The sequence below is a fragment of the Peromyscus californicus genome, unplaced genomic scaffold (assembly GCF_007827085.1).
Source record: "Peromyscus californicus insignis strain IS unplaced genomic scaffold, ASM782708v3 Scaffold_13__1_contigs__length_99412109, whole genome shotgun sequence".
NCBI lineage: Eukaryota > Metazoa > Chordata > Mammalia > Rodentia > Cricetidae > Peromyscus > Peromyscus californicus.
In genome coordinates this window covers 96,967,631-97,111,809 of record NW_026294424.1, presented here as the reverse complement: position 1 = coordinate 97,111,809, position 144,179 = coordinate 96,967,631, and the positions used below count along the sequence as shown (strand labels likewise).

The following is a 144,179-nucleotide window of genomic DNA, read 5'->3' as shown; positions in this document are numbered from 1 at the left end:
AACCAAAATAAATATTTTCTCCTTCAAGTTGGCTTTCTTATGTGTTTTTGTTGCAGAGACAAAAAGCTAAGGCAAGGAACATTTCATATAGTAAGTGATCAGCATACATTTAAAGCCAATCTGTGTATTTCAGCAGAAAGGCCTGTCAAATCCACCCAAATGCCCAGGACACAGGGTTACACCAGATGGTGGTGGCGCACACCTTTAATCCCAGCACTCAGGAGGCAGAGGCAGGTGGATCTCTGTGAGTTCAAGCCCAGCCTGGTCTACAGAGTGAGTTCCAGGATGGCTAAAGGTACACAGAGAAACCCTGTCTTGAAAAACTAACAAAAGACGCATTTACAGCAGACTGCTTTGTTGGTTTAAGGACAGTGGTCCTGGCTGAGCATCTTGTTTTGTCTTTTAACTTTGTCCTGACAATAAACCAGAGAAGAGGGGTTCACTACCCCTGTAATCCAGAAAAGGAAGCTCTGTCTAAGCAAGGTTACACAGCATGTCTAAATTCCACAATTAGTAAGAAGTAGAGACAGAATTGAAAGCCAGGACTGGTCCCAAACCCCATGCTCTTTACCATGAGGCTCCAAGGCCAGAATGAGAGCTGGGGCCTTCTCCTTAGGTGACTCTACCTTAAGGACTCATCCTTGACCCACTTGAGTACATCATTTTGTTTGACCTATGGAGCTCATTTGGGGACTTCCCCACATAGTGATGTTATAATTGTGCAAGTCACATCTATCCCCTTACCAGGCTAAAATTCCACACCCTGAAGTTCCCAGTTCTCACAGGGCTTCCATATAGCAAGTGCTCAGAATTATTTGTCCAGAAGTGTGAGCGCACACATGAATGAGTATCATTTAACCTCCAGTCTGCTATCAGCAAAGGGAAGAAAGGAAGACAGATTATGCAGTCCTGATGGTGGACTTAGTGTCCCTCCCTGTAGTTTCTATTGCCCAGGGTGGACCACAGGGTGACAATATCACAAAGAACTAAAAAGTGTGAGGTTGCGTGCTGTTGTGGGCAGCATGACAGAATCTCATGGTGCTCCGCTTCCCCTCTTCACCTCCTGTGTTGTGTGCATCACGGCCTGCTAGTGACTTGATGATTTTCTTGGTTATTCGGTTCACCAATCTGGTGTTACAAATCACCCTTACTTTACTTAATAATGACCCCAAAGCAGAAGGGTAATGACGCTTGCAATTGGATGTAAGGAAGCAGTGCTGTAAAATGCTTCCTTCAAGTGCAAAGGGAAAGTTCATCATGGCTGTGTATTCATAGGAAAAAAACATAGAGTATATGTGTTATTTTCGCATTGCTATGACAAAATACCCAACAAATGCAACAAGATAGGAAAGATGCATTGGCTCACAGTTTCAGAGGGTGCTGATGTCATGCTTAGGAAGACAGGACAGAAGAACCCCTCACACTGTGGCAGGCCAGAAGCAGAGAAAGGGGAGTGTTGGCATGCCTCTGGTTTTGTCATTTTCCTCCTTTATTCTCTCTTGGCCCCCAGGCCATGGGATAGTGTCACCAAATCCAGGATAGACATCTTGGTTAAGGTTTTATTGCTGTGATGAGACACCATAACCACAACAACTCTTATAAAGGAAAACATTTAATTGGCTGTGGATTACATTCAGAGGTTTAGTCCATTATTGCCATGGCGTGAAGCATGGTGGCATGCAAGCAGACGTGGAGCTGGAGAGGTAGCTGAGAGTTCTACATCCAGATTGCCAGGCAGCAGGAAGAGGAAGAGCCACTGGGTCTGGCTTGAGCATTTGAAGCCTCAAAGCCTACCCTTAGTGACACACTTCTTTCTTTTTCTTTTTCTTTTTTTTCTTTCATTTTTCTTTATTAAGAAATTTTCTACTCACTCCACATACTATCCACAGATCCCCCCTCCTCCCTCTTCCCACCCCCCAGGCCTCTTTCCCAAGCCACCCTGCATCCCCACATTCCCCAAATCGAGGTCTCCCATGGGGAGTCAGCAGAGCCCAGCACACTGAGCCTAGGCAGGTCCAAACCCCTTCCCACTGCACCAAGGCTATGCAAGGCCTCACACCAGAGGCACTGGGCTCCAGGAGCCTGCCCATAGACCAGGGACAGATCCCAATACCCCTGCCTGGGTGCCCCCCGAATAGTTCAAGCCAAACAACCATCTTCCGTGTCCAGAGGGCCTAGTCCAGTCCCATGGGGGCTCCACAGCCACCAGTCCACAGTTCATGGGCTTCCACTAGTGTGGCCGGTCATCTCTGCACTTCCTCCCATCATGATCTTGATGTCCCTCGCCTGCAGTATCCCTCCTCTCTCTCATCATTTGGATTCCCGGAGCTCAGCCTGGTACCTGGCCGTGGATCTCTGTATCTGCCTCCATCAGTCACTGGACAAAGGCTCTGTGATGACAGCTAGGTTATTTGCTAGGCTGGTCACCAGACCCTAGGAGGGACACATGGATGACCCTGTGAAAGAGAAGTGGATGAGATCTACATGAGTGGACTGGGTGTGTGTGTGGGGGGGCAGAGGGCAAGGAGTGGGGGATGAGAACATAGGGAAATGGGAGGGTCAAACTGAAACAGGGACAGAGTGGGAGGGCAGGGAGGAAGATACCATGATAGATGAGGACATCATGGGAATAGGAAGAGGCAGGGTGCTGGGGAGGCTCTCAGGAATCCACAAGGTTGACCCCACCTTGGTCTGCTGGCAGTGGTCCAGAGGGTGCCTGGACTGGTCTAATGACCAGCCTAGCACACTTCTTTCAATGAGGCCAGGCCTACTCCAACATGACCATACCTCCTAATATTGCCACTCCGTAGGAGTCTGTGGGGGCCATTTTCATTCAAAGCACTATAGTACGTCTACCCCCCTTCAGACAATCCACCCTCCTTCACACACACATCCAGTCAAGTTGGCCATGAAGATGAACTATCACAAAGGTTTCCAGGCATTTCCCAGGGGTTTTGGACCATACAAAACACAGTTAAGTAGGGCACTGCGACTGATTGATACATTGTGTCCCCTGTCACTTCTGGCCTCTCTTTCTTCCTCTGTGCTTCCCACTATAATTCATTGATGAATTCAGAGACATCTTTATGTTACTATTGTATGATCTACAGTTAGTTCCCTTTAGACAACAATATGTAGCTGATCACAGAATAAGGTGTGGAGCTGTTGGACCTTGTGCCGTATTTACGCTCAACTGTTTCCAACCACCTAGTTATCTAACCATCTATCTCTTTTCTTCTTATAAAATTTCCGTTTCAGATACAATTATTAATAACCACTTGGTTATTAATAAAGCCTTTTCATGAAAATTATTAAATATATGGAATATTTTTCCTTGTTTTTTTTCTGTTTATGTGGAAATATTTCAATCCTAATATGGCTCATTAGTAATGCTGCAGATGTACTGCCAGTAACGTTATCATAGCTTTTAAAAATGTGAGGAAATGTTTATACTATACAATCAACAAAAGATTAATATCCCTCAAATATATAAACCCCTTAAAAACAAATAGAATAACTGAAATATTTAAAAATTAGGTAAAAGGGGAACCTTCCTCCATGCCACTACAGCATGCCCTTCCATTCCCTCACAGACTTGCTTTAATGAATATTTCAACAGAGTTGAAATGATTTTTTTAAAGCCAGATATGTTCTAGGGAGCTGGAGAATGTTTTGAATCATTTGATGAAGAGGTTCGTGAAATCAGATTTTTTAACTGCAACACCAAACAAAAACTCTAGCTTGAAGAATGGCTGAGGCTACTTCTTCGATAAACAACATGCTTCGTCTCACCCCCACTCGCTTCTCTTTGAGTCTATAATTAGTACTAACCTAAAAAACGCTGCCGGGCTTCTTTTTCTCAGGTCTCTTTGCAGTTCAGTTAGAGATGGAATCTCAAAAGAGGAGTCTCGGCTGAGATGCAGGTCAGTAGCATGCTCAAGGCTTGGCTGCAAGGCACGGTGTGAAGCAGTCATAGCCGCATGTGCCTGTAACCCCAGCACGCAGGAGCTTGAGGCAAGAGGATCAGGAGCTCAGGACTATCCTCAGCTGCTGAATGAATTGGAAGCCAGCCTGAGATAGAGACCCTGTCCAAACAAACAAAGCTGAGTCTTTACTTTGTTTAAGAAATTGTGCTGCCAGGCAGTGGTGGAGCACGCCTTTCATCCCAGCACATGGGAGGCAGAGCCAGGCGGATCTCTGAGTTCGAGGCCAGTCTGGTCTACAGAGCGAGTTCCAGGATAGGCTCCAAAAGCTAAACAGAGAAATCCTGTCTCAAAACACACACACATACACATACTACACATACACACACACACACACACACACACACACACACACACACACACACCAACAAAAACAACAACAAAAAAAGAATTTCTCTAGTCATGGTGTCTCTTCACAGCAATAGAAACTGTTGTGTGATATTTTGTTTATATTCTGACAAATAAAGCTTACCTGGAGAGCAGAGGGCAGAGCTAACCACTAGTTAACCATAGAGGCCAGCAGTGGTGACACACACCTTTAATCCCAACACTTGGGAGGAGGAAAGCAGAAAGATCAGGAGTTCAAGGCCACCCTGAGCTACACGAGATTGAACCAGTCTAAAAGAGAAACAGAGTCAGGCGGTGGTGGTATACAGCCTTTAATCCCAGCACTAACTAGGGAAGTGGAGACAGGAATATAAGGTGGGTGGAAACAGAATCTCACCCTTATTCAGTCCGAGGATTCATAGAGACAGGCTGCCCCACTTAGTCATAGGATCCAGAGAGGTAAGAAGTCACTGGGTACTCTTTTGCTTCTCTGGTCTTTCAAATTATTACCCCAATATTTGACTCATGGTTTTTATTGTTAAGACTAATTAGGATCACACTTTAAGAAACCCTAACTATGGCAATTGAGATCAATATGCCAGATTTGCTATTGATGAAATCCAGGTCAAAGAATGTGAATGAGATGTGTAGGGAATATGAGTGTCTAAACGTTGAACCTCAGCGCTTTGAAGGTTTGCCTATCCAGGGTGGGGATGCAGCTCAGTTGGTAGAGTGTTTGCTTAGCAGGCACAAAGCCCCCAAAGCTCAACCTTTCTAAGCACAGGCTATTCATTAAGAACTTGGCTCTTCAACAACAGGATATCCAAGAAGAGTCCTAGTGAGGGCTCAGCCCTCCCCGGTGTAGTGGAAACCAGAGGCCTCCAACCAGACCACTGGCTCTTTGCAAGGAGCACTTGCAAGTAAAGGTGTGCAGACAAAGGGACACTGTGTGACTCACTGTGTCACACTGCAGCTTCCACGACAAGATTCTTTATTTTTCCCTTTTTTTTCTCTTAAATTTTGTTTTATTTGGGGGTGCAGTTGCAGAGGCAGAGGGCAAATGTGAAAGGACAGAGAAATGAATGGGGTCAAGATGCACGATGGGAAAGATGTGTTGAATAAATAAAAAAGTTAAAAAAAAAAGAACTTGGCCGTTTGTAGCCCAAGAATATGCCCTCCTTGCAGACAGGCCATTCTGAAGAGAAGGCAGGAAGGGTAAGCTTTCCAACTCCAGATCTCTCTCAAACTTATCCGTCACATGGGAAGAAGAGGAGATGAACAATGAAGCTAGGAACACTGGTTTGTTTTTTGTAACTCAGGCTCGCCTCCAGCTCATAGTAATCATTCTGCCTCTGCCTCAAGTGCAAGGATTTCAGGCATGTGGTACCACATCTGGCAAAGCTAGGGAAGTGTAAAGGAAAGTCCCTTCTAGGGAAAAAAGAGAAGAGAATTTCTCACCTCTAAATACAGTGCCTTATCAAAGACTGTTGATACTATGTCCAAAGTCTCTTGGACAACATTGCCTGTGCCTCATTTGTGTACTACCTCCCTGGTACATGCTAACATCATCTCCCACTCACCTTCTCACTATTTCAGCTACTGGAAACACCAATTCTCAACTCCTTTAAGTCACCTGCCCACATCCATCCACAGGGGCGTTTTCACATGCAAAGCTGATGGCATATTTTCTTCTACCTTTCTCTTTCCTGGCCAGCCATGGCTTCTATACCTTTCTCTTTTCTGGCTAGCCATGGCTTCTATACCTTTCTCTTTCCTGGCTAGCCATGGCTTTTGGGCCAGCAGCCCAGATTCCTTGTAAAGTTTAGTCATATCTGCTTCTTGAGTTCCAGCTACACTGGGTCTTTCAGTTCTTGACCACATTGAAATCTTTTCTGTCAAAGGACCTATGACATGTGTCTTGACAGAAACTCATTTCCTACTTCCAACTCTTGAGACAGGGTCTCATGTAGCCCAGGCTGGCCTTAAACTCATTACATAACTGAAGATGACCTTAGATTCCTGTTCCTCTTCCTGCTTCCTCCTCCTAAGTGCAAGGCTTACAGGTATACACCAACACACTCAGTTTATATGTGTTGGGGATCAAACCAGGGTCAAGGCAAGCTTTGGGTCACATTCCCCAACCTTTACAACTCTTGTTATTGTTGTTATTTTAATTTTTCTAGACAAGGTCTCACTATGTAGCTCTAGCTGCCCTGAAACTCAGTATAAAGACCAGGCTGGCCCCCAAATCACAGACATCTGCCTGCCTCTGCTTCCGAAGGGTGGGGATTAAAGATGTGCACCACCCAGCTTACAATTCTTAATGTTAATTCCTGCTCAATCTCCAGGCCTAGGTTAATGGTCATTCCCCTTGGGGATGGCTTTCCTGTGCCACTTAAGCTCTTTGAAGCATCACGTGCCTCCATTTCATGGTAGTTTTCATAAGTAAAGTTCACATTTTAAAATCAGAAAACATACTTAATTATGTGTGTGTGCACATGTCAGAGGACAACTTGTAAGAGTCTGCTTTCTCCTTCCACTGAATCCCAGGACTGGGTCTTGGGCTGTCACATCTGGCAGCTGATACCTTTATCTACCATCTTATCAACACTAAAGTTCATCTTTGTGTATGATCATTTGACAACTTCTGTCTCTCTCTTAGGCTCTGAGCTGTGTGAGTGGAAGCATTTGTCCTTTGCCCCTAAGGAAGGCAGATGTTTCCAGATATCACACCTGGCTGCAGGTTCCTGGTCTGTAACACGGAAATGCCAGGGACAGGTCGAGGAGTGTTACTAGGCTGAGGAGAGTCTAGATAGAGGTAGTTAGGTTAAGATGTGAGGAAAGCATTCACACAAGGAACAACAGACATAAGGGAGACTTAAAAGACGAGCACCTAGTCATACGCTGTGCCTCAGGGAGCAGAGCGTCAGAAGGGCCGGAGCCGGGGGAGTGATGGACTCAGTTCCTAGAGAGTTCAGAATTTATCTTAAGGGCAATGATGGAAAAGCCTTTCAGGTTTTTGCTTGTCTTCTTTGTTTTTAATGTGGTATTAGAAATCACTCAGAGAGCTTCACTCATGTTAGACAAACCCTCTATCGTTAATATACTCCCAGCACTCTTTGAAGGGTTTTTAAAAAGGCATCAACTGGTTAGACTGACATTTCCTGGCTGCTGGGAGAGAAGGTTCAAATGTAGGAAGGCACCACAGTGGTCTAGGTAGAGCCTGGTGTTGGTAGCAAGGATAGAGAAAGGAACGGACTTTGGTTATCCGTAACTGGAGAGGTACAAGGGATGGTCTCAATGATTGGTTAAATGAGAACATTGAAGGAGGGGATGGAGTCAGGACATATCAGCACTTGGGTGGATGGGGGTGACTTTACTGAGACTGTGGGCACCAGAAGGGGTTTGTCAAGGGGAAATGTAGGATTTAAACATCCTAATTTTGAGATATTCATTAAGACAATCAGAGAGAAGTCTGCCCTCTAAACAACCAGAAATGTGAATCAACTGAGAATAGAGATAATTCATACAGGAGATCTGACAAGTTGATCAAAATTTTGGAATTATGTAAATGGCCCTTGTGGACCCCAGGAAACTACAGGCATTGGATGACAGCCTAAAGGAGATCAGTGGGGTAAGGAAAGCCCTTTGGGTGGTCCTGAGAAATCCCGCATATACTGACAGATAAGGACTCACTGCCGAGTCCAGAAAAAACAGGACAGTATGGTGCCATACAAGAGTTCAGGAGGCATGCCATGCATTCAGGAGGCTGCATCTTCATATGGTGGGCATCAGGTCCCCTAGAACGGGAGTTATAGATGGTTGTGAGCTGCCATGTGGGTGCTGGGAACTGAACCAGGTCCTCTGGATGAGCAGGCAGTGGTACAGACATTCCACTGTATCTCAAACATACGTGTATACACACACCATACATGTGGAGGCCCAGGACAACTGTCAGGTGTTCCCTCCTACCGTGTAGCTACTGGGCTTGAACTGCAGCATCAGGCTTGGCAGCAAGTGCTCTTACCTGCTGAGCCATTTCACTGGTCTGGTCACTTCATTTTTTGAGGCAAAATCTCCTCACTGGCCCTAGAGCTGATGGTTTTGGCTAGACTGGCCAAGGAGCCCCGGAGACTGCCTGTCTCTGCTTCGCAGCCTTGGAGTCACTGACGTGTGCTGTTACCACCACAGGCTTTCCCGTGAGAGCTGAGGACCAAACTTGGGTCCTCGTGCTCAAGCCGCAGACACTTTATCCACTGAGCCTTCTCCCTAGTCCCTGAGAGAGGTAGTCCTCCTCCTCCTCCTCCTCCTCTCCCCTCCCCTTCCCTCCCCCTTCCCCTCCGCCTCCCCTCCCCCTCCTCCTCCTCCCCTTCCTCATTTTTACTTTATGTGTAAATGCTCTGCCCACGTGTATATCCATACACCATGTGTGTACACTTCCTGAGGAGGCCTGAAGAGGGCGCCACCATATGGGGGCAGGGAATTGAACCCTTGCCCTGTGTAAGGAACTGCTGAGCCATCTCTCCGGCCTCTGATATAAATCTTTAAAACCAAAACCAAAACCAAGGGGCGTAATTACTCCCATGGACGATGAAACTGAAGCTAATAGAGCGAAGTCACTCTTCCAAAGAAAGATGCACAGTAAACTGCAGGGAAGTGATTGGCAGACAGGCCTGCCTGACCCCGGAGCCCAGGCCTTCAACCGCCACCACTTTCTCCCCAAAGAAGTAAATGCTCACACTTTTCCAGACATCTGTGCAGACTTTTTTTTTTTTTGAACTGGCAGCTTTCCCAACTTATCTCAAATTATAGCACTCAGAGTTGCAGCCTGCTCTCATTCCAAGAATGCTTTGTTCTGAGCCCTGGCGGGGGCCCCTCCTGAGCTGCCGGCCCACCTTCCTCTTCATCTCCACACCTCATCCTGCCTGCCCCAGCAGAGTCTGCCTCCTTCATTGAAGTCCCCACAGTGGCTTGTCCACACCTGGTGTGGTGTACACCGTCAGCATCTGGACTGCAGGTTCCATCAGGAATAGTGTGGATCTACTTTAGAACTCTGCTCAGCGTGCTGGACGGCACAGCTCCCCGGAGGCTGAGTAAGTAACCAGATCCATACCAAAAGCTTGGAGCAGAGAAACTCGGTTTCCACGAAGGTGAGCCTGAAATACCTGGTAGGCCAGTTCTTGAAGACATCAGTCCATCCTCCAGGGAAGAGAGGGAGCCAGGTACTCCAGGGGGCAGGGAGAGGAGGCGGCACTCTTCACAGGTCACCACAGATAAACCACAAAACAAACGTCTTGAGGAATTTAGTCGTTTCTGTAAGTATGTATTCTACTATCTAAACAGAAAACCGCTGAGAGCGCTTTGGATATGGCAACTATTTCCTATCTCAGTGGTTGCAGTCCCAGCTGGGTGGAGCGTAAGCCTGTAGTCCTAGCTACTCAGGAGGCAAAGGGCCTGGTCTACAAGGTGGGGCTCTCCCCTCCCCCTCCCTCTCTCCCTTCCCCCCACTTCTCTCCCTTCCTTCTGTGCTAGGGATGAACCCAGGCCCTCAAGGACGCTAGTGCAAGCTCTCTGACACTGAGCTACGGCCCCAGTCCTAGATCTCATCTCTAAGAAAAATAAGTTAACCTTCCAAATAGCTGAAGGAAAGCATAAATCCCAGCAGGCCTTGCTTCTCTTTCAAAGGGCCAATTCATACGCAGGTCCTTACTTATTTTCTGTCACCATTTCAGCTATTTCTCCTGGCACACTTACCTGCCAGCTAGGCAGTGCTGTCTGGGTTAGATTTCACACTTACACTTAGTTCTGGATGGGGAGCAGCCTGGAAGTTCTGCCCAGATGACTCTTCATGACAAAATGGAGAATCTGTGCACTGGCCTGCCTCGGGCAGCTATCCGATCCATGGTTACTTTCACTATTAAACAATAATCAGTATTACCCCCAAGAGAGTTTGATACTCGTTCTCAGCCCCTTTGGGGAGGTTGAAATACCCTTCCTCAGGGGGTCGCCTAAGACCATCGGGAAACACAGATATTTACATTACGATTCATAACAGTAGCAACATTACAGTTATGAAGTAGCAACGGAAACAGTTTTATGGTTGGGGGTCAGCACAACATGAGGAACCGTATTAAAGGATCGCCGCGTTAGGAAGGCCGAGAACCACTGCTTTATCTCCTCTTAGACTTGTAGTGAGTGCTGTACTGCTCTACTCCTTCCTGGTAAAATCTGTCCCACAAGAGACTGCTTCACTGTCAAGCAGTTCAAAAGCTGAGTTGCTTTTCTCAGTCCCTTGCAGCATTTTTCTCCTATTAGTCAGATTGGCCATTGCTGCTCGTTTCCAAAGCCTACTGCCAAACTCATCAATTTCTGTTCCCAACCCTCAGGGATCTGCTTTATTTTCCTCCTTACGAAAAGAATTATCACTTCGGCGTTTGTGCGTATTTTTAATATTTTTGGCTAACAACTGAAGAGGAAAGAATATTGTTTCTAGAATTTTTCTCTCAGAATGGGGTGGGGTAGGAAGAGAGACTATCTTTCTTCTGTAAGAGCCTAACAACAAATCAATGTTTGATTCCACCCAAGTTCCCTGTTAGGGAACCAGGGAGCTGTTGGGCTGACTGGCAGAGTGTGGGTGAGGGCTCAGGACAGGAGGGCAGGCGATACCCAAGCCGCTGCCAAGTCCTCACCCAGCATGGACGATGGCTTTCCCACAGGGCAGAGCTAGGGCTCCCTTCAGCTGCTCCTCCCTACCCTGTTCACTCTAGCCCTGCCCTCAGATCCCTGCCACCCCGAAACTAGGGCAGAATTACTTACAAGTGGCTAGACACTCAGGTGAGGGTCCATGACCCTCCCTGGCCTGCTTCTGTGAGTGCACAGTCAACACGCCCAGCTGTGGTGACCGCTTGCTGCAGATGAACTCAGATAGATGCGGGCTGCCCTGCTGGAGGACAAAGCCTGTCTAACAGACATGACCATACATCTCTGCTTTTTGATGATTGCTTCTAATTCACTTCTGGTGTACCTTGGTAGGCAGTAAAGTGACAGCCAGCTAGATGACCACAGATACCAGATCCCACCCAGAATCACCATGCCCCGTGGGATTTCCTACTGTGTTCCAAACCCACTTGTATTTGTTCTCTGTCCTTGCCTCTATCACCGGGCTTGAACCCAGAAGCTTTAGTAGGCTGAATCCATAAAGCAACTCTTTCAGCCCCTGACATCCCTCTTTTGAGAGGATAAAGGGATAATTTAACCTGCCACTTCCATTTGATGCATAATTACGAATTATGTAATATGAAAGGACTTTCTAACAATCTGTTACCCAAACTGTGGCTGAGATAAAGATTTAGCACTTAAAAAATCATTTGCATATGTGTTTGTCTGAGTGTGTGTTTGTACGTGTGAGTGAGTGTAGTGTCCACAGAAGCCAGAAGAGGGGTTTGGACCCCTGGTACTGGAGTTACAAGTAGTTGTGAGTCACCTAACAAGGGTTCTGGAAACTGAACTCTGGTCCTTCACAAGAGCAGTGTGAGCTCCTAACCACTGAGCTGTCTGTCCAGCCCTAACATCCATTGTTAACCAAGGGTTAGGAACGTAGCTCGGTTGATAGAATGCTTGTCCAGCATGCACAGAGCCCTGGATTCCACCCTCGGTACACCCAAACCAGGCATGCTGGCTTGGGAGTTCAAGGCCAGCCTGAGCAACATGAAAGTCTGTCTTAAAACAAACTTTTTTTCCCTAAACAAAACAAAACAAAACAAAAACCCTTAAGCTTCACTTTAATTTGTGAAACCCACTTTTAAGATTTCACAATTTCACATTTGTACACCTTACATATTGACCGTTCTCATTCCCACCTCCCTACCAACCATGTCAACCCTCTCCCTCCCCAAACTCTCCAGCACACTCACTTCTGTTTGTTTCATTCTGTGACTACCCCTCCCTGCCTCAAGACTAACCTGGCCCATTTGTGTAACTGTGGGTTTTGGAGCTACCTGTTAGAGCCTGGTGGGCTCATCGTGGGCACACAGCAAAGATATTGATTCTCCCTCTCCTAGAATCTATTGATTGCTAATAGTTCAGCTGTAAACGGGAGGGCTCTGTGGACCCCTCCTTGACTGTCTTGTGAGTGGGTGCAGGACAGATAACCGCAGCTGATGTGAATTAATGATTCCAGTGCTTGTTTGGAATTCAGATAACAGGATTCCAAACACTTCGGCCTGTCTTCTGGCCCTTACATACTTCCTACCCTCTCTTCTACCATGTTCCCTGAGCGTTAGACAAGCTGGAGTGAGTGACTTTTGGGGGGCCTACATCGGTCACTTTCTGCGTCTTAGGAAACCTCGAGTCTCAGCATTCACCGCCGTTTGAAGGGGCTTCTCTGACTGAGTTGGGAGCTGCTTTGGTCTGTGGGTATAAGTAGTATTAGAAGACAGTTTGTTGCTATGCAGACTTAATCCAACCACTCCCTTAATCTCACAATAGAATGACTTTCTACTTTCTGAAATTGAATTCCCGGAGCCCATTTTTTAAAAACTGTCTTTTTATTTATTCTTTGTGTCTTTCACATCATCCATCTGGATCCCATTCATTTCCCAACCCTGCATATCTGCCCTCTGCCCTTGCAGTGCCCCCCATTCCCCAGATAAAATTTAAGAGAAGAAAGAAAGAAGAAAAGAAAAATGAGGAGGGTGTGGATCTTGTTATGGAAGCTGCAGTGAGACACAGTGAGTCACGCAGTAAACCCTTTTGTCCATATATCTTTACTTGCAAGTGTTTATTGCAAAGAATCATTGGTTGGTTTGAGTGAGGCCTCTGGTTTCTGCTACACTATTGATGCTGGGCCCTCACTGGAACGCCTTGGTTATCCTGCTGTTGCCCTGTGTTGTGGAAATCCTGCAGCTTTAGGTCTGCAAGACCAACCCCTTCACGTGCTCCAGCAGATCACAGATGGAGTGGATATTGGGTGGACCAACCCACAACCCTGGTTCTGGGCCTGAGTAGTTGCAGGGTTGGTCAGCCCACCAGCTATCCTTTGTCCTCACCACCAAGGTGAGCTCTCCTGGATGGCCTTGGTGAGTTCACCCCTTGCAGTGATGAGCGGGGGGCGGGGCCCGTTCGCCTGCTCTCATGTCCCCGGGTCAGATCCCCCACACCTACACCTTCAGGGCCAGCTCTACTGTGTTGCCCAGGCATGGGGTAGGGGCCACTCTCCCAGTGCTGCAGCAGATGAGGGGTGGGGCTAGCTCTCCCGATCTTACGATGCCAGGGTCAGCTCTCTCATCTGCCTCAGGTGTTGAGGGGCAGTGGGGGGACATCTCTCTCCTACCATGCCACCATGTGACAGGTGAGTAGTGGGGACAGCTATTCCATGCTCACAATATTGGGGCTGGCTCGCTCACACCTCCGCCAACAGCATTGCCTCTACTGTGCTCCCAGGAGAGGTGCAGGGCCTGCTCTCCTGAGTGTTGCCGCTGGTGGAGGGCAGGGGCAGCTCTCCTGTCCTTCTGACCTCAGGGCCAGCTCTCCCACTTGCCTCAGGTGTTGATGGGGCATCTCTCCTCCACCCATGCCACATGACAGATGAGTAATGGGGACAGCTCTCCCATGCTCACAACTTTGGGGCTGGCTCACCCACAGCTTTGTTAACAGGATTGGTTGGCTCTATTGTACTACCCTGTGGAGCCCATTTTTTATGGTGGGATTTAATGTCACACAACGTAAGTAAATGTAACAGAAGCATAGGATGTATGTGTGTGTATGAGGCAGAGGGACAGCCTCTCGGGGGGAGGGATATTTAGTTGAAATGGTGGGCCCTAATACCTCATAGGGAAGTATTTATAGAATAGTGTATGAGAAGAAATACTCAGACCAGGGGTCTCAGCACTGCTTGTGAACATGTGTACTTCAGGTCATTTCTGGGGCTGTGCAGGTTCCTGGCGTATGAAGGTATGTGTAGGAGAGAAGGAGAGCCAGCAGAAGGCTCACTGAGGCTACTGCATAGAGCCTGCCAAACTGGGGGTGGGGATGAGGAAACTAACAGGACCTGTTTCTGTTGTGACTCAAGAGACTCAAAGGGGTTTTGAGGGCCTGAAGGTAAAAAAAATGTAGACTGAGGAGGCCAGGCATGGCAGTGCACGCTTTAACCCCAGCACTTGGAGGGGGAGACAGAGGCAAAACAAAACAAAACAAACAACAACAACAAAACCAGGCGTGGCCGACCATGCTTTTGGGAGAAGAAGGTGAGTTGACCCAGCAATTCCAACACTAACTATGCAGTTCCCCTACTAAAACACCAATCCCTCACAAGAACTAGAAAAAGGTCTAACATGTATGTGGAAACACAGAAACTTTCCAGTATATATTGCTTATATAGCCAAAGGAAATTGTTAGGTTCCTATTGTTGTGACAATACCTAAGGAAATCATCTCTAAAAGAGTAAGGACTGGCTGCTGGTGGTGTCCTAGTTACTGCCTAACCCACTGCCCTTTTACAGTGTATTCAATAAACTGTTTGTCAACAAACCAACAACAAAGATTTGCGAAGAGGAGAACGGAAGACATTTATTTTGGTTGGTGGCTTCCAAGTTTTCCATCATGGCTTGGCTCAGCTGCTGACTAAAGGTCACGATGGAGAGCAAAGGTACAGCCTGGGACCCCAAGATAGCCCTTATGTGTGTACCCCAATAACCTGTTTCTTCTATAAAAGCCCCATCTCCTGAAGTCTCCATGATCCCTAGTAACATGAATTGCTAAACTGTCTTATTAATAAGAGCCAGATATTGGGGTGAAAGCTGAAAGATCAGAGAAACAGAACAAGACAGCCATGTTCTTACCTCTATGAAATCCTCAGCCTCAAGAGAGAGACTTCCTAATTACTCATGCCTTATATACCTTTCTGTGCCCTGCCATCTTCCTTCCTTCCTTCCTAGTGCTGGGATTAAAGTCACGTGCCACCACACCTGGCTCTGTTCCCAGTGTGGCCTTGAACTCACAGAGATCCAGATGGATCTCTACCTCCCGAATGCTAGGATTAAAGGCATGTGCTACCATTGCCTGACCTCTATGTTTAATATAGTGGCTGGTTTTGTCCTCTGATTCCCAGACCAGCTTTATTGGGGTACACAATATATGACCACAACCTCTCAAATCTGAACTATGACAAAAAAGAATTCAGAATGTTGAAGAGACATCTGCACTCCCATTTTTCAGCCAGGCTCAGAAAGACAAATATTGTACATTCTTACTGATATGGTGAATGTAAATGAGTTGGTGCCACAGAATGGTGGTCAAGGTGGTTTTCTGAAATGATGAAGTGAAATAGGAAGCCCTGGGGGAAGGCTGGTGAATAGACACTGACTTAGGAGTAAGAAGTTCTGATGAGTTGGACGGCAAGATGGCTACATACGGCAATGTGCAACGCGTCTCAAAAAGCTGTAAGAAAGAATGTTGTTTTCACTGTAACAAAATGATAGATGTTTAAGGAGATAGATATGGAATTTGCTGTGGGATGTTCTCTATGCTGTGAATGTGTTGCTCTGATTGATTGATAAATAAAATGCTGATTGGCCAGTAGCCAGGCAGGAAGTATAGGATAGGCGGGACAAAGAGAGAGGAGAGTGCTGGGGAGTGGAAGGCCGAGGCAGGGAGATGCTGAGAGAAGCAACATGTTAAGATACCGGTAAGCCATGAGCCACGTGGCAACTTATAGATTAATAGAAATGGGTTAATTTAAGATACAAGAACAGCTAGCAAGAAGCCTGAGCCATTAGGCCATACGGTTTGTAAATAATACAAGCGTCTGTGTGTTTGCTAGGGTCTGAGGGCCGCGGGAGCCGGGCAGGAACAGGATAACTTCGGCTACAGGAATTTACCTATTAATGAACATGTCTGTATATGTCTCTGTGTGACAATATGTACACATATGTGTGCCTATGCCCACATAGAAGCCTGAAGTAGATGTTAGGTATCCCCCTTGATCACACCCCACTTAGTCCTTTGAGTCAGGGTATCTTCCTAAACCTAGGGTTTACATTTTTCTCAGCTAGACTAGCAAGTCCCAGCAATTCTTCTGGAGTCACAGGAGCTGGGATTAAAGGCATGTGTTAGATGCCCAGCTTGTTACAAGGGTGCTGGTATCTCACTCTGGTCCTCATGATTGAGCAGCAAGTGTTCTTAGCTGCTGAGCCATCTCACCAGCCCTGAGATGATTCCTTTGATTTAAGCATTACATGATGCATTCGTATATCAAAACACCACATGACACTCTAATCATATGTATAGTTTCTAAGTTTTTCACATGTCCTTCAAAAATAAAGTTACAGGGTGGGATGATGTAACTTGGTGATGAAACACTTGCCTAGTATGCATGAAGTCCTGAGCAGAGAAAGAAAAAGGAGAGAAGAAAAGAGAGAAGAGAGATGATAGATAGATAGATAGATAGATAGATAGATAGATAGATAGACAGATAGATGTGTGTGTGTGTGTGTGTGTGTGTGTGTGAGAGAGAGAGAGAGAGAGAGAGAGAGAGAGAGAGAGAGAGAGAGAGAGAGAGAGAGAGAGAGGTAGAGAGAGCAGCGAGCACACCAATAACACAGAGTGCTCCCAGCACCCACCCCATGTGGGTGCTTACATCAGTTGGTAATCAGGCTGCTTTCTCTAGCAATCCAGATGAGTCAAAGCCCGTGATTTGAGAAGCAGACAGGCTGCCCTCAGCACATTTCACCAATCATACCTGAGATGGAGGAGTTGGGTGGTATAATCATTCAGTCTGGTTATGTTACTAGCAGACAGCAGCAGAAAGGTACATGAGAGAGGTGAGGAATGTCTTGAGAATGGACAAGGCAGGAGTTTGGACCCGTTAGCCTCTTCTTCCCTGGAGACAGTGTTGTCTACATCACCTTGGTGTGTTGTTGGGATATTGGTTTGTGATTGGATCTCCTCCTGGGCAGCTCATAAAGGACAGGGATTTACCTCTTTCTCTCACCACCCCTTTGGGGAGCATCTCCTTTCTCCCTTCTCTGAGGTCATGCTCAGACACACTGTTTCTGGTCCTCTGAAGCCTCAAGAGTCCCCAGATGAGGTCACCTGACCTACCTTCCTGGACTTCCTAGTCTGCTCATCCTTGGCCCCCATCATACCTCATTCCTCTAGTCTTGCCTTCAGGTTGATATAGGAAAGGAGTGATTTTACCTCACACTGTCTGCATCTCACCACTTAAAGTTGTCTTTATGGATATTTATAAGTAGTCTTGAAGATAAAAAGCCTTAAGAGAAATGGCCTGTTCTGTCAGAATCCCCCAGCTTGAACCTACATCGTGAAATTCTAGGAAAGGTTCTTAACTAATGAGTCTTGGTTTATTAATTTGTCAGATGGAAGACTTATTTCTTAGGGCAAAGAACAAAATGTCCTGGGACTGAGGGTATTGCTCAGTTAGTACAATGCTGTCCTGGCATGCATGGAATCCTAGACGGGATCTTCAGCACTGTATAGGTGTGGTGATTCCTGCCTGTCATCTCAGAATGACAGAGTTGGAAGCAGGAGGATAAGTTCAAGGTCACCCTCTGCTACACAGTGAGGAATTCATGAGATCCTATATCAAAAATGGGGGAGTGTAGATGTAACCAACCTTCTTATTAAATAAGAAACACAGAACCAATGCAAAGAAGAAAGCCAACAGGTCAGAGCTAAGAGCTAAAACCTTACCCTTCCTCCTGCAGTGGTCCTACCTCTCCAAACCAGAGCTACCCTTGTGTTAAAGTCTTTATATAGAGTTCCTGTTCTGCCTTCTCATTGGTTGTAAACCCAACCACATGACCGCCTCCTCACGGCCTGTCTGTATAGGCCTCCAGGTTTTCCATGATTGGTATTGAGATTAAAGGCATGTGTATCCAATAATGGCTGTATCCCTGAACACACAGAGACTTACCAAGCTCTGCCTACCAAGTGCTGGGATTACAAGCGTACGCCACCACTGTCCTGCTTTCCTATGGCTTGCTAATAGCTCTGACCCCCGGGCAACTTTATTTATTAACATACAAATAACATTTTAATACAAATAAAATATCACCAGGGGAGGGGCTGGAAAGATGACCTACAGGCTAAGAGCACTGGCTGCTCTTTCAGAGGACCTGGGTGTGGTTCCCAGCACCCATACTGTGGCTCGAAAAAATCTCTAATTCCAGTTTCAGGGGATTCAGCACCCTCTTCTGACCTCCAAAGGTACCAGGCATGTGTGTGGTATACAGACATATATGCAGACAAACATTTATACAAAAAAGATAAATCTGAGAGAAAGAATCGAGTGTCCTTATGGCTACATAAGAACCTCTAATAAACTATTTAGCATTGAAAAGAAAGCCCCACTTCAGCGGAGTCTGGGTTACTGTAAAGGCCAACACCCTGTGGTTGAAGTATCCTTGGTGTCCTGCATCCCTTTGGGACTTACTTCAGTTATGAATGCCTGATGAATTGAGCTTGACATAATCTTTGAACTGTGATGGTCTAAGTAATGATGTAGTCATACCAAGGCAAAGTTCACAGAATTCAATTTACCAGAACACAGGGATCTCCTGTGAATACCAAGCAGTTACCCTATTTGATTGATTCTAAGATATTGATGGTTGAAAGATGTGCCATTTTTTTCTGAACTCTTTGGAAAGAGAAAAAAAAAATGCCAGTTACAAACTGTTTTTAAGGTAAATTGTAAAGATGTCACAATAGTGAACAAGTATTATAAAAATGATAACATATAGATTTAAACATCCATGGATCATGTTTCATTCCTTTTTACTTTATGATACATTGTTTATATATTATTACAAATCTTTAAGGGAAATAAAAGTCCTTTTCCTTGTGAGAGTGTATTAGTCGATCAAGCTCATCAGAGCACAATTTGCAGTCAAAGTTTCAGAAACCACGAAGCTTCTAGGAGGGCTCAGCAGTTAAGAACACTTGTTCTTGCAGAGGAACCTGGTTTGGTTCCCCATACCCACATGACCACTCACAATCATCCACAACTCCAGTTCCAGGACATCAGACACCCTCTTCCAGCTTCACTCTTCTGTCTTCCACAGGCACCAGGCACACATGTGGTGTACATACACACAGGCAGGCAAAACATTCACACACATTAAATAAAAACATTTTAAAAATTCTTTTAAATTTGTTGAACCATCTGCTAAAATCATATCCATCTAGTTCCATGTGTATGAAGCAAGTTTCTGGGTGTACAGATTCATCTTGGATCTGGGATCAACTAGACAGGCTGCTGGGCACCCCTGTGAGGGATTTTCTCCATCAGGTTATTTGAAGTGAGAAGACCTACCTTAAACGGTACAGCCCAGATGAAGGAGGCAGACGGAGAAAGCTTTTTGCCTTTGCCTGCTTGTGTCGCTCTCCATGGCAAAGCTGTATTCCTCTGCTGGCTTCAGGTTTCCAGTGGGACTGAAGACCAGCGGCTGCAGGATTCCTCCCAGCCTGCAGCACCAGACCAGCCAGCCTTGTGGAGATGGCCTCCTGGAATCCCCAGACTGTATCACGTCAGCGTGTTACTTCTCTGGTCTGTCCCTCTAGAGAACCCTGAGTAGTACCCCAGGTGTTCCTGGTATAATACCCTTCTCTACAGGCAGGAAATATTTTGATCAGTTTGGCTGAGTATTTCATTGAGCTTGGCAGCAAAAAAATTTCCATAAATTCATATTATTTAGTATGTGATTTATGCATTTCTCTCTTATGAATCTATCTACGCAAACTTGGTAAATTCTGACTGTGAACTGATTCTCAGCTGCAGAGTCAGGTCCTGGAGGCAACTGGTTCTAGATGTCCTCACTAGATGTCAGCCGCTGACGCTGCGATGTGACACATGATTCAGTCAGCTCAAAAGAGGGAGAATTATTTATTTAATTTTTTCCCTTTCTGCTCATAGTTTCATGGGTTGGTTCTGTTGCTGTGGGGCCTGTGGGAGCATGTCACGAGACAAAGAACTCACTCTATTGTAGACGGAAGTTTACAAATCTCTCCCACCTGAGGTCCTGCAGCCACTTATAAAATAATTGCACAGAGGCTTGTATTAATTACAAACTGTATGGTCTATGGCTCAGGCTTCTTGCTAGCTAGCTCTTTCATCTTAAATTAACCCATTCCTATTAATCTGTATGTTGCCACGTGGCCATGGCGTTGCCAGTCTGCCGGCATCTTGTTGTTCCTTAGGCGGCAGCCTGGTATCTCTTCCGACTCCGCTTTTCTTCACTCTCTGTCTCTGCTTGGATTTCCTGCCTGGCTGTCAGCTTTCTTGTCATGGGCCAAAACAGCTTTATTTATTATCCAATAGGAGCCACACATATTCACAGTGTAGAGAAAGACATCCCACAGCACTTCCCCTTTTCTGTCTAATCAAAAAGGAAGGTTTTAACATAGTAAAATTATATATAACAAAACAGATATCAGATAAGAATTACAGTTACAATATCTAGTCTAATTTGGCAAAATTAAAGAAAATACTCTATCATTCATCTTATTTTTCTGAGTCTAAAGTTTTATATCTAATTTATCTTTTATTATGACTAAGGAAAAGTATAATTATAACTATCTAGTCTTCAACTCCATCAAAGACCCCAGAAGGATATAATATTACCTAAGTAAACAGGAAGTTCATTGTAAGCAACTTCCAAAAATTTAGAAATGACAGAGATAGCTAGCTGCCTGGACAGTCACCCAAAGTTCCTCTGCAATGTCGGGACACCCATCTTCAGTCTACATGCCTAGAGTCTCTGGCAGACTTTTTAGTGAAGCAGGAAATTTGAAGAATTGTCTCACCCATTGGCAAAGTTCATCAGTCACTTTCCTCTGGTCCTGAAGAATGTCTGGCAGTTTCTTCTGTGAAAGAGGAACCTGAAGGACCATCTCACCTTGTTTTGACAAAGTTCAGTGGTCACCTTCCTATGGGTCCTGCATGTCCAGTTTATACAGCATACTGTCAAGAAGTCCAAGCAAGATCAATTTCTTGCCCAAATGGTTAGCTTGTACCACAAAGAAAGCAAACTCCATATGGAGCTTCTTTGATGCCCATCATCTCCTCTGAAGTAGACTGGTGCTTCCAGGAGCAGACATGTCTCACTGTCCAGAAAAGTCTAAGTTCTTAAAACATTTTAAACACCATATTCTGTAGGTCTTTGAAGTGTTTGAAGATTACCTACCTAATTGAAATATTCCTTTGTGCACATAAAAAAAAACTTAACTAAATTTGTATCAATAAACTGAAATCCATAGCAGTATAAAACATTTCAAACAAGTTGTTGCTCTTTAAAAGTAGATTCAATAATCTACCCGTTCATCCTATCTATATCCACTTTTCTTCTTTAGAAAGAAATTGCGTTCATAATCAACCCCCATTAAATAAAAATAAACACTTATAAACAATATTTTGTGAATTTGGGCATAGCTTTTCCTACTACTGCCTGCTAATTGGGGGTGCTGGCAATCTTATGGGGGTCCTGAGAAAATTTGGGATAATGGTCAAGTCCTGGGAAGACCAGCTATAACCTTTGTTGAGAGATACCATCTGTCAAGTTTTGGGAGGTCTAGCTTGATCAAACCTGATTCTTCGTAACCTGGAACAAACCCACAACCTCTGGCTTCCTGTGGAAACAAAAGCAGAGCCTCCTTTCCAAAGCAACATATCCTTAGATCCAAATATTGAAGTCAAGATACCTTTTTTTTTTTGGTTTTTCGAGACAGGGTTTCTCTGTGTAGCTTTGCGCCTTTCCTGGAACTCGCTTTGGAGACCAGGCTGGCCTTGAACTCACAGAGATCCGCCTGGCTCTGCCTCCCGAGTGCTGGGATTAAAGGCGTGCGCCACCACCGCCCGGCAAGATACCTTTAAAATATATGTATTGGTTTAACTTAGCTGCCTTTACAATCAAATACATTTCTGTAGTTAGCTCATTAACAGACAAAAAAATTAAAGAAAACACAATATACATAATCCAAACTCTCTGTGTAATTTCCATCTTTATGTGGCTATTTCTTTTATATTACTTTCATTGTCTCTTTAAAGGCTTTATTTTTTAAAACTATTTATTTCTTTATATAACTGCCTATACTCATTTTCCTCTCTCTTTCAAGCCTATGTACATTTTTACACACACTGTAAACCGTTTAGAATTTTATTCCATCTGAATCTGTCTTATTGTGAATCTATAATCCTTCTCTGACCAGGAGAGATTTTAAACTGTTCAGCTGCACGGTGACTTTGGCTGTTGACTCTGCCCCCTCAGCTTCCCAACATGGCTGAGGTACATTTACCGCCAGCTCTGGGAGCCATGCTCACCACTGACTCTGGGAAACTGTAGGTCTCTCCCTTCGTCCAACAGCGTGTAGCCCAGAAACCTTCTTTTTTTTTTTTGGTCTGTACTAGCAGAAGTTAAATCCACCATGCAGTGTGCTGCACAGCTTGGAGATGCCTGTGTACCAAGGTGGGAATCCGCCATGCTGTGCTCAAGCTTGAATGCTGCAGCATCTCTGTACTGTGGTCCCCATGAGACATACGAACTAGGAAGCTGCTCTTAGCCCGGTTTTAGTCAGTTCTCTCAGGTTTTAGGTAGAAACTCTTGCCCCATGTTGGAATACCAGATGTAGATGTAGGTTTCTCTGTGTCCCACTCGGCCCCGCCATCAGGACGAATCTCTCCCACCTGCTGTCCCGCAGCCCCTTATAAAATAATTACACAGAGGCTTATATTAATTACAAACTGTATGGCCAATGGCTTCAGCTTCTTGCTAGCTAGCTCTTTCATCTTAAATTAACCCATTCCTATAAATCCATACGTTGCCACGTGGCTGTGGCGTTATCCATCTGCTGGCACTTTATGATCCCACTGTGACTTTTAAGGGCACAACCCTGATGATTGGGAAGAGTTCTCACTAAGTGTCATTGTTGCCATTTGGACCAGCTCTCAACAAACACATGAGACTTTGGAAAACATTCCAGATCCAAACTGCTGTGTCAGGTGAGACACTAATTATATACAGCAAGCTGACCCATTACTGTTAAGATGCAGGTGGTGTTTTAAGCATGTGGCTTTTGATCTATTCTTCCTTATAGTGTTGGGGTGCAGAGATGCATGCATCTTCATAGGCACCGAATATTAGAAGAAAGAATAGGGTGAAATAGAACCCATTCACCAGCTGCATGGAGACCATGCCATCAACAATATTCATGAAAGATGAATTAGGCACAGAAAGATATCTGATAGTTTGTAAGATAAATTTTAATATTCTGAAATAAAAAGAGACATGACTGTAAAAATTAATATCACAATAGCATGTTAGACCTATTTTTCTATTTCTGACTACATTTCCTAAAGCTACGTTTCACTAAAGTAAAACCTTTGAATTACTGTGACGATAGATGCTCAGCTGGAGCTGAGACATGGATGGTGATTAAGAAGAGACCAGCATCACTGAGGTGAAATCTCCTGGGAAGTGTTTCTTTTGAGTCCACATACAGAAGCTGTGTTCTGGAGGTGGCAAGTGGCACCTGAACTTGGTAGTGTACAAGCCACCCAGGTGGTATCAGTTTTGAAGGCATGAAGGGGCCATGGAGAATAGCTGAAGCCTGGAGCTGTGTAGCAGGGCTGGAGTCCCTGAAGAAATCCCAGGAGATACGTTTGGTGAAAATGCAGCCCAGTTGCAGCAAGGGACCCCAGCATTTTGGAGATACCACTAAGACAGCAGCAGCTGTGGAGTGAAGCCCACCCGAGATGAGAAGATAAGCTGTGTGTACTGCAGAGTGCAGAACCAGAGATGTGACCCAAGCCCTTTGGGGGAGCCCCCCAAAATCATGAGTGGGTCCCAGACACTGGCCATTGTGTTATTTACACACTTGAGTTTGGGTTTGCTTTGGTTTGATTGTGACTGTGCCGTGGTTCTTCCATCTTGAAGTAAGAAAATATTTAACTTATTTTTTATTTTGTAGGAACCCACAGTTGAGAGACATTATGTTTTAAAAGAGACTGAACTTTTAAGTGTTTGAATTTTTAAAGGCTATGGGGCTTTTTAAGTTTCTAAAATGTTTTATACTGTAATGTCTTTATTAATGTGTGACTATTGGGCATGAACAAGAAAGGAAAGGTTGTGGCTTAACAGTGATGTGTTTGTGTGTCAAGTTGATAAGGGGTCAGTTGTGCTAGCTAGTTTCATGATAACTTGACACAAACTAAAGTCATCTAAGAGGAGGGAACCTCAATTAAGCAAATACCTTTGTAAGATTGAGTTGCGGGCAAGCCTGTAGGGCATTTTCTTAATTGGTGATTGATTGGGGAGGGCCTAGCCCATTGTGGGTGGTGCCATGCCAGGGCTGGTGGGTTTTGGTTCTATAGAAAGCAGGCTGAGCAAGCCTGGGGGAGTAAGCCCATAAGCAGCACCCCTCTGCATCAGCTCCTGCCTCTAGGTTCCTGCCCAGTTTGTGTTCCTGTCCTGATTCCCTTCAGTGTTGGACTGAGATGTGGAAGTGCAAGCCAAGTAAAGCCTTCCCTTCCCAAGTAGCTTTTGGTCATGGTGTTTTATTATAGCAGTAGTAACCCTAACTAGGACAAAAGGTCACAAATGTCACTCTCTCCTTTCTTTCAGCATGGTTATAGAATTTTAAGTAAATAGTATTTGGTAGAGGGCTGGAAATGTAGCTCAGCTGTTTGAGTGCTGCTAGCCTAGCATGCACAGAGCCTGGGTTCAATTCCCAGCACTGTATAAACAGAATATGGTGGTAAATGACATAATCCCAGCCCTTAGGAGGTTGAGGCAGGAGGGTCTGAAGTTAGAGGCCATCCTTGACTACAAAGGGATTTTGAGGCCAGTCTGAACTTATAAAGACCCTGTGTCTAAAAATAAACAAATAAATATAAAAATCGTTGTTAGAGAGTCCATGTCCTTTGGAAGTGATTTAATTTCATCTATATTTAAACCACCACATCTCAGGTTATTGTTGTGTAGCTAAAGGAATGCATCTGCTCAACAGTATCTCCCCATTTTTGACTGCAGGAACAATTGTACATATGACCTATTCACTGGCTTACTGTTTTACACTCTTTCTTTAATAAAGCAGATGGAGTAGCTGAAATTACAGATGCCTTCTTTCTCTCGATGGATGTCAAGAAAATATTATAGAACATTTGGCATCTTTGACTGGAAAAAATGAACAACAAAGGTGTATGCCAAGTTTTATGTGTGCAGAAATTTGACGAAAGTGTAGTGGGTGTGGCTCTTTACCAGGAGAAGGCTGGCTGGTTAGCTCTACTAGAGGGATTTACCTCTGAGTTTGTATTTGTCTCTCAGTTGTGTGAGTCAATTGCTTCATCTTATCAACTGTTTTAGTCAGGTTTCTATTGCTGTGAAGGGACACCATGATCATGGCAACTCTTATAAAGTAAGACATTTATTTGAGGCTGGCTTACAGTTTCAGAAGTTTAGTCCATTTTCATCATGGTGGGAAGCAAGGCAGCATGCAGGCAGATGTGGTGCTGGAGAAGGAGCTGAGAGTTCTACATCCAGATTCACAGGCAGCAAGGAGAAAGAGACACTGGGACTGGCTTTGGCTCTTGAAACCCCAAAGCTCATACCCAGTGAGACACTTCCTCCAACAAGGCCACACCTACTTCAACGAGGCCACACCCCCTAATCCTTCTCAAGTACTACCACTTCCTGATGACCAACAATTTAAATGCATGAGCTTATAGGTGCCGTTTTTCAAACCACCGCATCAACCTCCTATAATTGACAGTCCCAGTTTCTCTCTCTTCCCCCCTTTTATCTCCTTATTACCAAAACTGCTGCACTGGAAGGAGTCATTCAAATAGCACTTACTAGAGTCGCCAATGGTCTTACACACACACACACACACACACACACACACACACACACACACACACACACAACAGATTTTCCCCAGAAGTCTCATTTACCTCCATGGAATATAATAAACTACATTCTATAGTCTGTCTTTGCAGTAAGTGGGGCCCCTGCCTGGAGTGTTGGCTACTGGAAACTGAGAAGTGTTTTCTGCCAGTGTGTGATGGAGAAACGTCAGTTCCCCAGATAATGACCCCAAGACCTCCCCTCCCCTTCCAACTGACGACAGTGGAGTATGACATGAATAAAAAGGGAGGCCTGCTGTTGTTCATGGATACTTGGGGCTATTGGTCACAACAATGCTGTTACCCATATGCCATTGCTCCTTTGGTGCTGCTCTCTTGCCCGAGCTCTGTCTCATTTCTATGTCCTTTTGTTTATTTTCTTGTACCTTGTTATTCTTTGAAACTGAACTGTCCCCTGACTGCTTCGTATTAGAGGCTTGCTCGACAGCTTACAGGCCTTTGGACATGAAGAATTAACTTCACCAGTGGATCAACCCACCGATGGATTCACAATTTGAAGATGTTATTGATAGTGATGGGGTCTATTAGGAGGAAGCGGGTCGCTGAAGTGTGCCTTGGAAGAGTGTATTTTGTCCCCTGACTCTGTTTTCTCATTCTGTCTGCTTTCTGGTTGGGATGAGGTAGGGTAGTTTTCCCTTGCAGTGACATTCCACCAGGCTTCTTTCTCTGATCCAGCAGGGAGCCAGATAACCATGGACCAAAATTGTGACTTTGATTTGTTTCTCTAGGGTATTTTGAGTGATGCAAAACTAACATGCACTTCTCTACTCATTCCTTAAATATTTTACAGTAAGTTTCCATGACCCACTGTTTTCTTTCTCAGCAGGCTCCTACAATCTCATCTGGTTTTGATATGATAGAGTAGAACAGTAGATATATTTCTTTTTTCTGTGGTGTTTGAGTGAATGATTACATGTATGTGAGGGGTGCATCTGCACACATGCATGCCTGTGGAGTCCTGACATTGATGCTGCTGTAACCTCCATTGCTTTCTACCCCATAGGTCCAGCAGTACCTCATGCTGAGCCTGGAGCCTGAAGATTTGGCTGGTTTGGGTAGCCAGCTTCCTCTAGGGAGCCCCTGCCTCTGCCTCTCGTGGGCTGGGGTTATGGACCTGGTGCCATATCCATTCAGCTTTTACACATGTTCTGGGATCTAAACTCCATCCAGTCTTCATATTGCAGTGTGTACTTTGCCACCTGGGTCATCTCCCTGACTCAAGTTAAATTTTAGATAGAGTTTTTAGTAAGTATCTGTATACTGAATCTATTTTCTACTGTGTTTCATGAGGTTATTCATTCATTCATTCACTTTTTCTTGACAGGGCTTCTTTGTGTAGTCCTGGCTGTCCTGTGTAGATGTATCCAACCTTCTTATTAAATAATAAACACAGAACCAATGCAAAGAAGAAAGCCAAGAGGTCAGAGCTAAGAGCTAAAACCTTACCCTTCCTCCTGCGGTGGTCCTACCTCTCCGAACCAGAGCTACCCCTGTGTTAAAGTCTTTTATATAGAGTTCCTGTCCTGCCTTCTCATTGGTTGTAAACCCAACCACATGACCGCCTCCTCACGGCCTGTCTGTATAGGCCTCCAGGTTTTCCATGATTGGTATTGAGATTAAAAGCATGTGTATCCAATAATGGCTGTATCCCTGAACACACAGAGACTTACCCAGCTCTGCCTACCAAGTGCTGGAATTACAAGCGTATGCTACCACTGCCCTGGTTTCCTATGGCTTGCTAATAGCTCTGACCCCCGGGCAACTTTATTTATTAACATACAAATAACATTTTAATACAAATAAAATATCACCATAGTCCTGGAACTTTCTTTATAGACCAGGCTGGCCTTGAATTAAAGATCCGCCTGCCTCTGCCTCCTGGATGCTGGGATTAAAGGTATTCACCATCATTCCTGACTCTCATGAGGTTTTGTTTATAATTTTAAAATCTTTATCTTTTCATGTCCCACTCCCTACTAAACTGAGAGTTGATCTTTTAATAATCAACTTCTGTTGAACTATAGCAATTCATTTGTTCAACACCATTTATAGAATGTGAATGTTTATATAGGATTTTAAGATATACAGAATATATTCATAGCTCTCCCTATATATGTTTACATATCTATATCTATATATTTATGTACATATCTATATCTGAAATGTGCCCCAAAGACTCAAGTGTAAAAGGCTTAGTTCCAGTTGATGAGCCTTTGAATTCTGCAGGTTAATGGATCTAATCTAAAGTGCATCCTTTGGGGCCAGGGACATGGTTCTTGGTGAAAAGCATTTGATGGTTATGTGGAGGACCCAGGTTCAGGTCCCACCTTTCACATGGCCACTTATACCCATCTGTAACTCCAGTGCTAGTAGCTTCCCTATGCCCTCATCAGGCCTCCTAGGCACCAGACAGGAAGCAAGGGTGCGCGGCCAGAGATTCAGATGAAACCATCATCCAAATTCGTGAGGTTAAAAAATAAGTAGATCTTTAAAGCGCTTCTCTCCCACCCAGTTGGCTGAAAATATATACACATCTTTTTTTTTTTTTTTTTTTTTTTTTTTTGGTTTTTGGAGACAGGGTTTCTCTGTGTAGCTTTGCGCCTCTCCTGGATCTCGCTCTGTAGACCAGGCTGGCCTCAAACTCACAAAGATCCGCCTGGCTCTGCCTCCAGAGTGCTGGGATTAAAGGCGTGCGCCACCATGTATTTTGTTTCTCCATTCATGTGTATGAAGGCAAGCTTACGTTCTGAAACAGGCCAAAGCGTCCTGTGACTTTGAGAAACCAGTCTGATCTCTCTTTGCCACTTCAGGTTGCAGTTTGCTGGAACAGGTTAGGATAATGCCCGATGCACACCCGGCAAGCCCCCCAAGTGTCAGCAGTTGTTAGCTAGTGAACTAATTAGTGTGGATCGTAAAATATCTGTTATTTGAATACGTTTGCTGCTGCTGAAGGCATCATTTTTGGGAAAGACTCTCATTCTTGCCAAATAAATGCAATTACAGCACATTCCTCTGAATGCCAGTGACATCTTGAAGGTGCACAGTTCATGACTATGGCTTAACTAACGAAAACTTTGAAAGTTTTTCATGAGAAAAAAGTTCAGGGAAACCAAAGAATTGAATAAGGCAGGCCTAATTGTTCCAGAACGTTTAGTTCGCCTTCAACAGGTTAGGAACTTGTTGGCTCAGTCCAAAAGCAAAGGGAATACCTCTAATTAGTGTTCTCCTCCCCTCAGTAGCCCATGACTGAATGCTTGTTAAAAGGGAGATTTAGAAGACCCTCAGGGGAATCTATTGATTATCTGAAGAGTTAACCAGCTTATCAAGTGTTTCTTTGTGTGACTTCAACTGGGACAATCCAGGCACGTTCCACAAGGCAGAAAATAACTCCGCAGAGTCCTCATAGCCCAAATCCTGGGTTTCTTTTAGGTTGTTTTGACTGGGCAAAATTGAGTCGCGACCCCTGACGCTTTGGCCACCAGGCATCTTCTAACTGGCACGTTTAACATCATAAAACCTCTCTTTGCCGGTACTCCACGGTCAGGACTGGCACGTGTTGCGTTCTTTAGCTGGTTCCTTCAACAGTTAGGAGAAGAATCGGAATTTTTGGCCAACTGGTGATTGTAGACACCCGAAGAAGGGGCCTGTTCCACCTTAAAGGGCCTAGGCATGCCTAGTCCTTGGGTCTTGCAGAGTTTGGTCGCCACCATATTTGGAGCGTGCCTACTTTGGGGCGGGAACCTCCTTGGGAGTGCTTAGGTCACCGCTGGGGGGAGGTGACCTTGTTCGGGTTTTTGGCACCCGAGAACAGTGGGGGCACTGTTCTGCCGTCCCCCCCGGAGGTCTCACTGGCCCGGGCGCTCCCGCACGCACGCAGCTCCACGGGCCCCGGCGCTGCGCTGCGCTCCGCTCGGCGCCGGCCTCCCCCGGCGGCCCGCCGCCAGGCAGAGGCGGGAAAGCCGCGCGCCTGCGCCGTGGGAACCGAGGCCGCCGGCGAAAAGCGGGGAGCGGAGGGGGCCGTTGGAGCCGAGGAGCGTACAGAGCGGCGTGTGACGCGGGGACGCCGCGCGCTCCCAACGTCGCCCCGGTTTGACGCACACGGCACCAAACTGTGAGTTTCGGGGGTCTTCTTTGGTCGGGTTGGCGGCGGCCCCGGCTGGGTTCCGGGCGTCCGGGCTCGGGCGGTGGCGGGACCGAGGGTGGCGGAAGAAGTTGTGGGGGGACCCGGCCCGCGGCGCCCGGGCCCGGGGAGCTACGCCCTAGGCTGGCTCCCAACCATCCAGAGGGACGCGTTTTGCCGCACAGGCTAAGATGGCGGCGGCGGCCGAGGAGGCGGAGTTGCGGCTGCACAAGGAGCCCGGGCCGCGGGGTCCGGGAGGCGGCGGCCGCGGGGGGCCGCGGAACCTTAGGTGAGCGGCGGCGGCCGCCGCGGGGCGGGACTCGGCGGCGGGCGGGGGGCCTTTCCGCTCGGGCGGCGGAGGATCCGGTGGCGGACACAAAGGGGCCGAGCCGGGCGGGCGCTTAGACTTGGGGGTGGTGGTGGGGGTTTGTGTAGTAGTCACTTGCAGCGGAGCAGCCAGTGAGCGGCAGCGGGAAGGGGGCCGAGATGGGGAGGCCGGGGGAGCCTGGCGGTCGCCATTGTAAATGCCCCGAGTAACGGGGCGGTCCGAGAGCAGTCCGCGGGCGCCCGGTGCGGGGCCGCTCCGTCCGGGCCTGGAGCTCCGGCTCTGGCGTTAACTGTCCACACACCCCTCCCCTGACTTTGGGACAAGACCTCATAGCCCTCCCCTTCTTCCCACTGGTCTGCAACATCTTGTGCCGCTAAGTGCCTGGGAAGTAACTCCACGAGGTAAAAAAAAAAAAAAAAAAAAAAAAAAATCACTCGAAGTGTTTGGGTTGCCAGGAGATTGGTGGGTATCCAGCTAAAGCTTTTTGCCTCTCCAGGTCTGATTCCCTGGCCTTTGTGTCCCTGGGAGCTTAATCTCTGCCAGAGGAAAGCAGGTGTGCTCCATCCACCTCTCCCGAGAACATGAAGATGAGTTGTCCCAGACCCTTCCCCGTGATTGGAAACTTAGGTGGTTTCTTGTCTCGAGACTTCCACAGACGACTCTCGTGTTGGGATCCATCCATGGTTTAGCGACATTAGTGGAAAAGTTTTCTTCAACTGTTTAAGTAATATTGACCTAAGTATTAGTTGTTATAAAACTTTTGATACTAGATTTCAAATTTTATGTGATAAACTCAACGAGGGGATACTTAGAGAGCTCGGGTCCCTGAAATGATGGTCTTGTTCTGTGTACAAGTTAACTTCCACAGAAATAACCAAACACAGTCATCTGTTCTGGACAGTCCTGATGGATGATGCCAAGCTTACTGCTTCTGGGGGGGGCTGTATTAGGTTTGCTTTAATTGTGTCGTAGTTTAGTTAGTGTTTGGTCCCACAAAGCAAAGCATTTCGGAACCTAAACAACTACAGTTCCCCAAAGCAAGGAAACCTGCTTCAGGGCCATGTGTTGTCAGCTCTACTGTATTTTGGGTAGGTTTGTTAAGAGAGAAACTGAGATTCTGTAGTGAAGTTATAACTCAGCATAGACACTCAGATTGGTGAAACGTGGGTGCCTGACTGGTTCTAATGCAGTGGTTTGTATATTGCTGTTAGAAAATATGGCTGTAAGTTTTACATCATGCATTGTATTGGAACTAATGAATATTGAAGTGTGAATTTCAAAAGAGTTGGTGCCTTGTATATGCCATTAATGTAATTACTTGAAGGAATATTTAAACACATTTAGACCATTAACTTAAATTTGAACTTTCCAACATTACTTAAAACTTTAGTTTTCCGTGTTTCTCTCCAGCTATGTGTTTTTGGGTTTTTGAGACAGGGTTTCCCTGTGTAGCTCTGGCTGTCCTGGGACACTCTCTGTAGGCCAGGCTGGCCTGGACTCACAGAGGTCCACCTGGCTCTGCCTCTCGAGTGCTGGGATTAAAGGCGTGTTTTCCCTTTCTTAGCTTTCTTTCTCATACAGAACGGTTAACAGTCAGGTGTATTCCTGGATCACACAGTTTTACCAAAGGGAGAACTCTAAAAGAGCTGCTGTTCTTGCCACTCTCTGAGCAGTGTGCTGAGTGGGGTAAGTGGTGTAACGGGGCTGGGCTTTCAACTCCTATCTTGCCCTAGTTTTGTTAGCATCTGGTAACAAAGGTTTTAAAATCAAAGGGTATTACTGAGGATGCCCGTTAATTAAGTAGTGTCCTTAGTGAGACCACCTGTGACAGTCAATTTAATGTTACATGATTTTGGATCAGTGTTGCTTAAACATGATTTTTGAGATTTTCCAAAGCAAACGTGACCCAGAAATGTGAAAATTAAAAACAAAACCCCAAAAACATGTGCTTGATAAATCTTGGAAAGTTCAGGATAACTGCCATTATTGCTGGAAATTGCTAAGAAATGAAATAGGTGCTGAAAACCATGCCAGTACCTTTCATTTTGTAATGTTTGGTTAGATAAATAAACATGCCTCTTAGACTGCTATTCAGAATGACCTTTGAAGACCAGCTACTACTAGTGTAGGTCTTAGGACATGCAGCAAGTGTTAAGTCGTCTGTGGTGGAGCTCTCACTCTACAAAAGCAGTTGAAATTGTAGGGCTTGTGTGGGTCATTTCAAGTGCTTTTTAAGTGACTGGTTTTGTTTGTTGTTTTTGTTTTTCCTAAGAGTTTAAAGGCTGGTTGATAATTTTCAACACTGAGTAGATTTAATTACACTTAGTCTTGTGGTAATTAGGGTTCCTTGGTGGTTATTTGTAATTATAAAGTGAGTGTCATTTGCACGCCTTCAATGCTTTCCAGGTTTCTTAGTTTGTTCAAGTTCTAGGAGAGAGCTCGAGTTTAAGTGAGACTAATGGGTAGCCGAAGGACTGAAAACTCAAGAGACGACAAATGGTGGAGTGTCTGTCACGCCAGAGACACCCTTAGTTGTGTAGGATTAGTCACTTGGACTCCTCTTACAGTGTGGCTTGTCTTAGAGTACCATCTTAGGACTGCTTTTTCGTCACACAGGGCAAGAATTGGCGTGCAGTAAATGTAGAAGTTGGCTTGTTGAATTGTCAGTTCGAATCTGTAGAAAACAGAGTTTTTAGAAGACCTTATAGAAAAATTAAAAAGAAAAATTTAAAATTGGTGGCTTTGTAAAATCAAACGTTGGAATGAATGGTGGATGTTGTAATTTGGATATTCATAGGTCTTCATGTTTTTCTGCATTTATCTGGTGTGGAGATGTGTTTTGTACATGGTAAATCTGTAAACATTGAACAGTGTCTGAGGTGTAGTCCTAAAAGTGCTGTTTGTGACTAGGGCTAAGTAAAAGGAGATAGCTCCTTATAATAGTGCCACTTAGGCCTTTAGGTTTTGGGGGTTTTAAAATGACTTCTTCTAGCACTAGCTCACCCTGCTGGTTGGCTAAAGTATCTCTCCTCCTCTCTCAAAAACAAATGCCTCATGAGACCCGAGGGTGGAACACTACTGCATTCAGTTGAATCTTCCATGAGGGCATGGAGTCCACCTGAAAGGGTGTTTGTTCTCTTGGTTTTTTTTTTAAAGGCCTTGGTTTCTTTGCTCCTTAGTTTCTTCTCAGCTCTCCAAAGTTGACCTGTGAGGTTCCTTCTTGTTTGAACTCACCCTGATCTTGGGTGATTATGGGGTCATATGCTCTCGTGTTCTCCAAGGTTAGAGACTGGCTAGGCGTGGACGACACTTGTCATCCTCTCACTACTGTAGCTAAGGAAGGATTGTGAACTTGAGGTCTGCGTGGGTTATAGATACAGCAAGACCCTCGGCCTCTCCACCTTCCAAAAGCCTCCTTTTCCAGTTGAGCAATATTAACAAGAAAAACAAAGAAGTCCTGTGAGGTAGCTGTGGCTCTCCAGGAGAAGAAATGCTGAGATTTCAAGAGGAAAAAGAAGGACTTATTGAGGTTGGGGGAGGGAGGCTGGATTAAGTCTACTTTGTGTTAAGAAATTGCCTCTGTGCTAATCTTTGACCTCGTTATCTGTAGTGGGGGATCATTTAGGGTTCTTGGGCCTGTGGTTTTGTGAGTAAAAGTGCAGATAAGTGATTTATTCCCCTTAACTCAATTCTCTTGGTTTAGATTGTGGTAGAAGTGAAGTTGTTAGAGTGGTCCATACAGATTTCATGTGTTACACTGTTCTCAGCATACACGTCATTCATTTAATGTACAGTGTCAGAAAGACCAAGTTGAGTGAGTCTGGGGATTAAAGTACTCTTTACTAAACATGCTTACCTATATTCTGTCAGTTACTGAATTTTTAAGTTTTTGTGGGTTTTTTGTTTTTCTTGTCTCTCTACATAGCATCGGCTGTCCTGGAACTCACTATGTGGACCAGGCTAGCCTAGAACTCACAGAGATCCATCTGCCTCCCAAGTGCTGGGATTAAAGGTGTACAATACCACTGGCTCAGTTACTTCATTTTTTTTAAAGGTTACTTTTTTAATCTTCTTCCAAAGTGTTTATCTGCAAATGCATATGCACATGCATTTTAATCAATTTCCTTACAGTGTTAGATATAATTGGTACTTTCAGACCACCATTAATTGGAGAGGGAGGGTGATTCTCAATTTGCTTGCAAATGGGTTTATGAAGGTAGAGGAAAGCCTTGCTGGAGTTGGATCTGATTTCGTTTGTTAATACTGACAGATAGAAAGTGTGTATGCATACAGAGTTACAGTTGAAGCAGGGAGGGATAAAGGTTAGAAATGTGAGCCTTCAGGCGAAACTGGCAATGTTCAGGTTTAGCAGTGTGAGCGCTAAGTAAGTAATGTAACAGCAGTACCATCTTAGGAGTCTAGAATTCATATAAAGTTAGCTTTCTGGCCCATAATTCTGAGTAAATGTTGCCTAATAAATAGTAGTTACTGTCATTGTTTAGTCTTCCTACAATAATTCAAACTTTTCACCTGTGTGGTCTTAGAATTGTTTGCTTCTGTAAATGTCCCATTTTTAGGCTATATCTACAAAAATGAGAATGTTAACATGAATGTTAGAGCAGGCATAAAAATGTACTTTCTCTGGTTTAGAATCAAACCTATGACCGGGTTACAATTCAGTGTGCTCCACTTGATGGATGAGCAGATGAACTTGGGAGTGAGTGGTTTAGTGTTGACAGTCCTTATTTACAGCAGTCTGAAGTTCATGACTGCCCTTTACATTTTTGACCATGTGGCAGTGACAGTTAGAGGAGAAAAGAAGGTGAGTTGGTTATATGAAAGTTTTGTATCTATACATACACATATATGTATATATATGTCCTAGGTAGTAGTGAGGGGGAGCTCGAGAGATGGCTCAGTTGGTGTCTGCTGTGCAAGCATGGGGACCCCAAGTTAGACTCTCAGGATACATGCCAAAGCCAGCGAGGCATGTGCCTGTGAGTCAACCCCAGTGCTAGGCTGGAAAAGTTAGAATCCCTGAAGCTTATGCATCTAGAGTTCCAGGTTCAGTGAGAGATACTGACCTCTGGCTCCGTACACATGTGCATGTGCACCCGGTCTAATACCATCACCCCTAAACAAAACAAAACAAGAGGCTAGGAAATGTGATCTTTTCATTGGGATTTTTTTTTTTTTTGGTTTTTCGAGACAGGGTTTCTCTGTGTAGCTTTGCGCCTTTCCTGGAACTCACTTGGTAGCCCAGGCTGGCCTCGAATTCACAGAGATCCGCCTGGCTCTGCCTCCCGAGTGCTGGGATTAAAGGCGTTTTTTAATTTCTCCTAATAGAGCATTTCCTTTGCCCATTTTCCTTTTCTCCTGTGTGCCCACACGCATGTGTTGATAAAGTGTTATCTTCCCCTCGTTAATGTTCGGTTCTTTCCCCATTACAAATTCTTAAGCTAAACAAAATTGTACAATCTAGTAAAATTTTTATTTCACACAAGGAGGTATGTAAACATGAAGTACTGTTTCGTTTATGTTTAAAAGTTGTTTTCAGCAATGTAAAAATTAAGGGAAAAATCCCCCATCTCTTTTTTGAGAAGGGGTCTTGTGTAGTCTATGCTGGCCCCCAGTTCATTGTATAGCTGGGATGATCTTGATTTTCCTGCCGCCTCCCAAGTGCTGGGGGTACGGGCTGCATCATCATTCCTGGCTTGAAAGCTACTCCTGATCCTAGCACTATAATATAGTGATGGCATTAATATAAAGTTACATTGTCTATTATGTGTTTTTATAATGCTAAAGAGGCATTTGTTCCCATTTTACATGTAAGGAAGTACCTCAGACTTAGAGCATTATAGTTAACAGATGACCAGGTTTTAGCTCAGATGTATCTTGATCCAAGCTAGAGATGAGTAACACAGAAAAGTTAGTTTGTAAGTAATTTATAGTAGATTGTGGAGGTCAGCACTGCACAATAGAAGTTTGAGTTGAGCTACAAGACTCGATTTAAAATTATAGCCACACGAAGAAATAGGTCAAAAATCAAAATATAGTTCGACCCAATATGTCCAAAATGCTATTTTAATATTTGGATATAACTGAAAAATATTTACATCAATTGTCCATAATGAATCTTTAAAGTCCTGTGCTACTGTAGACATAAAGCACATTTCACTTCAGACTAGACATATAGTTGCTGTATGGGACAGTGCAAGTATAGAAAGTCCTTATTTTTGTTTGTTTTTGAGACAGGGTTTCTCTGTGTAGCCCAGGCTGCCCTGGAACTCGCTCTGTAGACCAGGCTAGCCTCTAACTCACAGAGATCCACCTGGCTCTGCCCCGAGTGCTAGGATTAAAGGCGTGTGCTACCACTGTCCGGTTTAGAAAGTCCTTTTTAGGGTTCTGGATAAAGTATAAAGTTGAAATTTAATTAAAGGAGGATTGAGAAAAAGGAATGCCTGAGAAAAATATTCCTTTAAACAATTGATGGAAATAAAAGCAACTATACATTGAACCCAACTGATAGATTAGAATTCTGGGTTGGGATGTGAGAGGTATAGAAACACAGACTAATAATTATATAGTGGAGTGTGTGTGTGTGCATAATCTATTAGTACTTTATGAATATTGAACTGATAATTTGGAAAAAGTAATACCATACAGAGTTAAGAAAAAGGCTGGGAAAATACCAAAGACTTATGGCTCTTCTGAGATTTCCCATATGGGGATATTGTTTGATTTGCTGTATGATGGTGATTGATCAAGAAGACTGAAAACTGAGGAGTGGATTTTAGATGTAGTTAATAGTGACCTGTTTTTAAATGCTTTATTTAGGCAAAGCTTAAACACAATGGAAATAACACTATTGAGTACCAAAGAATGTACACAGGTACTTTTTCCCAGAATCTAGATCATGATAACATTTTTTGGGGCTGGGGAGATGGCTTCATGGTTAAGAGCACTTGTTGCTCTTCCAGAAGACCGGGGTTCAGTTCCCAGCACCCACATCAGGACATTCACAACTCAGGTGCCAGGGGATCCTATGCTCTCCTCTGGACTCTGTGGATACTGCACTCACATGGTGCTTGTACATACACTGAGGTATACATACACACATAAATATAATCTTTAAGTTCCTCCACCCCAATTTCAGCACTCTCTATAGGTGGGCAGATCTCTGTGGGTTCAAGGCCAGCCTAGGCTACACAATGAAACCCTGTATTTCAAAAAATAATAAAGAACATTTTCTGTACTGAAAAAGGTGTTTTGTAGTACATCCCTGTCAGATATATCACACTAGATTAGTTTTGTGTTTGAACTTGGTGCTGGCATACATGTTCTCCTTTCCAGGGGTGGGAAAAGTGAAGTCTTCTGTCCTTGTCTGCCCTTGCATGAGTTTGGAGGAGTCAGATGGTAGTTGGTATCATACCTTTCATTTTCCCCCTAGTGTGATTTATGCCGAGACTGGAGAGCAGCTCCTCAGTTTTTACTGACAGGAACCCAGTAGTGGTTAGAGCTAGGACCTGGAAGTCTGTTTAGAATGTAGAGATTGAGTTGCCTCCACAGATAACAGCTGTCTGCTTGCTTTCCAGTGTAGTATTCTTTATGCATATAGCCAAGAAGTGTGTGGATTGCCTCCTTACATAGATGCCTTTGGGAGACTTTTTAATAACAGCTTCTGGATTAACATACATGGTTTTCAGGCTGCTTAATAAGGTATTTGAGGATTTCTTACTTTAATTGTGGAGGTAATAATAAATTGTACTTGTTTTTACAGTTAGGTATCTACCTCTTAAGTAAAAGGATTCTGGTATTTGTTAACCTATGAATAACTAGAGTGTTACCTTATAGGCTGTTGCACATGAGTCTGAATGGTTAAATAGAGGAGGCTTTACCAACTGAAAATTGAGATGGGAATGCTGGCCAGCAGTGATACCAGCCTGTGATCCTAGCACTTGGGAGTTGAAGGTCATTTCTGGCTACAAGGTTAATGAGGCCAGCCTGGGCTATGTGAGAGCGTGCCTTAACCCTCCTCCCCACCCCTCAACTCCACAGAAAGAACAAACGGAGAAATATAATTGTTGATCATGATTTTTACTTACAGTGTTTGAATTTTACCCCTTCTGTTGGAACCAGTAATTACATCATTGTTACTCATTAATGCTAAGCAGTGGAAGTCTCATTGTATAATATTAAATTGGTGGTTTGGAGAGAAAGAATTTCTTTTCCCCTGAAATCTGAAGGACTTAGAGTTGTAAAGGAATATAGTAAAGAAAATATGTAGCTTACATTTTATTATACCTAGTCTTGAAGAATGGATATGTTTTGTATATTCTGTAGAAATTGCCATGAAAAGATTTTATTAACATTTAATTATGAATGTGTTTAAGCTAATGAATAAAAATTTGTATTCCATGTGAAGAATTTTTGTTTTTTGTTTGTTTGGTTTTTTTGTTTGTTTGTTTGGTTTTTTTTGAATAAGTGTGTTTACTACGAGAATTTGCATAGTTTCCTTGAAGATGTGACAACTGTATCTTCAGGATTTTCTTAGGTTAGGACAAATGTACAATTGGGTGGATTAGACATTGAAAAAAGTACATGTTTAGACTTGAAAATGTTAAGATTTTATTAAAAAAAACCTGGATTTAGGAATTCACAAAACAATAGGATGTTATTGAAGATTTTGGAACTGACTTCTGATTGTGTTTCATGGTGCTGTGTTTGATAATCATTTGTGAGTTTGCTTTTGTTTTCAGAAACATTTTGTTTGATTGCATGCCCCACTTTTCACGTCTTCTTATTTATTTTTTTAACCTTTTGAAACTTTTTACTGAAATCACAAACATACATTTTCCCTGCGTATGTGACATGTTCCATCTTCCAGTTTGGTCACTCCTTTAAAGCTGGAGTACATCACACTCTGAACTGTCCATGAGCCTGAGCAGCCTGCCTTGACAAGCAGGCAGGAGACCCCACCAAAGATCAAATATTCAGGCAGACTAAATGCAGAGCATGTGTCTCTAAACATGGTAGAGTTGAAAATGACAGTATCACTAAAAGTGCTACAGTTCACAGGTGAAATCTGCCTACCACATGTTTTTGAACCTGGAGTGATACAATAAGTTATTTCTCTCTCTCTCTCTCTCTCTCTCTCTCTCTCTCTCTCGCTCTCTCTCGCTCTCTCTCTCTCTCTCTCTCTCTCGTGTGTGTGTGTGTGTGTGTGTGTTTACATCAAGTGGAATTTGCAGTCTATGCCTGTACTTTTAAAAAATTTAAACAGGGTGGAAATTCAGACTAAAAGTAATTTTCTTAGGGTAAATCCAACAACTTCTTTCATGAGCTAATTGTTAAAAACCTGAAGTAACTAACAAAACCAGAAAACACATCCATATCACAGTTGCTCTGCTTTATTTGGGTTGGTTATACAATTGGCTTAGTGTCTCCGTATTAGTAGGAATGCTCCAAAGAGCTGATGACTTGGAGGCCACTTACATATATACTGGGCTGGCATAAAATAAAATGAATGATGTGAGTGGATTATTCAGGAAAGCTGCTTTGTAAAAATAATGTTTTACCTAAATTTTGAAGAAGTGCTATGGATAAATAGATTTATCAGAGAGAAATGGATGTTAAAAGAAAATCACAGTGGTGGGAATTATTGGATGCAAACATTTTCCTTGATTAGTCAATTTTAAAATAAAGGTAACACAAACAAACTTGGTAAGATTATAACATGAGCTGGAGGGATCTGAAGTTTGCGTTGGAGATTTGAAGTAAAAGTTTGATCATTGACTGACCAGAATTCCATGAAAAAGGTAGGAAAAAATGTAGCTAGAACATGCTTGGGGAAGTGACAGGAGTGGAGGGCCAGGCAGAGCTGATCTGCGTGGTAGGGACATTAAGAGGAAGGTGGGTCATGGCTTTTGTTTTTGAGACAGGTTTTCAAGTGTTGTCCTCATACTCACTCTGTAGACCAGGCTGACCTCACACTCACAGAGATCTGCCTGCCTCTGCTTCCTAAGGGCTGGGATTAAAGGCGTGCTTTGCCACATCCAGCAGAAGATGGATTTTTTAAAATGATGACATGAAATATTGTGGCTCTTAATTGTGTTGTACAGAGCTAAATAAAAATGAAACCACTTGGTGCTGGAGAAATGGCTTAGTGGGTGTACAAGTGTGGGTACTTGAATTTGATAAAAGCGGAGTACAGATCTGTGCATTTATAACCTCAGTTCTTCCTTTTATGGGGGTCGGGGTGGCGTGGGGAGCTTGAGGGGACAGGTTGATGTATAGCTGAATTGGCCAGCTCCAGGACCTCCAGCATCCACAGGCAGGCACACCTATGAATAAACACACAGGAACACATGCACTCACATATACCACATATCAAGTGGAACAATTTACTATTTTCTGCTATTCAACAGTTTAGTTGATGATAAAGTTTATATATGAGTTACAGATCTTATGATACATATGTCTTTTTCCGTAAGAGACTCAGTGATTTGAGTTTTTGTTAAGTTTGACGTAAGAACACTAGAATCCAGCCTGGCCTACATAGTAAGTTCTGGGACAGTCAGAGCCACAGAGGGACCTTTCCAAAAATCCAAAACAAAAAAACCCCACTAAAATCCAAGGAAGCTAATAGAAATGGATGGATTTTGAATGAAATATTTGAGTTCAATGGAATATGGTGCTGAATTTTAATTAAAATAGTACATATTAGCCATAGTGTAAGAGATAATTGATAAAAGAGCTGATAGAAAAACAGGCAGTAATTAAAGTTAATTATCTCAACCATCAGTTTCTGTTATTAAGTAGGTACTTGTTTTAAAAACTTGGAAACTTTGGAGACACTCCCCTGTATTAAAGGCAGAAAGCAAGCAAGTCCTCACGCTTGGCGGGCAAGTGCTCTCTGCCCTTGAGGTGTAACTTGTGCTCAGCATCAGGCTGAAGTGCTTCAAGATTTAATTCCCTGCCTGGTATATGTTCTTATAGTTTATATGATTTATCTCTACTGGAATTTCTACGGGCTCCTTAATTGAATGTATATTATATTTTATAACCTCTAGAAGTATGTAATGTGTAGAAGATCATTCTTGAAATGGAATTAGGAAAAACATGAAAATTACAGCAATAATAAAATTTAAATATTTTTTTCTGCTTTTTAAAGAATTAAACAGTTTCGAAATTTGGAGTAAATGGAGTTTTACAGTTTTAAGGTAGTAATGTGTCAGTTTTGAAATACATTTACATATTAGCCATTCTAACTTATAGTTAATAATTTTTGGAAACTAGGGATGATAGTTACATTTGACTTTGTCCTGGGTACCTATCGTCCCCCAAATCAGCTAAAGCAAAAGGTGTTTCCCTTGCTGTCAAATGGGATTTGGAAGTTTCATCTGTATTTCTCAGATTGGGAGTTGGTATAGATAGGATGGTGAGAAGAGGGGGCAGAGAAAAGGGCTCTGTGAGTGCAGGACGTGACACTTCCCTGAAGCCCCGCTCTTCTTGCTTAGTCCAAAGTTTATGCCTCTGTGGCTCCTGAGCTGCGGGGTAGGGCCACTGTGGTGTGCTTCCTCTGGCCGTGGGTTCCTGTAAGCTGAGTAGTAATGAAAAATGGCTACATGCGGGAACAGAGCTAGCAGTGTGCAAGGACACCAGGACACTACCCTGATTGTTCTACAGAAGTACTTACGTAGGAGAGGTGGGAGATGGAGAAGCAATTTTCACAAGTTGCGTGTGATGCAGTGACTGTTAGATTACAGACACTCCGGATAGACACCCTGGTGGGGAATTGTCTGTCTAACTGCCTTCTGGTTGCCTTGCTTTCCAAGCTGGACTCTCCAGTTTTCCTTTCAGATGTTACCTAAGACTTAACCGGTATTGATTTCTGCTCCTCTGCATTAAAAGTTTGCTGTGTTTTGTTTTGTTCTTTCAATTTGTTTTAAGACAAGATCTTACTCTGTAAACTAAGGTGGCCTGGCTGCAAGCTCACAGAGATACACCTGCCTCCTAAGCTGGAATTAAAGGCTTGTGCCATTCTGCCTGGCCTTGCCGTGTTTTAAAAAATGATAACAAATGATGAAAACAAAAAATGGTAATATATATATATATATATGTATATATATATATATATACACACATACATATATTAAAACAAATGATACTTCTATGCCAAACAGTTGAATGAAGAAAGAATTGTTTCCTTAAAAAACTCGGTGTAGTAAATACAATATTAGGCTTAAGTTCGTGTGATTAACAAATAACTTTGAGACATAAACAAGAAACTTCCTCAAAAAAATTGGTAACACTAGCCTTGAATCTTAGTTCACCTTTTAGAATTCTGTAAATCAAGTAAACAATAACTAAAGACTGGTCAGATTTGAATAGCGATATTTTATTTAATAAGCAATCCCTAACATTCCTAATAGAGTACATATTTTCTCAAATTCCTATGATTCTTTTTTATTAAAAAATGTTTTTTATAAATTGTATATTGGTGGCCAGAGAGTTGACTCATAGGTTAAGAGCACTTATTGCTCTTCCATATAAATCTTTTTAAGAAGGTTGTATATTGGCCTCAAAGAGTTTTAATTTTATACGAGAGAAATTCTATAGGTGATGTTGTTTCACTGTGGTGTGCAGTAAAACTTGATGTTAAGTGATAGTAGCCAGAATAGCTACTGAGACTGTGCTGCTGTGCTTTGCTTGAACTTGAAAAAAAAAAAAAAAATGATGCCTAACCTTTATTTGAGCATGGTAGATTAGATAGCCATGTGTCATCAGCATCCCACTAGAATTGTAATAGAAGGTTAAGAGAGTGATCCCCAAAGTAAAACCTGGCAACTAGTAGTGACTAACTGTAGAAAAACCCAACTAATACTCAGGGAAAGGGGCCTACGCCTGGTCATGAGTTGGTGGCTGCAGGGGCCTGTAACGCAAGCAGCACTTGTGGGATCTTTTACCTCCAATTTTCTTTCCTTACACTGAACTGGAAGATCTGTGTAGATGAGAATAACTAGGCAGAGCTCAGGTTAAGGGTATGTACCTAAACTCAAGGAGGATAACTACATGTTGAACTAGAAGTCAACACCAGCCTGTTTTCTCCTCTCAGTTCTGTCTGTCAGGATCCTGTCCCCAGATGCCGGATTGGTTAATTCAATCTTTTACAGCAAACTGGTGTGAGAAAGGAAAAACAAAAACTCAGATGATAATAGAGGACGATCCAGGTAAACGACTCAGATTGATGGTATTGTAGTGACACCTGCCCACAGACAGTTCCTAAGCGACTTTTAAGTACTTAATCCTAGGACTGAGGATCGCCAAGCACTTGAGAATAAGCCGAAGATGATAGCGGAAGAAGTAGAAGTACTGCACGAGAACCGTAAATGTTAACGGTGTCTTTGGAAAGCTATAAAAAGACAGGTGTTTGGAAAATAAGGAAGAGCTCTTAGAAGTTTAGACTGGGAAATAGGGTGGGAAGTTCAGAGCTGTAAACATTTAATAGAAGAGTTAGGAGTTCAGAATCCTAATAGAAGGTTGGACGACAAAGTTGAATCTTCCACAAAGGATAAAAAGGGATGTAAAGTGGAGAAAATAAAATCAGAACACACTTGGAGGTTCAGCATGGGAAAAACAATTACAGACTAGAAAATGAATGAAAGAAGTTAGTGGTTGAGCAAGAATTGAGTTTTATATAACAAGGGAAGCCTGGTGGGGGTGCACACCTGTGGCTTAGGGTTGACTGAAGCAGGATTGCGAGTTTGAAGCTTGCGTGGGTTGTGGAAGTAGCTCAAGTTCAACCTGGATGGTGTAGCAAGACAATGTCTCAAAAATTGAAAAAGAAGGGGCGATGGGGGGTCAGGGGCTCGGCTGTAGCTTGATGATAGCAGACTTGCCTAGCATGCCCAAGGCTCTGGGTTCAGTCCCCAGGAAAACACACAGAATGTTCAGCGTAGTGTTTGAAAACATGTCCACGTTGAAGTTTAGATACCAGAAATAAAGGGAAGGTCATAAATGAGGATTATGAATCGGCATTGGAAAATAATAATGCTTTCCAAATTCTGAAGGAAAGCTATTCTTGTATGTTACTCATTTGCACTCTACTACCTTGTCACGTGTGGGAGCAGCTATAAAATCCCAAAACTGGGGCTGGAGAGGTGGCTCAGCGGTTAAGAGCACTGGTTGTTCTTCCAGAGGTCCTGAGTTCAATTCCCAGCAACCACATGGTGGCTCACAACCATCTGTAATGAGATCTTGCGCCCTCTTCTGGCCTGCAGGCATACATGTAGGCAGAACACTGTATGCATAATAAGTAAATAAATCTTAAAAAAAAAAAAAAAAAATCCCAAAACTGTTTAGAACCTTCACTTCAGATGCAGTGTGTTTTAGGAAGTTACTGAAAGGTACTTGCTAAATTAAGAATTGTGGGGTAAACTACAAAGAGGAATGATCCCATACTAGACACAGGTGACTAGAATTCCTGGAATGGTGGTAGAGGGGAATCAAGGATGCAGGGTTTAAAGAGTGACTGGTTTAAATTGGGACAGGACAGTGAACAGCTGTGTGTGTGTGTGTGTGTGCGCGCGCGCGCGCACCTTCGAGTTCAGAGCCTAGAGCTGAAATTAGAGATGTTTGTGAGTCACACATTGTAGATATTGGGAATTGAACTTGGATTTTCTGGAAGAGCAGCAAGTGTTCTCGGCTGCTGAGCCCTCCGTCCAGCTCCTGGACCTGGAACTTTTGCAGATTTCAGAGGTTTTTTTATTTTGAATATTTAAGTGGAGTTTACCAACAGAGCACCAGAAGCCCCAAAGTTTGGGATTTAGGAGCTCTAGATTGCAGACTTTTGGATTAGGGGTGTTTGTAGAGCTTTTGTGACTTAGATTTGTAAGAGGTATTTGAATTTCTTTTAATGGCAGTCTGCTCTTGGTATGTGACTAATAATTGTCCTGACAGAGTTAAGTGCTCTGGGCTTTGGAAGTTTGAGGAGTGATGCTAACTCTTCAGACATTTGGAATAGATGTAGACTTCACCAGAGAAGGCAGCTGAACCTCTCTGGAAAATCTGTTCAGATTTCTTATATCTTGAGTCATTTTTGGCAGTTTTTTTATTTTTAACAGGAAAGTTTCACAAATTTGCGTGCCATTCTTATACAGAAGTCGTGTTAATGTGAAGAGGCTTAGATAAGTATTACTGTAAAGTAGCTTGGTGGCTAAGAAAATGGAATTAGGTGCTGTTAGGATGAGTGTACGACTCAGCCAGGCAGTGTTTGTGGCTTTGGCCGAGGTTTGTTCATGAGTTCATTTAGCAGCAGGTCAGGTCAGGAAGGTGACTGGCTCTCTAGCGCCTGACTCTCCTGTTATTCAGGGAGGTCCTCAGCTACAGCTGTTCTAGGATTGGGTGAGACAGCTGAGAGACAGCTGAGATAGCCTATCAGACTTCCAGTCGGAGTGTTTCAGTGGTAGCAGCAGGATTCTGAGAAAGAGTAGAGGTCTATGCATCCTGTGACACTCTGCTGCCATTCCTTACAAGGTCAGTTGAAGAACTATTGGGGTTGGAGAGAAGACCATCTCTTGGTAGGTTTCACTGGCAGTGTTTTGATGGGTGCTTATGTGATACAGAATACAGGCTGTTTATTTGCAGTTGTGTTTTTTATTTTATTTGTATTTGTGTATGGGTATGTATGTCTGTATACCATGTCCATACATTGGATCCCCTGGACTGGATTAGAGGTGGGTGTGAGTTACCATGTAGGTGGGTAATGGGAATAGAACCCAGGTCCTCCTGAAGAACATCCAGCACTCTTTTTTTTTTTAATCATATTTTTGAGATTATAATTTAATTATATTTCTCCTTTTCCTTTCTTCCCATCAAGTCCTCTAGTATACCCCTCCCCACTCTTCTAATTCATGACTTCTTTTTTTCACTGTTATTATATATACATATATATTCCTAAATATAATTTGCTCAGTCTGTATAATGCTCTTTGTATGTCTTCAGGGTTGACCATGTGGCATTGGACAACCAATTGGTGTGTGTTTTCTTGGGGAAGGCCACCTCTCCTATTCCCAGCTTTTCTCATTTGCCTGTAGTTTTTTTTTTTTTTTTTTTTGTATTTTGTAGGGTTAAGGCTTTGTGGGTTTTTCTCTGTCTACTTTGTCATGTCCATTGATGTCATCCTGGCTCAGGTCATGTTTGGGCAGTCGTGTTGGTGAGACGTTATGATATTACTAGGAGGCGCATCTCCCAGTAAACTCCCTGATCCTCTGGCCCTTACAAATCTCTCCACCCCTGAGCCTTAGGTGTGGGATGTTTTGTAGATGTGTCCATTGGGACTCCACAACTCTGCATTTTGATTGGTTGTGGTTTTCTGTAGTCGTCTCTATCTGTTACAAAAGAGACGTTTCCTTGACAGGGGGTGAGGATTACACTTAGCTGTGAGTGTGAGGACAAACGTTTAGAAAGTAGTTAGTGATTATGCTGCCTTAGGAAATTGGTGGTTGTAGACTCTCCTCCATAACTGAGTTCACTAGAGCTGAGTGGTTGGCTAGGTTTCTGGTGCTGCCAGGCATGATGTCCCTCTTGTTGAATGGGTCTTCAATCCTGTTAGAGTTGTTGGGTACCACCAAAGATGTGTGCCTCTACTGCTCCCTTAGGGTGTGGTACCCTGTTGGTGGTTGATACAGTTTGTAGGCATCATAGCTGTGTATGACTGTTGGTTATCTTCCCTCCTTTGGAAGCTTGCATGGTACCTTCTAGCATCCTGAAAGCTAGTCCTCAACGAGGGGATGTTCAAGTCATTTCCCAGAGTCTTTGGGGTAGGCAGTCTAGTCTTAATTGATGAGCTGTTTCTCCAGCTCCTGAATTGTGATTTGATTCAGCCTGTAAAAGAAGGTTAATTTTTTTTTTTTGTACTTTAACAAATTGTGTTGTCCATTTAATAGTACAGGTGATTCTACTATGTTTGTTTCATAAAATATGTTACAGTATTTAGAAGCATTGTTTATGTATTGAATTACCAGTTGTAGAGATGTTGGTAACTCATTTGTACTTCGCTCTTTTGATTGTCAATTACATTATTTTTGAGATTTTTTTTTTTTTTTTTTTTTTTTTTTTTGGTTTTTCGAGACAGGGTTTCTCTGTGTAGCTTTGCGCCTTTCCTTGAACTCACTTGGTAGCCCAGGCTGGCCTCGAACTCACAGAGATCCGCCGGCCTCTGCCTCCCGAGTGCTGGGATTAAAGGCGTGTGCCACCACCGCCCGGCTATTTTTGAGAATTTATTACCATTCTAACTTTTGTAATTTGAAATTGGGATTTTTCCTAATTTCAGACCTGGCATGTTGTGAATGTTTTAAGTTATGGACAATTAGCTGTCAAGTCACATGTTTAAACTTATCATTTGGACAGACTTGGTAGCTATAGACACCCATGAAATTATCACTGTGTCATGCTGGTGAACATGCTCATTACTTTCAGAATCCTTTTTACATCCTGTGGTAGTGATCCTTTCCTATTGTACTTCCCTTGTGTCCAGGAAGTGACTGACTGCATTATCATTATGGGATAGTTTGCGTATCCTACAATTTTATGAAATGAAATCAGAATTTTTTTTTTCATGGAGTTTTCCACACAGCCTTGTGAGATACATACAGCACTTCACCAACACTCAGTGTGAGTGTTGTACAGTGGTATAGTGTATCTTCTTCTAGCTAGTGACAGGATACCGTGTATCTTTTCATGTGCTTCATCATCCAGGAATGAGGTCAAAGTCCGTTTCGTTTGCAGTGCACTAACAGTTGATGAAGGACACCCTTATCTGTGGTCTGTTTTATGTCCATGGAGGGTTGGTTACAAGACCTTGCAAGCCTCCGGAATATATGATGTTCAAGTGTCTGACATGAAATGGCAGTGTTAGCATTTAACTTGTGCACGTCCTCCTCTAAAGTTCAGTCTCTTGATGACTTAGTCCCCAGTGCCAGCTGAGTGCTGAGTGCTGAGTGCTGAGTGCCCTCCAACAAGTCTGTGCCCTGAAATCCTCTGAAATTCTTCCCTTTCTCTCACACCCCCCTTTACTGTTTTGTAGACAGCCTGTCATTCACTGTGACTTTCTTTTTCTACTGAGTCAAGATCCCCTTTTGTACTGATGGTTGACTAATCGGTGATATTGTCTATTCTGTCTGAAAGGCATAGGCATGGTTTCTGGTTCTTTTTGAGTCGGGTAATCTTTATTTTGGGGGATGACTTTTAGTTTTGACTGGTTTCTGTGTAGGGTTGCATAACTATATCATGGCCAGACACTTACAGGCATTCTGTCTCTATTCAGTTCTTCCATACTTTGTCCTGATGTTGCTGCTTGTATGTTTTTGGACTTGCAGCTCAGTCTTTTGCCAGAGAACACTATATTCTCCCTGGGTATGTGTTCCGTGAATGAGGGTATGTACTTTCTTCAGGCATCAGTTTGCTGCTTCATTTATTGACCTTTTAGGTTCAACCTGAAGACTGTTAATACATTTATATATATTTGGTTTCTTAGGCTATTCTAGCAAAAGGGTAAATCTAATTTCTGTTACTCCATCTAGGCCATTATATGTGTTCTTTCCCCTCTATGTTTTTATTGTATTAAGGAACATGTACCATTTAAAATGGATTTTTTAAAAAAGACTTACTTATTCTGTGTGTATGAGTGTTTTACCTGCGTGTCTGTAAGTTTTCAAAGGCCCACCCACTTCATGTGACCTCCTCCTTTCAGCTAGGCTCCACATAATCAAAGTAGTACCACTAGCTGGGGACCAAGTCTTCAAACATTGGAAGACATTTCAGATTCAAACCATTTTAGTACCTAATCTCCTTTATTAGTTAGGGATTATTCTGACATTTTGCTTGTCAAGTTTTGGTACACACACACACACACACACACACACACACACACACACACACACTCTCACACACAAAGATTTACTTTTTTTTTTTTTTTGGTTTTTCGAGACAGGGTTTCCCTGTGTAGTTTTGGTGCCTGTCCTGGATCTCACTCTGTAGCCCAGGCTGGCCTCGAACTCAAGTGCTGGGATTAAAGGCGTGCGCCACCACCGCCCAGGCTTTGCTTTTTTTTTTTTTTTTTTAAAGATTTATTTATTTATTATGTATACAGTGTTCTGCCTGAATGTATGTCTGCAGGCCAGAAGGGGGCACCAGAGCTCATTACAGATGGTTGTGAGCCACCATGTGGCTGCTAGGAATTGAACTCAGAACCTCTGGAAGAGCAGCCAATGCTCTTAACCTCTGAGCCATCTCTCCAGCCCAAGATTTACTTTTAATTAGGCATATATATTGTGTGTGGAAGGGGGTGGATGTGCATTTGTGAGTATAGGTGTAGCCAGAAGTTTCCTCTGGTCCTGCCTGGCCCTGCGGTCCCACAGCCACTTATACGATAATCAGTCAGAAGCTTATATTAATTATAACTGCTTGGCCATTAGCTCAGGCTTATTACTTACTGACTAGATCTTACACCTAAATTAACCCATAATTCTTATCTATATTTAGCCACATGGCTTGGTACCTTTTCTCAGTTCTGCCTTATCATCTTGCTTCCTCTGTGTCTGGCTGGTGACTCCTCACTCTGCCCTTCCTCTTCCCAGAATTCTCCTCATCTGCTTGTCCCACCTATACTTCCTGCCTGGCTACTGGCCAGTCAGCGTTTTATTAAACCAGTGTACGAGAGCACTATCCCACAGCATGTAGGTGCCTGCAGAGTCCAGAAGAGGCCGTTGTTTCTCTGGAGCTGGGGTTACAGGTGGTTGTGTCACCCATACTGGGTGCCAGGAACTGAACTCTAGTTCTCTGGAAAAGCAGCAAGTTTTGTTAACTGCTGTCTTTCATCCAAAGTAATTATGTTTTTAAGTATATATTCACTTGCAGGTTTTCTAATTTCTTGGCCACTGTGGTTCCCAGTGTTCCCTTCAGATTCTCTGACATCACTTCCTTTGCAATATCCTCTTTATTTCTGTTTCTAGGGGTCTTCTTTTGGGCCTGTGTCTTAATATTTATCATGCCCTTCTGTCTGACTTGCTTTAGCTTAGTTCTTTTTCTAGTTCATTTAGGCATAGTTTCTAAATTCCCTGGTGACATCTATTTTGATGCATTGATTGATTAAGACTGAGCTTTTGGTTCCATGTACAACAGATGCCTGTAATTCTAGGACTTGAGATAGCCTGAACTACATATCAAGGTCTTGTCCCAAAAGTACCCTTCAGAGAACTTCCTAAGAGAAAAAGGCACCTACTTCCCACTGGTGTGTGAATTCACTGCTTCCCTTCTGCTGTTAGACAGATGGGTTTATGCTCTGAAATTCTTGACACTGTAACTATGTGTATCTGAATGTCTGATTACTTTTCTGAAATATGTCATTTTCCAAAATACATTTGTCTCTTCAGCATATTTTCCCTTTTAATACCAGATGTTATTGTGGTACTTTTATAATTACTAAGACAATAATGTCACATGGTCTTAATAAAGATACCCCCTCTGTAGCTGGAGTTTTCCTGTGTCCACCCAGCTTCTGCAGCTGCTCAGACCCAAGTAAACACACAGAGACTTATATTACTTATAAACTGTATGGCCATGGCAGGCTTCTTGCTAGCTAGACCTTACATCTTAAATTAACCCATTTTTATAAATCTATACCTTGCCACGTGGCTCATGGCTTACAGGTCTCTGTACATCTTGCTTCTTATGGCGGTGACTGGCAGCATCTCCTGACTCAGCCTTCCTGTTCCCAGAATTTTCTACTTGGGTCTGAATGGCTGTGAGCCCCAGCAGGACTGGAAAAATCTCCAGCTACACCCCCTCCCCTCATTTCTTCAGTTTTTTTTTTCCTAATAATCCTTTGACAGGAATGCATTTGACAGGTTCCATGCAGCACCTAACATTTGGTTGCCATTTTCTGTAGATGCCTCATGACATATTTTTAATGACTTTAACATTTTTGAGGAGTATTATTCGGCTTCATTAGAAGATCTTTGTTGGAATGTGTTTTCTCAGGGTTAGGATGTAGTGGGCATCAGGATGTAGAGATTAGGATGCAGTAGGGCATCAGGGTATAGTGGGCATCAGGATATAGCGGGGCATAAGGATGTAGAGCGGCGACAGGATGTAGCGTGGCATCAGGATGTAGAGCGGCGACAGGATGTAGAGGGGCATCAGGATGTAGTGGGGCATCAGGATGTAGTGGGGCATCAGGATGTAGTGGGGCGTCAGGATGTAGTGGGGCGTCAGGATGTAGTGGGGCGTCAGGATGTAGAGGGGCGTCAGGATGTAGAGGGGCGTCAGGATGTAGAGGGGCATCAGGATGTAGAGGGGCGTCAGGATGTAGAGGGCATTGGGGAGATGCATTTGACAGTGTAGTCTCCTCCCAGACCTGCTGAGGAACGGAGTTGTGCTGCCTGCTCTCGCTTTCCTCCTTTCTTGTCTCTCCTTCCCTAGTGCTTGTCTAGAATTCTTTTATTCCAGTTAGGTGTGACCTTTTAAGTACTGTCTGTCAAACTTCCTTACATGATCCTTCAAAACAGGAAAAGTGGAAGGTAGCTGCTGTTGGTTTTGGAGAGGGTGCAGAGAAAAGTGGACACTTGTAGACTGTGGTGGGATTGTAATTTAGTAGAGCCTTTGTGGAGAAGAGTACAGAGTAGAGGAACAAGAAGAGAATTATCAGTGCAGTCCAGTGGCCCCACCTCTGGGTGTATGTCCGCAGGAACGAAAGCAGTGTGCAGAGAGCTGTCTGTGCTCCTAAGCTTCCTGTAGTACTGATCACCGAAGTTAAGATGTATGGATGAAGCTAGTTGTCTACCATCAGATAGGTGAATTAGTAAGGAAATATGTACATACAGAGTGAGCTGCTATTCAGCATTGAGCTAGAAAAAGTTATGTCACCTGGGACAGTGCAGATGAATGTGGAGGGCTTTATGCTAAGTGAAATGAGCCAATGAGAAGATGGCATCATGTGACCTCACAGAATGAGGAATCTTGGGAAGTTGAACCACAGAACAGGGGTTACCTTGGGCTAGATATGGGTGAGGTGGCGAAAGCATTGAATATTGATCATTTTATTAGAATAAAAATTATAATGTATTACACAGAATGGTGAATAATAGCAATGCTTTGTGTATTTCAAAAGTTCTAAGAGTAGATTGAATGTTTCATCACTAAAACCTGAGTTTGTGCTGATTTATTAATATAGCTTAATCATCTGACAGTGTAAACCCTGATTAAAACGTGACATTTACCCTGTCAATAACGTGTACGGGCCATTTCCAAGCGCCCTCTTTCAAAATGGCAGCTAGAAGGAAGTTTTCAGTGAGGACGAACGCGAAGTTATAACTTTGAGGATGTCAGCGCAACTTCCGGTCTGCTGACAGGATGGCTGCGCCCGGGGGTTGCCACCTGGTGAACGGCATTTTGCATCGCAGGAACAGGACTGGATAACGCCGCCTAAGAGGCCCCGGCTTGGGGCGGGAAGCAAGAGTGGAGGCCGTAGGCTCCTTGTGGTGCTGGAAGGGGCCAGTGTGGAGACAGTCAAGGTCGGGAAAACTTACGGGCTACTCAGCAGTGACAGCCATGAGTCCATGTTGAAGAGTGGACGGGACCGGGGCAAGTCAGACCAGACATCGCCCACCAGAGCTTACTGATGCAGATGGACAGCCGCCTGAACCGGTACACACAGAGAAAGAATGTACTGATCGAGGTAAACCCCCAGACTCGGATTCCTAGCACCTTTGGCCGCTTTTGTGGCCTCATGGTTCAGCTTTTACATAAACTGTCCGAGCAGCTGATGGCCCTCGGAAGCTTTTGAAGGTAATTAGGAATCCAGTGTGTGACCACTTCCCAGTCGGCTGTATGAAAATTGGCTTTTCCATCGCAGACGTCAGTGATGTGCGAGAGCTGGTGCCCAGGAGTGACCCAGTTGCTTTCGTGGTGGGGGCCTTTGCAGCAGCTCTCCACGTTCTGCTGCCCTTACCTGTGCCAAACTTAACACAGCCTTTGAAGAAGTATGGGGCATCATTTGAGAGCAGCGGAGCCTAGTTCTCAGACAGGACTCTTGGCATTGTGTCTGTTGACTCCTAAGGTGTCTGTTGGAAGATTATCTTCTGTACCAAGACGGCAGAGTGGGGAGCCAAGACTGTATGTTTTTTGTTTTTCCTGTAAAGACTGTGCTTTTTTCTTTTTTGCAAAAAACAAAACCAAAACCAAACAAAAACATGTAGGATTTTTTTGTTTGTTTGGTTTTTGGTTTTTTTGAGACAGGGTTTCTCTGTGTAGCCCTGGCTGTCTTAGAACTCAACTCTGTAGACCAGGCTGGCCTTAAACTCAGATCCACAGGCCTCTGCCAGGGAATAAAGGCATGAGCCACCACTGCCTGGCAGTAATATGCACAATTATTATTTGTTAATTAAAAGAATTAAAACAATTTATTTCTAAGATACACTGGTGTGATTTTGGGTGAATAGATAACATTTGAAAAGTTGTTTGTTTTTTTTTTTGAACAGAACAAGATTTTTAAAAATACAAGGAGTTATTTCATTTGTATTGTGGTATTTGAATCCTGGAGCCTGGAAGTTCATGATGAGTGTGCAGGTTTTTTTTTTTTTTTCCTACTGAGGCTTTTCTTGCAGGTAGCCTTTCCTGCTCGTATGCACAACCAGCCTCTCTTATTGTGAAGAAACTCATAAGACTAGATTATGGGTTCATCCTCAGCACTCCATATCATTTATTTACCTCCCCAAATGCTCTTCTTTCACATATAGTCACATTTGGGGTCAAGGCTTCCACATAGGAAATTTGGGGAGAAGAATAGATGGCCAGCTCTGAAGGCTGGGAGTCTGAATGTCAGCTTTTCAGGAGGCTGGGGGCAAGTTAAGGCCTGGCTGAGCCACAGAGTGAGTCTAACACCAGCTGGAGGAACTTAGTGAGGTTCTTGTTTGAAAAGCTGGAGTTAAAAAAACAAAAACTCAAATCAGCTAGGGATATAGCTCAGAACACTTGCTATATGTGTGAGGTTGTGGGTTCAGCGCCTAGTGTGTGTGTGTGTGTATGTTGAGGGTTGCTCACTGCCGAGTGATTTGGAGAAAGAAGAGGTCTGCAGTCATTGTTACAGGTCCAGTGATGGTGATTGACAGCTCTTGCCTTTGTAGAGGTTCCCAGTGAGTATCCATTCTTCTTTATGAGGCTGCTGGTGATGTCCCTGCCTGTGGCTGTGCTTCTTCCCCAGTTGTCAAGGCCAGCATTTTCAAATTTCTATGCTGTATATTCTCATTGTCTTCTGTGTGTTTTCTTTTCTGATTTTTCTCCTGCCTTCTAAACAGTTACATGTACTTTCACTTAGGACCTACTCAGATGATCCAGGATAATCTATCTACCTCCCCCCCCCCCCCAACACACACACAAAGTTGAATGGCTATAAAATTGCACCACATTGTATAGAAATCATTCCCATAATTTTGTGTGTCTGGAACTATAGAAGTGTCAGTATTTCTGCCCCACTTCTTCAAATCAGCATTCTCAGGTCACAACAGTTGGTCTCCAGTCTTTCCTGCTTAATACTAATATTAGTTTAGGATTTCTGGTCACAGAAGTTCCATAGGGATACAACCCCTTAACACCCAAAGCCTGGTCCTGATAATGAACTCACTCAGTGAAGACAGCCCTGGGGTGATGCTGTCGGCTGTCATTTTGAGTAGTTTGGGTTATTTCTTAGTGTTAATGTGTCTAGAAATGCAAGTCATTTTTTCTTTAGTTCTTAAAATTATGAACTAAATTCTGAGTTTTACTTGGTTATTTTATTTCAAATACATGTTGGGTGTGGTCAGGCTTTTCTTTGGGCCGCCAGTTCACAAAAAAACAACAACAGAGACTTATTATTAATTATGGAAGCTCAGCCTATAGCTTAGGCTTGTCCCACTAGCTCTTACAACTTAATTAACCCATTTCTATTCATCTACATGTTGCCATGTGACTTCATGGCTCTTACCTCTCCTGCATGTCTCTTCCTGCTGTGTTGGGCTGGAAACTCCACCTTCTTCCTCCCAGCATCCTCTCTCTATCCTCAAGTCCCACCTGTCTCTCCTGCTGTTGGTCGCTCAGCCTTGTTTCACTCCAGTCACAGCAACACGTCCTCACAGTGTGCAAGTACCCCACGACAGCTGGGATTCCAAAATTTTAATCTCAATCAGTCTGCATTGCTCTGGTTTTAAAAACTGCCAGTTGGGCGGTGGTGCCCCAGCACTCGGGAGGCAGAGGCAGGCATATCTCTGTGAGTTCCAGGCCAACCTAGTCTACAGAGTGAGTTCCAGGATAGCCAGGGCTACACAGAGAAACCCTGTCTCCAAAAATGAAACCAAACAAAAACCAAAAACCAAAAACTTCCAGCCAGCTGAAGTACTAAACTGAAGTAAGTGAGTTTATGTCCCTAATTTGTACATACTGTAGGTCAGAAAATATACAAGCAAACAGAAAGCATTCACTGTTTTAGAATTATATACAATTCAATGGAATAATTGATACAACCCTATTTAGCACAGCTGATTGGATTAAAAACCAGTCTGCCAACATATGACTGCCATGTAAGAAGGCATTTCCTAAGTTAATTGTGGTAGAAGGTTGGTGAAGGGGATCACTTAGATCAACATGTGGAAAAGCTTGTAAGCTGAGAGCTTGGGTGCTCTCCTGGGAACTGGAAAGGTTTAACTTGGTCTATATGTGGAACAGTTGAGAAAGTGATGTATGTGTTTAGGATAACCATTATAAAGTGATTACTCAGTTCTGGGAAGGGCAGAATTAGAAACTAGTAAGTCTGAAAATGGAACAGTTGGAGTAGTCTAGGTTGAGAATTGGAGTAAGTATGGCGCCTCCACCTTGAGAATATTAAAAGTAATAGATCACCTTTGGTAGGGGATGATATTATTGATTTTGGGTAAGGTAATACTGAGTTTCAGAATTGGTAGAAACGGATTTTTGGTGAGTCAGTCCATTTTTAGTGGTTAATTAGTAATGAAAAAGGTTATATATTAAATTGAGGCAGAGTATTGATTCTTAAGAGTCTCTAATGGTGCTTAACATACTCTTTATACTTAGTTTCTGTTAACATTTATCATTGATATATTCTATGTCATTTTATTACCATATTCTTTATTTTGGTTTGGACACAATGTTAGATATAACACTGACCTGACCTAGAAGTATGTTGTATTAATAAATATTCGACCTTCCTTATACCTGGGTTAAACCTTGTATTAAAAATATTTGGGGGAAATTGTATTTGTACAAGCTTGTGCAGATTTGTCTTTGTCTTCCTGTCAATTTCTCAATAATGTAACACTTATGTCCATAGCATTTACATTGTAATCATTTTTAGAAGTACTGTAATAGTGATTTAGAGTACATGAAAGAATGTACATAGGTTCCACACAAAGATTATGCTATTTTATATAAGGGATCTGACCAGCTGCAGATTTTAATATCTTGAAGGGTTTCAGAACTAATTGCCCATAGTCTGAATTACCATTGCTCTGTTATTAAAATTAACGAAAGTAAGTTACATAAAAAATTTCTACAAATTATGTTTCTTTAAAAAAATTTCTTTTAGATGTATCAGTGTTTTTCCTGAATGTATGTATGTGTACCATGTGGGCAGTGCCCACAGATGGCAGGTGAGGGCAGAGACAGTTGTTGCTGCCCTGTGGGTGCTGGAAACCAAACCTTGGTCCTCCCTCTGAAAGAGCAGCCAGTGCCTAGAAGCACCAAGCATTTCTCTAGCCACCACAGTGTTAAGTTCTTGCTGGGATAGATTATTGTTCCCCTTGAAAAGGCACTTAATAGTTTATTGACCATTAAAGTAGTTTAATTGTTGAATACTTTGAGATGTTTTATGAAGAAAATAAATTTAAGTTTCTAATTTAAAATAGTGTATTGTGGATAGTTTTTCCTGTCTGAAAATGAAACAAAAAACTAAGTGATGGTTTTTCCATGTATTCTTTTAGGCTTGATTTAATTTTGGATGAAATTATTCTTGCATCGAGATGTTAATAAGCCAAAATTTAGGTAAGTAGACTACTTTATTAAATGTCACATCATTAGAAATAATAAAAAATAGTTTATATTTTGAAAGCATGCTGACGGAGTCTAGAATTAAGAAGTTTTGATAACATTTTGCAATATGCTGTATTAACTTTTTTGAACAACTTGTTTCAGTTGATATAATAGGAGTAAAAAGCAGCCATAAAGTGGTGAAGCTGTAGCTGTGTGTCTTATTTTTTATTTTTTGGGGGCCCATCACCCAGCTCCCAAATAAATACATGGAGACTTATTCTAGTGAATGCCTGGCCTTAGCTTAGCTTGTTTCTAGCCAGCTTTTCTAACTTAAATTATCCTGTTTCTCTTTAACTACATTTTGTCTCTGGCTTTTTACCTTTATTTATTCTACATATCTTTGTTTTCTTCTTACTCTGTAGCTGGCTGGGTGGCTGGGTGGCTGGGTGGCTGGGTGGCTGGGTGGCTGGGTGGCTGACCCTTGGTGTCCTCCTCTCCTTTTCTCTCACTCCTTGCTTTCTTTCTAGATTTCTCCTTCTATTTATTCTCTCTCCTTTCTCCTGCCTTGCTATTGGCCATTGAGCTCTTTATTAGACCATCAGATGTTTTAGGCAGACAAAGTAACACAGTTTCACAGATCAAACAAATGCAATATAGAAGAATGCGACATGTCCTTGCATCATTAAACAAATGTTCCACAGCATAAACAAATGTAACACATCTTCAACTCATATTCCACAACATGGAGCAGTCTTAAGTTTTCTCTCTTTAGTACTGAGGCTAAAGCTTTCAGGGTCTTCGTACTGTTGTAACATGTTAGGAAGCCTGTCTCACTACTAACTAGTGCAAATGTGTTGGCTGATTTATTTTCTCTGTAGTGGAATAAAGTTTGTGATTTTACTTAATTTCCTTTAACAAAATTTGTAAGCCATGACTTCTCTGTTACTGTGATGTTTAGAGCCTGTATGGCTAGTCACACATGTGCATGTGTGCTGAGGCCAGAGGCTGACATCAGGTCTCCTATCCTTTATTTCCCGAGGAAAAGCTCTCCCTGAGCTTTGTCTAGCTAGCCAGCTTGCCTTCCGAGCACTGGAGTTAGAGCTTTCACATGGGTGCTGGAGTTCTGACCCCAGTCTTCATACGTGCACAGCAAGGACTTTGTCTACTGAGCCGTCTCCCCAGTCCATGAACGACTTTTCTGATTCTAAAGATGTTGACTTTTAAAAAACTTGATTTTGATGTTATTTTGTGTCTGATATCTGAAAGAATGCTTTTCAAATTGTAAGCTTTAGAAATGATAAAAACACATTGGAGCAAGTAAACATGGCCTTAAAATACAGAGTAAAAGAGAACAACACATTGGTCAAGTTGCGGAGTGTCTTGAAGTAGAGAAGAAGCTTACACTGTGCTTTAAGGTCCTGTCAGTATTTCAGTTGCTAGTTAAATATGCCAGGCCAGTTAGAACCCTCTTTTCTTTATTTTGGTTACGTGTGTGGAATGACACAGGTCTGGTCTATTTGAAATCTGCAGGACTTGGAGAGGTACTTTTCTTTTGTTATAATTAACTTTAGTGATATGTGAACTTTAAAGTACAGAATTGAATAACTATATTGTAATTTACATTTTTTACACAAAATTTACATAATTTACACAATCCACTCATCTAGAAAAAGACATAGAACATTTCATTATCTCGAAAAGTTCCTTAACTCTTTTCAATCTACTAGCCTTCCGCTCCGGTAAGCCTTGTTAAATTTCATTAGCCTGGGTTAGTTTTAATTTTTGAACTTCATGTACATAGGATTATATAGTTTGTATCTTTTAACAAAAGTCTTATTTTGGTGTTTTTGTTTCATTTGTATTGTGAGAATATCATTATTATTTTCATTATTGAGTAATATTCTCTTGTGTGAATATAATACGTTGTGTGTTCTGTTTGTAAGCTTTTTTTCTCAGTTGCCAATTCTTACCCCTCTACTTATGTTCCTTTTACCACTAGCAGAAGAAAATGTAAGCTCTTTGTATCATGGTATATAATTACTTAACTGTGCCCACATCCCACAGTTAAGAGGCATTGCCAGTATTCTTTCCACTAGTTACAGCCTTTCTTCTGAAATAGTCATTATTTCTTGGGTTGTCTAAACTTGGAGCCAGGCCTGGCCTTATGTAGTAGGTTGTCTGAGTTATTGTCTATTGCTGTGAAGTGACACCTTGATTAAGGCAACTTATAAAAGAAAGCATTTAATTTGGGTCCCACAGTTCCAGAGGGTTAGTCCATGACCATCATGGTGGGGAGCATGGCAGGAGGCAGGCAGGCATGGTGCCGGAGCAGTGACTGAGAGCGCACATGTTGAGATAGTGAGGCAGAGAAAGAGCTAATAGGGAATGGTGTGGGCTTTTAAAACCTCAAAGCCTGACCTCACAGTGACTCAGCTCCTCCTACAAGGCCACAGCCTGCCTATTCCTTATGGTAGGACTGCATTCAAATAGATGAGCCTGTGGGGGCCCTTCTCATTCAGACCCCACGGTTGTCCTCTTACCTAACTGTGACCCTGTAGAAGGTAGATTCCATCCATGTCTCATTTATCTTACATGACCTTGGGATACTGCGTGTACTCAGTGAATGTTTGTTCACCATAGGTCAGTAACAGTTTTTTCTCAAATAGGATCTCCGAGTTGTCTAGAATAGGGTGGGCCTTGGCCTTCCAGCTGTTGTCTGGCTGTAACAGCCAGTGGGCACAGATGCAGTGTTATAGGCAGTTCGGAATGAGAATATATCTTCACTCTTTTGATCCATTTAAAATAAAGTAGCTAATAATCTTACTTTTGGACTTTAAACTTGAGTATCATTGAGTTGATTACTTTTTCCATGCAAAGGTATTAAATCTGTTTTGTAGGAATTGAAGTATTTTCTAGCAGAGTATTCTCTTTGGTTTTATTATTAGTTATTTCTTTAATCTGAAGATTTAAAAAGATGTGTTGCTAATGTAAGTTTTAAAAAAGTGTGAAGATTGGTAACATCTGTAAGAGGTGAAGAGAGCGCCCACATTTCCCTGAGGGTGAAAATGGAAAAGAGACTGAAGCACTATAATCTAGAACTGTAGATGTTTTTGATTACTGTAGCTTATGCAGCTTGCCATCAACATTTTTGTTTATTTTTATAAATGTGTATATATACACACACACAATGCACGTGCAATATATATATATATATATATATATATGCACATGATTTATTTAAAAAATATAAAGCATTTTGACAGGTTTTTTTCTCCTTAATATCTGAAATTTGGCTACTTGAAACTAGATTGCCTTCTAGCAAGTCCAAAGCAAGAAGAGGTTCTTCCCCACTGGGATCAATTTGTTTCTTTTCTCATTGCAGCTTCTGCAATAAAGGCTGAATGCAGAGTAGGGTACCGACCCCCTTTCTCGCTGCTCTTTCTTCTAGGAAGATTTTTGTTGTAACTGTTGAACATATAACCGCGATTAACTTGTGTTTCCTTCTGGATGCAAAATGTGTGGTCTTTGTTGACCCTGTTGATTTGCCTGTCTACAGAATTTAGACTAGATTTTCTCTTCAGCAGTCCCTAGATGTCCCTCACTTTCAGATTCTTCCTCTCTGAGTGCAGCCCTGGGGAAAAGAACTGCTTTGGTTGGTTGGAGATGTAAAATTATGGGTGAGGGGGGCTTTCAAATTTCAGAAGTTATTTTGTAAAGATTTCATTTAACTGGATGTTCATGTTGCCAAATTTATTGGCATCTTATTTCTTTGTGGTTTTAAGACAAGGTCTTACTGTAGCCTAGGATGGCCTCAGACTTGATGCAGTCTTCCTGTCTCAGCTGCCTGAGTGCTAGAATTACAGGCATGTACTACCATACCTAGCTTAATAAACATTCTTAGGTATGTTTATATTGTACTGAAGCATAGGAATTCATTATTTGAATTGTTAACTGTTTTTTTTTTTTTCAAATTGTTTAAACAAGTCTGATTTTGAACTCATTAAAAATAATGTGGTAAAAGTCTTCATTCTAAATGTAATTATTTCAGTTTTATAGATAATGTCATGAGGTTCAGAAATAGTAAACGACTAGTTTAAGGCCAGGTGAATAATTGTAAAGCTAGACCCTGGGTCTTCTGACCTCTTCATAGTATTCTTTTGAGAAGACTAGTAAGCCAGTATTTGACATCTAGTAGGGCTTCTAGTTAGTTTTGAGGATTGTGGGCCTCCCTTCCAATTGACTTGATCTGTAAAATGTTTTTAAATGTCAATTGATTAATTTAATGTTACCTGAATTTTTTATTATAGTTAAATATCCTTGGTAATAGATATTAGACTTAGGGAGAAAGATGACAAGGTATGTAATTATCATGTGTTGTGATACAGTCTTGAGTTCCTGAAAGGCAGAGGCAGTGTGCTTTATGCACTTTAATCTATATTCAAGCATCTAATATAACACTGTACTCATAGTAGACATTTGTTTATGTTTTTGAGATGGTCTTGCCCCATAATCTAGACAGGCCTAGAACTCAAGATTTTCCTGTCTCAACCTTGTAAGTGCTGGAATTAGTGTGAATTCCACTCACACTAAGTAGAAATACTGCAGGGCCTCCTGCTGAAGTGACAGTTGATGTGTGGAGAAGCTGTTGTGTTTATCTGAATCAGCGCTGGAGGACCTGTGGCAGAAGACAGGGCATCAGGAGTGAGGGCAGAAAAGATCGGTGGAGCCAAGCACGTCGCTGCAGGTGGACACAGCACTTACCACGAATTGTGAGAGCTTGGCCTTAGCTTAGGCTTGTTCCCAACCAGCTCTTAGAACGTAAATTAACCTGTTTCTGTTAATCTATCTTCTGCCACGTGGCCTTTTACCTCTTTTCCATTTTGTATGTCCAACTCCCTCCGTGTCTCACTAGCATCTCTCATATGCCTGGATTTATCCCGAGTTCCTCTCTTTTCCCAGAAGTCCCGCCTATTCTCTCTTGCCTAGCTATTGGCCATTCAGCTTTTTATTAAACTAATCACAGTGACACATCCTCACACAGTGTGAACAAATATCCTGCAGCATCTATCTCTTTCAGTGTGGAGCTCATTGTGAGATATGAATGGGGTAGTGCTTGGTGCCACGGAATAGAGGATGGCTGAGGGCCATTGATGGTCACACAAACCACTTAAAGAGTTTAGATCAACAGAATCATAAGAAGTAGTTGAAGGAGCCTAAGTGTGAAAAGTGATATGATTATATCTGAAGTGGTTGTTTTTTGTTTTTTTGCTTCTGGTTTTGATCCCAAGGCCTTAGGCTATATATAGTCTACCCTAAACATCTCTGGCAAAAGAACCTAGTGAAAAAGCATAGAAGAGATCACAGGGTTGTTAGATTGTATTCAGGATGAGCTGTTATAAGAGGGTACCTAGACTGAATTTACAGTGCTAATATTGGGGTTACAAAGATGTGGTTGGATTTGGGAGAGATTTTGACAGCAAAATAGATCAGCTTTGGTATTTACTTATAATAGAGTTGGAGCTAGTAAAGATAAGGAATTAAGAATATTTATGTTTCTAGTTTAGGCAGTGGTACTGCTTTCACAGATTGAAACTGTGGATAAGATGAGTATTTGGAACAAATAAGAACTAAGTTTTAGTTCTATTGAGCTGAAATGCTAGGTGTCATTGAGCTATAAAGGAGCTGTTGTAATTCTGAATGGTCTTGTTAAATAAGAAACACAGAGCCAAATGCAGAGTTAAAAGCCCAAGAGGTCAGAGAACTAGCAAATAGCCTCTAGTTTACCAGCCGCTGCCATCCTACTTCCTGTGTGTCTGTGTTTTTATTGACTTCCTGTTCTGCCTTCTCATTGGCTGTAAACCCAACCACATGAACTCCTCGTCACTGCCTGTCTGTACAGACCTCCAGTCTATGGTTGGTATTGAGATTAAAGGCGTGTGTCTCCAAGCTGGCTATGTCCTTGAACACACAGACTCTGCCTGCCATGTGATCGGATTAAGGGTGTGTGCTACCACTGCCAGACTTCTGCTAAATGGCTTGCTATTAGCTCTGACCCCCCAGGCAACTTTATCTTCCTGCTGCCTGCTGATCCGGGTGCAGAACTCTCAGCTCCTTCTCCAGCACCATGTCTGCCTGTGTGCTGCCATAATGATAATGGACTAAACTTCTGATACTGTAAGTAAGCCCCAATTCAATGCTTCCTTTTATAAGAGTTGCTGTGGTTGTGGTGTCTCTTCACAGCAATAACACTGATCAAGACACGTGGCAAGAAAAAATATACAAAATATTGACACCTCATATAACACCCTCTGCAGCTTCACAAGTTTTTATAGTTTGGATGCTCTGATTAAAAAGTAAGACTATGGTAAGCTTAGATTTACTAATTTATAAAAGATTTTATTTTATGTATATGAGTATTTTGCCTGTGTGTGTGTGTGTGTGTATATATACGTGTATATATACGTGTATATATATGTCTGCACACCACGTGTATGCCTGGTACCCACAAAAGAGGGCATGGGGTCCCCTGGAGCAAGAGTTCTGGATGGTTGTGAGCTACTATGTGGGTACTAAGAAATAAACCTTTGTCCTCTGCAAGAGCAGCCAGGGCTCTTAACTGCTTAGATAGATTTTTATTTTTTATTTTATATTTTTGAGGCAGCATCTCACTAAATAACCCTGGATGGTCTGAAACTTGGTACATAGACCAGATAGGCTATTAACTTACAAATCTACCTGTCTCTGACTCCCAAATAAAGGGTGTGTACCACTGTGCTCCCAGACTGACTTCTTTACCAGAAGTTATGTAGTATTAGTTCTTTTTATACTTTATAAGCTTTTAGATATTTTTTGCCTGGTTTTATCAAAACCATGATACCCAGGCTTACGTTATTTAACATTTATTCAGTTCTAGGCATTGTTACTAATATTTTATAAATACTAATCCAATCTTTGTTTTGTAGCTAATGAGATGGAAATTGTTATACCACTCTTATAGCAGTAAAATAGATGTGAAATAAAATTTTTAAAATGGGGTGGGTGTGGTGGTGCACACCTTTAATACCAGCACTGGAGAGGCAGAGGTAGATGGATCTCTGTGAGTTCAAGGAAAGCCAGGGCTACATAATGAGACCTTGTCTCAACACAAAAAACTTACACAAATAAAATCTTCTGTTAATCCCATTTAAATACTTATGCACCTCCCCCAGGTTATTTTGGAAAACACAGATATGTTATTGGTTTCCATACACATAAACTGGTGATTTTTTTTAATGATTTTAATTATTTAAATAGAATCATTGAATATTTGCCTATGTATAACTGATTTATTTCCCTTTGTACTTAAGGTTTATCCATATTGTGGTGTTTTACCAAACTTCTTTTTAAGGGTGTTGTATATATGTGCGACATTTTATTAGCCTATGCATCGATTGACATATGGATTTCTAACTCAGTCTGTAGCTTGTGAATAATGTTCCAGTGAACATGTTATAATTTCATTTGAGACCCTGCTTTGTGTTCTTTGGGAATATCCCTAGATACTTTTGGATTACATGGCAAATGTAGTTTCAGTGTTCTGAAGACCCACCATGTTGTTTTCTGTAGTGGCTGCACCGTGTGACATTGCCTCTAGCTCATTCTTTCTGTTGTCCGACGTGCGTCCGTGTGTGGTAGTGTGCGTTGTTAGGTTTTGACAGTGGTTATCCTGATGGTGGTGAGGTGATGTCTCATTGCAGTTGTGTTTGTCTAGGATGCAGTCTTGCTGTAATTTCAGGTGACTCTTCTGTTGTGGCCTCTGTAGTGTTGGGCGGCCATGCCTGGACCTTGTTGCCGGTTTCATTGATGATCATGATGTTAAGCATCCTTCCATGTACTTGTTGGCATTTATAGATACGTGTTGGAGAAATGTCCCTTGTTCATTAAAAAAAACAGATTATTGGGGTGAATGTTGTTTCTGGATTGTGAAAGTTCTTTATATATTCTGGATATGAACCTCTTGTCACATAAATGATTTGAAAATGTTTTCTTTTCATTGCAAAGGTTACTTCATTGTTGACCATTCCTGTTGCTGAAGAAAAGTTCAACAGTTTGATGTAATGTAATCTCTCCATTTTTACATGTTTCTGCTTTTGGAGTCATAGTTTTCACTTAGGCCAGCCTTGAACTTGCTGCATAGCTGAAGTTCACCTTGACTTGTGATCAATCCTCCTGCCTCTCACCTGGTATTCCATGCTTGGTTTATGTAATATTTGGAATTGAATCAGGGCTTTGATCCTGCTAGGTAGGCATTCCCACCTGATCTGTGTCCTCATCTCCATTTTTAGTTTTGTATGCTTGACTTTTAAGGTTGTTTCAGTTGTTTGGTGCCCATTGAGATTTTTATATGTATTTTAGGATGAGTTTTTCTATTCTGACAAAATGCCATTGCGATTCTGATGGGGGAATTGCATTGAATCTGTAGATTTCTTTGTATAATGTTGACTTCTGTGATGATTATTCTTGGCTGTCAACTTGACTACATCTGGAATTAACTAAACCCCAAGTAGCTAGGTAAACCTGTGAGGGAATTTTCTTAATCAAATTATTTGAAGTGGGAAGACTCACCTTTAATCAGGGCCACACCTCCTCCTGGTGGGTTATATAAGGACATGGAAGGCAGAAGCGCTTGCCCTTTGCCGCTTGTCCTGCTCACGGGCATTGGAGCCTCCTTCTGTGGGATCCCAGGACGTGCTGGAGACCAGCTTAGACGTCCAGCCTCATGGACTGAACAACTACTGCGTTCTTGGACTTCAGGTTGGTAGACAGCCATTGTTAGGTTAGTTGGACCACAGCCTGTAAGCACTGTAATAAAATCTCATATATATATATATACACACACATATATATATATGTTCATTTTATCAGTTCTGTTCCTCTAGAGAACCCTGACTAACACACCTTCTTAATAATATGTCTTATAGTCACTGTTTTCATTTATTTGTCTTTAATTTCTTTTAGCATTGTTTTACAGTTTTCAGCCTGCAAGCTGGTTAAGTTTATTCCTGAGTGTTTTTGTCTCTGGGCTACTACAGGAAGTAGAATTGTTTTGTTAAGTTCCTTTTTGGTTTGCTCATGGTTAGTTTCTAATAGAAACAGCTTGTCTTTGTATATTGATTTTTGTGTAGTAGAGCTTTGCTTAAATTCTTTTATTTTAACAAGTTTTGGATATGTTTTAGAGTTTTCTACAGGAAAGATCATATCGCATATTAACAATTTTACTTATGACTTTGCCTTTCCTTTCGGTGTGCTCTGCCCCTGCCTGCTCTCCCTAGGCTACTCCTTTTGCTCTCTCGCTGAAGTTAAAGTGGCAAAAGGGCATGTTTGGTCTGTTTCTGATCTTTGAGGAAAAGCTTAGTTATTGTTGAATATGAAGTTAGCTGCGGTCTTTTCATAAATTTCGCTTCTGGTTTGTTGAGTGTGTTTATCATGAAAAAGAATGTTGACTATTGCATATACTCTTTATAAGTTGATATGATGTATTACATTAATTTTTATGTTAAACTATCCTTAAATTTCAACAGTTAATTTCAGTTGGTTAAGATGTACAGTCATTTTAATCTGCTGCTAAATTCCCTTTGCTGGAACTCATTGCAGGTCTAGTCTCCTGAGTAAGTGAAGGCTCACAGATGACCTTGGTAATGAAGCCAGGGTGGGCGTAGACTGTCTTTTACTCTAGTCTTTACAGTTAGGGGAAATACATTTGACAGAATGTAAATGATAAGATATTTTCCGGTGCACACCTTTGATCCCAGCACTCGGAGGCGGAGGCAGGCGGATTTCTTGTGAGTTTGAGGGCAGCTTGATCTACAGAGTGAGTTCTAGGATAGCCAGGGCTACTTAGAGAAACCTTGTCTTGAAAAACAAAAAAAAAAGAAAAAAAAAGAAAAGAAAAGATATTTTCTAATAAATAACTTCCTTATAGCCCCTCCCCTGGTTGTGCTTCATACTAATCACAGTTACATGATACCTAGATTTTAGATGTCTTGGCTGCTTCTTACAGGAGATCACACACAAACACTTGCATGCAAAAGTAGGACTAGGTATCAATACTTTAAAAAGATTTTCAAGTACAAACATCCTTGAGAATGTTGACCTAGCTGATCCTGGCTATAGACTTAGAAAGCAGAACTGGGCATGGTGGTGTGGACCTGTAACCTCAACATTGGAACGTGGAAGCCAGAGGAGCAAGAGTTTGAGGCCAGTGCGGGCTACCCGGGGCCTTCATGGTGTGGAATCTAATTTCTGGGCGGGGAACTGTATAGTCTATCATTTGCAGATGTTTAAAATTTTTTTCTGAAGCACATCTGGGATTTTTAATACTGATCTAGAATTTTCTCAAGTACAGAAAAGGACCTTTAGTGTGGGATCTAGATCTAAGTTTTCTGTAATATGGGTCAAGTGGATGTTAATTATGTTTTTATGTCAGATATTTAAAAGGTAAGCTACTCTCTTACGATTGAGGAAGTTGACATGGGTGCCTATACAAGCTGGGATCTGTTGTATTGCTGTTTGAGTTTATACGGATACATGTAGCAGGGACCACCATTTTTCTTGGACAAATCAGTTCTTTTTTTTTTTTTTTTGGTTTTTTGAGACAGGGTTTCTCTGTGTAGCTTTGCTCCTTTCCTGGAACTCACTTGGTAGCCCAGCCTCGAACTCACAGAGATCCGCCTGGCTCTGCCTCCCGAGTGCTGGGATTAAAGGCGTGTGCCACCACCGCCCGGCCAGTTCATATATTTTAATAGGTACTCTGTTTATATCAACATTTGTGTGAGTAGAGGTGACTTTAATGTTTTCAGAAGGTAGTAATCACTAATGTATTGGCCCTGGCGTGGTGGCACTTGTCTTTAATCCCAGCATTCAAGAAGCAGAGGCAGGGGGATCTGTGAGTTCAAGACTGCCTGGCCTATATAGTGAGTTCTAGGACAGCCAGGGCTACACAGAGAAACCCTGCCTGGAGGAGGGTGGGGAGAAAGAACAGAAATCACTGCTGTATTTACATTACAATTGAACATACATATGAAGTTTGATTGAAAACACGTTTAAGTGTGCTTGTATAGTTGAACTGCCATAAGAACATGCCACAGACATGATAGCCCCAGCAATAGAAATCTGCTTTCTCACATTTCTGGAGACATGCAATCTGAGGTCAGGATATTTGCATGTGTAATTTTTCCTGAGTTCTGTTGTCTTGATTTGAAGATAGTCACTATCTAGCTCTGTTTTTGGACTTTTTCTGTGTTTGCCCATCCTTGGTATCCTTTTATATGTATTAGTCTGCTCTTAAAGAGATGTATCAGACTGAATTAGGGCCTGCCCTCCAATTTATTTTAACTTCAGTTGTTCAAGGCCTTTTCCAGATACTGTCTCATTGAGGTATTGGAGGTCTGGGTTTCAACATGTAAATTTGGGGTGGGCACAGATTTGTAAGAATAAGTATGTTCAGAATATTCTGTGTAACTGAATGAGTGTATGTGCTGAAGTAACTATTTGGAATTGCTTATTAGATATTGCTTACTAAAAAAATGTCTGCCAAAGAGGATAACTTTGATTTTTGTAATGAATATGTGTTTAACCATACCATCTATGATAGTTTTTTGGAGGAGTTGTTACGGGGGTTGTGCTCAGGGTCCTGAGTAAGCTGAGCATGTCCTCTGGGCACTGAACTACATTCCTAGCCCCACACATCCATCCTGAGCCTCTTTAATTATTATGATACTGACATAAAGAAAAAACTTACACTATTTGTCAGAATTATAAGATTTGAACTGGAGACAGTCGTAGGCTATTGATAGATTATAATGCTATTGATAGAACATGAGTACTACAAAGATTTACATTTCTCAAGAAATAGTAATGGTTAATAGAACCATTGTCTAAAGTCCATTTGTTTCTCATAAACTATATTAAAATGAGGGACTCATACCCCAAACTGAAATACATTAGAGAACATTCTCATTTAAAGAGAAACTAGACAGTTAATATATTTTTAATTTGGAAGCTTAGAGTAAATTACTTTTTTTTCCTCAACACAATCTTTTGTCTTTATTTTATACTGTTATAAATTATATTACATACATAGCCTTCAAAGTTTTAGTGCATATCAGATTCATTTCATACATATTTGTATGGATTTGGTCCATCATATATTGATAAGCTGAAGACTGATTATGACACACGAGGAAAGCCCTGACTTTGTACATTGTGTGAAGGTATGCAGTGGCACATCATGTTTTCATGTTGTTTTAAGTTGATTGCATAACTGTCAGATAAGCTTGGGCTTGTCAGCACACTGGTAGCTAGAGAGTTCTTAGAAACCTCAACGTATCTGACATTAGTAAAGAAAACTTTAATTCCCGACAGATTACAGGTCCTCACTGTTTATTTTTACTTCGCTTGCTTTATTTTGTGTGTCCACTTGTGCTAACACACCATCTGATGGCCCAAATGCAGTGAGTACAACGGGCCATGGTGTGTGTCCTTTTGAGAGAAGCTTTTTCCTGGATTTTATAGATAAGTTAGAAGAGAGTAATCGGTAGCCATCCGTTGGACATTTGGAAGACTGCTGTAAGAGACACTGTTCTGCATGAACATGTTACAAAGGAGCTCCACAGTAGATTTAAGAAGGCTCTGTGGCAACCAGCCTAGGGCTGATAATCTGAGGGACATTTGTGTGAGTGAGAGCCGAAGAGCAGAGAGTAAACTGCATGGGAGTGTGACAGGGGACCATGGGCTGTGGAGGGGAGTGGAGACTGTGGTTGAGATGAACACGGCCTGACTAACACAGCTAATGCAGATGTTGAGATGATGCCTTGAGAGAGGGAAGTGTGAAGAATGAAAAAGGTTGGTTCTGCTTACCAAGTGGAGAATGATTGGAAAAGCGCTGAGTTTGGTGGTTCGTGCCTGCCGTCTCAGCACTTGGGAGGCAGAGGCAGACGCTGCAGGAGACCTTGTCTCTCAAAGAAAAAGAAAGACTTGGGGGTTCCATTTAAAGTTTGAGTGCCTGTTCAGATTTCTTTCTTTTCCATTAAAGGTAGCCATATGCTAGGTAATACTTTAAATACAAGGGACATACCTGTCAGTGAACTAAACCTGTCTGTCCTCCAGAAGCTTGCTTGGTAATCAGGAGAAAAAACCTAAATGATGAAGTAAGCACATGCTCTGTCCAGTGAGAGCACTGTGTATTAGCAGAGAGAATAGTTCCTAAGAGTGCTGTTACTCTCAATGCAGGCTGCGCTGGGGAAGCTAAAGAGACAGTTGGCACAAGGGGATCCATACGTGTGTTTGGGGCAGGACATCAAGGGTCAAACAAATGGTTAAAGAACAGCAAAGAGGCTGAATAAAGTGAGAACAATGAGAAAAGTGGAGGACAGTGAAGTTGGTTACTGCGTGTGTTAGATTAACTGAATGTGAGCTTTATGGTAGTGACTGCTTTGGTATTTCATGTGGTCTTATGCTAAAATTTTAGTTGTTTTAAAAATTTAAATTCAATGAATAATTTAAATTAATAAATAAGTTGGTAAAACAGTAATTTAAAATAGCATTCTGCGATTTAAATTATTTTTTGTTCATTTAAGTAAGAAAATATACTAAAAAAAGTCAAATACAGAGGTTTTGTGTTTTGGATTGAATTGTGGTTTTGCTCTAAAGGCTACATATTAAACTCCTAATCCCCTGTACCCCACAGTATGGCCTTATTTAGAGATAAGGCCTTTACAACAGATTTAATCAAATTAGATTGTTAGGAGTAGATCCTGATTCAGTTTTGGCTGATGAGTTACAAAGTGAGGAAATCAGGGGACTAAGACTCATAGAAGGAAAAGGGTGGGCATTTACAAGCCAGGGAGATTGGTCCTCTAACCCTCTTGGCACCTTATTCTGTGTTTCTAGGGTCCAGTTCTCTAACGCAGTCTGTCTGTCTGTAGGACTTGGTTGTAGTAGCCCTTCCTTTGCCCCTCAGCCAGGGCATCAGGCTGCTAGGAAAGCTTTCCTTGTTGATTGTGGGTTTTGTTAGTTTCTAAAGTGAATTATGGAAACTCGGGTGGAAAACATAATCAGCTTTGGTCAGTATTGCATCATGAGATAGTACTGTTTTCCGCGAAAATTGTAACTTTATAACTCTTAGAAGGTACCATATACAAACAAAGTCATTGTTTGATTTCTAAACTTTGACTAAAATTATAAGATTGATTCTCTCTCTCATTTTGATAAAATATTGCAGTCTAACTTTCAGTTACTTGGGATATTTTAGAAAACATAATTGTTGCCACTTGGTGGCACTACATGGCTTAAAAATGATTAGATTATATTAACTGTACACTGTTATACATGATTACATTCAGGGAAGAAAGTATTTAAGATGAGAAACTTGATGTTGTTTTTGGTTCTTGTTTATAAATAAGATAACTTCTGGTGCTCCAAAATAAGGCTTAGTTTAGTGGGTAGGGAAATATTCAATGTTTTTTTTTGTTTGTTTGTTTTTTTTTTTTTGCAAGAAACCTCAATTAGTTCAAATACTAAATACTATTTGTCATTCAACCTTAATCCTCTTCTTAGTCTAAATGTGGAAAAGTAATTTTTGTATTAGAAAATAGAAAATATACTTTTAAGTGTTTTTTTTTTATTAATAGTATTTTTCTTTTCTTTTCTTTTTTTGTTTTTCAAGACAGGGTTTCTCTGTGTAGCTTTGTTCCTTTCCTGGATCTCGCTCTGTAGACCAGGCTGGCCTTGAATTTACAAATATCTGCCTGCCTCTGCCTCCCAGTGCTGGGATTAAAGGCGTGTGCCACCACCACCTGGCTATTAATACTATTTTTCAAAGTGAGCATTTTTTCTTACAGAGCTAAGAAACTTATTTTTAGGTGATCAAGGTAAACATTTGGAAAACAAAAAAGATTAAATGTTCTTAATTAAGTCTTCCTACAGCGGATTGAAGGCTCAGCAATTACCTCTAAAATCTTTGATTTATTTTATGTGTTTAGACAAAGTGTAGTTGAAGTGTGAGAAGTGAATTATATTTCCAGACATACTTTTACTCCCAACAGAAGACATCTACAACTGTAATAAAGTACCTGTAGTGTACTGTTTTCTGGATCCCACAACCAGCAGTGTATACAGTACACAAAGTGTGACATACACAGGTCATGGCACAGAACACCACGGCCTGGAACACCCCGTGTTTCTCTTCCTAACACTCGGCCTTTCTTTCAGAGTAGCCTACCCTGGCTTCAAAGAATACACCTCTTTAGGCCTGTCTTACAGCTTTCCTGTACATAGAATTACACAGGGTTTTATCTGGATTCTTCTAATCAACAGTGTGGTTAGAGGTCTGAATTTTGTCAGGTGTAGCTGTGGTTCACTTGTAGTTCTTATTATAATGTTTGTGTGACAGGAATTTCTAAATGGTCTTTTAATAAAAAACCTGGGACCAGATATTGGGGTAGTTGCTGAAAGATCAGAGAGACAAAGGAACAAGCCGCTGCCACTAGCCTTACCTCTAGGACTCCTCAGCCGATAGGCCTCTAGCTTGAGCTTCTCAACCGAAAAGGTTTCTAGTTCCTGTCTCTTCACTCACTCCTTATATACCCTTCTCCGCCCAGCCATCACTTCCTGGCATTAAAGGAGTGTATACTTCCCAAGCAAAAGCATGTGATTCCCAAGTGCTAGGATTAAAGGTCTGTGCCACCACTGTCTGGCCTCTGTTTAATCTAGTGGCTTGTTCTGTTCTCTGATCTTCAGGCAAATTTTATTAGGGTATACACTATATCACCACAGGTTGTCTTTTACTACAGGACTTTTGGGTTAAGTAATCCTATTGTGAAAAAGCTCCACACGGGTATTGTTTTTGTTGGTGTGTATAGGCTGGAATTAGAAGCTAATACCTGAAGCGCGATCCTAATTAGTCTTATTAAATAAAAACCCAGAGTCAGATATTAGAGTGAAAGCTGAAAGATCAGAGAAGCAGAGCAGCCAGCCAGCAGAGAGTTCCTACCTCTACGAATCCTCAGACTTGGAATGGGGGTCATCCTGTCTCTACAAATCGTCAGACTGAAAGGGACTGAGATCCTGTCTCCATCCTCCTTTTATTCCTGTCTCTACCTCCCTAGTGCTGGGTTAAAGGCGTGAGCCTCCCAAGTGCTGGAATTAGAGGTGTGAGCCACCACCGCCCTGATGTTTCTCTTTTAGACTGGTTCAGTCCAATGTAGCCCAGGGTGGCCTTGAACTCCTGATCTTCCTGCTTCCTCCTCCCAAGTGCTAGGATTAAAAGTGTGTGCCACCACTGCCTGGCCTCTATGGTTAACTAGTGGCTAGCCCCACCCTCTGATCTCCAGGCAAGCTTTATTTGTCAGAACACAACCAAAATATCATCCAGCAGACTCCAGAATTGTTTGCAAGTGTGTGTTTCACCAGCTGTCTGTAGTGGTTCCTGTTTCCTCATAGTGCTTAGTGTCCTGACCTCTTTAATTCTGGCTCTCCTGGAGTGTGTTGCTCGTTCAGCTATCCTCTCTTGTGAGACCTTCTTTTTGTGTGTGTATTTTAAAAATTAATGTGTGTATGTGTGTGTGCACGTGTGTACTGCACAAGTGTCCAGGGAAACCAGAAGAGGTGATTGAATCCCTTGGAGTGGAGTTAGTTAATAAGACAGTTGTGAGCTGTCCTGTGTGGATACTGGGAACTAAGCTCAGACTAGGCAAGAACACTGTGTGCTCATACCTGTAGAACCATTTCTCTGGCCCCTCTTGGCTTGTGTTTTAGTTACAGTAATCTTCCTTTTTCTTCATCTCGATCCTCCACCTCTTTTGTAAGTTTATTTACTTCTGCGTAGAAACTGCTCTTACATTTCTTACAAAAACATAGCCATGGCCTACTCTCCTCTTCCTATCCTTTGTGAAATAGAGGCCTTAATCTTAGTGTAGTTCAGTAGGTCTTCATTTGGCTTTCTAGCCAGGCTTCTTGTGTTGTGTTTTGTTTTTCCTGTTCTAAGGATGTGAATAGACGCTCTCAGGTCTGGAGCAGCGACCTCACCTGCAGGCGGTTCTCCGTCTCTGATCCTGCATGTCTGATTTGCAGTGTTGGGGGACATGTTTTGTTCCCATAAGTGAATGGCTAGAGTACTTTGGCATCCATGGCACTGGATTAGGGATGCCACCCAACAGACACAGTCTGCCAAATGCTAAGCACCTGCAGCACATGGAGCCGTCATCTAGCCAGTGCTGGTAGCAGTCGGTTGGGAAACTGGGTAGCAGCTTTGTTTGGCCAGAACTGATTTTTACATCCTGTGTCACCTTTCATAGGAATATCCTTTTTTTATGTGTAGAAAGACTGCCCCTGATAATGTGTCACTTTGTCATAAATAAGGTGACCATACATACACACATGGACCTGTTCTCTGTTTTTATCTTTGGTCAGCTTACCCTGGTACCAGTGCCACAGTGCTTTAATTCATGTGACACATCACATGAGTCTTTATAGACATGAAGTGTAACTCCTCTTCCTTTGTTCTTTGCACTTCCATAAATGTTTGGTTACATTGTCAGTTTTATAAAAATTCAGTGTATTTGTTACTGTGAGGTAGAATCAATATCTTCATGATATGGTATTAAGTTTTGCTATTTTTATTTAAGTCAGTGAATCTCAGATTATTTGTTCTCAGGACCCTTTACACTCTGATTTGTTTATGTGATTTTGTCAGGGTTTGTCCACCTCTGTGCAGTTGACATTTCAGGCCAGGTATCATATGGAATTTGTGCCTCGAAAAAAGCTTATAGCTGCCACCACTGTGCTCCCCCAGTGTGACAGCCCAGGATGTCTCCAGGCAGTTGAGAATGATGGCTGTTATATTTGAATGTGAGCAGAAGCTACGTAAATACTTCTTTCTTTAAAGGCAGTATTTCTAAACATGTTAGCATAAATGGAGCAGTTTTATAAAATATACTTTCTGGATGGTAATTTAGTAAGAAGAGTAGCATTATTTTACATTTTGAAAAATCTTTTAAATGTCTTCATTGAAGACCTATGTATTCTCATATCTGATTTTTTTTTTTTAAATATGCTGGGATATCACAAGTCATACAGCCTTTGGAAAATTCCATTATACACTTAGGAGAGAATGAGAGTGAAAAAGGCAAGGAAGGTGTTAGTATGAAAATTGCTTTAATTTTGAGGACTCTGCAGAGCCTCGGGGATCCCCAGTGGTCCTCAGAGCTCACTTTTGAAACTTACCCTTGAGGATTACAACTGCATTCTTGGCTGTAAGGTTTTAATTTAATTAAGTTATTTTAATCTTTTTAGAGACTGTAAGAGATCTGAAATACTTTAATACCATTTATATCCCCGCCCGCCCCGCCCCGTTCACTCAGTTTATGTGCATGGCAGTCCTTTTTTAACTCCATGTGTTTTAGTTAGCAGTGAAACAGTATTATTTGTGTCTAGTCAGTTTGTGATGCTACAGCAGTGTCCCAGGTTGGTTCATTTATAATGAGACTAGGAATGCCAAAGCTCAGGTTGCTTGCTTCTGTTGAGTGCCTTCAGGTAGGTGTGACTGGAGTGTCACATGGGCAGTAGGGAGAACAATGTCCTGACCTCCCTCCCAGGATAACTGGGTGATTGCATTCCTTGCTCACTGCTTCCTCCTCTCCCTCCGGCCTCCCTCCCAGTGCTGTTGTAAGAGGGATAGATTCTGACACATGAGCTGAGGGGAAACACTCAAGCCACCCACATATTCAGCTATTTCAAATCACTTTTTTATTTAGTCCCGCACCTTCAGTTCTGTGTGTACAGTCATGTCCTGTTTTGAAGAACACTCTTTAGTGTGGAACTGAGAAATAATTACACTTTGTTTTCTGGTGGTATTCCTCTGCTCTCCCACCCCAACTCCATGTGTCTTTTTCTTTTCTTAGTGCTGGAGATTGGACCCTAGGGTCTCATGCACGCTGGGCAGAGACTTTGCCGCTGAGCTCTACCTCCTTGTCGAACTGCTCCTGGTATTTAACTGGGATGTTGCTTTGTCCTGGCTTCTGTTGTTTCTGTTGAATGTTTTTCAGCCAGAAAGAGAGGCGAAGGACAATTGAAAATGTTTTTTGCTTGTCTCAGTGAGAAAGACCATGCACTATGGGAAATCTTGGGTCACCTTGTTAATTTGACATTACAAAGAACCCATTATGTGACTTGGAGTTAGCTGGGTGGTTTTGGAGAGATCTAGGAAGTAAAAATTTCTTCTACTTTGGATATTGACAGAGTGAGTCATATTTTATGATTGCTCCTGTCTTTAAAAATTGAAATGAAGATCATATAACGTATAATTAACCATTTTTAGTGTATGGTTCTTTGATGTGTGATGTATTCACATTGTTGGGCAATCATCAGCTTGTAGTGTCTAAATTGTTTGGTCATCCCATAAAATAGATACCTATTATATGATTATTTCTTATTCTTCCCTTCCATTATCATCTGGTATGTTTACTTCTGTGTCTGGATAAATTTACCTATTCCGAATATTTTATAAAGTCAGAGTTAATGACCTTTTGTGATTGGTTACTTTTCTTCGTTGGCATATTGATTCAAATTGTAGCTTGTATTTGTTTTTCTTTGAGGTGGAATAACATTCCATTGTATGGATATGTCACATTATCCATTTATCACTTGCTGGCCAGTTGGTTTTTTTCCACCTTTTGGCTTTTGTAAATACAAGCTGTAAACAAGCTGTAAACAGTAGTTTCTCTGTGAGGCAGGTCTGGTGGTACTGGCCTCTAATACAGGCTACTGTGGAAGCTAAAGCAGGAGGCTTGTAAATGAAAGGCCTGCCTGGACTGCCAAGTGAGTTGAGGGCCAGCCCAGGCAACTCTGTGGGAGGGACACTCCCTCAAAGAGTAAAGACAGGAGGACTGTGTATATTAGATAGTTCAGTGGTGTAGTATTTGCCTAATGTGTATTAAGCTCTAGGTTCAGTTGCCAGTATTGAAAAACATAATCACTTTGAACATAAGTTTTATTTGCTCAATGCGTTATCTAGGTGTTGAACAGCCGGGTCACGTGGTTCCATTTCGCCCTTTCTGAATTGCCTAACTTTCTTCTGCAGATGGGCATTTCGCTTTCTTGTCGTCAGTGTTGAAAGCCTCTGATCCACATTTGTCTCTGTCCTGGTTGTTTTCTAGTGTGTTGTTTGTTAAAGCTAAGGATCTTATGGGTATGAAGAATTATCTTTTTGAGGCTTTGATTTTTATTTCCTTGGTGACCATAAAGTGAAACATTTTTTCATTGGGTTGGCTATTGGTAGATATTCTTTAAAGAGACAACTTAATTAAGTCTGTTGGTAGTCTTTCTTTTTGACCTGTTTATATGTCTTGAGTATTTAACATTTATCTAATACACTTAAGTAATGCCCTTTGATACACAGGTCATTCATTCATTCATTCATTCATTCATTTTCAAGACAGGGTTTCTCTCTGTAGCCCTGGCTGTTTTGGAGCTGTAGACCAGGCTGGCATCAGATCTTAGGTCTGCCTCTTTGCCTCCCAAGTGCTGGGATTAAAGGTAGTCACCACCATGCGCTGCATAGGTATTTCACTCTGATAAAGTCCATGCTGTGACCTCCCGCCCCTGTGCTTTTGATGCTGAGAGTCCATATTTCATGCTGTCTTCTGGGAGCTTTACAAATTGGACTTTTTTTTTCTTGTTTTTTGTTTTTGTTTTTAGAGACAGGGTCTCACCAGACAGCCCTGTTGACTTGAAACTCACTCTGGCTGTTTTGGAGCTGTAGACCAGTCTGGCCTTGGACTCATAGAGATCCACCTGCCTCTATCTTCTGAGTGACAGATATTTAGATTGTTGATTATTTTTGTTTTAATTTTTGACCTGGTTCAAAGAACAGTTCTTTCATAATGGAATAACCTTAATACCTTGTTGAAAATTGGTTTGCGATAGATGATTGATTGATCTATTGATTTCTGTACTCTGAAATACATTCCATCTGTCTAGACACATGCCTTTCTACCACATACTACTGTAGTTTTGTAGTAACTTGAAATCAGGAAGTACTTCACTTGTCTTTTTTAATATTAGTTTTGTTATTCAGGGCACTTTGAAATTTTATGACTTGAAGACCAGTTGAAATGAGAACATTTGTACCAGGGAATCTCATAAATGTACAAAATGTATTTTGATCATAATACTCACCTCCTTTTCCTCCTCCTAACTCCTAGATCTACCCACACTGAGTCTGATTTGTGGTGCCCATATATTCAAAAGTGTGAGGCCATCCCTTTATCAGGATCAACCTACCAGGGATTACCTGCTTAAAGGAAATTGACTCTCCTTCTCACAGAAGCCATCATCTGTGAAGACCCCTCAGCTTCAATGCTGACCAGCTTGTCCTATAGAGGTCTTGTGTAGGCAACCCCGGCTGCAGAGATTCATGAGTGCAGCATTCCTGTCTGGAAGACACTGCTTTGCTCTGGTCCTCCCAGACTCTCAGCATCTTCCTGTCTCTCTGACTCATGGCAGGATTGGATGGTGGTGATGACACAGGCGTTCTGTTTGTGGCTGGTTACTCACAGACACTTACTCTCACACTTTGTCCAGTTGTGAGTTTCTGTGTCAATCCCCATCTACTCAGAGAGCTGTTGTAATCTATGGGTATAAAGATAAACTTTAGAGGACAGTCTGATAACTATGTCTATTTAGCAAAATAATAATAGTAGGTTCACTCTTAGGGCCTATGAGCTCCCTAACTGGTTCTTGGTCAGATCTTTGCAGAACCAGATGAGCATTTCCTCAAATGTTAACATATAGTACTGATGTTGAATTTCTCGTTTCTGAGTTTTAATTCTAAGACCAGGAAATAGTAGGGGTAGAGGATGTCAAATAAATGTCTAGAAAAGGAGAGCTGGTGAGATGTCTCAGAGTAAAGGTGTTTGCTATCAGCTTGAAGACCTGAGTCCCTTCCCCCGGGCCCATGTGGTGGAAAGAGAGAAATAACTCTTGTGAGTCATCTTTTGACCTGCACATCTGTGCCATGCACAGCACAGCACAGCACACACAGAGACATCACTGAAATCGTGCCTGGAGCTGTTTTTAATAAAACCAAGACTATAGAATTACCTTTCTGCATTATTTGCTTTTGTTCCGTGCCTGTACCCCATCATACCTCGTGTTTTTGTAGTTATCTACATGTGTTTGCCTTACGATCCTTGAAAGTTTTCATGGTAAGAGAAAGCTCTGTAGTTTCAGTGTGGTGTTAGTCACTTGGTGCCCAGGGTCATTGTGTCAAAACGTTACAAGTGATTATTAAAAGATTGTTCCAAGTGATTGTGAAATTAGAAAGTGTCGAGAGTCCAGTAGTTAAATTTTCATCCTAGTTTCAAATAGTGTTGCAGGTTGGTGATGTAATTGAATTAAATTAATATGTATTGTACAGGTAAGAAAGGACCTTAGAAATGATCTTACTTGATCTTCAACCTTGGGTTCTGTTCTTCAGTGTTCCTGGCTGAGCCATTTTAGTTGGCTTTTGTGTGAGACAACCATCTTCAAGGTCAAGAAGTTCCTGTTCCTGGCTTTTCTTAATTTTAAGGTGAAATTCCATCCTTATAGTCTGAAGATCTTGACTATGTGTTCTGTTCCTATGACAAGCTTTGAAGAACTTGTGGATTGTAAACTGTATGGGTTGTGAGACTAAACATACTGAGTTGCCTCTGTTTTATTATATGACATTGTGGTTGGTTTTAGCTCTATTTTTGTGTAAGTGTTTATTTTTTATAGCATTTCCATTCTTTGTGACACCCTCATTAAGTTACTACCTGGATGATGTGTAATATGCTTTGTCTATGTAATATGTGTCTTTATATTATACTTTGTCTTCTAGTAGAATCTGGGTGAGAATTAGGTTTGTATGTTGTTACATTGTGTATAGCACTTATAGACTTAAATAATATAGTGATTTAAATATAGTTAATTGGGATTTATTTTGCAGTTAAGATGACAGTTTGTGAGTGGTTTTCTCTCCTTGACCCAGTCTCTCATATTACTAGCTGAAGTTGTCATGTATTCTAAGGCTAATGTAAATGAACATAGGGTTTGTGAAAACCTGACTAGAACTCAGCTAGTGGGCAACATTATAATTTATTTATAGCTGTGTAATACAATTACTAATGAACTAACTTAGAATGGGGCAAATTTATGCTACATTTTATGTGAAATTATACTATATGACAAAGGTTGGCATTATGTAATAAGTACCCACAAAATGTTAACCTACTTGCAATAAATACAATTAATAATGTACATAAAAGAATGAAATTAAGCTAATTTTTATCAAAAAAGAATTATTCATGAACAGAAAGTGGACAACATAGATTTGATGACAGGAAGGTTGTATCTAATCTGAATTACTGAGTGACCTAGGAAGCTTGCTCAGAGGGATTACAGAATAATTATGTTAATATGCAATTATCACCTCATTTCTTCTGTAGTAACCTCAAGATGTAGTGTAGTGAGGGTGTTATAGCAAGTGCTGATAGTTTGCAAAAATACTGATGTTTGAGGTTTCTGAGACAATAAGACTAGCTGGAGGCATAGAAGTGATGATCTGTCATCTTGAAGACAGATCTGACCTCTGTACTTTTTAGTGCTCACAGTATAACTAGAGGCAGTTACAGCTGGAGAACTCATTATGCTTCTCTAGAAACTGAAATACGTTTCATGTAGATTTTAAACCCCCATTTGTAGCTTTTAAAAAAGTATGAATTGTTTAAAGAGCATATTTAGATTCAGTTAAGAGGAAGATTCTGTGATTCAATGATTATAGAAGGATTTTAGTAGTGCCATCTAAACATTATTTAAAGAGTCCTAAGGAGTACTTTGAATTCATCAAATTCAAGTTCTCTTAAACACTGAAATCTTTTCAACATTATACCATTATAGTATGTTTTAAATGTTAGCTTCCTTTATTTTTATTTTTTAAACATTTTTAACGATACATTTATTTTTATTTTATGCACATTGGTTTTTGCATGCATGTTTCTCTGTGTAAGGGAGTCAGATCCCCTGGAACTGGAGTAACTGACAGTTGTGAGCTGCCATGTGGGTGCTGGGACTTGAACCGAGATCCTCTGGAAGAATAGTCAGTGCTCTTGTCCACTGAGCCACCTAGCACCAATTAGCTTCCTTAAATTTAATAAATAATGATTATCTCTAGATATGTTTCTTCTTTGCTACAGTAATATACTGGTATGGTGGCTCAGCTGTATGTATTTGTCCATATAAAGGTAGTGGAAAAGTGTTTGAAAAAGTGTCAAATTAGTTTATAGGTCAAATGCCTTCTACCTGGATGACCACACTCCTCTGTGAATTCAAGGGAATAGATGTCAAGATTACAGATCCTTCCTTCAGTGCCACGGAATGTAATGATGTGTCACTGGGCCCTGAAAATTGTATAAAATACTTGAAGCATTTTATAGTCAGAATATATTATGAAGATTAAACCCCCCAGAAATGTTAGTTGTTCATAAATACAGCTATCTGTAGCTAGTTAAGCCACGTTTCATTATGTAGACATAAAGAAAAACTGACTGGTAAAGACCTGATTTTATGTTTTAGCAGTGTAATTCAGTTTTCCTTTCTTTACTAGAAATGTCTTGTGGATCAGTTATGTTTTACACATGTACTCTTCCTACGTCTTTGAGCAAAATGGTTTGGTGTCGTCCAAATGTGAAGTTAGAAGATCTTATTAAGCCATTCTGGTAACAGGGATGCAGCCTCCAAAACGACGTGACATTCTCGTGGTTTGTCATCCTGCTGTTCAGGGGGTACCAGTGAAGTTGCTTTAAATGGAAAGCGTCTGTTCCATCCTTGAACCTCTAACACCAGAACAGATGGGTGGAACACAGAACATGGAAGGCTTTACCTCTGAGGTGGTAACAGTGAAGCCACTCATTAACACTGAATTTACCACTTCGTTAGCAACGCTGCTTCCTGTTGAGAAAAGCTAATATAGGCTTCAAATTGACTGAGCATATATTTGTCTACTTCTGAGATTATAATAAATAGAAACGGAAAGTGTCTTCCAGGCTAGTTAAAAAACTGTCATTCATCACAGATTTATGAGGTGGTTGTTAATATTGCGGCGTTTTACTCTTCTCCTGGACTCAGTGAGAAAGAAATACCGGGACGGGTAACAGGACAGCACCAGCCTCCCTTTTCTTTTGACATTTGTACACTCTTTCCTCACACATGTTTATGTGCTGCCTGTGTTTAACTTCTGTGTTTGTGATGTAGACTCCTGCTGGGTGCTGCATTAGCACCATTTTGGGGTGATATCATTGAATATGATCTTATTGGAAGTCTATTTTTATTACTGTGGAAGTTTGCCAGTTTCAAAGCAGAATTCTAAAATGTGTGAGAGAAGGAATTATGATTGTTGGTATAAACAATGCCAAAGAAAGATCTTTTATGATATTTGTTTGTAATCTTTGATGCATTTATTAAGCATTTTGTTGAAAGAATGTGTTTTGTAAGTTATGAAATGAGACAGTTATTACAAATCCTTTATTCTTATGCTAGAGTTAATGTTTTATAAAACATGAAATTTATACTCCAACTGAAAATCACTCCAAACATCTTAATTTCTGGATTGAGTTTTAGAGCCCTGCTGTCTTAAAATAGTATTGTTCACTGTACAGTTTTAAAATACCGCCAAGATAATGTGAAGGGTTTATTTTTATCTGCAAGTAAGAAGCCAAGGCTGCCTTGTTTACTGTGTTTTCATAGCACAGCTGTGCCTGGCGCATAGCAAGTGCTTAGGAAGGGTGCAGCATCAGTGGGCTGTGCTTCCTTCCCTCTCTTGCGGCTGCTTCCGTACTGGAGTTGTTCTTTAGGCCTTGTCACAGTTGCTGACTCGAGTCCAGAACCATGGTAGGACTTGTATTCGAGTTATATGTCTAGATTTCATAGAAAGAAAGCAAATTTTCTTTGGGTTTTGATTTTGCAGTTGCATTTTTACTTATTCAACACTTAGTCCTTTATTTAACAAACACTGCTTAGCGCCTTTGCCATGTGGTTCTGTGAAACATGATGGTGACCAGGTTGTGTCCCTGCCCTTAGGAGTTAAAGACAAGCAATTCTGGTACATTGTATCCACTTCTCAAAAAGCTGTGTGGAAGAGTGCCCAGTGATGTAGGGGAGTAATCATCGCCACATGTGACTGTCTCTCAGCCATGCTCCTTTCTCTCAAAGTTCTGTTCTGCCTTCTTATAACAATTCAATATATGATCAAAAGTACTTTGCCATGTTCATCTACATTATGTATGAAATAAACTAAGTATTTGTGACATTTCATTGTAAAAAAGTTTTAGGCCTCTGCACTTCTGTCAGATTATAAATTGTATAATTGCTTTTAGGGAATGCCTAGAATTTGAAATCTCAGTGTATGAAATTTTAGCATAAAACTTGATTGATTTTAACATTAATAACTTATAATTAATGATAACTTGAATAAAGAATGACTAGAGCCTTACAAATAAAACAGTTTTATAGTTGGTAGAATTTTGATAGAACACTGTCTTGAGAACAAAACAGTTTTAAAATACTTTAGAAGTAAAAAATACTATTTTATACATAGGTAAGCCATTTATGTTGATTGCAAATAGTCTATTTGACCCAAATTAAATGATTTACTCTGTAATATTTGTTACTTTTCTCCAGGAAAGAGCTTTCAGGTGAAAAAACAGTTCTTTACATACAATAGTTGACAGTTCCAGTTCTGCTGTGTAGAGTAACTATCCTTAGGAAGTCTGTTCAAACCAGAGAGTTATTTTTATCATAAATTTATGCATGATACTTTAAATTTTCTTTCAATGTGTAATGCATTCATTTATATTGTGTGTGAGTGCATGCTCCGTTTCCCTGGCTAGTTTGTGTAGAATACAGAATTTCTAGAAAGCTCAAACAGCAATATTTGCTTTGAAAATTTTTTTAAAGTGGTTCAATTTTCTTTGAAATGTTTTCTGATTCCTTAAAAATTATTAGTATCATCAATATAAAGATAAGCCAAAGTATACTTCCAACTCTCCCTACATTCCAATAGCATGTCTTTCATGCAAATCTAAATTTTTGTTTTCCATTTTCTAGACTAAATGTGTTAAATGATCTTGCCATCAATATGGATGATTTGAAGATAAACACCGATATTACTGGTGCTAAAGAAGAACTCCAAGATGACAGCAATTTTATCTCAGAGAAAGACAGTGGAGTTCATAAACCAAAAGATTGTCAGACATCATTTCAGAAAAACAATTCATTGACTCTGTCTGAAGAATTGTCAGAGGATAAATCAGAAAAAGCCTTAAGTGGAGGCCAGTCTGCTTTGTTTATACCTGCCGGCGCTCCTGCTGTTTCTAGTGAAAACTTTACCTTGCCTACAGGAGCTGTCGTTAATGGACCAGTTTCACGCTCCTCCTTAACAAAGACTTCCAATATGAATGAAGGTAGTGTTTCATTAACCACTGGACAGCCTGTGGATCAGCCAGCAACAGAATCTTGTTCAACGTTGAAGGCAGCAGCTGATCTTCAGCTGTCTGCACCACAAAAAGCAAGTCAACACCAAGTTCTGTTTTTGTTATCAGATGTAGCACATACTAAGAATACAGCCCATTCCATTAAAAAACTACCTACCTCTGCTTTAGTTGGTTGTGATGTTCCGAATTCAGTAGGGAGTAGTATGAAGTCAGAGAGCACTTTACTAAATCAAGTAGAGGTGGGTGAGGGTAATGAAGATGTATTGGTAAAAGATGATTGTGTCAATACATTAGCAGGAATTTCCTCAGGTACAGATGAATTTAGGCCAGAAAATGATACAAACTGGGATCCCCAAAAAGAGTTCATTCAGTTTCTTATGACTAATGAAGAAACAGTGGATAAACCTCCGGTTCTTCCTAAAGTAGCAGGTCTAGAAAAAAAGAGAAAGCGAAAAATGGATGTAAGCAAAATAACTCGTTACTCAGAGGGTTGTTTTAGTGATTGTAATCGTGTACCCAATAAATCAAAAGTGATAGAGGTCGACTTTGTGGGGCAGAATGAGGAGGGACAAGCAATAGAGTCACAGAAATACACTTTGTCAAAAGTGAAACCGGAATCTGCTGACGAAGACTTGGAGTCTGTGGATACTTTCCAGCATCTGGTTTATAACTCAGATAAATGTGGAGAAGATAATTCACCTGCTCATACTCGCACTTCCATTTCAAATACCTTAAAAAAGAAATGTGAAGAGAGTGATTGTGAGTCCCCTGCTCCTTTCAGTACCGAAGAGCCGTCCTTCTACCCCTGCACCAAGTGCAACGTGAACTTCAGGGAGAAGAAGCACTTGCACCGGCACATGATGTACCACTTGGACGGGAACAGCCACTTCCGCCACCTTAACGTCCCAAGGCCGTATGCCTGCAGGGAGTGCGGACGGACATTCCGGGACCGCAACTCACTGCTGAAGCACATGATCATTCACCAAGAAAGACGACAGAAGCTGATGGAAGAAATTCGTGAACTGAAAGAACTCCAAGATGAAGGAAGAAGTGCGCGATTACAGTGCCCTCAGTGTGTGTTTGGTACCAATTGCCCTAAGACGTTTGTGCAACATGCTAAAACGCATGAGAAAGACAAAAGGTACTATTGCTGTGAAGAGTGTAACTTCATGGCAGTGACAGAAAATGAATTGGAATGCCACCGAGGCATTGCCCATGGAGCAGCAGTGAAATGTCCTATCGTCAGTTCCGATGTAACTCAGAGGAAAACACAAAAAAAGACTTTGATGAAAGACTCTGTTACAGGATCGTCCAAAAAGTCAGCTACATACCTATGTAAAATGTGTCCCTTTACCACTTCAGCCAGAAGTATTTTGAAAAAGCACATGGAGTATTTGCATTCCCCATCATGTGTTGATTCATTGAATCCTCTTGGACTTGACAAAAGAAAAAGTGACATCGTGGAGGAATCTGTAGATGTCGATTGCACTAAGCCATTAGTTAAACAACAGTCAGCCACATTTCCAAAGAACTCTGCTTTAAAACAAGATGTTAAACGAACATTTGCATCAAGCTCACAATCGAGTAATTTATCAAAATTTCATAAGCGGCCACATAGAATACAAAAAGCCCGGAAAAGTATTGCCCAGTCTGGTGTAAATGCATGCAATCAAAACAACTCTCCTCACAAGAATGTTACGTTTAAAAGCAGCACTGACCAAAAGCCAAAGTATTTCCATCAAGCAGCAAAAGAAAAATCTAATGCCAGGGCAAATAGTTATTTATATAGACACAAGTATGAAAACTACAGGATGATCAAAAAATCAGGTGAATCATACCCACTTCCTTTCAAAAAAGAGGTTAATTCATTAAACTCTTTACATCTGTTTTCATCATCAAGTAATTCTCATAATAATTTTATTTCAGACCCTCATAACCCAGACACCAAAAGGCCAGATCACAAGCGTGTAGCCGTAAAAAGAGTAGTTAAGGCTTCCAAGAAGGAAAGTTCTGGTGGAGAAGACTTGGATAGCTATCCTGATTTTCTGCATAAAATGACTGTTGTTGTTTTGCAAAAGCTTAATTCTGCTGAAAAGAAGGACAGTTATGAAACAGAAGATGACAGTTCCTGGGACAATGTTGAGCTGGGTGATTACACTACACAGGCCATGGAAGGAGACGCCTACGGTGGTCTCAGTCAGGAGCATGTGAACTTGTTGCCCCTATTTAAAAGCAAGATGGAAAGCCAAGGTCCTGGAGACAGTGCTGCCCTTAATTACAATCAGAACGATGGCTTTTATTTTGAGTACTATGAAGACGGTGGCACCAATAGCTTTTTACACGAGATACACGATCCTCAGCATTTGGAAAACGCAGAAACGCCTTTGTCAAAGCATAACTCTGTTTTTCATTGGACTGATTTGTCCCTTGAGAAGAAGTCTTGTCCTTATTGCCCAGCAACATTTGAAACAGGTGTTGGGCTGTCCAACCACGTCCGAGGACACCTTCATAGAGCGGGATTAAGCTATGAAGCCCGTCACGTTGTGTCACCAGAACAAATAGCCACAAGTGACAAAATGCAGCATTTCAAAAGGACTGGCGCAGCGACGCCTGTGAAGCGAGTTAGAAAAGGTAAGTTCACCTGTGGAGATAGTTGGGGCCTAATAAATTGTTGAGATTCAGAGGAGTTGAAAATGGTGTTTGAATTTGGTCCTTCTTAGAATCACAGAATTCGTATTTCAGAGTTAATTCATTGATGGGGATTTGTCAAAGAGTCTGACGCTGCTCTCAACAATCTCTTTTAGCTGTAGAGAAGGCTGAGACTACTTCTGAACACACTTGTCAGCTCTGTGGTGGTTGGTTTGACACAAAGATTGGGTTATCAAATCATGTCAGAGGCCATCTGAAAAGACTTGGGAAAACTAAGTGGGATGCTCACAAATCTCCAATCTGTGTTCTGAATGAGATGATGCAGAATGAAGAGAAGTATGAAAAGATTTTAAAGGCACTGAACAGTCGTCGCATTATTCCCAGACCGTTTGTAGCTCAGAAACTCACATCAGGTGATGACTTCCTGTCTCAGAATGTTTTACCTCTTGATGAATACCGTAATGGCCTAAAGACAGAGGCTCTGTCAGTGTCTGCATCAGAGGAAGAAGGCCTGAGTTTCCTAAATGAATGTGACGAAACAAAACCTGAACTGCCCAGTGGAAAAAAGAACCAGTCTCTTACACTGATAGAACTTCTTAGAAACAAAAGAATGGGTGAAGAAAGGAATTCTGCTCTTTCTCCTCAGAAGATCCATAACCAGACAGCAAGAAAGAGATTTGTCCAGAAATGTGTTCTTCCATTACATGAAGACAGTCCCTTGATGTATCAACCACAAAAAATGGACTTGACTATGCACTCAGGTAAGAGGACGCTGTGACTTAGTTAAACACAGTTGAGTTGCGCTTTGTGAGGTGGAGCATCTGGGCAGTGCTTTCTGAGCATCTTCCTGTTTGAGCTGCTGCATTTGCAGAGCCTATTGGTTATTCTGCTATGGCCAATCAGTAGATGCCCGGCAGCACTGAGTCTCTGCCTCATTTCTTGATCTGAACGTAAGTTGAGAACCAAAGCAAAATGCACACGCACACACACCCCTACACCAAGCCAACTGACCTGTGAAAATCGGCGCTGCGATAGTGTGAGAGGCTGATGGTTAACAGCACTGCACTATTGAAAGGGACAACCTCTGGCACGTCTCTGCCAGTGCTGCAGAGTGGTGTTTTCAGAACTGGGCTGCTGGTGTCCTGCTGCTTAGGCAAGGCAGTACAGAACAGCTTCTTTAGACCAAAGGACTGGTACCTGTTTTGTGATGCCATTAACCCCACAAGCGTCTCCTCTCTGAAGCTCATTGTATTATGGGATGGTGTGCCTTGAGAGAACTGTGGTGAATATGAAGAAATGTTTGCTCGGCCTTTGGATTTTACAGTTGCGTTCTACTACAGCAGAGCAGGTGCTTCTCTTAGTGCTGGTATGCCAAGTTTCTTTCTGTTGAAGGAATATTTTGAATGTGCTGGGAAGGATGTGGCAGGTAAATAACCCAACTGTATTTTGGTATTCTTAGGTCTGGTTTATACTCAAACACTAGAAGGGTCTTTTGGGTTTATTTGTTTTGAGGTGAAGAGTGTTGAAGGTTGTGTATGTGAGCCTATGTTGACTGTGTCTTAGCTAATAGAAATTGGCCAGTGGATTAGTAAAGAATCACATTACTGTAATTCTGATTTGCTTCTTGGCAAGCACTAAATATCTCAAATATTTGTACTGTAATTTTGATTTAGGGGAATATTAGAAAAAATGCTTTCTCTGATGTAGGATTCTGGATAGTAGGGTGCTTTCTTCCATAGAAACAATCTTTCCATGTTAGTAGTGTTCTCCTTTAAAGAAGGATGAAGTTCAGAGAGCATATTAGTGTGTTAACCATGAGACAGTATTGTGACCATCATAATAGTGTTGATGACACCTGTTGAAATGTTTTGGGGGAGTGACAGTTGTCTGAAAAGTTTATATAGAGTTTAGTTTTCAACATGTTTTCTTTCCTGTGGTAGTATTGGCTTGTTGATCATTTATTTAGCACAAAGATTTTAGCAAGAAAACTTCAAATCATTAACTTGCATTATTGATTGCGCATTCAGAGTAATAAACATAAAATGCCCTGAATAAAATGTTGTGTCTAACAGCTGTTCAGTGGTGTGTTTTACCACCTCTTCTCCCAGCCTTCATCGGAAAGCCTAATTTAGAGTCAGGCCTTTTACGGTTTTGTGGGTAAAACACTTTCATTACCACTTTGTCAACTAGACTTTTTAATTCTTTATTGGTATATTGTAAGCTTTGAGCCTTTGCAGCAGAACTGTGCTATTCAAATCACAAAGTTGAATTATCATAGGCTTAAGAAATGATCTGCGTAACACAGAAATCTGCAAGAGAGTAACAGTGGGAGTTAGCTGAGGGGTTTGGGGGTCAGGCCGCCTTCCACCTTTCCAAGGAGCAAGGGCCAACTCTGAATACTAACCGCCACAGCTAACAGTTAACTCCTTCCTTAATTCACACTAAGCCAACTCAACGAACGTTTCAAAGACCATCTTCTGTGGTACTTTTCTACACACGTTAAGCTAAGAAAATTTCCCTTTTTGAAGTGAGAACTGGATTATAGTTTTCTTTTGAATGATAGGTGTGCCTGTGAAGCTTAGAACGTGTGTGCATTGCACTACGACGTTTACAAGTGCTGTTAGCCTGTCCAACCACTTCCGCGCTTGTGCACGAAGGACGAGTGCTGGACTTGTGCCTGGTCCAGGTAGGTGTGAACAGATGTCACAACAAGTCTGTTGGATAGAGTGCTCTCTTTCTCTCCTCACCAGACTGGAGCCCATAAGTTAGATGATAGCTATAGCTCTTTTTGATAAGCAACAATTGAATACACGTTAAAGTTCAGCAACTTGTAAACTGTTAGATAGAATTTTAATAAATGGTTATTTTTCACCTGGCTCATACTGATTTGATTTGGGGGAAAATAGCCCATTTGAGGTGCACTTTTGAGTCTATATTAATTCCATTCTTTTAAAAATTATACTATATTTGATTTTCAAGTTTATTTTTCTTTTAGTAGGTTCTAATGATAAAAACCACGAAAAAAGATTATAGTAGTGCTACTTTGGAATAAGGTGCTTTATTAGAAAAGGAAATCAGTGAAATTTCAAATATATAGAATAATTCATTAGTCTATAGATTGAATCTTCAAGGGGGAAAGTCTTAATAATGGACCTTTTTGACTGTTGTATAGATTTTTCTTTTAATGCCCCTAACCTACATTCAGGATTAATGAACCTAGATGTACATGTAAGTGTTGACATGCACAGTTCTGTGTTATTTTTGGTTGGCTAGTCCAGCTTTGCAGATAATCTCTTGTTTGTGAGCATTTGTCAGCTTACTCATAACACGCTTCTTCCACCTTGCAAAGTGCTTTGCTCTTGGCCTTGAACCCTCCAGCTGCCTGCTTTAGCGAGTCTCGTGTCTCAGTCCTCAAATACACCTTTCTCAATAGAGCTGCACAAATCTTTTTCCTGTTAAAATCCTCTTTCTAATCTTTTCACTTCCCTTGTTCTTTTGAGGTCATTGCCTTCTGCTTTCTTGGGTAGTTGTTTGTCCAGCCTTTTGTTCTTCCTCACGTTCTACGGCTTCCATCCACTGTGTCTGTGCTGCTCAGGAGATACTTGGTCTATGCTGGTGGTGTTCTTCTGCTTCTTCACAAATGACAGGACCACTGTTCCTATGAAAAGGAGAAAAACAGTCCGTTTTAGTTTACTGATTAAGAGCTCTGACTACGAGGTGTGATTTTCATGTACCTGTCCTTTGATCAGCGTGCAGTTGTAGACATTAAAGATGGGAGGCAGTGGAAGGCAGACACTGCTGAAGTGCAGGTCAATGTCATCATCACTATGCCGTGTGACTGACAAGCACGATGCTTAGGGACAGCCTTGTGAAGTGTGGGTCTAGGCTTCTCTTCCCATTGTAGGAGGACTTGGTCATCTGTCTACACTTGGAAAGTTATTGCATAGCTAAGCTGGCGTTCTAACCAAGACCACCTTGTCTTGGCTTTTCTCCTGTTCACTGCTCTCTACTATATGGAAGAAGTCTTTTTCTTGAATTTCTGTTTGGTAATTCTAAAATGAAAGTGGGTTTAAAGTGGGGAACATTTTGGTGAAGGCCAAATAAATGAGTCTAATTAGAAACAAGGATCCCAATATATTGATTAGGCCTACTTTAGGTTTTTGGAGGGCTTACAAAGATGTTTCACTGAGTACTTAGTAACTTATTCTGATATTTAATCGGTGAAGTGTTTCTCCACTTGACTGTTGGTCCATTAAATACTTTCATCTGAAAGCTTTTCAAAACATAGTAGTTTAAGGCACTGGTAACTGATTTTACCTTTCATTAAAACAACAACAAAAACAAACCCCAAACCCTTCACTATTAGAGAGAAAAAGAATATAAAATGAACTGGATAGTCTAGGCCATCAAGGGAAAAGAGAATATTGCAGTTAAATACTAACCAACATGTCAGAAATGCTAGACAATCAAGTAATTACTTGGCATTTCTAGGTATAAAGAAGGAAAAACACAAGTGTGAAGAAAGTCCATAGTGGTGATTTCCACTTCCCTTCCTTCGGCATTCTGAAATAATTTGTCTCAATCTAAAGTTTCTTTGATCCATAAGGCTGCGCGCGTGCACGCACACACATACACACACACACACACACACACACACACACACACACACACACACACACACCACACTCCCCTTTCCTGCTTTTTCATGCCAGCTAAGTTTTTATTCAGCTTTATTAATGTTTTTGTTTCCCAGATAGAGAATCTAGTTAATATCTCTAAGTGCCACATGCTTATTCCTTTCCCAATACTTATATCACAGGCCTAGGGAGTTCTTGATTATCATGAGGGGTCATATGAATGAGAAGCTTAGCTTTGTAAGAGATAGATAGATAGATAGATAGATAGATAGATAGATAGATAGATAGATAGATAGATATTTGTTTATAAACCATACCTTCATACAAGTACATCACAAAATTGGAACAATGAAAAAGAGAAAATAGTAGGAATGAAGCTTATATAAGACTCAAGTATGTGTGCGCCTCATTCAGCTTTTGTTTGTGTGGATTTTTATTTGTATGATCCAGTTTTGAGGAAAAAGCTTAAGTAGGGGCTGGGAAGGTGGCTTAGTGGTTAAAGTACTTTCTGAAATATGCAAGGACCAGAGATTGGATTCTGGGCATCCGTGTAAATAAGCTGGGTGTGGCAGCACTCATCTGCAGCCCCAGTGATGGGAAGTAGAGAAACACTGGCCATCTGGTCCAGTTGGCACTGCAGACTTTAGGTTCAGTGAGAGACTGTCCAGACAAGTAAACAAAATGAAGAAGCACTTTAGAAAAACATCCCAGTATCAGCCACAGGCCTCTATGTGTGCATGAACAGGCAAGTGCACATACATGTGCACATAACACAAACACACAGCTTACACATTCTCAAGGCTGAGTGTGATAACCTGTGGTAAGATGAGCTCCTAAGCTTTTTTAGAAGCATTAGCTCCTGGTGTCTTCTGTGCAATCTGGTGGAATTTCAGAGATAGAAATATTACTTCTAACGTCTTTCCAGCTAGCCTTAGACTGAAAACTCTACTTCCTAAAGTATCAATTTGCTGACTATTCAAGTACTTGGAATGTGATGGTTTTTCATCTTATTTAAATTTCATCAAATTTAACCTCTTGACTCCCACATGTAAATTACCTGCATGCTATCCCTGTTCATTTATTTATCTGATAGCACTCTAGTATTTTTGTATTATTTTTTCTCATTAAAAATTAATGCTTGTTATGATGCAGTAAGTTGGTTTACTCCCCATTGGAAGCTGCTACCCACGTACTGAATACCCTGCCCTAAGTTCCTGTCTGTTAGGCAGTGGTACGGACTAGAACCAACAGTAGTAGTATCTTAGAAAACTTCTGTGGCAGCAACAGAATTTTCTTTCTTTTTTTTTTTTTTAAAGATTTATTTATTTCTTATGTATACAATTTCCTGTCTGCATGTATCCCTGCAGGCCAGGAGAGGGCACCAGATCGCATTACAGATGGTTGTGAGCCACCATGTGGTTGCTGGGAATTGAACTCAGGACCTCTGGCAGAGCAGCCAGTGCTCTTAACCGCTGAGCCATCTCTCCAGCCCCAGAATTTTCTTTCTTAACCTACTCGTTTTTGTCTACCAACTATTTTTTAAAGTTAGATAATGACCTTTGGAATTTCAAGTAAAGTGGAAATTTATAGGGGAACATTTTTTATTTCAAAAGTACATTAGGGAATGATCTTATGTGTCTTATCTGAAGAGCACATTTTTCACAACACTTTAGAAGTAATACATACTAGTTATCTAAAGTGACCAGCCCACCATAATGAGAAATGAGAAAAAGGTTTTAAATGTTAGTCCATTTGACAGTACTGCTAGTACATTATGCTTGTTTAAAAAAAAAAAAAGTTTATTTTTCAAATCATCAATTTTTAAAGTGTAATTGTAGGTTGGATCTTACTAATGGGTATTTTGCCTGTTTTCAGCTTTACTGATAAAATACCCCTACAAGTACTAATGAGCTCAGCCAGGTGCTGAGTGGGTTCATAGAGCATTAGGAAAGCCCTCCTGTGCTGTGAAAATGCTGTAGGAGTGCCTTCTACTGTGACATTGTACAAGCTCCCCATTAGATGTCAAGTGATGTTTTGTACCCTCATAGTGTCCTCTGTTACTGCAGTGTGAAGGCTTATTCAGTCCCATAAAGTATAAGCAGAATATTGATCTTAAAACTATTCAAAGAAACTTTAACTCAAAGCCAGATACCTTGATAATTCTCTCAACTGGATTGGCTTTGAAAAGAACAAGACATATCTGCTATCAGAGTTTAAGGAAGGGTCATTGGCAACAGTAACCCTCAAAATTAGAGCTGTTCAAGAGTAGTGCACAATTTAGTGCCGTGTGGGCTGTAAGTGTCCAGCATTCAGGCAGTTGCTTAGCTTAGGTCCCTTTGGTGCAGACCTGGGAATGGAGGGGACTGACTGTCCCTGCTTCCCTTGTAAGCGCACACAAATGGACATGCATATATACTCACATACACAAAAAAGAACGCATGGTATATTCTGCCTTGTATTTTAAAAGCTGTCTGTGAGACAGTGTCCGTATTTTCTTAGCTGTGGCTTATCTCAGTACTACCAGGTATAAGGAACAAGAACATGCATCTGTGCTTATGTGGCAGTAATGTGTAATATTCAAACTTGGCGAGAAAGTAAAGCGTTCTGGTTGAGTACATTTTCTAAGATTGGTTCTTTAGTGCCAAACTTGACTTTTTCCCATAAGCATTGTGGACATTATTTTTGCCTTGTGAAACAGATGTGTAAATGTAACCTTGTACCCATTTAGAATAACCTATAAAGGGACTGAGTAACTGTTTTGGTATACGAGAGAAGGTGTAGGTTTTTTGCCCAACACACCCAAGAAGATTGGCTGATTATCACTAATTCGGCAAGCATTCCTTCAACTCCTGCTGTGGTCCAAGCCATGTGAGCCCTGTGCTAAGTATAAGTACTACAGAGAGAGATTGGGTTTTACTTACAGTAGAAACACATATAAGCATAACTGTGATATTACAGCAGATGAACACGTGCCGTGAACGAGCTGTGTGAAACACTGCAGTTGTAAAGCACTGGAAGCCTAGACCAGGACCAGCGAGGCTCTTGCAGAGTGTGTGAGGTTCTGGTGTTGTCATTGGCTCATTAGATGCTGGACTTTGATCCAGTGGTTTTTGCATGCTAAAATCATGTACCAAAAAGGAGCTACACCCCACCCCAGCATGTGTCATTTGATTTGAGCCTCAGAGATAACTGGTTGAAAAGGAAAGTTAGGGTTTGGAGAGGAAAGGAACCATACTTGGAAAAAGAGGGAGTAATGTGGGGAAATCTGAAAAGTTTATTAAAAATACTGGGAGGCAAGAAGTGGGGAATTAAGTTAGGTGGTTGAGATATGTCAAGTAGATGACATAGGGAGCTAATTAATGCTGGAACTGACTTTGTAATGAAGCAGAACCCTTTTTTCTGTGTGTTTTGAGACGGTCTCTATTATGTAGCTCTTAGTGTCCTGCTACACACTTTGTAGACCAGAAATCCATTGTAAGAGTCACCTACTACAGTAATGATACTAGGGCAGAGAAGGGGGCACAGATGGACGGCTGGTGTGGTGGAGGAGTTGTTAGAACAAGAGGTAGGAGACAGGTGGCTGGAGGGCAGGGCATCTATAAATAACCACTGGAGTGCTGCCCTCGGTGACTTCTCCGTATCCAGCAATTCCTCCTCACCTGGCTGTCCAGCTAACACCACTGCAGACCAAATACTTCATTTTATTATGCCTGTTTTGGCTTGTCATTGGTTCCAAAGTTTAGTTCTATTTGATTGTGTTCCCCCCACCCCGCCTGGCTCCAGTCCTGTCAGTTTCACTAGTATCCCCACTAGTTTTATTACTTGTTAATTTTCTAGGATTTGCTTTTTAGGTTAATAATTTTTAATGTGTCCAAATAACTTTAGTTATGTTCTGTGAGTTCACTGATTTCTTTCTCATCTAACATCAATTCTTGAGTATTGTTTATGATCTGGATTATGGTACAGTTACAAAGTACGTTGTTAGCCAGAACTAAATGTGGGTGTTTTGCTATAGTTGACTTTATGGGGATTATCCTGGTTAGTTTTTTGTCAGCCTGATACAAGCTACAGCCATTTGAGAAGAGGGAACCTCAGTTGAGACAATGCCCTCACTAGATTGCCCCCTGGGGTATTTGTTTGATTAATGATTGGTGGAGGAGGGGCTCAGCCCATCGTGAGCAGTGCTACCCTTGGGCCCATGGTCGTGGGTGGTATGAGAAAGGAGGCCACAGAACCTCGGAGGAGTAAGCCAGTGAGCAGTGCTCCTGTGGCTTCTGCCTCACTTCCTGCCTCCAGGTTCCCACCCTGAGTTCCTGCCCCAGATTCCTTCAGTGATGACCTAAGAGGTGCAAGATGAAATCAAACCCTCTCCTCCCCAAGTTGCTTTTGGTCATGGTGTTTTATCCCATCGACAGAAACCCTAAAACAGGTCTAATGCAGATATACTCGAACTGCCTCTTGTGAGGTTAGGCCAAGAAGACGGCTTGTTGGAGATTTCATTTCTCACTTATTCAGAGGTGCAAAAGTAGAGTTTACTATTTCTTTGTTTTATGTAGAGTTTGAGGAATAATGTTAATTCTTGCTATCCAGTATCACATATGTGTATGTAACACAGACACACACACACACACACACACACACACACACACACACATACATATACACACACACACACACAGTGCCTTAGGTAGAAGATGCTCCCAAAAGAAAATAACCCGATGAACATCATATCTGCTTTTAGTTTTGAACTTTGTTGGAATATGTAAAGTCTTAAAAATGATTAAAAGCCAAATCAAATTCATTGAGACCATAGAGTTGTGACATTTAGATTTGTCTGTCTTACTGAAGTTGAGTGTGATTGTCTTGCTGTACATTTGTTTAATTATTCTTTAATTATTCCTAAGATGATGTCAGCTTATAGAGGGCAGGAGTTTGATTAAAATGCTTAAGTAATTCTTTTTTTTAAAGGTGACTCACAGATTCATATTGTGTATTTTAATGTTTGTTCTGTGTTCTGTGTGTGTCTTAGTCTAAGAGAAGTAATTGCTCCTCTTGGCAAACACTTGCCTTGCTGAATAAAACAGCATGGAGCGCAATTCACCTTGGAAAGACGATTTTAACTTTTTTTCCTTGCTAACACAAAGAAGTAATATTTGCTGTCCTGTTACCGTTTGTGTCTGGTTATTCTTTCTATGTCTGGATATATTTACATATTGAAACAGTGGAGGCATCTACAAATTTTGCTTTTTTTTTTTTCTTCTCCTACATAGACTTCAAGTATAAATAAGAGGCTACTTTTCAAATTGTTTTCATATCATCCTCTTCCAGGTGAAATATCAAGTGTTTCTAGGTACATTTGCCCTTCCCTGGCTGTTGATTTTGATTTGGGGTCAATTACTATTTCAATTACTATTTCATGGTCATTGTACTATTATGGTACCAGGTACTCAGGACTCAACACTGAATACGTTTGTATAGTCTCATGAAAAATGAATATGTAGTAGCCTTTGTTTGAAAATTATTTTTTAAAAAATACCCCCCAAACTAGTTCTTTTTCCGTTGAAACTGAGAAAGGTAAAATACTTATTTGAGTCTTTTCTATGCTTGAGTTTCCTGAACCTCCGAGGATTGCAGCAGCAGTTAGAATGAGTTTCTCAGACTCACACTTGAGTGTACCTTGGGACATGCATCCTTTCCCCTCACAGCTGCCACAGCCACCTTCTTCACCAGCCTTTAGTGGTGCTGGGACGGTGGTTACCTGCTGTGATCATTCTTTTCCGCTGTTTTTTCCAAACAAACCTGTAGTTGCTTTGCTTTCCCAAAGTTCTGTGCTAACCGCACAGAAAAGGCATTTTCTTCCTTCTGGTGGGGCATGACATGCTTCTGTTTGGGGTCTGTATCGTGTGGCCACTGTGCTTCAGTGCATCCCAGGGCTGTATGGTGTGAAGATTCCTCTCTGAAACTTGGGCTGAAATTGAATTACTATTGTAACCATATTAAGAGGTGGAACTTTAAGAGGTCTTTAAGATGGCCTAAGCAGGCCATCAAGGCTGTACCATCATGCAGGCCTCTATTAATGGAGGGAGGAGGTTTGCTTCTGAAGGGCAGGGTTTCTCCAGGAAGAATGGCTTGTCCAGTTTTCTCTGACTCCCCACCCCCGACTCACACACAATGTGCTCACTTGTTCTGGTACCATGGTGCAATCTAAAACAAAGGTCCTCACCAGGCGTGAGCGGACTTCCACCTCCAGAATTACAGTGTGTTTATTTGGACAGTTAAGTTGTTGCCAAGAAGTGGGACTGTTGTTAGGAATACCTGAAAATGTGGAAACCCCTCTGAAGCTCCATGATGGGCGGAGGCTGGGAGAGTTAGGTGAGCGTGCTACAAAAGAAAAGCTTGCGTTGTTACGTGTGGAACATTGAGTGATTCTGGTGCGGGGTTAGAAGAAAGCTGTAGATTCCTTAAGTGTTGTGACTGGAATATTGGTAGAAATATGGACAGAAAAGGCCATTCTGTTGAACTCTCAGACAAAAATGAGGAACAAGGTATTGGAAACTGAAGTGTAAAGGTCATCCTTGTTATAGTGTTGTGAAGAATTGGGCAGAATCGTGTGGACACAGAGAAGGAGTAGGCTATCTGGTGCCTAACATTTCCTGACAGCAAAGCATCAGGCTGCTGAGTGTCCACCTCAGCCGCCGTCTGAAGCTACAGTATATTATAAGTAGAGTGCAGCAGGGTGGCGAGGAAGTGTGTTTGGGAGAATCCTAAATGTGTCAAGAGACCCTTTGCTAGAAAGAGTGTTAGCTATGAAGAAGCTTGATGCTGTTGTTTTACAGGATGGTTAAAGACTGAGGGCTTGTGGGCCTGTGGCAGCTTTGGCTTCAGTGGTCTAATAGACCCACCACTTCAGAAGATACACGTGGGAAGCCTTTGCTGTTTCTAAGTGACATTAAATCTTCAAGCCCCCCAGAACGTAAGAACTGCAGGAGCATGGCTTCCATGGGGCTGACCAGTGAGTCCCCACTGGGGCAGCACCCAGGAGCAAGGGGGGTCAGGAGCCAAACTGCTGCAGAGCACCTACACCAGGCAGGTGTAGGGCTGTTACAGTCGGAATCCTCTAAGGCCCTGGGTCTGTGGGAGCACCAGCATGTGACATGAGCCTGGGACAACTACAGAGCATAAGTGTGCCTGGAGTCAAGCAGAACTGTAGGACTGGGCTGTCCAGACTCTCCAGTGTGTCCTTACTGCCCCATGTGGGGCAGTAAGGCTTACTGTTTTTCTTACTAACTTTTGGACTTACGTAGGACAAGTTTCTTGTTTCTTCTCTTTTGAAATGAGAATGTCTGTCTTAGGCGATGACTGGAAGCTGCAAGGCTCTGTCCTCATGAGAGGATGGGTTGGTTAGCACAGGTGCGCATGCCCGTCTCCCTGCCGTGTTATGGCTGAACAAGGAGGCCTCACCAGAAATGGGTGCCACACTCAGTCCTCAGGACTGTGAACTATACACTTAGGTGATTTCCATTCACCCAGTCCTGGTTTTCTGTTCCAGCAGCAGACAGCACACTAAGAAACATAGATGTATACCAGCAGTCAGCTAAAGAAGAAGCAGATGAAGTAGAGCGCTTAAGTCACTGGGCAGGGATGATTGAGAGCAATTCAGAATGTTAGTGGTGAATATTAATTTAGTCACAGTGTACTTCTTGGTCACAGGAGCTTCAGGTAACACCAAATAAATCCTCTTCCTCTGAAGTCATTTATATAATGAAGAAAAAAAAGAAAATTTCTTAGAAACAATTATTGTATACAATGAGGAGGACAATGGAAAGAGCAGAAGATTTTATATAATCACATTAGTGTCGAAAGTAACTTCTTTTTTTTTCTTTCTGTGTATAAAATGAAATGATTGTTGAGAAAACAGACTTGTCTTTGGATGTGTGTGTCATCTAATGCCGTGCTTGTTGTTACCTGTTGTTACCAGGTTACCTGTTACCTGACTGTTTCATAGCATAACACTGTGGGGGCTTTTGAGTTTTTTCCATATTTAGTAAAACACGGATGTTTTACTAAAAGTTAGATTGTCAAGCATCTATGTATGACCTTGCAGCTCAGTCCATTGTCTTTGTAATTTTGCAGTAGCAGGTGAAGTCTTCCATAAACTCGGGTAACTTGAGTTAAAAAGATTTCTAACCAATCTTTTGGAAGACTCTGGTTCCCTCCACATTTTCTGCATTCTGAGCGGCATGTGAGGGCCTGAGTCCCCAGGCCTGCTTCTGTCCTACAGCAGCAGTATAGCTAGAGACAGAAACGGGGGACCAAGACACAGTGTTAGACCTGAAATACTGAAAATGGTTGGTCTGGAATGCTCTAGGACAGACATGTTTGTACAGTGTCCTTTGCAGTGCATGGAACAATTTATGTTGTCTTTGATGTAGCAAGGGCCATGAGAATGTCTTCCTTGTACATGTTTTTATGTTACTCAGTTTTTATAAATTTCTAGATGTGTTGACTGCATTACAGGGGTGGGTTGGATGCTAGTATTAAAAACAAAAAAACTTGTTACTCAGTGTATTCATTTCACCTACTAAACAGTGTGTTGGGAACCAAGGCATTTTAAAATAAGATGTTAAGACATGTAGACGTTCAGGTTTTATTATCAGGGATGTGAGATTTGAAATATCTTAGTCTTAGGAATAGACTTCTAAGGATTCTCAGTGCAAGAACTTCTATAACCTGACTTAGAAACGTAGCCAGCAGAAATTCCCAGCTGCACAATGATGGTGGCCCTATTTTCTGATGTCTTGCCACCTCCAAATATTAATGCTGAAATTTTGATGGCTTCATTTACAATTTTAGATGTTATATCATTCATAGAACACAGCATCAAAATTCAGAAAATACTGTTCTTCTTCATTCAAGCAAACTCTTCTGATCTTACCAATGCTGGCTGTTGAGTTGCGTCCTCCAGATCCCACAGCGTGTCCGCGTAACTAAGTTTGGTAGCGTGTGACCCATTCCGTGACTTCCTTGACCATTTGCTACCAGTAGCACTCTGAAGATGGTTTGTAAGGGTCATTATAACGCATTCTGTTTGTGTCCTACAGTAATTTATGTGCATTCTACAAGGATTTTTGAATATAGTGTGGCAAGCCCTTCAAAGAAAGATTGTAACTGTAATTTAATGCTAAACCTTGCTGTGTCCTGTATCACAGAGGCAGACATCATGTGTCTCATAGGTGGAGTAACTGATGGCTAGTAGTTCTCTGAATTCTCTTTCCAGAGTGCAGGTCACTTAAAAGTGACTTAAACTTTAAATTGCTCACTGCAGCAGCTGTGGAAAAGAAGTACACTAGGTGTGAAGCACCTCGTTTCTACGTTGTTAGACTGCTCTGTTGTACGTACCAAAGGTAATCAGAACCTGTGGTTGCAGCAGTCTTTAAACAGACGGTACGGTGGTGTTAGGAAGGAGTGGTACCCGTATTGCATCGTGCTAGAACAGATTTCCATTCACACGGCATCTGAATGCCGATGGTTAAACTTTGAGTTTTCCTTATTTCTGCTCCAGAAGCATTTGTTGAGTCCCTGCTGTGTACTAGGCTCTTGATTGAAATACCAGTGAGAACCTTAAAAGAATTTTGTAGAGCTGGGTTACTTAGCTATTCTTCAGACTTCTAGTAGTTCTTTTCTTATTGGTCTCTTGTCTTAATAAATAATAATAAAAAAAAAAACCTTTGAGTCTTAGATTTGACCTTTCAATAGACAAGTGACAAAAAGCTGGGAGTGGTGACTGAGCCTTAGGTCCCCGCGGATTCAGTTGACTGTGTACACTTCTGCTGCTGGGAGAGCCGGGACCTCTGTTCTGTGATGGACACCTGCTCTCGTCCTTAGAAGAGTGAATGAAGGCCATCTGGGTGGTTCTTGAGTTACACTTGGGCCCTGTGATGAGCTCTTTCTCTTCCTGCTGCTTCACACGCAGCACCCACACCTACCGTCCTCCCTTTGTCCAAGGAATGCTGTAGCTCTGTCCAAGGACTCCAGAGCATTGCCTCCTGTCTAGTTCACCCATAAAAATCTTTTCTTTCATTGACTCATACTTTTGAAATAAATAATTAAAGGGAAGGTTAAGTAATGGGAAAAAAAATGCCAAAACCAGCACTAAAATATTTCATCTACCCTTAAAAAAGTATTTTTTTTAAAATCACATTTTAAAAATAAACTACTGGAGAAAATGTAAAACTGTAAAGAATAGTTGGCATCAAACACTGGATCCAGTTGTGAACTTAGATAATATAGTTTATAGTTTTTTCTAATAAACTCAGATGTTTGCATGATTGTACATGTAATATAGGTTGAGTTTAAAAGTGAAAACTGATCTATGCTTGCTCTTGAATATCAGCGGAAATTGACTTTTCATTGAGCTTTGTATTACATTGTTGATATTCCATTGCTCAGTTTGCTAGATTTATTTAATAGAGCAGTAATCAAATACAAATTTAATTGAATACAATTTAAAAGTTGCTGTTTTCCTGGAAATAGGATGTTTAAAATTATATGTGATCAAAAGTAAAGATTCCCATTATTGTAATTATTGACCAGCTGAGCTCCTGGTTCCTTAGCCATTGTCCTCCATTCTGCATGAGTGGAGGAGACCTGCATGGGAAAACAGCGGCACAGAACGCATGCGCAGATAAGATGCCGCCACAGAAGTGGGTCCCTGCAAATTAGTGCATGCCCTGTAAACAGGGAGCTGGACACAGACTTCTCTGATGTGGTGTAGATCACATGACCTCTGTTAGGTGGGTATGCTTTAAATATATGAGGAATGTTAAGTCTTTCTCTTCCTTTTTTTTAGCTTTAGATTGTAAGCAAAAGAAATCAAGGTCAAGATCTGGAAGCAAGAAGAAAATGCTAACATTACCTCATGGTGCTGACGAGGTTTACATTCTCCGATGCAGGTAGATGCCTCTGTTGCCAGACATCATCCCTGTTTTAGGTTACCTTTGAGACACAGTAGCTATTTTAGTTGGCATTTTTATTTTGTGGCATACTCAACAATAGAGTTGTAAATGAGTTTGCAGAGACAGACTTAGAATCTTAATTCATCATATACTTATGTTTGCTTCAACAATTAGTAAGGCAGGGTTTGTTTGTTAGTCAAATGCCTGTATTATACTGTAACTTATAGAAGTGGAGTATTAATTGTGCTTTATATATTTGGTCAATTTAGTTTGGATTGTTTCTACGGTCTTTAAGTTCCTGCTTATTAACAACATGTAGCTGGAGTTTTCCTGCCTGGCCCATGGTCAGGACAAATCTCTCTCACTCGCCAGTCCCACAGCCGCTCAGACCCAACCAAGTAAACACAGAGACGTATATTGCTTACAAACTGTATGGCCGTGGCAGGCTTCTTGCTATCTAATTCTTCTATCTTAAATGAACCCATTTCTATTAAACTGTAGCTTGCCACGTGGCTCATGGCTTACCAGTATCTTACATCTCGCTTTTCATAGTGGCGGCTGGCAGCGTCTCTCTGACTCAGCCTTCCACTTCCCAGAATTCTCCTCTCCTTGTCCCACCTATACTTTCTGCCTGGCTACTGGCCAATCAGTGTTTTATTTATTAATCAATCATTCACAGCACCAACACATTTTCTTTTCCTCCATAACACACCTCCCTCCATGCCCCCTCACAGATAAGTGCATAGACACAGTGTACTTCTGAACTGGAGAAGGGTCTTTGATGAGATACACACTTTGGAATAATTCTTGTGAATGAATTTAGATGGTATCAAAGTATTTAGTGAGACAGGAGAAGTGGCTCAGCAGCTAAGAGCACTGCCTACTCTTCCAGAGGACCCAGGCTTGATTCCCGGCACCCATAAGATGGCTTGCAGTTCCAGTCTCGGCATCCTACAACCCTTTTCTGGCCTCCAGAGATACCAGGCCTATGCACATGGGGCACAGATGTAGAGGCAGGCAAAATATCCAGACACATAGATTTTTTTTTTTGTAAAGAAGCCTATTTAGTTAATTTTAAATCAAATAATATTGCAACCCCTACAAAAATTAAGAGCATTTACTAAATCCATTAATAAAGGTGTGCTGTGGAATGTTCTGTATGGCAAATGTGTTGCTAATTAGTCAATAAATAAAACACTGATTGGCCATTGGCTAGGCAGGAAGTGTAGGCGGGACAAGGAGGAGAATAAAGCTAGGAAGTGGAAGACTGAGAGAGAGAGACGCTGCCAGCCGCCACGATGAGAAACAGAATGTGAAGATACCGGTAAGCCACGAGCCATGTGGCAAGGTATAGATTAATGGAAATGGATTAATTTAAGCTGTAAGAACAGTTAGCAAGAATCCTGCCACGGCCATACAGTTTGTAACCAGTATAAGTCTCTGTGTTTACTTGGTCGGGTCTGAGCGGCTGTGGGACTGGCAGGTGAGAGATTTGTCCTGACTGTGGGTCAGGCAGGAAAACTCAAGCTACAAAGGTGTAAATTTATTCAACTTAATTTAAACCAGTGACTTCTCAACCTTCCTAATTCTGCGACCCTCTAATAACAGTTCCTTATGTTGTGCTGACCCCCAACCATAAAATTATTTTCATTGCTGCTTCATAACTGTAATTTTGCTACTGTTATGAATTGTAATGTAAATAACTGATATGCAGGATGGTCTTAGGTGACCCCTGTGAGAGGGTTGTCCGACCCTCAACTAGTTGTGACCCACAGGTTGAGAACCACTGACTTATTAGACAAGTGCTCTATGTAGTGTATGGTGAGATTTATTTCTTACAGTATTGGCTTTATGTGAATTAGTTTTAAATAGAATTAGTTATATTAAGAGAAGTACTCTTATCCACTTCTTCTCTTGCAGGTTTTGTGGCCTAGTCTTTCGGGGACCACTGTCTGTTCAGGAAGACTGGATTAAGCATTTACAACGACACATTGTGAACGCTAATCTCCCACGGACTGGAGCCGGCATGGTGGAAGTCACGTCACTACTTAAAAAGCCTGCCTCGATTACAGAAACTTCATTTTCTTTACTAATGGCAGAAGCAGCTTCATAGAACCAGGAATCCTTTTAAAGAGCAAATTTAATTGGATGTAAATTTAAAATTCTTTGTCTTTTTTTTTCTTTTTTCTTTTTTGTAAGCTACATCCATTTATAAATACTAAAGTAGGAAAAATGGGGGAATGTGAATTACATCAGAGCAAACTGAATACTTAAGACAGTAAGTAGTCTATATTTTATATAGGGTGGAAATGTGTTCTTAAGGTTTACTGAATTTTGTTGGCTGAGTTTACTCAATTAAAGGTCTTACATCTGAGAGCCATTTGTAAAATGTTGCACATGAATTTACAGACAGACTTACTGAAAGATTATGTTTTCTGCAGTGTTATCAGAATCAAGACTCTGTTTCTTCCCCACACTTACATAGAAAACTAAGATATTATATTTTGTTGGTATGTATTTAGTGTTTTGTATAATACCAGGAACTGCTAACTAAATTCACTCAACTTAGGGCATTAAATATCATGTACTTCATAGTTTGAGACTGTTCACCCAAATAGGGCAGAGTACTATCTATCTAGTAGATGTGTAAGTGTTTTTTTAAATCACATGGAACGGTTTTTTTTTATACTAAAAAGTCGGAGGGAGATTTGTTTAAACAAGTATTTCTAAAAGAAATATGTACATAGTCCTGGAAATTATTTGTGGTAAGGAAGTGTTCTTTACCCCAGTTGCATTTCTCAGACAATGAAGTGGTGCATCCATGCTACCTCCTACTTTGTCAACAAAGATGCTATTTACCCTTTCCATTTTTGTATCATAATAGATTTTAAAAATCTAATGTTCTTTATTGCAAGACATACTTTTGTTAACAGATTTGTTTCTTTGTAACGTTTTACGTACAGTTTGACATGCTTACAGGACAGGGTTGTCTTTATTTAACATTGTAGAAATGTAATTAATAAACCAGGCTCACTACACGATTTAGATAGGCTTTCTCATTTATATTCACTTCCAAATTTGATCAGTTAGCAAAACTATTAATACACAAAATATTTCTACATATGATGAGAATGTTTACAATTTCAATCTTAGAGCTTGTTTTGGATGTGATTATATGTATGAAAATTGTGTAACACTATGCTCATGCTAAGGACCGACATAATGGAATTACTGAAATAAATGTGCTGTGAGGAATGGAAAATAATGGTGCAGGTGTCTTGGTCATGATAAGTTGTGATGACTTTCTTAAACTCTTTCCAAAAACAACTTAGTTCCTTTAATCCAAAATTAGCATCCTTTACAAACAAGAGTTTGTATGCAAGCACCCATTCCATGTCATTTCATGTAGTTGCTAATATAGGTGAACCAAGGATATGCATTGATACTTTTCTTCATTTGTAAATAAAGTTAAAAAACAGTTAAAACGAAGGAGTATTTTGGTAGAGTATATACATACCTCACTGCCAGTGAAATGACTTTCCTATGGTATAATCTCCTTACCAGAAATCACTAAATAAAAAAACTTCAAGAATTATAATGCCTCTAATGTGAAGCATCTCTTCTTTTTTGTCATGGGAAATAGTTCATGAAGTTGTTTCACTTATTTGAATTGTTTACATTTACTTTGGTTTTCTAAAAACACTACATTGGTCAATATGTTATATGTGAAAAAATAATTTTCCCTGTTATTAATCTCTTAATTCGGGGCCATTTAATGTGTAGAATCACAACATGTTTCATTACTTTTGACTGAAAATATACCAAATCTGTGTTAATATTGATTACCTCTTACTAAAGATGTTCTATTGAATTTCCATAAGGAGATTTCAATCTGTGTATGTCCTCTTGTCTGCTCTCTGATTTCCCTGGGCTGGCCTTGAACTCAGAACCCTCCCATCTCAGCCTCTGGCCTCGCTGGGACTACACCAGTATGGCGCTGTGCCTGGCCCTCTGTAACTTCTGAAATTGAAATTGAGCCATATGCTAACAAAGCAGGTGGAATTCACAACTTTAGTTTTTTGTTTGTTGTTTGTTGTTTTTAAATCATGGCAGCTACCAAAGTGTAGTAGAGTGCATTAGAATTAGTGTAACCACATATTTCAGAACTAAACCAAAGACCTTCCCATTTTAAGGATGCTTGGATGATCTTTCCCTTTAGTTACTCATTTTGTTTATTTATTTTTCTTTCATTATTTACTTTTTAAAAACCCCCATTTATTCACTTACCTTGTGAGGAGGGCACAACACACTTGAGGAGAGTCAGAGGATGCTTGCTAGAGTTGATTTTTCTCCTTGCACCATGTGGGTTCAGGGTCAGATTCAGGTGGCCTGCCTTGTAACAAGACAAGCATCCTCTGCTGCTCCACCTCACAGCCTCCCTCCCCCCATTTCTTGAGATCTTGTTTTATTGCTCTAGCCAAGATTTTCAACATTATATTGAGTAAGTGTGATGAGAATGGGCACATTTGCCTTGCTCCTGATTCAAAAGGAAATACTTTCAGTTTTTCAATATTTACTTATAATGTTGGGTATAGATTTGTATAAACACCCTTTGTTATTTATGTTCCTTCTGTCCTGGTTTATTTATCAGAAAAGAAGAGTCTTGAACTTTGTCAAAGGCCATTTCTCCAGTTGTGTGATGTCTGCCTTTAAGTATACATGTTGTATTTAACATGTATTGATCTGCGTATGTTGCACCAATCTTGATGCATACCTGAGATGTCAGATTGGTAGGGCGTTTGTCCTTGATGTGTTTTTAAATACCAGGTGGTTTGCATGGGTTTTATTAAGGATGTCCACACTGTGATGGCTATCTTGGTTGTCAGCTTGACACACCTGTAAAGAGGGAACTTTAGTTGAGGAATTGCCTCCATCAGATTGGTCGATGGACTTGACTAGGGGGTATTTTCTTGGTTGCTGATTAATATCCAAGAGCCCAGCCCACTATGGGTGGTACCATCCCTAAACAGGTACACCTCGGCTGTACACACAAGCCAGGGAAGCGGGCCAGGAAGCAGAGTGCTCCCTCCGTGGTCTCTGTCTCTGCTCTAGTTGCCTCCTGGTTGAGCTGGTGTGGTTTCCCTCAGTGATAAAGGCTGTGGCCTGAGAGCCGGAAGATGAAATAAGCCCTTTCTTCGCCAGCTGCTTTTGGTCATGGTGTTAACATATCACAGGAACAGAAAGGAAACTAATGTTTACCTGTGTTCATCAGGGAAACTGATTTACATTTCTCTTTTTTTGTTGGGTCCTTATCTGGCTTTTGGTGTTCAGGGTACTGCTAGCTTCATAAAATGAGTTTGGGAGTGTTTTTCCTTTTGCTTTGTGTAGGCTAGTCTGAGAAGTGCAACGTGAGTTCTGTAGAGTTCAACAGTGCATCATCTGCTTGGGGCTTTTCTTTGTGGGGAGACTTTATAATTGCTTTGATTTGATACTTGTTATAGACTTACACTGCTTATATTGTCTTGATTTGTATGTCTTAGTGTGTTTGGGAGTCGATCCTTTTTTTTTTTAACTATATTTTTCCAGGCTTTTGCAGTTTAAGTTTTCAAAGTCAGTCTATAGTCTTCTCTCTGGATTCATTGGCATTTGCTATAAAAGTCCATTTTTTTTTGTTCTATCTCTTAGTATTTTGGGTCTCTTCTCTCTTCCTTAGTTCAGGTAGGGATTTGTCTTGTCTTTTCAATGAATGAACTTTTGTTTGATGGTACGTATTACTATTTCAGTCTATTAATTTCTGGCCTGATCTTTATTATTTCTGGCCACTTGCTTCTCTGGGTTTGGCTTATTTTCTAGGACCTTGATTGAACTTCATCCTTAGGCTACTTTTTTAATGTAAGCACTTAGTTATAGTTTTTTTCTTAGAGTTGACCTAACTGTGTCCTAAAAGTTGTAGCAGAGTGTGCTTTCATTTTCATTTGATTCTAGGAATTTTTAAACAACTTCCCTGATTGCTTCATTGACCCACTGATCAGTCAGGAGGGTGTCTTTCCAAGGGCCTAAGAGATGGCTTGGTAAGATCCTGTAGAAGGCCTGGGTTGGGTTCCCAGCACCCACACTGGGTGGCTCATAACTATCCTTACCTCCAGTTGCAGAAGGATCAAATGCATCTGGCCTTCAGAGGCACCCATACTCGTGTGCACATCCACACACAAAGATATACATATATACACATACACACAATTTTTTAAATACAATATTTTTTAAAAGAAGTATATTGAGTTTCTCAGGTGTTTGTGTGGTTTCACTTGTCAGTGATTTCTGCTTTACACCACTATGGTCTGCTGGGAAAATAGAAATAATTTGCTTTTTGTATTTTTAAGTTGCTATTTTGTGGCCTATAATGTGGTTCTATAGGCACTCCATGTCTGTAGATACGTGAAGACCATTGAGTCCATTGTGAGTTTGGACCCTGAGGTTTCTCTGTTACAGTCTAAAGAGGAGCATAGGGCACTAATCACCCACTGTCTTAGTCACCTTGCTGCTGGGCAGAGAGCGCCAGGACCAAGGCGACTTGAAGACAGCATCTAATCGGGTTTGATTGTAGGTTTAGTTAGTTTGTGGTTATTATGGTGGGAAGCAGGCAGGCATGGTATTGGAGCATTACATTCTGTGGGAGTGGGATGGGAGAATTGAGAGAGGGAGGAGAGAGGGACAGAGAGAGAGATATTCACCTGGCACTTCAACTACCTTCCTGAGTGTGTGCCTCTTGCCTCCAGATCTGGAGACGGACTCTGGAGTCACTCCCAGGAATTTGGGCATCACAGAGGTGCCCGCCCAGTCGAGCTACACAGTAAGCCAGCCATGCAGACTGCACACCAGAGGTGCCTGGATGAAGTGTTCCCAGTCTGCACTCGTATCTACTGATCAGACGGTCTAACAACATGGAGAGAGGGAGGAGAGACTTCGCATGACTTTTTAAACCTCAAAACCCAGTGCCACACCACGCCCAACAAGACCACACCTCTTAATCCTTCGCGAGCAGTGGGTGCCGTTTTCATTTAAACCACCATACCCACTTACTATTGTTTCAGGACCTATCGGACCCTCCGTGTCCATTAACATAAGCCTCAGCGTTTGGTGTGTGTGTGTTCATATGTATTGACCTTTATTCATATGTATTGACCTTTTCTGATTTTTTTAAAGTCTTTATTAGATATGAATAGCTACATTGACTTATTTTCAGCTTCTGTTTCCTTCATCGACTTCCACTCTGTGATTATCAGGCTGGGTATCTGTCCGATGTGTTTTCTTAGAGACAACAGATTTCACTTTCTTAGATACATTTTTCTAATTATTGTTGCGGGGGCAGTGTGTACCGTGGCGTATATGGTGAGAGGAGAGCTTATGTAAGCCAGGGCTTCCTCCATGTGGGCTCCACAGTTCTAACTACTAGGCCCACTTGGCAGCCAGTACCCTGGCCCATGGAGCCATCTTGTTGGCCACTGGCTTCACTTCAGTCCAGTCAACTCATCTGCATCCCTTTATAAATTTTGGTTTTTACATTTTAAATTATTGCTGAGAGATGCTTGCTAATTTTTATGATTTTACCGGTTGTTTTTTCTGGGTGGCTGGATTGTTTTCTTTTCCACGTGTTAGTATGGGAGTGTGCTGGTTTGCTATCCTGGAAATGATAGGTTTCTTCCTGCGCTCCTTTGTGCAGACGTTCCTCCCATGACCTCTTCCTGTGATTGCAGCTGTCTTCTGCGTGCGCAGTTCTCCAGGGCTGTCACCTGCAGGGCTGGCGTGGTGGCTGCCACCTGCCTTAGTTTGTACTTTTCTTGCACTGACTTTCTCTGTCAATTTCAAAAGATAGCTTTGCTGGATATGGCAGTCTTGGTTGGTAGTTATTTCCTTTCAGGGCCCGGAGTACGCCATTCCAAGTTTCCCTGACTTTTAGGTTTGCCAGTAAGAGATCCGATGTTATCAGAGGTGTTTGCCTTTTAGGTTGATATCTTGACGTAGTGTGCCACGGAGAGACTCTTCTCTGGCCACGTCTGCATTCTGAATGCCTCTTGGATCTGAATATGTATTTCTCTTTCTCTCTCGCTATATATGTGTGTGTGTGTGTGTATCCATATATATATATATATATATATATATATATATATATATGGGGGGGGTTTCTGCTATAGTTTCATTAGATAGATTTTCTGTCATTTGATTTTAAATAGAACTTTATTTATTCTTTGGCAATTTCATACACGTAAACAACGCGTCTTGATCATAGCGGCCCGGCTCCCTGCCTCCCGTTCTCACCGGGCAACCCCAGCACACATCTCTCCCTTCGTGTCCTTCCCTTTTTTCTCACTGTGACCCTTTGGTCCGGGTCCTAGAAAATCAGAGCCTGCTCGTTTCCAGTGAACTTGTAGATTCTTGCCCTCCCTAAATGCTGATCTGATCCCGTAATCTGGCAGGTTGATGTCTGCCAGATCTGTCTGTGCCTGAGTAGTTGGGTGGGGTTTCCCCTCTGCGACATTGAGCTTGGCAGTCTGTGAGCTGAGCAGGTCCTCAGTGTTCACACCCTGCTCTGGCTATTGCTGGAGTGAAGCTTGAATCTGATTGGGAGAGTAAGCAGCAGCCACAGCATTGAAATCTGTACAGATAGAAGGCTTCTGCACTCGCTTATATACTTAATTTACAAGACAAGACCTCTGCACTCACTTGTTTATGAGACGACTTTCTCTGTGTAGCCTGGCTGTTCTGGAACTTGTTCTGTAGACCAGGCTGTCCTTGAATATGAAGCCACCTACCTCTGCCAGTGCTGGGATTAAAGGCCTGTGGCAGATTGAATTCAGACTTTCAGTCTTCTGGTTGTCTCTTCTAAGGCTACCAGGATAGCTGAGTTTTAAACAGTAGGCCCTTTCTCTCAAGATGGCAGCTAGCCCTGCTTGCCCTTTGAGTCATACAAAGTAAGAGAATCTAAACCCCAGCTGGTTTGGGGGCTTGTGAGGACTGTGACCCCCAGTTGCTGTTCAGTGAGGCCTTTGGCATGCTTTGTGAGTGTTTAGCCCCCCTACCCTCACGTGGGTCTGCACAGCTTCGCATCTGTGTCCACGTGGCCTCTTTCCCTTGAGTCCCCTGCCTTTCGGCACTTTCCGGGTGTTGTGTCTGTACTCTTGTGAATTTCTGATACTCCTCCTCTTCTTTTTAGAGCTTATTTTCTTGTTCTGACTCTTCTTACACAGGCATCATTCTTTTCTAAATAATAACCATTGGTTATTTGCTGACTGCTACTGCAAAACTGGTTACATTACCAACAGAGAGTGCTGTCTCGGTTGCTGTCATAGGCAGGTACTTCCCCAAATGGTCCTAACGTTTCTGTATACTTTTAATTGCTACAGTGTTCCATTCTGTCACACTTGGTTGGTTATATGTTGACCCTTTATATTGTCTCAGGCTTTAACTTTATCAAACACTTTAGATAAATGTATATATGTGGGGTTGAGAATTTTATATATGCATATGATGTATGCTGAGCATATCCACCTCACTCCCTTCCCCCAACTCCTCCCAGATCCCCCCAACATGTTTCCCTCCCAAATTCATGTCTCCATTTTATTTTTATAACCCATTGAGTTTAGTTGGTGTTGCCCATGTGCGTACATGTGTGGGTTGTCCACTGCATCATGGGCAGGTAAATAAGCTGTGGCCAGCCAGGGTTGCTTTCTTAGGGAAATTTTCTAGTACTATAATTCGTGCATTATAGAGTTGGGTGTGCTCACACAGCGGAGGCTTTACGGGGATTCCAATTGCTCAGAAAACTCACCTCAACTCATTCCTGCAGTGTTGGAGAATGGGTTACATTACTCTGCTGTCCTTGCCAGTTACTGATCAGCTTCAATTATTGCTGATTTGTCCAGTTTTGAGTGATGAATGAAATATAATATGTGCACTTTGGATGTCAAAGGCGCTTGCTTTCTGGTTTAAGATAAACACACTTACGTTTTTCTAGAAGAAATGTCTGAAGTAACATCAGCCGTACTTTCAGAGTTAGCCTCTTCAAGACACTTAACGTGGGGCTTTTTCAAGTATATTCTCACTCTTGGACTGATAGAAGTTGGTGTGTGCTATCTGTGTGAGGTTTCCTGGGAGTTCCACAGTGCTTGTCACATGCTCAAGTTAACCAGTGACCCATGTCATCCCCAGAAGTGAAGAAATAACTGTTTGAAAGTAACACACATTGCCCCTTATGTTTGAAAACTTTTGTGTAGTTTTATTTTTTAGTATAATTTTAGGCAAATTATTATTAAACCAAGATCTAGCATAAAGTTTTATTAATTTATTAATTGTGAACTGTTTGTATATTCTGATCACATGAGTTTACAGTGGCACAAACCTGTAGGCCCAGCTACTCAGGAGCTCAGGCCTGCCTGAGCAACCTAGGAAGACCTTGTCTCAAAACAGTAACACCTTTCCCCCATTTTTTTTTTTTGCTTTTATAAGTGGTTTAAAATATAAATTTTTAAGTTCTTTCTTATGCTTTTAAGGTCACACTTTGCAAATTTTTTCTGTTAATGAATTTTAACAAATTTTAGCCAATACCTTGAGCTTGGGGTAATATTTACTCTCATTTACAATTTAGTAGTTTACAAATAATTTAAACTATGTTTATTAATGCATTCAGTTCCTTTTTCAAGAACTTCAGCTCCCTGATTTAAAGACATCTCAAGTACATAAATCTATCCTTCTTCTCCCCCCTCTCTCCCTCCCTCCTTCCTTCCTTTTCTTTTTTTTGGGGGGGTGATGTTTTGAGACAGGGTTTCTCTGTGTAACAGTTCTGGCTGTCCTAGAAATTGCTCTGTAGATCAGGCTATTCTCAAATTCTCAGAGATCCGCCCACCTCTGCCTCCCAGGTGCTGGGATTAAAGGCGTGCACCACCACTGCCCATCAGGATTTTTTTTGGGTTCTGGAAATTTCCTATCTCTAAAACTATTTTCTGTCTCTTGTTCTTTTGAGATTCCAGGTAAATATGTGCTAAGTCCTTCTCATTGTGTCCTGTGGGATTTTTTAACCTCATTTTTAATATTTCTATATGCATTACTTGTGTGGTGCCCTCAGACCACAGAGGACAAGGTGTTTTCTCCTACGACGTGGGATCAGCCCCCTTCCCCCAGCCAGCAGTTTGTCTTTTCTGTCTCTTGACTTACCTCCCATTTTACTCATTCTCAGCCACCCACTGCTATCCTGTTTTTGTAATGTTACTTGGGTCTAGAAGAGTTGGTTCTCTCTTCAGATACACTTTATTGTTTAAGTGCGCACACACACACACACACACACACACACACACACACACACACACACCTCTCCCTTTGGGTAGGTTGTATTTTGCCACTGAGAAGTCTGGAATCTGAAATGGTTGTGGACCAGATTCTATTGCTAGTTGCCTTTTCTGTGCCTTGTCCCAAGCTGTGCGGTGTGCTGCGGTCTAGTCTTGCTCTGTGCTGAATGCTTGCCTATTTGCTGAACATTATATTTGAAAACTTACCATCTTGCAGCCTAAGATAGCATCTTTTTAAGATAAACCTTTTTAAGAAAGGTTTGTCTGTGTGTTTGTGTGTATGTATACCAGTGGAGGTTAATAGAGGGTGGCAGACCCCTGAAACTGGGGCTACAGACGGTTGTGAACAACCACGTGGTACTGGGGATCAAACCTGAGTCTTCTACAAGAACAGCGTGAGCACTATACCACTGAGCCTTCTTTCTGCCCCCAAGAGCATCTTAACTTCATTAATAATTTTACTCACTTTGCCGAGTGTTAGAGTACTTTAATCAAGTTAAGTTCTGAGTTTATTTGGCATAATCAGATGACTCAAAGTTAGGCACTAAGGTCGCTATTATAGCAAGACTAGTTTACGCCTAGCTTGTTTATGTTCTGTATAGTTTTGTCTTGATTGGTCCCCTGCGACCATTAGAACAGTTTCAGAGCTTTCTTCCACCCAGGTATTCTCCTGAGGAAAAAACAAAGGTTTCCCTACAGTGTGGTGATATATTGTGTACCCTAATAAAATTTGCCTGAAGATCAGAGAACAGAACAAGCCACTAGATTAAACATAGAGGCCAGACAGTGGTGGCACACACCTTTAATCCCAGCACTCCGGAGGCAGAGATCATCTGGATCTCTGAGTTCAAAGCCACCCTGGACTACATGAGATTGATTCAGTCTAGGAGAGAAACAGAGCCAGGCAGTGGTGGCACACACCTTTAGTCCCAGCACTTGAGATCTCATGCCTTTGCTTGGGAAGCACACAAGCCTTTAATTCCAGGAAGTGATGGCTGGGCAGAGAAAGGTATATAAGGTGTGAGGAGAGAGGAACCAGAGGCCTTTTGGATGGAGAGCTTTCAGCTAAGGACTCATATTCAGTCAGAGGATTCATGGAGTTGGTGAGGTGAGAGGTGAGATGTGGCAGTGGCTTGTTCTACCTCTCTGATCTTTCAGCATGGACCCCAATATCTGGCTCTGGGTTTTTTATTTAAAGCCCTTTAACATTCGAGCAACACTACAAGTGCCTGAACTGGCTTCTCTTCTCTAGATTTTAGCTCAATTATTTCTTTACTGCCTTGTTTTTAATGCTGTGTAAAGTTTTGTTTACTAATTCAGCATTTTTTTTTTGTTTGGGTTTTTTTTTTTTTTTTTTTTTTTTTTTTGGTTTTTCGAGACAGGGTTTCTCTGTGTAGCTTTGCGCCTTTCCTGGAACTGGCCTCGAACTCACAGAGATCCGCCTGGCTCTGCCTCCCGAGTGCTGGGATTAAAGGCGTGCGCCACCACCGCCCGGCTAATTCAGCATTTTTTAAAGCTCTATTTTTGTTTATGTGAATTTAGTGTGGGTGCCCGTAGAGACCAGAAGGCTATGTCAGGTCCCCTAGAACTGGAGTTCTGAGTTGTTTTAGGTTCTGGGAACCTGTCAGGTCTCATGGAAGAACAAGTGCCTTTAATACGCTGTCTCCCAGCCCCAGGTAATCCAGGTTTTCAGAAATCTTAATATAAGTTTTCCGAGTAAATGGTCTTATTAATAAGATCAAACCTGAGGCCTTGTATTGGGGTGAATGCTGGAAGATCAGAGAAGCAGAACAAGCCACAGCTTGCTCACCTTGCCAATTCCTCAGCTGATCCTGTTTCCTCAGACTGGAAGCCTCTGTGTCCTCATCCAGAATGGATCTCACCTGAACTGTACCTCAAAAGCCTAAAAGCTTAACCAGCCAAATGCTTCTAGTTTCTGGACTTCATGCCTTATATACCTTTCTGCTTTCTGTCATCACTCCTTGGGATTAAAGGCTCGCTTTCTGGGATTAAAGGCGTGAGTCACCATGCTTGGCTGTTTCCTTGAACACACAGAGATCTAGATGGATTTCTACCTCTGGAATGCTAGGATTAAAGGCGTGTGCTACCCACTGCCTATCCTCTATGTTTAATATTGTGGCTGTTCTGTCTCTGACCCCAGATAGGTTCATTAGGGTGCACAATATTTTGGGGAACACAATACCGCCACAGAGTGGGGATTTTGTGTTTTTTTTTTCACTTCCATTCTCTTTGAAGATCTTTGGGCTATAGTTTACACCTTGTAAAACACAAAACAATGATAAAGCAAATGAGAACTTAAAGGCAGACTTAAAGAGCTATAAAATCCATTTCTCCTTGTTCCGTCCTTGACAAATGGCTATGGAGCACCCTGAGGAGACTCTTGGAAGGATGCTGTAACCCAGGGATGGTGAGCTCACAGTCTTGCACCATAGGAGCCTGGGAGGATTTTGCCTTATGTTTTATGTGTGGCAGGGAAGTCTTATGTTTTCTTTATTGAGAATGGCATATCTTCTTCTCAGTTCTCTTTATGGTTTCCTCCCCAAGTTCTCTCATTCTGTTAGGATCTAAGACTGACTCTCCTGTGTGCCAGGCTTCATCTGTCAGTTTCTGTCTGTCTGTCTTGTTGAACTCTTGTAGTTTTTCACTTAATTCCCTTGGAATTTGCTGTCAGTCATACCATCTGGAAAACTGGTGTGCGCCTCTTGGTTTACAGTTGACGTCATCAAGGAGACACGTGCTGTTGCTCTCCTGGCTCTGCCTGTAATAGGCATACTTGTGTGCCACCATCCAAGTTCTTAGTGGGTAAGAGTTTGCTCTCTGTGCTGAAGAAAGCTGTCAGCTTCAGAGGCTGCTTCTCCACTTCTTTAGATCGCCACGTCAGTTTTCTTTAACTTGATGTTTATAAAATACAGTAATTGGCTGTCTTTAAATTTCTCCCTACATTAGTACTATGGACTTGATTTACATCTGTTTCCTTGAAACTTTTCCTGTGTGTGATTGGTAATTTTGATCTGTACTTCGGTTTCACTTGTCTGGGTTTTGTGTTAAACTGAGTTGCACTAGCCTCAGAAAATGTTGTGATGCTTGACTTTATGCACACTTTGGAAAGTCTTCACTGTGTGAAGCGTACTGCCTCCCTACCTCACCAGTGAGTGGTTTCTCCTACAATCATGGGTCATTAGACTTGTTTCTTTAAAATCTACTTCTGTTACTTCCTCAGGGAAAACCCACTGTTGGTATTTTTATTCATCAGCTCAACTTTGATCCTTTCCAGCCTTTTTTGATTCCTAGTAAATACCCGGGAGGTTGTTTCCGTGTGTATCCATTTGATATCGCAGGTGTAGATGCATTAGAGATATCACTATTTACTCATTACAAGGCACTTCAGAATTGATTCCTTTTTAACCAGTTTCTGCATGAGGGGTATCAATAGGGTTTCTGTTGCTATGATGAAACACCATGACCAAAAGCAAACTGTGGAGGAAAGGGTTTATTCAGCTTACACTTCCACCTTGTAGTCCATCACTGAAGGAAGTCAGGACAGGACTCAAGAGGGCGGGAACCTGAAGGCATAGAACACAGGACCACCAGCCCAGAGGTAGCACCACAGTGGACTGGGCTCTCCCCCATCAATCACTAATGAAGAAAATGCCCCACAGCTGGATCTTACTGAGGCGTGTTCTCAATTGAGGTCCCCTCCTCTCAGATGACTATAACTTGAGTCAAGTTGACATAAAACCAGCCAGCACAGGAGAATTTATAAAAATTTTCTCTGGGTTTAAGATACAAACTTATATGTTGGTAATATTATATTTGAAAACAATGTAATCTCTGGGGTTTAGATTACTGAATTTTGCATGCATTGTAAATGGTTTATATACATATGCTTTATTTGTGATTTATATCATGCATCTTCAGGATTTAAGTGAAGCCATTAAAATTGTCTCTATTATGTCCTACAGTTTCTGCTTTACCCGTTAGATTCTGGAAGATGAGTTAGGGTCACAGTACTGGTGCAGTTTGGTCAGTTCATCCCCACCATCCGATTTGCTTTCTATATTCCCAAACACTGTTTTTAAGTATAAAGAAGTTCATAACTATTCTAATTGTTTGGTATTTCAGATACTAAAAGAAAAGACGTCTTTTTCTCCTTCTTGTTTGATGTCTTCTAGCCTTGCCTTACTCATTTTGAGACTTCCCTTTGAGACAAATGAAATAACCGTTCATGGCTGGACGTAGGGGCATTTGGTTCTCGCCATACGGTTTAGAAACTCCCTTTTCCTCAGGTGCCACATGCCCTTCCTAAAGTTCCTTGGTTTGTAGTGACCTTCAATCCATTCCTTACACCACAGCATAGGAGTCCACTGTGTCTCCTTCCAGTGGACAGTCATCAGTGTCGCCACCATTTACTTTGTCCTGTAGCAAGTTCTCCAGTGCCTGGGGTCTGCCTCTGTGGGACTCTGTTGACCTTTTTCTTTCTCCTCTCTAAATCAGAACAGCATTTACTTCATAACTGGCACAACAGACTCTGCTGGGTTTTTGTTTTTGTTTTTTATGTGCTCAATGACTTTACTAACCTCTGTCTGAAATACTATCACACCCTTCAGTACCTGCTCACAATGTGATCTCGACAGTGACTATACTACCCTCTGTCTTAAAAATCCTAACACCCTTTTTCATAATCCTGAGAAATCATTTGTTTATTTATTTACTTACTTACTTTTGAGATGGGTTCTCACTCTGTTCCTGCCTGCCTGGGGTTTGCTGCTTAGACCAGGCTCTACTTCTGCATCCTCCGGAGTGCTGGGCTGAAGGTGTGTGCGACCACACCTGGCTGAATCTATGTCTTAATTTAAGTCTATCCGATTCTCCAATATTTTTGTCTCATTCTGTGTGAGGTGTCGTTTCTAGTTTCTGTTTTCCTTTTGCTTCAGTTGGGCTTACTTCCTTAGGTAATTCTACCTTTCTGCCTGGGTGTCTGCAAGTTTCCAGTTTATCCCTAGCATTTAGGAGCTTTACTAAGCATAGCACACAAGTACAGAAATGCATGCGTGTGTGTGTGTGTGTGTGTGTGTGTGTGTGTGTGTGTGTGTGTGTGTGTATCAGCCTGAAACTGAGTGAGCAGATTCCAGGCTTTCCTTAACTCAGATACAATTTTCTGCCTTTACCTAGTGAATAACTTTTCCCCTCATCTGTTCCCTTTTCTCCTTCCGAGACCCCCCCCACTATCTGTTAATCAGTCTTCCCTTCTTGATTCTGCTTTGTAGTTGAGATGTACAAATACTGGACTTATAGGAACCATCTGCTTTCAAAGCCATCATTTGAGACTGACTGTATGTACGCCAGGGGCTGGAAAGAGGGCTCAACCGTTATGAGCACTTGTTGCTCTTGTAGAGGACCAGACTTGATTCCTATCACCCACATGGTTCACGGTGATCTGTAACTCCACTTGTAGGGCTCTGATCCCCTCTGGTCTCCAGTGCCCCTGCACATGCATGGTAAATTCGCTAGCGCGCGCGCGCGCACACACACACACACACACACACACACACACACACACACACAGTCCCAATTTTTGTAACAAAATCCTATTTTAGGACTAGCATTACTAAGAAGTTGTTGTAAGTGTGTGTGTGTGCACACATATATGGGTTTTAAACCTCATTTTTGTGTTTTTTCTTTTCTAGCATTTTATTAAGGACATTTAAGAATTTTGTGTGTATGTTGTGTGCCATTGTATATATGTGAATACATGTAGGTGCCCATGGAGACAGGAAGAGAGGATCCGGAACTGGAGTTGTAGGCAGTTGTGAGCCACTGTGTGGTCCTGGGAACCGAAGCCAGGCCCTCTGTCAGAGCAGCAATGATCTTAACTGCGGAGCCTTCTCTCTAGCCCTTGAGGGCATTTTCTATTGATTTCCTTTCTCTGGCTCTAGGCTGCTTCAAATCGGTTATTTTTCCTTGTAGTTTATTGGACTGCCCTACATGTTAATAATTATCCTCTAAATGTGAAAATTGAAGTAGCTAACCAGAGCGTGGTCTTATAGACATGTGATCCCGGCACTCCTGAGGCTGAAGGATTACAAGTTTAAGGCCAGCCTTGGGACCCTGGTCTCTCTTTCCCTTTGTGTAAGTTCATTGGTACCGAGGTCAAGGCTGGTTCTGTCTTCTGTGTGGAGGAGGTTATGAAGTCAGTAGCATCACAGGGGGAGCTGTTAATACATGTAACCCGTCTGCCCATGGCACAGAGTCGGTGTGATAGTGACTGCAGTGGCGGATCAGAAGTCTGTGGGTGGGAGAAAGCTGCGAGGAGGGGCATTGCTAAAGCAGGTGTCTGCTTGTGCTGTGCCTGCGTTAGCCAAGCACAGAGCCCCGAGTCCACACTGCCATTGCTTTCTCTCACCCTGGGGAGCTTACAGCATGTCCTCTTGTCCTTCCCCCTCTAAAGTCAGGCCATTGCAAAAGCATTGGGAGCATTTAAAGTGGCTTATGAAAAGTATCTTTTCATTAAACTTAGGTCTAATTGTAATTGTTTGTTTAATTATAATTGGTTTACGTAACATTTTTTGGACACAGTACTTCTGAAAGAGGTGCAGAGTTCATTTTGGCAAAAATAAAAAGCCTCCCTGGTAGCATGTCATAATCGCCACATGGAGGCTGGCAGATATTTTTTAAAGAGCCAGGCAAAATCACAAGGCAAGCCGTAAACAAAAGAGTCTTAATGTGATTTAAATACCGTGACTGAGTTGCAGTCAGCGTCAGCCTGGACACCGAGTTGAATGTGACATCATCCTCTATGGAAATGTATTCTAGCAAAAGACTACTGTGGCCACCATCTGTCCCCGGATTCAAGGAACACATCCTGCCGAGTGCGCCGTACCCCAGTGGGACGCACCGAATATGCTTAGGCATAAGCGCATCTTCCTCTCACTGCAAATTGTGAGCATCACCCCGATTTTCTGAAAATTTTGTTGTGGGAATTAAGACAACACTGACAAAGACTTCTGGGAGACCTCTGGACATTCGTCGATCTTACATGTGCTTTAAAATTTGTCCTCTACAAGATAAAATATAGAAGAAAACTTTATTTAGCAAAACCATTTCAGTCTCTCGTTGACCGCGGCAACTTCCTGAGAACCCCGTTTGTTGCCAGACACCTTCGTTTGAGCTTTTATTCCATGCCTTGAACTGCTCTCAGATGTTCGCACCCAGTCTCTCAGCCCCTGAGATGGAGCCTCCTGGCTTCCTTCCGATGGTTTTGGAAGACCTACGCTTCAGAAGCAGCCGTATGATTTGCTGCACGGAAAGTATTCTTCCTTCAGCTCTGTTTCTCTCCTCTGTCAGACTGCTGGAAGGACTGAAACTCTATTATCTTTCTGTTATTTAGGAAGCATCTCCTAGTCTACAGACCCCAGTTAGTCCTAAAGAAGCCCTTTAATGGCCTGACAAGATGGATGCCACAGAAATAGTAGTATGTGCACATTGTATTTATTGTATGAAACTGACCCTTTTTTGGAATAAAATGAAGCCTTATTTGGGAGCTGAGCTGCAATTGATAGAAACAAAGGAAAATATAAACCACATTTTGTAAGCACAGCAGACTCAAAGAGTCTCATGAGAGGGAAAAAAAACCTTAGAAGACAAGTACTGAGGTTACTGCCACTTACTTTATATGAATTGTTGGTTTGGAAACAGCAGCAATAGAACTAACTCATGACTAATGAAGGAAATAGAACAGAATCCTGAAGAAAGCCTTCATACGCGGGGCCACCTTGGATCTGCAGGCATGGATAACTTGCCTCATCTACTGTGTTGACAGAATTAACCCAAATAACTGGAGTCAAAAGATAACAGAGCTGACGAGGTGAATGGAGATGTCCAAAGAGTGTCTTCATGCAATGTCTCTGCTTGGCCACAGGAACCACTGACATTGGTGTAGGGGGCATTTGAAATTGAAGAGCAGTGGACTGGGTATTAGCAGTTTTGAATAAGGCCTGGGTCAGCTGAATGCTAGCCCCTAGGCTTCTGCCATGAGTGTAAACCCCACTCAGCTCCAAATGCAAAGGGCATTATGCAGAAGATGATGACCAGCTGTTCTCTATCTCCCCTGAGTTCCAAACAATAAGAACTGAATGTGTGCTTTGTATCAGGGATTTGGGCCAAGAATTGGAAGAATATTAGTGTCTGAAATAAGTTTCTGTGAAATCTTTTAAAAACATCCTATCCCTTAAAACATTATCTTGACATGGGGAGCCCTATAGGAAGGGGTGGTAAGTTACACAAGACTGAGACTGTGGTGTGGGTCGTCGGTACAGACACCAAGTAAGAGCAAAGGGAGGGAAGCGTGGATTGTTAGCCTGAGACCAGCATTTAGCTAATTAGCTTCTCAGGAAGCTGCTTTTGGAGAGTGTCAGAGTCTTCGTTTTTGGCTCTCTTGGTTGACACAATTTTGAATTAAATCTAGTTGTCACTGGCATCTATCGGAACAGTTTTTGAGCATCTGCCTCCTGCAGCGTATTTCTAGACAAACAGGCATCAATAGGATTTGTTTTTGAGAATTTTTTCCCCTTCACTTCCAGCTCCGCTGTGCCCCCCATCCCTCTTAAATTGAGGACCTCTTAACTGTAATAATTGTTACTTAGACCCACACATACAAATGTATAAATACAACCTGCTGAGTCTGCTCTTGTGCTCACTTGTGTCTATGTTTAGGGATGACCACTTGGTACTGGATGACTAAGTGGGCTTGTCGCCAAGGAAAGGGCTTCTCCCCGAGGAAAGGGCTTCTCCTTCTCTCAACAGTCATTAACGGCCCCTAGCTCTTCCCTTAAAGGCAGAGCCTTGTGAGATTTCCTCCATCCACGTTGGCATGTCAACTGATGGTGTTATTGTCCGGGTCTTGTTTAGGACACCCAGACTCCATGGGTGCAGAGGACTCCCTGACCCTCTGGCTCTTACCATCTTTCCACCTCCTTTTCCCCAATGTTCCCTGAGCCTTGGGTTTGTGTTGTAGATGTGTCCCCTGGTCAGTTCTGACTTCCTGTAATGGTCTGCACCTAGTGCACAAAAAGCTGCCTTGATGAAGTGTGAGAACTACACTTTCCTACAAATTTCACTTTACTGGATTCCCCCCTAGGCTGTATCCTTTTCATAGAATGCCCACTGACTCTATAAGAACCACAGTCTTCAGGACCAAGAGCTGCAGGAATAAGAGCCAGTGCTAGGGGTGTGGCTTTGAGGGCTTGGGTCCTCAGGACATTGGATCCAGAGAGTAAGAATGCCCAACGGGAAGTTTCTGCTGCTGTAGATCCAGGGATATATTTGTGATGCATTAGATTAGAATTTTTAGGTGTCATGCAAGCAATCTATTGCCCTCTTCTACCTTAAGAATCACTAGTTCAGTCAGGTGGTGGTGGTGCATGCTTTAATCCCAGCACTCAGGCAGGTGGATATCTGTGAGTTCAAGACCAGCCTGGTCTACAGTGAGAGTTTCAGGACAGCCAGGGCTACACAGAGAAACCCTGTTTAAAGAATCACTAATTCGAGACTAATAATAACAGGAGACTTCAGTCCTGTGCAATTACTACATTAAATAGTTGATATTTAATGTGTGGTTTCCCAGCCGATGCTCCGATGTGGTTACAGGTACCTGGTTTGTTGCCTTGTGCATTTTATTAGTGTAAGTTCTCTTACTGTGGTTTCACTGGGGGTTGGGAAGTTGTGCAGGTTCACCTCTCACTGCTGCAGTTCACCAGCGTCCTTTGTCATGCACACAGAGCAGCAGACGTGAGGAGCATCAACATCAGCAGCTGCTGTTGTCCATACCAAGAGCAACTTCATGCCGTGTGGCAGAACCGCAGATGCAGGTCAGGTGCATGGCTCCTCTGAGATCCGCTCTTGAAATCCTAAAAGCTCTACTGGGGCGATGATCCTTCATGTTGCTTTTTGTCATAATATCAGCCAAGCCCTTACCGTGTCTGACCGAGGAAAAGTGAAAGCATTTGACTTCACAAATCAAACGATCTGATGCTCAGGAGCAGTAAGTATGACCTACTTAGGCTGAGGCAGGCGGATCGCTTGAATCCACGGCATGAGGCCAACTGAAACAGCACAGGGAGACCCCATCTTAGAAACAAGAAGCTTGGAAGCATGTTTTATTTTTATTTAATGCTGGTGTTTACGAGTCATAACATACTGGTCAACATCGCCCTGAATAAAAGCCTGCCTGGAAACATGTATAGTGGCCGGTCAGGAATGTTTCTCTATTTCTAGCTGGTTGTTGGTTTACAGTGCACTCACTGTATTCATTCTTAAACCTGCACATAGCTTTGGGACTGCAGAGGTATAGCTTACAACTTCGCTCATGCTGGAATGCCCGATGGCTTGAGCTCCTACCTATAAACCATTCATGTAAGAACTGGAATTTCCGGTTATCTTTTCCATTGCCTTCCTCCCCAAAAGTATCTTGGGGGGCAAGGGTTTGTTTCATCTCACAGGAACTCAAGGCAACAACTGATGCTGAGGCCATGGCAGAACACTGCTCCATCAACTATTTTCTTATACTATCGAGGACCATGGGCCCAGGAGTGGCCCCATCCCCTGTGGGGCAGACCCACTCACATTATCAGTCAAGAAAATTCACTACAGGCTTGCCCATAAGCTAGTCTGGTAGGAGACTTTTCCTTCCTTCCTCCTTCCTTCCTTCCTTCCTTCCTTCCTTCCTTCCTTCCTTCCTTCCTTTCATTCTTCCTTCCTTCCTTCCTTCCTTTCATTCTTCCTTCCTTCCTTCCTTCCTTCCTTCCTTCCTTCCTTCCTTCCTTTCATTCTTCCTTCCTTCCTTCCTTCCTTCCTTCCTTCCTTCCTTCCTTCCTTCCTTCCTTCCTTCATTCCTTCCTTCCTTCCTTCCTTGCTCCCCCCGCCAAGACAGGGTTTCTCTGTGTAGCTTTGGAGCCTGTCCTGGAACTTACTCTGTAGCCCAGGCTGGCCTTGAACTCACAGAGATCCGCCTGCCTCTGCCTCCCAAGTGCTGGGATTAAAGGTGTGCGTTACCACCGCCTGGCTTGAGACCATTTTTAATCAAGGTTAATTCTGAAATGACTATCCTGTGTCAAGTTACATAAAACTAGCAGGCACGTGCATCTGCTTTTGAACTCTTGCTGTCTCTAGTTTGAAAAAACCACTCAGTGGCTGCAAAAATGTCCCCCTGAACTTCAGAGGAGAAAGCAATGGATTTTGAGAACATAATCACCATGATATCTACACTGATAAGAAATTACTGATAATGTTGATGGTAACACATTGCCACGTCTGTGCACTGGTTTTGATAACAATCCTCAGGTGACATTTTAAGACCAGGAGAAAGGCATAGGAGAACAAAGGTCCAAGCTAGTGCCAACTCATACTGGATTTTCATCTGCGTTCTCTGACTCCTCAGAATACACCTTCCCACTGCACAGTGCTGAACAGCAACAATGTAGCCAAGAGAGACTACCAGTTGAGACGTTTTCATGTAGTAAGTAAATACTAGCGCTTCCTGTTGGGGAGGTGTATTTGACTTAGGCTGGGCAGGAGTTAGATCAACACATTAGACCACATGAAGTTCTCTCTTTCCCACTAACAAAGGACTTATGCCCAAATAAAATTATCAACGAGGTCCACATAAAATTTTGGTGTTAGGTTTGGGTGATTTTAGTCTTTTTTTGGTGCTCCTTGGTATCAAGGGTTGTACTGACGACCTCAGAGTCTTCAATGCTTGTCCTTTGATTCTTAGTGGACATCGTTAACAGTTCTGTCCAGTCCTGGGCTGGAGAGAAGGCTCCACAGTTAAGAGAGCTTGCTGCTTTTGCAGGGCACTGGTGATCAGTTCTTACACACACAGTACCTCACAACCACCTGTAACTCTTTCTAGTGCCCTAGGACCCAGTGCCCTGTTCTGGTCTCCAAGGGTTCCTGCTTGCGTGTGGTGCACATGAAATCACATAGGCAAACACAAAGGCATTGCCTCCCTGGAGGTCTTCTGCAACAAGCAATTTCCCCCATTCTAGAATGCATGGTCAGGTGGGCCACTGCCAGGGTAAGTAGTTGTAGGTATATAATTTCCAAACACAGTACAACCAAATAGGAGCTGTAATTCTGTTTCTCACATCCCAAGTTTTACAAATGGAGGCCAGAGGAAAAGGCATGTTTGAGTGTAGAACCACCAGATGGCGCTATGTGTGGACTAAAGCCTGGCTACCCTCTGCAAGGTGGAGTTCCTCTGTGTGTGTGTGTGTGTGTGTGTGTGTGTGTGTGTGTGTGTGTGTGTGTGTGTGTGTGTGTGTGTGCGCGCGCGCGCGCGTGCGTGCGCAGAGGCTCAAAGTTGATGTAAGATGTCTTTTCCAATCTCCATTTTATTGAGGCAGTGTCTCTCACTGAACCTGGAGCTTGCCAATGTCGGCTAGTCTAGCCAGCAAGTCTAGCCAGCCAGCTTGCCCTGGGAATGCTGTCTGTGCCTCCTGAGTTTCCAGGTGGCCACCACCCTACTTTTTGTGGGTTCTGGGGGGTCCATATTCTTCACACTTGCAGGCAAGCACTAGAGATATCTTGCAAGCCCAAATAGAATACTTCCTTAAACAGCTTGAGGTTGAATGATGGATAAAGTCATTGGAGGCTTGGCAAGTGTGATCTGGAACATGGCTTCCAGAAACTAAGATATAGTAAGTGATTTCCAAGAGAGATTGAAATAATCATTAGGCTGTTATGGGGAAAGAGGCTAGGGAAAATCTTAATGAGAAATATTAAACTAGTCTATTAATTACCATTTCCTTGTTTTGACACAATCCCTGACTAAAAAGCGACTTCAAGGAGGATTTATTCTGCCTCAGTTTGAGGATGCAGCTCAGCATGGCGGGGCAGGATGGCAGCAGGAATCTGAGGGATTGGGTGAGGGTGAGGGTCACGTGATACTCACGGTCAGAAAGCAGTGGGAAAGGAGCACTAAGCTTGCTTTCTTCTTTCCATTCAGAACTGGACCCCACCCTCATGCGCACATCCAGAGGTGAGTTCTCATGCTCACTCTAAACCCCGGCCAGCTGGTAATGAAGATTAGCCTCCCAGGATGAGAAACCCACAGAAAATGCATCCAAAGGTGTGTAGAAATAGAAGGGTAAATTGTGTGCTCCCGCCAAATCAAGTGAGTGAAGAGATGGGCGGTGCTCAGAAGATGAAGTACAAGGAGCCAGTCAAGCTCCTGAAAAAAGCAGGGTGTGGTGGCACACACCTTTAATGCCAGAACTCAGGAGGCAGAGGCAGGTGAATCTCTGTAAATCTAAGGCCAGCCAGCATTAAAGAGACAGTAAGACCCTGTCTCTCAAAAAACAAAAACCAAAACACCAGCACCAGAGGCTGGGGATGTGGCTGCACAGTTGAGAGCCTGTTGCTCCTACAGAGGACCCAGGTTTTAGTTCCTAGCTCTCATGTGGTGACTCACAACCATCCATACCCTCTTCTGATTTCTGTGGGCACCAGGCACATACATAGTGCCCGTATATAAAACGGACAAAACACTTCTCTCTCTCTCTCTCTCTCTCTCTCTCTCTCTCTCTCTCTCTCTCTCTCTGTGTGTGTGTGTGTGTGTGTGTGTGTGTGTAACTCCAACTTCGTTAGCCATTAGGGAAATGCAAATCAAAACTACTTTGAGCTTCTGTCTTGCCCTAGCGAGGATGACTGTCATTAAGAAAATAAACAGGCCGGGCGGTGGTGGCGCACGCCTTTAATCCCAGCACTTGGGAGGCAGAGCCAGGTGGATCTCTGTGAGTTCGAGGCCAGCCTGGGCTACCAAGTGAGTCCCAGGAAAGGCGCAAAGCTACACAGAGAAACCCTGTCTTGAAAAACCAAAAAAAAAAAAAAAAAAAGAAAAAAGAAAATAAACAGTAACCAATACTGGCGATAATGTGGGGGAGAGGACCTTCACTAACTGTCAGTGAAGTTACTTCTGCAAGTGTAGAAATTCAAAAAACAAAACACACAGAACTCCTGTCTCAGGGTTTCTATTGCTGTGAAGAGACACCATGACAATGGCAAAGATTCAGAGGTTTAGTCCATTGTTGTCATGGTGGGAAGCATGGTGGCATGCAGGCTGACATGGTGCTGGAGAAGGAGCTGAGAATTCTACTGCTTGATCCACAGGCAACAGGAAGTGAACCATGTAGCAGGAATCTTAAAAGTTCTTATTAATAAAAACAGACTTGGAGCCAGGTATTGGGGTGAATGCTGGAAGATCAGAGGAGCAGAACAAGCCACAGCTTCCTCACCTCGCCAGTTCCTCAGCTGACCCTGTTTCCTCAGACTGGAAGCCTCTGAGTCCTCATCCGAATGAATCTCAGCTGAACTGCTGCTCAAAAGCCTAAAAGCTTAACCAGCTCTAGTTCCTGGTTTTCACACCTTATATACCTTTCTGCCCTCTGACATCACTTTCTGGGATTAAAGGCTCTTGTTACCATGCCTAGCTGTTTCCAATGTGGCCCTGAACTCACAGAGATCCAGATGGATCTCTGCCTCCCAAGTGATAGGATTAAAGGTGTGTGTGCCACCATTTTCTGGCCTCTGTATCTAGTGGCTGTTCTGTTCTCTGACCCCAGATAAGTTTATTAGGGTGCACAATATTTTGGGGAACACAATACCACCACAGAACTATGTCCCACACAAGCCATAGCTCGGGCATATATGAGACCTCAAATCCTGCCCCCACAGTGGCACACTTCCTCCAACAAGGCCACATCTCCTAGTAGTGCCACTTCCATTCAAACACATGAGTCTGTGGGAGCCATGACTGTTCCAGCTACCACACCCCCTAAAGATAGAAAACCATGCCAACCTTATCACTTCTGGTATATTGTCTAAGTAATCTGAGACCCCACAGAGACTCCTGCACATTCCTGCTTACAGCAGCACTAATTCACAGCAGACAACGTACCAAAGCTTAGGTATCCATCCTCGATAGATGAACAGGGTAAGAAAATATGGTGTGTGTGTGTGTGTGTGTGTGTGTGTGTGTGTGTGTGTGTGTGTGATGGAAGAAAGAAATGATGTCATTAGTTAGGAGATGTTATGTGAAATAAGACAGAGACCAGGCATCCCTTCAGGTTGAATCTAGGTGTGTATACACACACGGAGTGTGTGTGTTGAAAGAAACTCAAGGAAAGAGAGATAATGGGGAGTGAATATGGTCAAAGTGCATGATAGACTGGAATTAAATGTCATTATGAAACCTATTTTACAATGAATACACACTAATTTTTTAATCTAAAAAAATAGAAACTTGGAATGTATGAATGAAAAAAAAAAGAAGGAAAACTAAGGACATAAGTTCTCCTAGGTGGAGGAGAGAGTTTATAGTGGATAAAAGGGAGAACAGAGCCAGAGGCAGAGACATCTGGGGAAGTCCAGAGTGGCCACCTGAGCTTGTGGGGAAACGGGGATGGGGAGAGGGGGACCAGGTGGAGCAGCCAGGAGGCCAAGGGGCAGATAACCAAAACAGCTGGATTATGTAGGAAAGAGCCCCTGGGGTCAGGGCAGCCCAGCCCCTGGCCTGGAGAGTTCATTGTAGGGACCGGTACGCCAGCCACACCCCGTATCAGGTAAGGACTGGGAAATGCTGGGAGAGCCTGCAGGCCAGGTCCGGGTTTGAAACTTGACAATGTAAAATCACAGACAGTCGTCCCTTGACTTAATAGTAGTAGAATGGTGGGGGGGAAAATCAAAATGTAAAAAACAATCAAAAATTCTAGATTCCAGGTGGCTGTGAAATGGTTCGGCAGTTGAGAGTATTTGCTGCTCTTACAGAGGACCCAGGTTTGATTCCCAGGGCCCACATAGCAGCTTACAATGGACAGTAACTCCAGTTCTAAGAGCTCTGACTCATTTTTCTCCCCTTCCAAACCAATGAAGTGCTGACATAAGGGCTGTGGTGGTTTGAAAGGAAATGGCCCCCATAAGGAGTGGCACTGTTGGGAGGTGTGGCCTTGTCGGAGGACCTGTGTCACCGTGGGGGTGGGCTTTGAGGTCTCATATGCTCAAGCCACATCCAGTGTCTCAGGCCACTTCCTGTTGCCTCAGGAAGATGTAGAACTCTCAGCTCCTTCTCCAGCACCATGTCTGCCTGCATGCTGCCTTGCTTCCCATCATGACGATAATGGACTGAACCTCTGAAACCGTAAATGTTTTCCTGCATAAGTTGCTGTGGTCACGGTGTCTCTTCACAGCAACAGAAACCCCAACTAAGACAACAGCTTAGTGGGTAAGCATGCTTGCCCCACAGAGCATGGCAACCTGAATTGGACTCTTGAACCCTTGTCCTCTGACCTCCACACTTGCACTGTGGCATGAGTACCCACACATACATGGTAATAATTTTAGAGAAAAGAAATCAAACCTATTTAGTCAACTCATCAACCTCCAGTGCCTCTGATCTTTAATTCAAATGACTATCCATACACCCAGGAACGATTTGAGAAAGAATGTTTGGAAAGAAAACCAGTTTCCTACTAACCAAAAAGGAATCTGTCCCACACAGTGTTGCCAACTTGAGGATCTGGAGAAAGCTGACTACAGAAAGGATCAGAGGCTGGTGTCAGTCTTACTGAACCGATGGTTCAGACCCTTAACTTGGCAGTCTCCTGCCACAGTGTAACTTGGCACAGGGTGGGATCCATACTCCTCCGGCACCTCACAGCTGTGACCTCTGCCTGAGCAGGTCATTGGCACATCACTCCTACCAGGGTTCATCCCACGTTGCTAGGTCATGTGAGACTGTGGGGAGCAGAAGAGGTCCTGAATGAATGTGCATTGTTGACACAGGCCCAGCCATGTCAAGGACCCTAATGCCTCAGACCCATGGAAATGGTAAGGCGTCCTCCCAGACTGCTGCAGCGTGACGCTGCTCCCCCAGAGAGACCTCCTGAGATCAGCTAACCCGCCTGTGGCTCTTCAGCTCTGTGCGGTAAACCTGCCTCCGTGATTCAGAAGCATAAAATAAACGTGCCGAGTGTCTGCATTGCCGCTGGTGTTAGTGCGTGTGCACCAGAGCACACAGCCCTCCAGATTCCAGCTTGTACGTGTGAGTATTGTTTTGTCATTCTCTGCCACCCCAGTTAGGTCAACTCTACCCACGCATGTGACCAGTTTTCTGTATTTACCAACAGATATTAAACGGCCACAGAAAATAACAAAAAGAGATTTTGGATTATGAACATCCAAGGGAAGTAGGCTTAGTATTTGAAAAGAATGTTGGATAAAATTATACCACCTCTGGGCTGGGGAGAGAGGTCGGTGGGGAAGAGTGCTTGCAAGTGTGAGGACCTGAGTTCAAATCCCGAGAACCCATGTAAAAAGCTGCACACGTTTGTTCTCCTGCTGCAGCTTAGGTCCGTGCTTAGTCAGGAGAGCTAGAGGTCAAAGGTTGAGTCACTTCTCCAGAGTCATCATTAATTGGACAAGGAGTCAAGGTTCAAATACAGGTTCTGTTGAAGTTTATTATGTGGTAAAAGAAGATCTGTGCGCTGGCATCATGCACGCCTGGATTGATGCCTAGTACTGTTGGTTATACTCTTACTTCAGTTCTTAACACTCACCCAGTTTAATCCCTCTCACTTTCAGTGTCATTTTCTACACAATAGCCACAAATAACCTTTCATTTAGAAAACTTCTGTGAATACTAAAGAAAGTGCACAGGGCATTGGGAGTGCTCAAAATTGGTGAATTTTACTTTATAAAAACATTAAGACTTCTGCCTTTCTAACATCAACATTAAGAAAATGCACTGAAAAACAACGACTTTTTCAGCTTATTGAAAAAGGCGTTTTTAGTAAGTACTACTGCAAAACTGGGTATCCTCCTGCAGAAGGGCGGAGTTCCATCCACATCCTCACCCTGCACAAACATGGACTCACAATGAGCCAGATACTCAGGGCATAAGAATAGGCAAATTTCTGAATCAAACCCCAGCACAGGAAACAGCCCCAAGTGGACTAAATGAAATTTAAAAACCTCTGCTCAGAAGCAGATAAGTAGGCAGCATGCAGGTGGGTCGATATCCATAATACATAAAGAGCTGCAGAAATTCAACAATAAAGAAACGAGGCTTCCAGTCAACAGGTGGGTTGGAGATCTGAACAGTTTTCAGAAGAAGGAATACAAGGGGCCATTATTTGTTTTTTTAAAGTCTTCAACATCTTACTCATCAGAGAAATGCAAATTAAAACTGCTTTGAGATTCGATCTCATCCCAGCGAGAATGGCCACTAAGGAAACAAATGACAACAAATGCTGGCAAGGATGTGGGGAAAGTGTGTGTGTGTGTGTGTGTGTGTGTGTGTGTGTGTGTGTGTGTGTGTACTAGTGCTTCTGGAGGTTTCTCAAAAAAAAGCAAACCGACAAAACAAATTGCCTTGTAACTCATCTATATGACTCCTGGGCATATGTCGGAAGGATTCTACATTCTACTATGGAGACAGTTGCATGTCCATGTTTATCTATGCGTATCTTAATTTCATTTCCTGTTGCTATGATCCAGCTATTCTGACAAAAAGCAACTTAAGCAGGAAAGTGTCTGTTTTAGCTCTCAATTCCAGGTCACAGTTCATCATAGTAGAGAACTCACACCCGAAGCCACAAAGAGGAACAAGTGGATGCTTGGATGCTTGTGATCAGCATGCTTTCCCCACTCTTACCACAATACAGGATCCTCTGCCTAGGGAATGGAGCCACTCACAATGGGCAGGTTTTCCTACTTTGATTAACGTGATTGATATAATCCTCCACAGGCCAACTTGATCTAGACAGTTCCTTTTGAGATTCTCTTTCTAAGTGATTTTACATGGTTTCAGCCTTCAAAACTAAACATCACATGGTTCTTTTCATAATAGCAAGGAAATGAAATCAGCCTGATATCCATCAAGAGATGAATAGATAATGAAAATGTGGTACATACATACAATGGAATTGTATTCAGCTGTAAAGAAAATGAAATTATTAAAATTTGATGTTAATATATGGAACTGGAAAACCTTATTTTAAGCAAGGTAATATGTACTCAGAAATACAAACACTATCTGTTCTCACATATGTGGATCTCAGCCTCTGACTGTTAAATACCCAGGGTTTGGAAAACACGGATAGAGGCCGGGAAATTAGAAGGGGCCTGTGTGATTGGAGGAGAGGGACTGTAAAGGAGTGGGTAAGAAGACAGTAGGGCAAAGGAGAAAGGGGACTTGGAGAAAAGAATAAAGCAAGGAAGGGGGAGGGGGAGGAGAGAAGAATCAACTGAAATGAAATATGTACAAAACACTATTAAAACCTGTTATTTTTGTAAGATAATATTAGATAGATACATAGATAGGTACATAGATACATAGATATATAGATAGATACATAGATACATAGTTATATAGATAGATACATACATAGATATATAGATAGATACATAGATATATAGATGGATACATAGATGACACATATATACATAGATAGGTAATAAATAAAAATTCTAAGCATAGTTTGGTAACACACTCTTGTAATCACAGCACAGTGCAGGTGGAGTCAGGAGGCCTGGGAATCGGAAACCAGCATAGGTGACATAGTGACACCTTGTCTCAGAAGAAGAGGAGGCAGGAAGGAAAAGAAAAGAAAAAGGGCAGGTAGGAAGGAACGAAATCAGAGCATCTGAGAGGCAGTCACATATTTTTAAATGACTTGAATCCAGAATAATAAAGAACTCTTACAACTAACTGAAAAATAAAGTGTTTAATTAAAATGTGCAAAAATGTGAATAGCTACTTTACCAGAAAAGAATTTAAGGGCCAATTGGCATGTGAAAAAGTAACAGTATCATCAGTCATCAGGGAAATGCAAATTAAAACCACCATCTTATTCCAATTATCTAGTGTTATGTGACAGAGCAGCCTAAAAAGTGGCATCTTAAAATGACAATATGTTTTCTACACGCATCTCTGCCAACTGGGATGGCCTTAGGAACAGCTCACCTCTGCTTGGCTCAGATCCCTTGGACTCAGGGCTGAGACTGTGCAGGCCCATTTGCTCTACTTGGCAGTTGGTGGTAGCTGTTAGCTGGGACAATAGCTAAAACTGTTTGAACATTTTCATATCGCCTCTCCAAAACCCAAATTCCCCTCAACACTGCTAGGTTCCAAAAGCCAAGTATCCCAAGAGTCAGAACTAGTTAGAAAATGTTCCTTTGGGCACCTTTAATCCCAGCACTCAGGAGGCAGAGGCAGGTGGATCTCTGTGAGTTCAAGGCCACCTTGGTCTACAGAGAGAGTTCCAGGCAGCCAGGGCTACAGAGAAATTCTGTCTCAAAAAACAAAAACAAAGAAGAGAAGGAGGGAGGGAGGGAGGGAGGGAGGGAGGGAGGGAGGGAGGGAGGGAGAGAGAGAGAGAGAGAGAGAGAGAGAGAGAGAGAAGAAATATTCCACTTCTGCTCTAGTGTCAGAGCCAGAAGTAATGCATCCGCATTCTGTCCTATTCTTCATTTGAAGTGAGTTGCTAAGATTGATCTGTATGCAAAGGAAGGGAGCATATCAAAGTCTTGAAAGCAACCGCTCGTCAGTTACTTACATTACTAAATACACACACTGTTCCCCACACCTCCTCTGAACCCCTGTAGATTTCTGTGTTGGGGTCAGGCTCAACATCAAGAATTCACCATCTGAATCCAATGCCAAGGCAGAGCCCTCCAAAGAGCTCCCCAGAAACAAGTCGCCTGAAGACATGAACTAAAACTGCTTTTCTCTCCCCTCACCATCATACAGTTGTGGGACAGGATGACACTCCAGAACATGACATTCAGGAAGGGAAAACTATGTGAAAGTTAAAACCTCCCTTTTTGAAAAAAAAAGAAAAGGGGAAGTGCTGTGGGATGTTCTGTATGTTAAATGTGTTGCTCTGATTGGCTAATAAATAAAACACTGATTGGCCAGTAGCCAGGCAGGAAGTACAGGCGGGACAAGGAGCGAGAATTCTGGGAAGTGGAAGGCTGAGTCAGAGAGATGCTGCCAGCTGCCTCCATGAGAAGATGTTAAGATACTGGTAAGCCACGAGCCACGTGGCGAGGTATAGAATTATAGAAATGGGTTAATTTAAGATATAAGAACAGTTAGCAAGAAGCCTGCCATGGACATATAGTATTAACCAATATAAGTCTCTGTGTTTACTTGGTTGGGTTTGAGCAGCTGCAGGACTGGCAGGTGAGAGAGATTTGTCCTGACCGTGGGCCAGGCAGGACTGGAGAAAACTCCAGCTACACCACATCTTCACACAAAAAAAATTATTCCATGACTGCTGACCACTAAACTGAGAAAAGACTACAGTCATTTCCAACAACAGAGATGCAGCTTCATGGCTTAGTTCAGAAAGCCACTAAGCACCAGCCACCATGATCAGCAGACTAGAAAACGGACTAGATTCTCAGACTTACGTTATCCAGCTTGTCCAGTCTCCAGCAACGAATTTCCGAAGCATGCAAGGAAACAAGGAAGAAATGACTCATGCTTAAATTAACAACAGGAACTATCCACAAGAAGCCGAAACATGGAACTTTCTAGACAGAATTTTCATATCGAGTTACTTTATGTTCACAGGTGACCATTTCCAAAGACTGTTGTAAAGGTGTAAGAATGGTGTCTTAGAAACAGAGTGTATCACTGAAGAGAATAAAAGCAAATGCATAGAAATTCTATACTTGAAAAGAACAGTAACCAAAACAAAAAATTCACTGAAAGAGCTAAGATAAAATTGAGGCAGAAGAAGAACCAGCAAATAGATCTTGAGGAAGCTGAGGAAGAAAATTTGTTTTAAAAATGAAGAAAATGAAAAGATCCTCAGAGACATACAAGGCACTGTCAAACATCCCACTGAAACCATGGACTGTCGAACATCCCACTGGTACATCATGTACACACACATCACGGACACACACACATCACAGACAAACATCACAAACACATCATGGACACACATCACTATCCACGTGGCAAAGGTCGAAGAGAAATTCTTAAAGCTGTAAAGTCAAAGCAACTGGTCAGTAAAAAGTGGCAGGATAAAGGTGACCCATTACATACAAGGGATCCCCCAACACGCTAACGTCTGATATTTCCTCAGAAACAGTGGAGGTCAGGAACAGTGCGGCAGCTTAGCCTAAGTGCCAAACCCAAGAATTCTGTATCTGGTAAAATGGGTTAGTGCTGTGGGATGTCTTTCTGTATGCTGTGAATGTGTGTTGCTCTCACTGGCTAATAAATATGCTACTTTGGCCTATGGTGAGCCAGGCAGGAAATTCAAACAGAAACACAGAGAGAAGGGCAGAGTCAGGGGAGATGCTGAGAGCCGCCCAGGGAAGCAAGATGTAATGCAACCCAGGTAAACCATAGATTAATAGGAATGGGTTGAATTAAGTTATAAGAGCTAGCCAGCAAAAAGTCTGAGCCACAGACCAAACAGTTTGTAATTAATATTAAGCCTCCGAGTAATTATTTTATAAGTGGCTACAGGACCGCAGGTGGGAGAGATTTGTTCGGACCTCGGGGCCAGGCGGGACAGGAGAAACTTCTGGCTACTGGTTAGGTTCCCGGCTCTTACAGCAGGTGGCTCACAATAACCTATAACTACATTCCAGGGGATCCAACTCCCTCTTCTGGCTCCCTTGGGCACCAGAGATGCACCTGGTACACATACATACAGCCAGACACTCACACATACACAATAAATAAATATGAGGCTGGAGAGAGGGCTCAGTGGTTAAGAGCAATTTCTACTCTTGCAGAGGACCCAGGTTCAGTTCCCAGCACCCACATGGTGGCTTGCAAATACCTTAAACTCCAGTGCGTACATGTGATATACATGTACTAACAACACAGGCTTACACACACACACACACACACACACACACACACACACACACACATACATAAGTAATAAATGAAAGGAGAAATCAGGACACTCTTGGATAAACAAAACGGATTACATTGTTTTCAGACTCTGGGAAGTGCTATGGGAAGAACTTTAGCAGAACAGATAAAAAGACACGATCCAGCTATATATTGTCCACGGTATACTCATAAACTATTTCTACAGTAGACGTGGAAACAATAAATATATCTGGGGAGCATAAACTAGTGTCAGATGCTAAACTTGAAGACAAAAAACTCGTTAACGGAGGCAAAGCAAGATAAGAGGTCAGAGGTCAAGCCAACAAGAATAAATAACAGTTATGAACATAAACAACATATGGTCATATGTAACAGGATCTCAAAACTCATGAAGCAGAAACTGAACAGAGTAGAAGGGAGAAATAAACAATTCAAAGTAATAACTGTAAACTTTTAGTACTTCACATTCCAAAATAAATAAAACAGCAAGATAGAACATCCACAAGGAAATGGGCGATTTGAGCAACGCCGAGTAGGCCTTTAATCCCAGGACTCAGGAGGCAGTGGCAAGTGGATCTCTGTGACTTGGAAGCCAGCATGGTCTACAGTGAGTTCTAGACCAGCCAGAGTTACGCAGTGAGACCTGCTTTCAAACAAAAACAAGCAGACAAAAGGCCACTTTGAACAACAATGGAACGCACGTTATTCTGTAGTGCTCATAGACCCTCCTCCAGGATAGATAGACCATGTGTTAGGTCAGGAAACAGATCTCAGCAAATATACACACCAAAATCATACAAAGCATATTCTCCAACAACAAAGGAGTAAAATTAGAAAGCAGTAACAGGAGAGAATTGGGAAATTCACAAATATGTGAAAATTAATACAACTCTAATAACTCATGGCTCAAAGCATATCAACATGCCTAAAATTAAATGTAAACAATTGTCAAAACTGTAGGTAAAGGACAGTAAAGAAGGCCCAGTTGATACAATCAGACGGGAGGGAAGATCATTGCTGCCGATCCTGCAGAAGCGGAGGATCTGGTGATAACGGTCACGAGATGGACAGAGCCACGGCCTTGCACAATAGTTGCCTCAGTGAGGACGTCTGCCTGGAGACTGTCTGTCAGTCCTTGAGTGGTGTCCGTGGTGCCTGTCCTTCTGAACGGGTCACTGCTCCAAACAGCTTCCGCCACCTCCTTCATTTTACCCAAATACTCTCTTCTCCCTTCGTGTACTTGAAAACACAGTTCGCCGTGACACAGTGCTGTTTCTAGTTGCACTTCTGAATAAATTAAGTGTATTTGTTTATGTGAACAATTAGTAATCGAAACGATTTTCAACCGAGGGAAGTCTAGGACCAGATGGCTTCACTGGTGAATTCTTCCAAACATTTAAGGAGTAATTGATGGTGGTCCCCAATCTTAATAAGGAGAAGGAAGAGGAGGAGAAATACTTCATAACTCATTCTAAAGACATTATAAGAATTACCCACAGATATCTCTTGTGCACACTTGAAAATCTCAGCAAATTACTTGCAAAAATTGAGCAATATATAAGAAAGATTATACACCACGATGGAAAGTGGATTAAAACTATTTAAAAAATCAGAGTGAGGTGGCTCGGGGGGGTAAAGGCACTTGCTGCAGACCTGCCCATCTGAGTTTGATCCCGAGGACCAGGTGGTAGAAGAAGAGAACCGACCCCCTACCCCACCCGCCAAACGGCCCCCTGTAGGCAAGTTCTATTTCTGCAGTGAGGGATTTGCTCACAGGCCCACATACACAATTAAAAAACGTTAAACGAAATTTAAAACATAATAAAAAGTGCTGGCAAGGATGTGGAAAAACTGGAAACCTCACATATTGCCGGCGGGAATAAAAAAATTCCCTTCAGGGACTATTTTGTTAGTTCCTTCAGAAAGAACTGGAAATATAAACTCACATAAAACTTTGTAGATGAAATTTTCACAATAGCATTTCTTATAATAGCCCCGAACTAGGTGCAACCTAATAGACACCAATGGGTGTCTGGACAGAATTTGTTCCATCTCTACACCAAAGTAATGTCCACAGCAGTCCTGGGTGGGTGAGAGATTGCAGAGATGGAAGTTCAAAGTGAGTCTACATATCCAGGAATTAGGAGAATGGATTTGTTAGAGAATGTCCTGGGCATGGATTTCCAAACCACACACATCAGAATGGCAGAAATAAGTAAGACATGGAAGACCTGAGCTCCCGTTGCTGATGAGAATGTTAAATAACACAGAATGTTAAATAACTTTGTAAAAACGTTTCATCAGGTTAATTTAAACATCTTACCATGGCTCATGACATCCCATAATAGTCACATTCATAGGCCTTAGAGAGAAACAAAACATGTCTGCACAAATATCTGTGCACACGTGCACAGTTGGTTTATTCTCCACAATTCAAAGCTGAAAATCACCTGGATATCCACTAACAGTAACAAGTGAACAAATTGTGGCTCACACAAACAGTGGAATAGTATTTGGAACAAGTAAAATGCTAATATATGTGAAAACAGGGAAATTTCCAACAAGCTGAGTACAAGAACACACACACACACACACACACACACACACACAGAGAGAGAGAGAGAGAGAGAGAGAGAGAGAGAGAGAGAGAGAGAGCGAGCCCATAAACTAGTCCCAGCTTATTTGAGAGTACAGAAAAGAGAAACTTAAGGACATAAAGCATGTCAGTGATTGCCTGGGGTGGAGTGGAATTCATTGGCTGCAAAAGGATGTGAGGAAGTTTTCGGGTGGCTGATCATTCTGTACCTTGAGTGTGGAAACAGGGCACAACTTCATCCAGAAACTCATATATGTGGTTAACTGGATATGCTTTGTGTGTAAATTACGTCTCAATGAAGTCAGGGAGGAAAGGCCTCGAGAACACAGGTCTTCCTTTCTGTCTTCGCTCTTAACCTCCTGTGAGAATCGCTGCCGTGCATTACCTGGCCAGTCCGGTCAGGTCACTCTATTAAAACACAGTATAGGGGCTGGAGAGCTGACTCAGCAGTTCAGAGTCCCACTGCTCTTCCAGGGGACCGGAGTTCAGTCAGCATCATATCAGGCAACTCACAACTACCTGTGTCTCCAGCTGCAGGAGATCCCGTGCCCTCTTAGGGCCCCTAAAGGTACTGAACTTGTGTGGCATAATACAAACATACACATAAATAAAACTAAAAATAAACCTAAGAAAAGGAAGCCATATTACATCATTTATTTGCTCAAAATATAGAATGCTGTAGTATTTGTATGCACATCCATATACTTTCCTTTTTTTGAGACTGGGTCTCTGGTAACTGGGTCTCTGGTCTCTGGCCTCAAACTCTCTGGATTTCCAGGTACTGGCGCTGTAGACACGGGCCATGCCGCCATACCCAGTCTATGGAGTGCTAAGGATAGAACCCATGGCTTCCTGGATGCTAGGCAAGCACTCTGCAACTGAGCTACGCCCCAGCCCCCCCGCCCCCCCCCCCCCCCGTGTATGTGCTGCATATGTTCAATGTTCTTTAAATATCTTTAAACCTCAGTTGATTGAACCCATCATAAACCCTAATACAAAGGGTCAGCTATTTACCATTTAATTTCTAAATATTGGGACCTTTAAAAAAATCTTAGATTTCTAATTTTACTCAAGAAGCTTACTTTGTATGATTTCAGTCTATTCAAATTTATTGAGACGTATTTTATGGTCTGCCATATGGTCTTTCCTGGTGTGTATTTTATGTGCCCTTGAAAACAAGGCTGATTCTGTGTGGTGTTCTGTGAATGTCAATCCTGTAACGATGGGTTGATTGTGCCAGCCATTTCTTCTATACTCTTAATGACTCAGGCAAGACCAACTTGTAAGAGGTTATTAAATCTCTAATTAAAATCTAAATGTTCTATTTCTCTTTAGTTTTTAGCACTTATTGCATAGTGTATTTTGAAACTCTAATTTTGATATACAGTTGTAAAAATCTTTCTTAGAATTACCCCTTTTATTATTATGGAGACGTTCTTTTACTCAGGTGTTTGTCTAAAAGTTTATTTTCGTCTGACATCAATCTACTAATTCTTCTTGTCACATGCTTGCTGTTTGTGTGATCTACTTTTCCTGCCTTTTAATCTAAGCCAGCAGTTCTCAACCTGTGGGTCACGACCCCTTGGGGTTGGGGTCAAATGACCCTTTCACGGGGTCACCTAAGACCATTGAAAACACAGATATTTATGTTATGATGTATTAACAGAAGCAAAATTACAGTTATGAAGTAACACTGGAAATAGTTTTATGGTTGGGGGTCACCACAACATGAGGAGCTGTATTAAAGGTCACAGTGAGCCGGGCGGTGGTGGCGCACGCCTTTAATCCCAGCACTCGGGAGGCAGAGCCAGGCGGATCTCTGTGAGTTCGAGGCCAGCCTGGACTACCAAGTGAGTTCCAGGAAAAGGCGCAAAGCTACACAGAGAAACCCTGTCTCGAAAAATTAAAAAAAAAAAAAAAAAAAAAAAAAAAAGGTCACAGTGTCAGGAAGGTTGAGACGTCAGACCTATAAGCAGTGCTTTTATATATAAAATGTCGTGACTCTCATTTTAGTATGTTTTGATGCCTGTTGGTATCTAATAACTGTTCTAAAATTCAGAACCTTAAAACAACCATCAATCTCTTAAGATCTTTTTGTCGTTAATTGTTTTTTGTTTTTTTGAGACAGGGTCTCTCTACATAGCCTTGGCTGTCCTGGAATTGTCCTCAAATTCAGAGATTTACCTGCCTCTGCCTCCCACGTGCTGAAATTAGAGTTGTGCGCCATTGTGCCCAGCATTATCTCTTAAAAGTCTTTGGTCAAAAATGTTGGCAGCACTTGGATGAGCAGCAGTTGTGGTCTTTTATTGTGGGTCATTGGTGTGGCTTTCGCCATCTATAACAAGAGATGGAAGGTCCAATCAGGAGTCCAGGCAGTTGCCTGGCACCTCAGTGCTTCTCAATGTGGCTCAGGCTTGCTCATCATATGTTGTCCTGAATTTCTTAGATGATGAATCACTTCACACAGTTACCCTGAGTTCACATGACCCCCAGGGTGGCTGATCTCTCATGTGGTGTTCTCTGGGGAGGGAGGCTGTGGCTATTGCTGGAGGATGTGCAGAGATTCTCTTAATAACCAGGTCAGAGTTAGTCTTTTCCTCTAGCCAGCAACTACTTTAGGAATAGACTTGGGGCACAGCCCCAGATAGAGCTGGAAGTAAAATCAGGGCAGCCCCTTGACAAATGTTCCTTAAGACTAAAAAAAACAGCAAAAAGACCCATCCGAAGAGTTCCCCTGAATGCATTTTGTACATGTATGAAATTGCCACAGAACAAACTCAATAGAAGTAAACAATTTAAAAGGAAGGTCTTCCCGGCAGTTGGATCCTACTGTCTACACTTTGCACTGCCCCAAAGAGCCCCAGAGCCTGGATCACCTAAGCCCCGACCTCTGACCTACTGTCCTAAGCTACGTCGCAGCAGCGGATAATTGTCTCCTTTTACCAAGTACTGTGTGGTGTATAGCAGCACAAGTGCCGCTAAATTTGTTCCTTTCTTTTCAGGCCTCCTTGTATGTCTTCACAAAGTGACAGACAGTGAACAATGTTGGCTTTGGTAGCACTGGAAGACCAGGTGTAGTGTTTTAGGGGTGAAGCTAATCACAGGCCACAGACAGACCATTACTAGAGAGTGTGAAGACAGCAAAGGCCTGTGAATAAGACCCTGGCAGGCAAGGGCTCATCCCCTGAGGTCTGCGTGTTTCTGGCTCCCCACTACGACGTCTCTCTCCAACAGTCTTTGAGCACACAGCCAGGGAGGTGAACCTGCTGTCTCCACACTCCAGCTCCCCTAGAACCGTCTTCTTACGGTGTCTCAATTTGATCAGGACCAAGGATGATTGTGTTCTCACAACAAGTGGATTGTGAACTCGGTGTGTTGGGTCAACACGGAGGTTCAATAGCTTCAACAGCTTTCCTTCTTTTCTTCTAAGGAGGTTCCTTTTGACAGAGGCCATTAGTGGACATCCTCTCCATCAGAACTCAACATACAAGATGGGGCTGTCACCATTTTTCTGCTGGGAAAAATTGCTAATTTGGCTTAAAAAGAAATGACTCTTTCAAATGCACAAAGCAGTATTTGATAGTTTTTATTTTTACTTTTTTTTAAAGATTGATTTGCTTTATGTGAGTGAGTGTTTTGCTTGCATGTGTGTCTGTGCACTATGTGCATGCCTGGTGCCCGAGGGGTCAGAGGAGGGTGTGGGATTCCCTGGAACTGGAGTAGAGATGATTGTGAACCACCATGCTGGGTATT

The 144,179-nt window shown here is 42.0% G+C and overlaps 1 protein-coding gene and 1 pseudogene across 20 annotated transcripts; both read left to right on the top strand.

The window, feature by feature from the left end:
- Positions 1–30,194: 30,194 nt before the first annotated feature.
- Positions 30,195–107,154, top strand: Znf644 (zinc finger protein 644). 20 transcript variants are annotated; one of them, XM_052735635.1, is made up of 9 exons: positions 30,285–30,351; positions 31,185–31,412; positions 32,253–32,374; positions 57,718–57,778; positions 84,926–87,942; positions 88,116–88,721; positions 90,524–90,646; positions 103,447–103,549; positions 105,473–107,154. In XM_052735635.1, the coding sequence occupies exons 4-9, from the start codon at positions 57,735–57,737 to the stop codon at positions 105,663–105,665; spliced, it is 4,086 nt and encodes a 1,361-aa protein (XP_052591595.1). In that variant the 5' UTR covers positions 30,285–30,351; positions 31,185–31,412; positions 32,253–32,374; positions 57,718–57,734; the 3' UTR covers positions 105,666–107,154. The 20 variants fall into 20 exon arrangements, with proteins under 20 accessions (XP_052591609.1, XP_052591614.1, XP_052591599.1 ...); XM_052735640.1 differs by lacking the exon at positions 30,285–30,351 and adding an exon at positions 30,560–30,649 and having other exon boundaries at positions 31,185–31,241; XM_052735636.1 differs by lacking the exon at positions 30,285–30,351 and adding an exon at positions 30,560–30,649.
- Positions 53,102–57,778, top strand: LOC128108704 (ribosomal RNA small subunit methyltransferase NEP1-like; annotated as a pseudogene).
- Positions 107,155–144,179: the final 37,025 nt, after the last annotated feature.

Coding starts and splice junctions, on each gene's coding strand:
- Znf644 (XM_052735639.1), top strand. CDS start 57,735: ATGAAATTATTCTTGCATCGAGATGTTAATAAGCCAAAATTTAG. Junction 57,779..84,925: donor GTTAATAAGCCAAAATTTAG/GTAAGTAGACTA, acceptor TCCATTTTCTAG/ACTAAATGTGTTAAATGATC. Junction 87,943..88,115: donor TGTGAAGCGAGTTAGAAAAG/GTAAGTTCACCT, acceptor AATCTCTTTTAG/CTGTAGAGAAGGCTGAGACT.